Genomic DNA, 144,179 nt, shown 5'->3' with positions numbered 1-144,179 from the left:
TAAGTATTGTCAACACCCTGAATAAAAAAGAAGAGAGAAAGTATTTGATATCTTTATTATTTCTTCTTATATTTTTCCTCTTCTTTGAGTTCCAGCTGAGGTTCAGAGAAGAGAAAATATGTGTGGCTAAGAACGCCCGTTTGTTTCTTTGTCTAAATAAGAAAGTCACACAGGTTCTTTTTCCTGCCAAAGAACGGTCACTTAACCAAGTGAAACTAGATTTAATATTGTTGACACCTAAGATGTTGACTAGTCTTTTGTCTCTGGAACAAATGCACATGTGTGCATGCACTCAGAGAGAGAAATTAATTACATAGCTAGGACATAGTCACATATTTGGTTCCTCATAGTAAGTTAACTTCTATAGCTTCTAGGTACTACAGGTTGAATCTCTATAGTCCAGCACCCTCAGTACCTGACTGATGCCAAACCAGAGAATTTGCCCAACCATGGGAGGTTAATATTGACTAGCTGCATTACCAACACTTTCACTTTTTACTGGTCTCTTAGAAGAGATGGGTAAATTAAAACCAAATAATAGTACAGAACACTGAGAGCCAGGACTGGTAGCTGTGAATCAACTTTTTGGACCACAGGTAACACGGTATCTACAAAGAAGATATGGGGGGACAACTACTACTACCACCCAGGAAAGATGTAAGAAATCTGGTTTTTGGACAAGCTTCTAGTCCCAGACCTTTAGAAGTCCTTTCCTGGCTGGAACTTTGCAACAAACTATAGGTTTAACATCTCTGGTCTGGCACTTTCTGCTTGGGTGACATCCATGCTCCAGCATGACTTTCGTGGTCCAAAAAGGTTGGTCTGTCTGACACAACATAGGCTGATTCCTGCTTTATTTCATTCATTTCATCTATTGTTTAATAAGTACTTCCCATACTGAACACAACATAAGCAATAGTTCTGCTTGACAGTTTATAAGAAGTATGTTATAAGATAGTACTGAAAACAGATCACCCAATGCAGTCTTGAAACAAAATGTTGATTGATAAAGATATCATACCTAGAACTCGATAAACTGAACATAAAGTTTTCTGCAAAATTTTTATGCAATTAAACTGAGTGATATTCATCTGTATTCATGGTCCTTATCATTCAATTGATATGAATTATGTGTAGGACAAGTTTCATTCATCCTAAAGAAATATATCTGAATTTGCTCACCTGGACATCTCAGATTAGCATTGAGCCAATTAATCAAGGAAGACAGAGATGGGTGATTACATGCTTTGCAAATATCAATTGTATATGAATATATGTACAACAAGATCTTATGGTCATGTCTACACTTCACAGAAGATTGACGCTGACACAGTCAATCTTCTGGGGTTTGAATTAGTGGGTCTATTTAGGACCCACTAATTTGAGCAGGGCAGGAACTCCGGTCAGCATCGGTAATCCTGCTCCTCACAAGCAGTAAGAGAAGTTGACAGGATCATTTGCTCCCGCAGCCCAGAACCACAATTTAGGATATATTGAATCTAGCTACATAATTAACGTAGCTGGGGTTGCATATCTTCAGTCAACTTTCCCCTTTAATATAAACGAGGCCTGTGTGACTACCACAGGGGAAGACAATATAAAGTCTGTCCTTCACAGCCATTTAAAGTTGATAGTAGTGGTTTGTAGCTACCTGTCCCCTATAATTACTCATTTAAAGTCTGGCCATGTGTGTCTTCAGAAAATATTGCTTTTGTGGAGATATTCATATACAACAGTATTGAGGTCGTACATAAATACTATAATTTCTGTTACTGTTTATACTATGCTAGCAGGTTAAAGCCTGAGGCTGTGCCCCCTTCCCCTATGCTAGTCACATAGCAAGAGTTCAGAGAGGTGGAGTGACTTCCCCACAGTCCTATAGCAGGACATTAGCAGTCCTGGCAATATAGTCCAGGTCTTGAATCCTACCTAGCTCACTGCCCAATCTACTGGACCACATTTTAAAGTATCTACATAGACCAGAGAGAAAGAAGAAAGGGATATGTGTAATACATCCAAATATTTCATAGACTTGATCATTTCCTACTAGTCCTCCTTACCAATCTGAAACAATGAGAAGTCCCAGTGCTTTATCCAGCAACCCCATCATGCTTATAAAAATTAGTTATTCAATCCAAGCATACCATGTGATTAAGTGACCAGTGATGTATGTAATTGGAATATATCTGAGTGAGCCCTTGGATAAATAGAACAAAACATCTGTTGAATAACTTCAAAGGTAAATGGGGAAAAAAAGAGCAGGCGGTTGTGATCTCTTCAGAGAGGAACAGAAAAACTAAATTTTAATACATATAGCTTCCCCAGCTTTAATTATTAAACTAAGACCAAAGGCTTGGTCAGACATTCTGCCTCTATATTGTTAAAGAGTTGCTGATTTTCTAAACCCTGAGAACTCATTTCATGCATGCCTTCTAGAAGGGTGCTTCTTTTTGGTTTTGACAAAATTTGTCATCATTCCACTCTGACCATCTAATAAGAATGAATTTCAATAGAATTATAAGGTGTGTCCCTATTTTTCTCTCCAGATGGATTTTTGTTCAATAGCCTGATAGCTACATTAGATTCTATTTTCGTGCACATAATTAGATATCCATAAATGTGGAAAGGTTTGGAAAATGTAACATTTTGCCATTGTCATTTATCCTAATTTTACTGGTGGGTTGGGTTTTGGTTTTCTCAATTTTCTCAATTTTACAATTTTTTTTTTATTTTTATCATTTGGATGGATGGAAATTGTCCTTATTGCCCACTGTAAATAGAATGTATTTTAGAATCTTTACTTCTAATGTTTTCTTAATGATGCATTTTGTCCAGTGCTGGTATAATATGAATCTTCCTTTCTTGCTCAGAACTTCCCATCAGAAACACACACAACTCCCATTCAAAGCATATGAAATTCGCACATATAACTGAGGGCAGAATTTGGTCCCATAAGTATTTGAAACTTTCTTCTATTGCCTCTTCAGTCTCTGTGTTGACAGTCTTCTTCATTCTCCTGACATACTTAGCACTCTCAGTTGTAACTTTCACAGAGTAACATTTTCAAGGGTGCTCAAAGGTCAGATATTCAAAGATATTTAGGTCCCAAAAGATGCAGGTGGGGCTTACTGGGATTTTAAAAAGCACCTAACCTTAAGCACCTTCAGGGTGGCTGATAGCATCTGTGGGTCTCCAAGCAAATTGGGGGAGGGCACCAGTTCCGCACCCACAGAAGGGGTGGGGTTTTCATTAGAAAAGGTGGGACCACAGTAGCCAGCCCTCAGCACCTTCCAGACCATGACATTGGGCCCCACCTCTCCAGCCCTCAGAGCCATGTGGAACAGCACTCTAGTGGTGATTTAAAGGGCCCTGGGATCTGGACACTGCCACTGCTGCAGTAGCAACAGCAGCGGTCGGGATCCCTGGGCCCTTTTGTATCACTGGTCCCCAGGACAATTGCCCATTGGTGGGTCTGGGCTCCTTTCTTCCACTGACACCTATCAAAGTTAGGCACCTTACCTGCTTAGTCATTTTTGGAAAAATCCCATAATTTGGCACATATGCCTAAATCCCACTGCCTTTCAATGAGCATTAGGTTTGCAGATGGCAAAGACCCACTTCTAAGAGCATAAACATGGCCATATTAGGTCTGGCAGTGGCCCAGATGCTTCAGAGAGAATGGACAGAACAGGACAATTATCAAGTGATCTGTCTCCTGTCATCCAGTCCCAGCATCTGACAGAAGCTAGGGAAACCCAGGTCATTAACATTTCATCTGAGTTTTCCACCAATTGCAACCTTACATCTCAATCTGATGCAGAAAAGCACTATTGAGTCAATTGTTGTTGTTATTGACTCCATCAAATCTGGTCTTACATGTCAATTTGAGTCACTGCAACAAATTTGTACCCTTTTTGGATTCTTTGGGAGTTCAGAGAACTAAGTGATGAAGTTCTATATTCAGCTGCTGAACAGTTTCAACAAAAGTATAAAAACGAAATTTCAAGAGATATCTTGTTACGAGAACGTCTTCCTGAAATGTATACATTCCACCAACTTTAAATCGGACTGCAAGCAAAAAGAACTGCTTCAAGAAATATTCAATCTCGGCCTGTCATCTGTATTTCCTATAGTCACAATTTCATTATGTGTTTTTGTCAGTCTCCCTTCATAAGTAGCTTCAGGTGAATGCACATTCAACATGTTAAAACAATAAAGAACTATCATCATTCTACAATAGGACAAGAGCATTTGAATGGCCTTGCTATGCTTAACATTAACAGTGATGATGCACATAAATTAGATTTTTCTTCAATTATAAATGAGTTTGCACACAGCAAAGCTAAAAAAGCCTTCCTAAAATGAAGTTTTGCTTGCAGTGGAATCTCACAATTAAAGTTATATTTCTAATATATATGCTATTGGTATAATGACTTAATTGTTAATAAATACATGTCTTAAGTGTTTATTTTCATATATTCTTTTGAGTTTACTATGACCCTGTGGATGAAAAGTTATATACATTGGGGGCCTGGGCTTGGGCCATTCTCTGAGAGGGCCTGCCTACCATTTTGTTGGGATTATGTTTACATTTCTCAACATTGAATCTCATCTGCATTTTCTGTGACATCCCTTAGGATCTGGTTTGGACTTAACTATCTTGAGTAATTATGAATCATCTGGTAACTTTGCCACCTCACTGTTTACCCCTTTTTCCAGTTCATTTATTTCAAAGACCCCTTGGTACCTTAATTATTTTGAGAGTAAGGGCCTAAATCTTTTTTTAAAATGGGGCTTAGACCAAGAAACTGAGAGGGATGGAAGATCATGGGAACAAGGCAGAGAGAGAAGAGGGTAGGAGGGGCAGATGTGGAGAAGAGTTTTTAATTCTTGTAGATCATATTGCTGGATCGAGGCAATGCTGTGGGAGTTGATGTGTGTAACAGGGAAGCAATCACCTCCTGCAAGCATCCCCATCTGGCCAAGTGTGTGTGCCTGCTCTCCCCTAGTCAGCCTTCTTTAGTATCATAGAATCCTATGACTGGAAGAGACCACAGGAGGTCATCGAGTCCAGCCCTCTGCCCAAAGCAGGACCAACCCCAACTAAATCATCCCAGCCAGGGCTTTTTCAAGCCAGGACTTAAAAACTTCTAGGGACAGAGATTTCACCACTTCCCTATGTAACCCAATCCAGTGCTCCACCACGCTCTTAGTGAAATAGTCTTTCCTAATATCCAGCCTAGACCTCCCCCACTGTAACTTGAGTTTCACTATTCAGCTCTCCAATCAAGTCACACCCTGTGTGAATCAAACCCCTACCAGGGAACACCTTTACCAGGGGCCCATCTTGGTGCCTTCTCTATGATCTCTCAGTCTGTTCCCCACTTGGATAGAGAATGGGGCCTCCAGTACTTCCTCTCCTGGGCTGTGTCCAGACTCAGGGGTTTTTTCGAAAAAAGTAGCCTTTTTTCGAAAAAACCTCACCTGCGTCCAGACTCAAGCCGCGTTCTTTCAAAATTAAATCGAAAAAACGCGGCTTTGCTTTCGATGGCGGTAAACCTCATTTCACGAGGAAGAACGCCTTCTTTCGAAAGTTCCTCTTTCGAAAGAAGGCGTTCTTCAATGTAAATAGGGCTTCTTCGAAAGAGAGCATCCAGACTCACTGGATGCTTTCTTTCGAAAAAGCAAGCCGCTTTTTCGAAAGTTCAACGTGCAGTCTAGACGCTCTCTTTCGAAAGAGGCTTGCAGTCTAGACATAGCCCTGGAGACAGTGTCATCACCCTCAACTCAGGGCTCTATCACAGTTCATCATATAGTCTCTCCGTCATCTATAGTCTCTACCAGCACTCCACTTCAGAGTTGTCCATGGTGCTGCCACTCCTGCAGCTAGCCAGCCAGTTAGCCACCCCAGACTTCATTCCTTTAGATGCCATTGTGCAGATGCAGCTTCTTTTGTAGGCCTGGTCCCTGATTGGCTCGTTCCTCTATAGCCACTCTAGCCTCCTTGAAGGACTTCTCTATGGCCCTTCTCTGGGCTCAGAGCCTGATCCACCCCATGACAGGATGAATCTGAGATGAAAATACTGCAGAAGAGTGTGGGAGGCCTGGAGCAAATGACCACTCTTCCCAGAGCAGAAAAAGATGTTTCCTCAAAACTGCAGAATATTCTCCTTATATTCAAAATCCCCTGTTTGGGATTTTTTTGTTTCTGCCATCTGGAGTCTCTGGAATTTAAGCATTGCAATGCAGAGTTCAGCAACATCTAAATATCTTTAAAAATCTGTCCTATTTCTGTAATTATATACTCCAAATTTTCTAACCAATTCTAGTGGCTGTTATATAACTCTCTCATAGAAAACAGTCTGTGCCTACCACAGAGTTCATGTCAAAACAAAGTTCTCGCAAATCTAAGCTTGTTTCTCATTGCAAACAGTAACAGATGTCCTTTATGATCATTATTTGCAGCACATATGAACCATGTTTTGTGAATTTCTAACTCGCAGATGCATTTTTTATGCTTCCGTTTCATTTCAAAATACTTCTATTGGCCAACAACAATAAGAACTGATATTGCAAAACAGATGGGAAGTACTCTGCTAAGCACTGATTCTTAGTCATAGTTCAGAATATTTTCTCTAGTATTCCTTTGAAGTGTATTCATGCAAAACAACAAAACAAACAGCCTTCCCTCATGTTAAAGCATGGTGTTGGCACTCAAAAACTTCTAAGATATCAGAGCTAAAGCTGAAATTCTCTCTAACTTATTCTGCTCTAGCTTGTGGTTAAAGGTATATGACAAAAACTGTGTTCTTTTCTCTAAGAACAAAGGCTCATAGTTAAAATATAGAGATTCCTTTAGGAGGAATTCTGCATGTGTCGGTATATTTGCTTGATATGGAGATGGGGAAGACAACTGTACATATGTGAGAGAGTGTTTTCAAGGGGTTAGGGTGGCAAAAGTGTTTATTCTAAGGAAATTTTGGGAAGTGGCAGAAAAGCAGGAGTGATTTGTAGATAAAGCCTGTTGTTATGATTGTTTATTCTAGTTCCCAAATGCTCTGATGTATCTAGCATCATGTGGTCCCAGTTCACAGTACTAATATGTACTGTAAGAAGTGCCAATTGCTTTCCTGAAATCTTTGCTAATTTAAAATAATACACAAGAAATAGGTGTAGCAACCATTAGGAGGGAAGGAATGACAAGAGTGGTGGTAATGAGACTGTGTGGATGCTTAGGCTTACAGTATACAAACTTCAATGGTACAAGTCAACCATGTGTTTGTTTTAAAATGTGATCAATCCCTACTCATCCTCTAGACAGTCATTCTTTGTATGAGAGAGAATTTGTGTTTGTAAGGGGAAGGCAAGATAGGCTGAAGACTCAAACTCTAGACAACGCAGCAGGAGTGTGTGTCTGGTGACACTCAACATGTTGTACAGTGATACATAAATGCTTGTGTTGGGAGAGGGAGGCAGGAAAGGGAGTGCCAGAGAAGATGGTAGTGGTGAGATGGGGAAAAATGAGAAATTAAAATCTTAAGGGAAGAAAAAAAGAGAAGTGAGTGTAGAAAATGAGGGAGGAGGAGGAAGAGATGGAAAATCAGTTATTATACAATATAAACATAATGAAATTAAGAATACAAGTAGCATCTCCCTGGTCCAGCACCCTCAGGACCTGAGTGGTCCCAAAGCACAGTGTTTCCTGAATGAGGGAAGGTCAAGGCTCCTTGCCTGGCTGTCAACCCTGCTTCCAGGTGCCAGCTCCGGCCACTGGATTCTGACTGCTGCCAGCCACGCTGCCTTTAGCACCCAACCACACCAGCCTCAGCTGGAGGCCTGCCCCTCTGTCTCCAGCCTCGGCCGGAGTTGCGCTCCCAGCTGCACCAGTCCCAACTGGGGCTGCACTCCTGGCTGCTGGCCCCAATGCTGTAATATCTGAGTTCTCAGTAGATTTATTTGTGTGTGGTTAAATACAAAATCTAGTATTTTATGTTTATAATTATAGCTAACTGCTTGTCCGGTGATGGGGGGTTATACTTTAACACTGTACACCACATTTAATTTTTGTTTTTAGTGGTGCCTTGGCTGTCCCATCCTTGTTTATTTTACCTTCATTTCATTTTCTTCCACTTTCATGCCTTTTCACCCCATTTTTGCGTTTCTGCATGTTACTGGGATGTAGTTTCAGTATTCAGTGTGCAGTGAAAGCCCTTTGCTTTGTTCTAGTTTGTGGCACTGCCTTATCGTCCTTATTGTCCCCTGAATACTTGGGATTGTAGTAAATGTGTGAGCTATTTTTTATTTTCTGTGACTTATCCTTTCTCATTTTTGCTTTCCAGTTATTTCTCATGGTAGATCACGCTCTATTACTTCTGTTTGCTGCTGCTATGTGAATGGAAAGCAAAATGGGCTCTATGATCAGATGAATGTAACCTGACCAGAGAACCCTTCCCTTCTCTCTTCATTTGAATTAATGTCACAGAGCTTTATTTTTAAAGACTAAATTCTCACTGTAGAGAAGTACATTTACATCTATCCCTGTTTTTACCTAGGACCCCGTCTTACTTATTATTTTTGGTGTTTGCATTATGAACTCATATTTTAAAGGAGTAATCTCATAGATGGAGCTTGATCCAATGTATGCAAGGACTTGGAAAAATGGGGTTAAGTCTCCGGTTCCCCACAGACATCCTTTGTGAGCCAGGATAAGTGGCTTATTCTTTTTGTGCCTCAGTTCTCCATTTGGAAAGGAAAATAATAGCATTGCTTATGCAAGTGGCATTTGTGTAAGATGTGATGTAAGATTATATCTACTAAAAACTTTTTACCCATATGCTACCTAAGATAGTGTAGTTTGCAAATTGTTTACAAATTATTTATGTTTATAAAGTAAATATTATTCCACCAGAAAAGCTGCATTAATAGATTAAGGTTGTTTGGTTAACTATGAAATGTCAATACATGCGAGGCTTAACAATGCACTTACAATCTTAACTCTGTCACCTTGTGCATATTCATTATGATAAACGTGACAGTTTTAAAATCTGAATGCCTAAAACTTTTGTCTCCTCAATACAATATTCTACATAATTGATTAGTTATGGATTTAGCAACCTACATTTATGCACCAGGGTTCTGAAGATTTTGGCCGTCATCTTTTACTACATGAGCACAATAATATTATATTACAACTCCAAGAATATTATGCAATTTTTATTCTACAATTTTAAACACACAGTCTTTCATGAGTGCATTTTTTAGACACAGAAAAATAACCATTTTTATACAAGATATACAATGAACAAGGCAAGAACACCTGCCTCACTTAATAGTCACCTTTTAGGTCAAACATATTCCCTTTGGATCTTGGTTCCTCATGAACACATGGAGAGAACAACCTGCCTCATTTCCTTCCAAACTTTACTTTAAAGGTGCTATAATTGCTCAACAGTGAGCTGTACATATATGAAGTGTGATGTTCAGTGCTCCAATCTTGGCCAAACCAACCCCAGTTTTCAGTGGCACACTTAGACACTCATCCTTTGTGCAAACTATTTCTCCTGTGAAACTTTGTCTTTAAAGCGCAGTTATTTCAATTGTACAGGCAGTCCCCGGGTTACGTACAAGATAGGGACTGTAGGTTTGTTCTTAAGTTGAATCTGTATGTAAGTCGGAACTGGCGTCCAGATTCTGACCGCCAGTTCTGACTTACATACGGAATCAACTTAAGAACGCCAGGCGTCCCCAAGTCAGCTGCTGCTGAAACTGATCAGCAGCTGATTCCAGGAAGCCCGGGGCAGAGCAACTCTGCCTTGGGCTTCCTGTAGTCAGCGCTGGTCAGTTTCAGCAGAAGCTGACTTGGGGACGTCTGGGGCAGAGCAGCTGGGGTTCTGCTGGGTTGCTCCAGTAGCGCCGCTCCTCGGTGCTACTGGACCAACCCAGCAGCACCCCATCTGCTCTGCCCCAGGCATCCTGATTCAGCCGCTGCTGAAACTGACCAGCAGCGGCTGAATCAGGACCTGGGGCAGAGCAGCTGGGGTGCTGCCGGGTTGGTCCAGTAGTGCCCAGAGCGGCGCTGCAGGACCAATCGGCAGCGCCCCAGCTGCTCTGCCCCAGGGTCCAAAACAAAAGCCTGGTCTGCTGGGGGGGGCACACTAGCTGCGCCTGCGCCCCCCCCCCAGCAGACCAGGGACACGGGGAGCAGAGCCGCAGCGGCAGCGGGGTGCCGCGCCTCTGAGGCTTTGCTCTGGCAAAGTCTCAGAGGCGCGGGACCCCGCCGTGGCTGCTGCTTCAGTCCCGGTGCCTGTGGTCTGCTGGGGATGGTCCCCAGCAGACCACAGGCACCGGGACTGAAGCGGCAGCAGCGGCGGTTCCCCGCGCTTCTGAGGCTTTGCTCTGGCAAAGCCTCAGAAGCGCGGGAACCCGCCCGGTGCCCCTGGTCTGCTGGAGACGGTCTCCAGCAGACCAGGGGCACCGGAGCAGCTTACGAACGGGGCTTTCTCACCCCGGAGCTCGCAGGTAGCAATCCGCTACCTCAACCTCCGGGGCGAGAAAGCCCCGTTCGTAAGTGCGGATCCGACGTAAGTCAGATCCGCGTAAGTCGGGGACTGCCTGTATAGACATTGTTTAAAGCTATAAGACTTTTTATACTGTAAGAAATTATTCCCCTCCTCTCTCCCCCTTTTTTTTACTTAGTGGGGAAACCCTCAACTTTTATTCAAACTTTATTTTAAAAACTCACTATTAAGCACAAACAAATAAATACATACATTTCCTAATAGTACAAGAAATGGTAACGTTTTGAGTGGGTCTTAGACTGGAAATGGCTTGTCAACCTAACTTCCACCAGTATTTGTGTACCAGCTGTATTGCCAGACTTACTCATGGTAAATAATATATTCACTTCAATGGGTATATCTGCACTGTGTCTTCACAAGTTGCCCGTTATTTTGAAATACTTTTCAAAATAACGGGCACACCATTTTGGCATCCTGGGAACCCTTCTTCCATAAGGGTTAAAGGATGTCTTAAAACAGAGTGTAATTTCAAAATTTGGCACTGTGTAGCGCAAATTGCGTATCTTATTTTGAGTTTCGGGTGCTGTGTAGATGCACCCGATAGGATTACTCAAGACTAATATACTCACAGGCATCTACACAGCACCCGAAACTCGAAATAAGATATGCAATTTGCTCTATGCAAATAGCGTATCTTATTTATTTTGAAATCTGGCACTTCTACACAGTGCCAAATTTCAAAATAATCCACCATTTCAAAACATCATTTACCCTAGTAGAATGAGGATTACAGGGATGCCAAAATGGCACGCCTATTATTTCGAAAAATATCTCAAAATAACCGGTGGCTTGTTAAGATGAGAGGTAGCTATTTTGGGATACCTCCAGTATCCTGAAATAGCCGCTCAGTGGTGACGTACCCCAAGTGAGTAAGGATGGCAGCATTCAGCACTTAAGGACTTAAAATCCTTACTCAAAGATGGGAAGGACAAAAACATAAAGAGGGTGTGAGGAGTTGGTGATGGAGAGGACTTGAGTGTGGAAAGAAACAAATTTTGAGATGTCAGGATGCTGGATGTGAGGCATGGATCGAGACTTGCCAGTGAGGTCCAAGTTCAGTCCAGTGGGTCAAAGTCAGAAGCAAAAGTCCATTCTAGTGTCAGGACACAAGGTCAGAGTTGAAATGGATGAGCTACATTGGGTTGGAGGCAAGTAGGTCAGTTGAGTCAAGGGGAGTGGAACAGAGTCAAAGTGAGGTATCAGAAGCATGGAACCAAGTAACAGGAACTGGGACCAGGACTGAGGCTAGTTACGAGGAACAAGGGTGGGACCAGAAGCCAGAAGCACGGCCAGGTATCAGGACCACACAGAAAGATTCATGACAGCAGCAAGCCAGGATCTATCTAGATTCAGCAAAAGCTTCAGGTGCTTTTCCTGGGCATTCAGCTGCATGCCTGGGCTAATCAGGGAAAGCAGTAGGTACTAGCAGACAGGGCCTCGATGGTTGGGACATCCACTGGGGTTGGAGCTGTCCATAAGGCTTTTGGGCTACTGTGCCCCACTTTACCATCAAAGTCAGATGTTGCTGTAGCCACAACATCTGCCCAAAGAGCCAGTAGATGTGGATTCCAGGCTTGTAGATCTTTGCTTGAGGAAAAATTTGAGGAGGAGAGAAAAGCTGCAAGATGTACACAATTGGTGAGAATATTCCTGGCACAGGGCATGCTGTGAAAAATGGGATCTTTTCCTCCCTTCTTTCATTTGGACAAATTCTAATGCTGGATTTACTCCAGCTATTTCTCTCTTAATCTACAGTCCAATGTGACCACAACAGAATGGGCAAGAACATGCTAGGGTCTTTTTGTGCAGATGGCCTGGAAAAATATAATGAGTTGGCAAAGCTCAGTCACAGAAGCAGTGAGAGTTCTTTTAACAAATACATGAATTACAGTCTGAAAGTATTTTGCTACATTTACAAATGGTCTGAATGTGCAGCCATATACTTCTGTCACTTAAAGCACAGAAAGGAACAGTACGCTATTTTAATTAAAGTCTCTTTCCATTTAATTATGTTATGTAATGTAGTCAACTGAGGGAATAAAAAGTTGTACCACATGGCCAGCCCCGGAGGAGATAATCTTCATTGGTCATTTCTGTGGTAAGCATACCTGAAGGAGTAATCTTTGCTCTGTATCTTAAGAATCCAGGCCTATCACTTGTGGATAGAAGACTTTAGAACAGTTACAACAAGATCCTTGAGGAAAGTCAAATACTGAATCCTGACAAACTTTACCCATAACTTTTTGTGATATTTAATGTTAGTGAGTAATGCACCAATAAACCTCAAGAAAAGTTCTGCCCAATAAGAATTCAGTCTAATGTGAAATATACAAATCCATATATATCAAGATATCTGTTTGCAATCAAAATACCTATTGCTCCCCAAATCTGCATATATACAAGGACACCAAATCACTGTACTGGGTTAGCAAAAGTGACAAGGAGTCCTGTGACACCTTATAGACTAACAGAATTATTGGAGCATAAGCTTTCATGGGTAAAGACCCACTTCGTCAGATGCATGTAGTGGAAATTCCAGAGGCAGGTATATATAATATATGTATATCTGCCTCTGGAATTTCCACTACATGCATCTGACGAAGTGGGTCTTTGCCCACGAAAGCTTACTCTCCAATAAATCTGTTAGTCTATAAGGTGCCACAGGACTCCTAGTCACTTTTGCAGATTCAGATTAACATGGCTACCCCTCTGATACTGTACTGGGTTAGTGTCCTGTGACAGCGTGTGCATACCCCACACTGAATCAGGTGGGGAGAGGAAGTCCTGTCCCTTCACCCAGACTGGGCATGCTCCAAATATAGGGGCAACATAAAAGACAGTCGCACAGCTCAGCCTGGTCTGGCCACCAGAGGAGAAAGACCTCCAGCAGGAGCTTCAGAGCTGTAAAAGCCAGAGACTCAGACAGTGAGACCCAGGAGACCGCCACGAGCTACCAGTGCCAGAGGAGTCCCAGAGAGAGGTGGCTGAAGGGGAAATGGAGGATCCAGAGGCCCTCTGGAAGGGGACCTGCATCAGCGCTGGTAGAAAGTGACCCAGGAGGGTGTCAGAGTGGTATCTCAGCGTGTTTCCGTCAGAGTTACCACTGAGCAAGTGGTAGAATGCTCTGCCACTCACAGGAACCTGGGTTGGGACCCAGAGAAGTAGGGTAAGCACAGTTCCCCCTTCCGGTGCTGTCACCCTGATACCTCATTGACTCTAGCCATTAGGCTGTCATGCCCTAACCCAAGGGTTACACCTCATTGACTCTGGCTGTTAGGTCATACTGCACTAACCTAAGGGCTATCCTATTTAACTTTAGCCACTGGGCTGTAGTACCCTAGACTGAGGGTGGGTTTCCATAGACCAAGAAAGATTGTCAACAATTTGGTAGCTGACCAAGCAGCATCCACACCCTAGGTACCCTTCCTTGAAGAGACAGAGTATGACATGTCCCCAGAAACAGACATTTGGAAAGCACTGTTACAGCATCTGGACTAGCCCTAGAAATGGAGCTTCAGCGCATAATGTAGTATGGCCTTCCCTGTCCCTTGTCAAAAAGTCCCCTATTTTTTCAATCCTATTAAACACATCTCTAATGCTAACATTTTTGTTTTGTGTTTTTAAAGTAAAAAAGACAATTGTAATCTTATTTTAGTTTTGATGGGTTTAGCTATGAAACCAATATGTTTCGGCTAAGAAAGCCAGCAGTTGGTGTTTATCTTGCATCACTTATCACAAATGTGATTTGAGAAACAAAGCCATTACCCAGCTGTTCAGTAATTTTTACATTTTACATTTGATGTCTTATTATTTGATCTGTTATATTACAAGCAAGTTATACAGAAAATAAGTCATAACACATGGTTTAAGTTACAATTTTTCACACTTACGCAGTGACCCAGAGATGTACAAAGGCCACACAAGTAATTAATGTCTCTATTGCCCTATGCACATAAAATGTATGCCAGTTTATTCAATTTAAATGATTGGTGCAGAATTAGAAAAGATTAGGTCCCTAGCGTGCATTTGTGAAGAGTTAGAATATCGTTCCATTTATATTATTCAAGATAAAGTCAAATGTGCTCTTGGGTAGAGTAGTGTATACATCATGCAGACCTTGGAACTGTTTTGGAATCAGGGTTGGCAATTCAATAGGAAAAACTTTCAAAGACTTTCTAAAGGTATAGTCACTACTTCTCATTTCCAAGGTTCATCCCCAACAAGTTTGAGTTTTGATAAGAATATTAAAATATAAAGGATGGATGTGGCACGTCAAAACAGTCCCAGGAAGGGAGCTTTTTCTTGCTTTGAAGAACCCAGTCTTTATACAGAGGGACTGCAAAATGCACAACAAAAGCACTTTCTACAAGCCAGTTATAATCAGAGGTACACTCACACAGGGCACCTTCACAGAAGCAGGTCTGTGTATGTGCCTATGAACTTTCCTGTGCTAGAACAGAGCTGTCTGGCTAACAGATGCTTCATAGGGCCAAAGGGGATCCTGCATGCACCGATCAGCCGAGAAGAAAAGAGAAGGGGACATATTGCTCCATTCTGAAGCAGTTGTAAGGAACGCTGTGGCATGCATAGTTCTCAGAGTTCCTAAACAATCATTCTCTTTTCAGCAAGGACATGTCTAGATCGCCTGTGACTTTCGAAAGAAGATATGCAAATTTGATGCAAATTTGCCTATCTTCTTCTGATCCCATTTTCGGAAGTTTTTTCGAAAAAAAAGCAGTTGAGACACGGTTCTTCCAAAAAAATCCCCGTTTTTGAAAGAACCCTTCTTCCTAAAAAAATGAGGTGTACAGGATTCTTTCAGAAAAGGTGTGTTTTTTTTGTTTTTTTGAAAGAACCGCATCTAGACAGCTTTTTTATTTTTTTGAAAAAAAATCCTCTTCCAAAAATGGGATCAGAAGAAAATATGCAAATTCGTGACAAATTTGCAGATTATCTTTCGAAAGCCGCAGACAGTCTAGACGTGTCCCAGGATGCCTTCTGGGCCTTGTGTTTGACCATTGGGGTAAATGTAGACTGCAAGCTTCTTTTGAAAAAAGCTTTTTTGAAAGAGCTCTTTTGAAAAATCTTGTTTTGAAAGAAAGCATCTATATCTCAAAACCACACACACCTTTTTTCTGCATCCACACACACCTTTTTTCAAAAGAGCTCTTTCGAAAAAGTCGTTTTTCCTCGTAATTTGAGGTTTACCAATGTCGAAAAAAACCTGCGTTCTTTCGATTTAATTTCAAAAGAATGTAATTGTAGTGTGGATGTGGGTGAAGTTTTTTTGAAATAACAACGTAGTCTAGACATACCCTAACACTCCACCCCTGCCCACTGCCCTTCGTTGCATGTGTCAGGTCCTGAAACATGTTTGGGCCACAGTTTCTTTCCTCAGCCTGAAACAAGACTACTACAAGGAAAAGTAGATATCCTGGCCCTCAAGAACAGATGTAAAAACAGATGAACACGGGAGAAGCTGTTGAGAAGAACTCAGCAAGGACCAGGAAGTTTATAGATATGGTGGACAGGGCATTAAAACCCTTTTTGATGCAGACTATATTTACATTCTACTGTTACTCCAGAGTGAAGATTGGAACAGATTGGAAGATGACAAAGAGCAATGAAGGTGTGCTCTTGCCATTTACACCTTTTCTGAAACATTTTGTGAAAAGGTCTGAGTTTAGTGGAAGAGATGCTAATGAGGAAAGGGGCAGCAAAGCTTTCAGCAAAGTGCCAAGAAAAGAGGCACTGAGTCCCATTCAAAAAAAAAAAAAAAAAAGATACAGGCACCAATTAGAGCAAAGGTCAATGACAGAGCACCTGTCTGTAGAAATAGAATCTTTTCATGTTTCCATTTAGTCTTTCAAATTCATTCTCAACTCATCCCTTCACTGCTTAAGAAACCTGTTCAGTCTCTTATGATTTTTCTGCTAAGATAACTATAGCCACAGCAAACTAGTTGGGCCAGGCTGGAAGGTTATAACTTATGTATTGTGATACGTTTATATCAGAATTAGGGTCCCATGGTATCTTAATACAGAACAATGAATTAAAGATAACATGCAGGAAATACTTATTTGTAACCAACTTCAAATGTTGATAACTATAAATGTATCTAAGAGTCTGATTTCATTTAAGCAAAATCACTGTCATAGATCAAGTGATTGCAACCAGAGCAAGAAACAAATGAGGCTAACAGTCTCTATGGACAAAAAGGGTCAAAGCATAGATTAGCAGTTTCTACAACCAAGGAAATGTAGAGGTCATTAAATAGGTCAGGGTTCCCTCCCCCTCCACCCCCCCTCCACACACAGTTAAGATGGAACAATTGGTAACTTCTGGTTGGTTGATGCAATGGTGATCCTTTCCCAGGTACTCCTGTCTGGTTCCATGAACGATACTTAGACACTACAGACTTGGTGCTATGGGGTATCTTAGATAGACAGAAGACATTCAAATATTGGAAATACTAGACAGGGTATTTAAAAGCATTTGTAGGGGCTGTATATTAACTCTTTCCTGATTTTTAGTTGTTTTGTGTGGTGAGGGCTACATAAGATCAGGATTCCCAGAAGCCAGCAAGCTGAGTAGTGAACTGCCTAAGCTAGCGAGGAAAAGGGTAGGATTTAGACCTAGAACTCCCATTAATATGGGCTTTAGGTGCCTCATTGATAAGTTGGAGAGAGGCATCTCCCTCCACTTGGGCTTCTCAGCCATAAATGGTCTCCCAGAGTTAGGTGCCTAAGCCGGGTTAGATCTCTTCTCACAATTAATCGATAACAACAACAGAGAAAAAAAATTGTAGCGAATGGACCAGTAGGATGGGGATATCCAGAGTCCAGTCCTGTTCTGCCTTATTCAGAGCAGGGATTTTAATATAAGTCTCCCACATCCCAGTAATTGCCTCAATCACTGGACAAAGTCCCCTGGACTATCCTTCCTGCAGAATCTGATCCTAAAGCTATGCTCTCATTAGTCCGACATAATCAAGCTCCCTTGCAAGTTAGGAGGGAAAATATATAGTGAAGAATCCTGCTTCAAGACAGCTGGAGATTTGTCTTGTGATAAGACTCCAAGCAGCTCATTAGCTATAGTGTGTGTGTGAGGACTTACATAGTTTTGTGCATTTCACCCACAGAAAATTAGACACCTAGCAAGTAGGCAGCAGCTGGGCTTGAAAATGCCACCCGTGACTAACTGACAGAATTAGGCCCCTAAGCAACTTTGTGTATATGACTCTTTCGAGCCCAAGTCTCATTCAGAGGCAATAGAATTTAGAAGCCTACATTTGATTGACTCTAGTGAGGTATTAAGGTTACTAATATTGAAGTTCAAATTTCAGGCACTCATGCCATTCACAAAACCCCTGCTTGGATGCTGCCTAACCCTGTTGTCACCTTTACACTCTTAAAGTCTCCAAAGCTCCTAAATTTTGGTATCTGGACTTGGGCTTAACCACCCAACACCGCCCAGCAACTCACTGCCTGATTCACACCTATGCCCTAGAGGTATTCACGGAGAAAGTGTTTGCCCTATGTAGCCTGCCTTTTTGTGGACAAGCTGGCTGATATGATCAGAGGGCATCAAAAGAGGCTGGAAGGAAGAGGTGATAGCAATGGCTCCCCTGCTTCTAACCTACAGCCCAGTGGCTAAATTATTCACTGCAAACATAGGGGACACCATTTCAACTATCCACTCACCCTGAGGTGGAGCATCCATTTGAACTTGGTATCCCAGGCAGGCCAGTGACTAATTGCTAGACTATGGGGCATTCTGGGGTAGGTTTCTTGATCTCTAACCATTGGGCTGTAGATTCTCCCAACACGTGCTCCCAACACGTGTTCTCCAGAATACCCCGGAAGTTGGGCACTCTTCTAAGAAGTTAAAGACCACAGTTCTAACTCTTGCACCACACCAGAGAGAAAGGAGATAAAAACCATAGTCTCCTACATGCTGGCTGAGTCCTTTAACCACTGAACTAAAAGTTATAAAAGGAGGCACCCTCGCCACCACCTCCTCAGTTTTTCATGAAGAAGGGATGACCTGACTTAGGCGCCTAATCTCCAGAAGATTCACAGCTGTGAACCCCAAGTGACAATAGGGGTTTCCGTCTTACCCCAAAGTTCAGTGTGTAACTCCAATGGTGCAGGAAGTAGGGTATGTGGGAGTACTGCCAGCCCACTCACAGAAGTCCCACTGCTGCCCAGGGTTCCAATTCAGCTGGCTCTCCAGTCAGCTTGTTGACTTTTGTGAATACCTTTCTTAGGCACCTCCATCTCATAATAACATAAGAACGGCCGTACTGGCCAAAGGTCCCAACCTCCATGAATTGATCTCACTTCTCTTTAAACTCTGTTATAGTTCTAGCCTTCATAGCCTCCTGTGGCAAGGAGTTCCACAGGTTGACTAATTGCTTTGTGAAGAAGAACTTTCTGTTATTAGTTTGAAGCCTGCTACCCATTCCTTTCCTTTGGTGTCTCTAGTCCTTCTATTATGGGAACTAATGAAGAACTTTTCTGTATGCACCCTCTCCACCCCACTCATGCTTTTACATACCTCTATCATATCCCCCCTCCATCTCCTCTTTTCTAAGCTGAAAAGTCCTAGTCTCTTTAGCCTCTCTTCGTATGGGACCTGTTCCAAACCCCTAATCATTGTAGTTGCCCTCCCCTCTCCCACCCTCTCTCTTCCCCTCTCCCACCTCCTTTTCCCAGTCTCCCCCAGTTTTGTTCAATAAAGAGAGATTCTATTTTTGAACACAATTGTCCTTTATTTTGTACATCAGGAAGGGGGGGTAGGGAGGGGTAAGTGGAAGGAGGTGAGGGAGGAATGGGGTATGAGTCCCCGATGGGGAGGACTGGGCTGGCTCTGCGGGCTTCTGGGGGTGGAAGCTCTCCTGCAGCCCCCCAATTGCCCCCTCTCCCCAGATACCAGCCTGCGGCAAGTGCAGCCGGTCTGATGGCCGAGTGCTGTGATGTGCCCAGTGAGGGTACTCCGGGCAAACCAAGCCAGGACTGCTTTGCAAGCAGGGCACCCCTGACAACTGTCTGACCGGGGTGGGGGTCGGGTCCCTTTAAGCACAGCCCTCGGCTAGCCTGAGACAGCAGCTCCACGCTCTAAGTCCTCATCTGATGCCCTGCCAGCACTGCTTCCGGCCATCCTTAACCCCGGTTCATGGTCCACTCTGTGTGGACATGCTAGTTCGAATTGGCAAAATGCTAATTCGAACTAGTTTTTTAGTCTGTATGCGTTAGTTCGAATTATCTTAGTTCAAATTAACTAATTCGAACTAAGTTAGTTCGAATTAGCGCTGTAGTGTAGACATACCCTAATAGATTAGTAAGACAGGATTTCCCTTTACAGAAACCATGCTGACTTTTGTCCAACAAATTATGTTTTTCTACATGCTTCACAATTTTATTCTTTACTATTGTTTCGACTAATTTGCCCGGTACTGAAGTTAGACTTACCGGTCTGTAATTGCCAGGATTGCCTCTAGAGCCCTTTTTAAATATTGGTGTCACGTTATCTACCTTCCAGTCATTAGGTACGGAAGCTGATTTAAAGGATAGGTTACAAACCACAGATAATAGCTCAGCAATTTCCCATTTGAGTTCTTTTAGAACCCTTGGATGAATGCCATCCGGTCCTGGAGATTTGTTAACATTAAGTTTTTCTATTTGTTCCAAAACCTCCTCTAATGACACTTCAATCCGGGACAGTTCCTCAGATTCATCTCTCCCAGTATCATACAGAGTGCCTGGGTACCTAAAGAGTTGAGAAATCTGTTAGGTTGCAGAGTGAGGCTTAGTATTGCGGTCTTCAATCCCACCTTATGAATTCCACCCAAAGTACCTACAACCTAGATAGCTAAATACCTTTGAGAATCTGACTCCCATTGTTTTCAGTGAGAATTAGGTGCCTAAATACCTTAGAGGATCTGGGCTTCTATCTCTTCTGAAACTGAGACTTGGGATTGAATCACTTAAATCCTGCAATCCAATTTAAGAAGAACTTAAATACCTTTTAAAATCTGGTCTTTGCTGACACCAAGGCATACTCTACCTGTCTCGGTTTTGTATGGCAGAAATCCTAAAACATCTGTCTAGTCAGAACAACTTCAGGTAGCTTCTGAAATTAAGCTAATTTCTATTATTCCATGATATACTTTGGCTTGTCACTTCCCAACTCTTGCTACATGTTATGAATTGAACATCAATGAAATTAAACATAATAACCTGTTACTCAGCTTAATAGTCTGTATTTGCTATAAATTAAAGAAATCAAGTTTGTACCATTAGATTTTTAAAGTGATCTTACAAACAGAAAAGGAAATATTTCCTTCATTGTTTATTTAGGATTTACCCTTTTATTTCATTTGTCAAGCAGTTATCTGATATCAGTTTAAATTTACTTTTTAATTATATATACAGCTTATTGCATGTTATGCTTCTGACTAGAAATATGCTTCTCATCTGATTTTATGTTATCCAATTGACACAAAGACATTTTTCTTAAATATTGAGCACTCATGTACCTTTTTAATTAAAGCCTAAAACATTTTTAATTAAAACTATAAATCACAGACAGCGGTTACTATCTAAACTGTCTTTTGATCCAAGAATATTTTTCCTTCTGCAGTCAGATTGACCTAAAAGGTAACAAACAGGTGAAAACAACTTTCACACTTTCTTGATATGGTACCAATTATACCGTTATTCCAAATGACAGACTGAGACACATATTTGAAATATTGCTGCTGCAGAACTAATTGGGATCATCACAGACTACCTAGTCCTTTTCTTTGCGCCCTCCCTACACGTGCACTGTTGGCAGCAAATAAGCCAAAGTTGCCTTTATAAATCTTCCAAAATTTTTCCTATTGTACGATAACTAGATTTTGGTTTCTGCTGCAACTTCAATCACTCTCCCCCCCCATTGAAGTTGTGAGTAGTTGGGGACCTCAGTGAATGGGATGGTCCAGATAGTTCTTGGTCCTGCCATGAGTGCAGAGAACTGAACTTGATGACCTCTTGAGATGCCTTCCAGTTCTATGAATTTGTGTTTCCATGAAAATATTTTAGGATCAAATACGTAAAATGCATTGCTGGTTCAAAGAAAATTGTCTTCAAAATTCTCTAAGCTAAAATATCATAAAAATATTTCAAAATAAGTGGATTTTTTCTGCTTTAGAATAAAGCTTCCTTATTCCTTTTTAAATGATACACATCCCAATCACTTTTAAAGTAAGAAGAGACAATGATGACCCAGTAAATTATTCCCTTAGTGGGGTATTAGAGTGCACTTTGCATCTTCATTTTATCTCTGGAATTTGAAAGTGTTTTCTATTTGTAGGAATAAAATAAACATTTTCTAAGTGTTGCAGCTACTAAATTTTCAATTAGATCTTCAAATCCCAGAAGGGAAAGTATTAATGTCCTCATAGTTCTGTAAACATAATATCCTTGCATTTTCATTTTTAGGACAAAATTTTCAAAAATGGGCAGTAAACGAGCAAATATACAATTGTCTCTGTAAAGAATTTATACCAGCCAATTAGGTGTGCAGTTTTGCAGGTCAAATTTTCAAATAGCAGTGTATATGCACATGTGTAGAACTATATGCACAAATAGGTACAAAAATTGCATTTGTCAGTTTTGAATATTATTTTCAAATACAGGCACTCCCCGGGTTACATACAAGATAGGGACTGTAGGTTTGTTCTTAATTTGAATCTGTATGTAAGTCGGAACTGGCATCCAGATTCAGCCGCTGCTGAAACTGACCAGCGGCTGACTACTGGAAGCCCGAGGCAGAGTTGCTCTGCCCCGGGCTTCCTGGAATCAGCCGCTGATCAGTTTCAACAGGCTGAATCTGGACGCCAGTTCTTACATACAGATTCAACTTAAGAACCTCAGGCGTCCCCAAGTCAGCTGCTGCTGAAACTGATCAGTGGCTGATTCCAGGAAGCCCGGGGCAGAGCAACTCTGCCTCGGGTTTCCTGTAGTCAGCACTGGTCAGTTTCAGCAGCGGCTGACTTGGGGACGCCTGGGGCAGAGAAGATGGGGTGCTGCTGGGTTGCTCCAGTAGTGCCGAGGAGCGGCTGGGGTGCTGCCGGGTTGGTCTAGTAGCGCCCAGAGCGGCGCTACGGGACCAACCGGCAGCGCCCCAGCTGCTCTACCTCAGTTGTCCGGAGAAAAGCCTGGGCTTCTGGCGGGGAGGTGCACTAGCTGGGCCCCCCCCTCAGCAGACCAGGGAGACGCACCGCGATCCCGCCGCCCGGGTCCTCTGCGGCTTTGCTCTGCATCTCCCTGGTCTGCTGGTCTCCAGCAGACCAGCAGACCAGGGAGATGGGGAGCAAAGCCATGGAGCACGTGGGCAGCGGGACAGCCGCGGCGCGTCTGGGCTGTGCCGCTGCCCGCGTGCTCCACGGCTTTGCTCAGCATCTCCCTGGAGGACGCAGGCGGCGGGACCGTGGCGCATCTGGGCGTCCTGCCGTTCCCATCCTCCGGGGCGAGAAAAACTCCATTCGTAACTGCGGATCTGACATAAGTCATATCCGTGTAACTCGGGGACTGCCTGTATTGCTTTATGTTGTCTTTAAGCCCTCTGGCCCAAATCTTGAAGTTCTCATTCAGTTTTCACTGAATTCAGGCAGGATTCCTATTAACATTATTAGATATTATTAGGAGTTTTGCTTGAGGAAACTAATCAACAAAGACATGAGAGTTACTTAAGTACACAAGCATTCTCTGGTCACCCACCTTAGAGGTCTAGATTGTGGAGTGTCACAAACCCTACTCAAAAACTTCAGCCCCTCCTTCCACCTTATTTTAGGGTTCATTGTGCCATCTCTCTAGCAGAAACAGATTGCTTCCCCCTCCACCCCAGCCCAACTGCACTGACTGGCACATTGGAAAGGCAAACTTCCCCTCCAGTCCCTGTGCTCAGAAGGAAATGTAGTGGCCCTGCAGAAGCTGCTCTTCCCTTCCTCGATGCCAGAGCCATCCCATCCATAGGATGTCTTGTGGTGGTCTCTCCAGGCCCTGCACTTTGGGAGACCCTATGGCAGCTGCCTCCACCATCCTATGCATGGGATCCAGGGGATTACCTGAGGGTGTAGCACAGGGTGGCAACAGGTGCTCCCCTCTCCCCATACTCACCAGAGTGGTGGAATCCAGAACAGCTCAGCAGAGCGGTGCACTCCACCCTGCACCACAGCCCTCTCCTGGGCTGCTGCACTTATCATCTCCACGGCAGCAGGAAGCAGAGTGCCCCAGTCCCAGGACACTCTGTTTCCTGCTGCTGTGGTGAAGATAAGTGCAGAGGGCTGGAAGAGGGCAGCGGGGCGGAGAGGAGCAGGCTGTCAGGTCACTCTGATTCCTGTCACTGCAATAAGTGCAAGGAAAGGGGGACAACCACTGATGCCAGCTGTGGTAATCCCCTGGCTTACATCATACTGAGGAGGGGGCAAGACAGCGGAGCAGGGACAGAAAGGGGTGCGGTAGCAGTGAGGTAGGGGTGGGACCTGAGGGAAGACATGGAGTGGGGGCAGGGTTGGTGAAGCAGAGGCAGGGTGGGGCCTGCAGTGGGGGTGTTGTCCGAGGCACTGGGGGGGAGGGGTATTACCCCTGGCCCCAGATCCCCTTAAGGATGGCCTTCCTCAATTTATAGACAAGTAACATGGGAAATGCTATTCAGGTATGTAATGGTGCACTATTACAAGGTCACATTATTTAGTCCATCATCAAGAGCAACAGCTACACCTCAATTTCCCTTTCTGGGCCTCTGATGCAATCATATACCTCCCTACTGGGGGTCTGACTTATAAATGTACACATTAGATCCCAGCACTTTCAATGTAAACCCTCTTCCATCAAAACCTTGTGCTCAGGTTTCCATAGCACTCTCACTTAGGGACTTCAGGTAGATTTATTTATGTTCTATCAGAGTTCACATCAGTCCATAGATCCATCATTGGAGAGGTCCCCACAGTTTTGCATTAGGGTTTGTGAGGCAGGAATGTCAGTTCAGATTTGAGTGGAGGGGAGCTTCAATCATGATTCCATTCTAGGGGCTACTGAGACACCTGAAAACTCCTGGGTTTGTTTGTTTCCCAGTAATAACATAGAAGTTTGCAAATACAGAGTTTCCAGATTTTTGCTGAAGCAATAATCCACAGTCTCTTGGGGTACATCTTCACAGCAGGGCAAAACGCGAATTGAGCTACACAACTTCAGCTATATCAATTGCATAGCTTGAGTTGAAATAGCTTAATTTGGCTTTTGGCACTGTCTACACAGCAGGAAGTTGAAGGAAGAGGACAGCACCAAATTACAAAATAAGCTATTTTGAAATTAACTTGAAATAAGCTATGCAATTTCAAATTGCGTAGTTTATTTCGAGCTAAAGGTGCAGTGAGGATACAGTTAAAAACAACCAATGGTTCTGCAGAGTCCCTTGCTCCATTCATCTGAAGAAGTGGGTTGTGCCCACAAAAGCTCATGGTACTATCTACATGTTTGTTAGTCTCAAATCACCTCTGCCTTCCTGTGGGTAGAGAGAACACAAGCTAGCCCAGGAGGAGAGAGGATAGAAGAATGAATTATCTTTTCAAGCAGTTTGGCTAGGAGGAGGAGAGAGAAACAACAGGGTAGCTTTTGCTGACTAGTGAGGATCAAAGAATAAGCCAAGAGAGGCATGCTAGCAGTGTGACTGCTCTTACTGTGTTTTGCATTTGCTGCTGCAGTTCTGTTCTTGCCAATCAGGAGATAGAACCAGTATCTCAGGAGCTCTGATTCCAACTCCAGCCAAGCAGGAGTTTGGACTGAGCCTTGTGTTCTGATTGATAAGCCTGCATTCCTCTCACTCATGTGAAAGGTGGAGGGAGAGGACTACATAAAGCAAGCTACCTGCATTCCTCTTGCTCCTGGCCAATGAGGCAGGAAACAGCTTCTTGCTTTGGTAGGAAACTTAACGGAGACTGTAGCACCCTAGTTGTGAGGAGTTTTTACCCTTTTTCCCCAGACTGTCCATTGACTTCTGAATGGCTTCTAGCCAGAGGCTCACTGAATCTCCTTGCACAATCTTTTGTCAGAAAAGACCTATGAACGCAGCACTTCTTCTCATCTCACAACCAAAACACCTCTCCCTACTATACACAAGAGCTCTCTGAAAGTCAGCATCAAGACTTCCTTCTTTTCCTCTCCCCCCCCCCCCCCCCCTTAGCTTCTTTTTTCTGTAGGCCTTGGTCTCAGCCTGGTCATATGACCCACAGGCTTCCTAGAGATTACAAATTCCACAAAGCCTAACTTTGAAACAATCACGAGCCCATAATTCTGGCCAGACTGGGCCCTAAAAAGGGACTGTGTACCATTAAAAGAATCTTATTCCTTTATGAAGTGGCTCATATTTCAGTACAGAGGCAACTAATAGATTTATTTTCATCTGTGGAATATCCCAAAATCTGACTTTCAGTTTAAACTTTTTCTTTCAATACATCCATAATTTTCTCTTCTCTTGAAATGAAAGTTTATTCTCATTTGCAGGGTGAATTCCATTTCTTGAACATTGACTGAGAATTAAAACAACAGGTTTTGAGTAAGCACTGCACCCCTCCCCTGGAAACTGTGAAAATTCACATAGTCGTAACCAGTGACCAGAGATAAAATACATAGCTTCTTTGAGTGCTAATTTTATCTAATGCTTCCTTTTTTTCCTTATAAGTATCCCAGCTCTGCAAATCTCTTGTTTTTAGTTCTAAAACAAATTAAAAGGATAACTTCAAGAAGATAAACAAAATTTTGTATCACTCTTTCACTAAGGTGATAGTAAATTCAAAGCAGTGCTTACTCAGACCTAACCAGCAACAAAAAAACTACATTTCGATGATGCTGCCATCTTGCTTGGTCTTCCAGTGGTCATGCTGATAAAAACATGGGAGTGTTGGGCATGATGAATTACGATTGTGGTCTTGGTGCATCTTTTCTCTGTGAACTACTTTGCTGCAGGTCACCCCTTTCAAAACCATTGCAACAGGTCTTCATTTTATATGATATTAAGAGTGAGATAGTGTCTCACTGTGATGTCATATGAGAGAAAAAATGTTCAAGAACATGGCACAATGTAGTTTAAAGAGAAAAACAAGGCAAACAGGATTTCACCTTCTGTAGCTAAGGGGCCTTTACCTCTTTCTGAACAAAAGAACCAAGACAACACTTTGTAACTGAGTAAGTTTAGGGAGAGCTGTTTCATCTGAGACCTCAGGGACAAAGAGACAACTGACTTTAATTAAGTTTGCCATGCTTAGCTTGTGAGCTTGCCGAGGAGTGAGAGAGCAAGAGAGTGAGAGAAGGAATAGCTTGTCAGGGACAATTTCCAAGTTTCCATAGCTCTGATGAATGTACTGTACAAAGTTAGTAAATAAAACATTGCATTTCTTCATGTTTAAATGCTGTGGTCCTGACTGTGGCTCTTAATCAACGTTTTCATTGCAGATGAGATGATACAGAGAAGATACTCTGTAATATAAGGTATTAAGGGATTCAGGCTGATTTTAAAATGCACAACATATATTTCCTTCCATATGAAGGCCCAGTCTGTGATAATTTTACACTGAATACTACCTTACATCATAACTATTCACATTTAATTCAACAAGACCTCTTCTGAAGGAAAGGACTAATCAGAGTGAACAAAGGTATCACAATCAGATCTGAAATTAGCATCAACTAGCCCTCTCTCAACCCATAGTTGAAAAGATAGCATTGCTGTGAACACTCATTATCAGCATGCTAACTTTCCCCACTGAGATTGTACCTGTCAGGAAAACGGAAGCACAAAATAGAAAGAAAAGACTTCTTGACCTCTTCCTTTTCCTTTGTGCCCAATGCAAGACTGAGCACAATCTAGCCCAGTGTTTGCATAAATATAGATGGAATAAGAGTTAACTTCCCCTGAGTAGCCTATAATGTGTCTCTGAAAAAGAGAGAGAAATCTAACAGAAGAAGTACAATGTTGACAGAATACTGCTGAGTGTTTATATATTTGTCTCAAGGGAAGCAGACTTCATTCCTATTGATTATTTAGGGCATATCTTCACTGTTAGTTCTAGCTCTTTCCCAGGTATTTGTCCTTAACCTCCATCCCATCCACACCTCTTATATGAGTTCAGTGGTATTTTCAACTAGGTTAGCTGGGACAGCCAGGGGGTGAGGAGAGGCAGGCCCAGCCAAAGGGTTTGCAGAGCCCAAGGCAGAACATTGGGAGCAGGATTTTATCTAACTTCTCTTTAAACTCTGTTATAGTTCTAGCCTTCATATCCTCCTGTGGCAAGGAGTTCCACAGGTTGACTAATTGCTTTGTGAAGAAGAACTTTCTTTTATTAGTTTGAAGCCTGCTACCCATTCATTTCATTTGGTGTCCTCTAGTCCTTCTATTATAGGAACTAATGAAGAACTTTTCTTTATGCACCCACTCCACACCACTCATGATTTTATAGACCTCTATTATATCCCCCCTCAGTCTCCTCTTTTCTAAGCTGAAAAGTCCCAGTCTCTTTAGCCTCTCTTCATATGGGACCTGTTCCAAACCCCTAATCATTTTAGTTGCCCTTTTCTGAACCCTTTCCAAGGCCAAAACATCTCTTTTGAGGTTAGGAGACTACATCTGTACTCAGTACTGAAGATATGGCGTACCATAGTTTTATACTTCCCCTCCTCCTTCTTCCCCTGGCTTCCCCCTTCCAGCTCCCTCCTCCCAGGTTTCCCCCTCCCCTCTCCCACCCTCTCTCTTCCCCTCTCCCACCTCCTTTTCCCAATCTCCCCAAAAGTTACCCCCCCCCCGTTTTGTTAAATAAAGAGAGTTTCTATTTTTGAACACACGTGTCCTTTATTTTTTACATCAGGAAGGGGGGCTAGGGAGGGGTAAGTGGAAGGAGGTGAGGGGGTAATGCGGTACGAGTCCCCAATGGGGAGGACTGGGGTGGCTCTGTGGACTTCTCGGGGTGGAAGCTCTCCTGGATCCTGACAGCCCCCCGATTGACCCCCCCTGAATGGCAGCCTGCGGCAAGTGCAGCCGGGATGATTGCTGAGTGCTGTGATGTGCTGAGTGCTGTGATGTGCTGAGTCAAGACAGGACTGCTTTGCTGTCCCTCATTGAGATAGACAAGCAAGCAGGGAACCCTGAGAACTGTCTGTCCGGGGTGGGGGTCAGGTCCCTTTAAGCACAGCCCTCAGCTAGCCTGAGGCAGCAGCTCCACGCTCTAAGTCCTCATCTGATGCCCTGCTGGCACCTGTTCCAGCCAGCCTTAACTTCTGTTCAGGGTCCACTTATGTGGACATGCTAGTTCGAATTAGCAAAACACTAACTCGAATTAGTTTTTAGGTCTAGATGCACTAATTCGAGTTAGCTTAGTTTGAATTAACTCATTCAAATTAAGTTAGTTGGAATTAGTGCTGTAGTGTAGACATACCCATAGTAACACATGCGGACAAGTGCTGCACCAGTGAGAACACGCTAACTTGTGTATGTCTGCTGTTGAAAGAACAGCATATAAAAGAAGAAAGAAAGACTTTCCCAAATCTCATTATATTTGGAACCTCAGATGGAGAGGTCAACAGAGATAAGCAGATTTTTACCAGCTGAGAATCTGGCCTGTGGTCCTTTGTTTTAGTAGCAGACTCTCATTTCCATTAAGACTCTAATCCTGCAAACACTAATGTACCACATTAAGTTTAGTAGCAGAAGGAGTATTATTGAAGTGAAGCTAAGCATGAACACAGGTGCTTGAAGAATTAGGATATATGTCCCTTTCTGTCCTTTAGTTTGTATAAGTGAGGCTTAAAGTGGGCATATATTACATATATGCATGGCTTTAAATCTGTTTACACTCCCAGGCTATATCTAGACTGCAAGCTTCTTTTGGAAAAAGCTTTCCTGGAAGAGATCTTCTGGAAAAACTTTTTTTGAAAGAGAGAGTCCACACAGCCAAAGTGCATGTGCCATGTGCAAAAAAGCCATGTGCTTTTTCGAAAGATAGCGTCCACATTGATTGTACGCTATCTCGCATTTAAGTGTGATTAGTCTGGATGGAGTGGCCACCTGGGCACCTGTGTTATTTCCTGGAGGCCTCTTCTTCCGAAGGAACTCCCTCTTCTGCACCCACACATGCCTTTTTCTGAAAAAGCTTTTTCAGAAAAAGACTTCTTCCTCATAGAAAGAGGTTTTCCGCTGTCGGAAAAAACCTCTCCATTCTTTCAACTTTATGTTGAAAAGAATGCAATAGCAGCGTAGACCTAAGTATAGGTTTTCCTGGGAAAATGGCCATTTTTCTGAAAAAAAGCTGCAGTGTAGACATACCCCCAAAGTGGTATAAAATCTGACCAATTTGCCATAAAGAAAGCCAGCCGACAGTTGACAGAATGGTGTGAAAAGGGAATTTTATTGGTGGTCCTGATTAAACTGTTTCGGAGATAGTTATGCACTCATGTCATTGTTGCATAACAATGTTCTTGCTCAGGATAATATTATTTCTGCTGCACAAACTGTATGCTGAATGTCATCTTTCTCTCATTTCTTGGATCTTGTTCTGTTTTTCTTCCAGCATATAGCAATGAACCAACATAAAAGATTTATTTATAACATGGTGCATGAGGATTTATATTGTCCTCATCTTTACATCGTATTCATGATGCATTGTGATTGTTATCTTTGTTTTGTTTCCCCCTCAGACAGCATACCCTTAATAAAATAATAAAACAAAATAAAAACAAAACAAGATTAGCTCAATTGTAAAGAAATATGCTTTTATACTAATAGGGATTATTATTTACATTCTCAGGTGGATTATAGAGTTATCATTTAGGCTTTGATTGTTCCATCCTTCCTGGTGCCAAGAAGTACCTTATTATGTAAACAGACCCAATAAAATAATTACAATATTTACTTTTCTGGGTGGCAGAATTGGACCTTTGGTGTTCAATATGGATCTAAGATAGACAAAAAAAAACAGTTTATTGAAGTACAGAGGCAAAATACAATGAACTTATGTAATGAAAATACCTCCCACGGGCTTTTAAAATAGCCTGTTTTTGCTGATCAGGAAGTTCAGAAACTATGCTTCATTTTTAAGACTGTCTCTCACAATGTAAGTATCAATGTTGAATTTTTACAGGTTTGATAACATTGCCTAGAAATATTGAGATAAAATTCCCAGCACATTGCATTACTTAACACAAAAATCCATTGACTTCAGTGGAATTGTTCCATGGTTGAATGTGTTTTGTTATGAAGAATCCACCTTTGTCCTCACATATCTATAAAATGATTTTTTTAACTAATGCCCAGCCCAATTGTTATTTACATAATATGGTGCTTCTTGGCACCGATAAGGATGGCATAATTTTATTTAAACATAAAAGATTTCAAGCTACCAGAGATCAAACCTGCTGTTTCTGTCCCATAGCTTCAGACAAAAGCCTTCTCCCTAGTACTGTTTAAATCAGTCTTTATTAAAGACAAACATACTATCATACAGGCTATGCTCCCAGCTGAAATTCATTCTATTGAGCTTACATTGATTCTCCAGGTACACAATAAGTCAACAACTTTCAGCTTTCAGTAAGTACAAGTCCTTATATCTAATACACTGACAATAGCTACTATGGAACACAGGTTGGTCCATGTGCATATATATTTCAAAAAGTATCCCTCTTTAAATTTTGCACAGCAATACACAAACTAAACACCTTCTTTTGTGGAAGGCTGTACACATGTGGGCTACATCTACACTGGCCCCTTTTCCGGAATGGGCATGTTAATTTCACAAGCCGTAATAGGGAAATCCGCGGGGGATTTAAATATCCCCCGCGGCATTTAAATAAAAATGTCCGCCGCTTTTTTCCGGCTTTTAAAAAAGCCGGAAAAGAGCGTCTACACTGGCCCCAATCCTCCGGAAAAAAAGCCCTTTTCCGGAGGATCTTATTCCTACTTCAAAGATCCTCCAGAAAAGGGCTTTTTTTCCGGAGGATCGGGGCCAGTGTAGACGCTCTTTTCCGGCTTTTTTAAAAAAGCGGCGGACATTTTTATTTAAATGCCGCGGGGGATATTTAAATCCCCCGTGGATTTCCCTATTACGGCTTCTGAAATTAACATGCCCCTTCCGGAAAAGGGGCCAGTGTAGACGTAGCCCACCGTGGTGTACTACATCACAGAAGGGACTCAGACCAAGACATAAATACACAATTTTCTAACTGAGCTGGTCCTGTGGTCCTGACTTTAAGCCCTTTGAAGTCAGTTGGAATCTTTCTAATGATTTTTGTGGGGTTTTTCTTAAGCCCTCTCTGATCGTTCTATGGTTCTGGGGAAGAAATCAGTCCCAGGAAGTGTATTTATCACCGTAGGCTAAAATTGTCCTTTAATTTTTATGAGAACTAGGTTTCATATTTAATTATAGTCACAGCTACAGTACTTTAGTTGTAAGTTTGTTAAAAAAAATCAAAGTGCATCCATTATGAATTAGCCCTGAACAAACCAGCAGACTGCTGAAATCAATACAATGCACCTATTCTTCCTAGCTGATAAATAATGGCACCACTTCAACCTTTGTGAAGAAAAATAAAACCTTTAAAAAGTCTCTGACATAAAGAGATTTGAATACTGTGTTTAATGTGGAATAATAAACCAACTGGAGGCTATTAATACTGTGGGCTCCTTATCAATCTTTATTTTAAAATGAAAAAAAAATGGCTGGCATTCTCTTGAAAAGCGATTTTCAGATGCTTTTAGTGATCTTTAGGTTGTAGCATCTGAAGGGGAAACATGATGAGACTATTTGCTTATATCCTGTTGAAGATTAGGACTGAGGTTTCCTAGTAACAAGCATAATTTTCCATTCTGTTCCATGCATTACTTTCCAAAGCAGTTTGTATCACTACAGGAATGTTAAAAAGGGAGTATTCTCTCATGCATCACTAGGAGACATGTTTGGCCCCAGAAAATGAGAATGAGGCATAGTCATCCATATTACCCTTCAGATACAGCAAGATGATTTTGAAAGAATTAAACCTTATCCCAAAGGGCCAGTGTTACAACAGGGCCAGTCTTAAAAGGATTATGGCCTAGATTCTCAAAGTTATGTAGATGCCTAATTACCATTGAAATCCACATCAGTTAAACATCCAAATACCTTTGAGAACCTTAGCCTAAATAGCATGTCTACATTACCAGAAGGATCAACGCTGCAACAGTCATTCTTCCAGTGTTCATTTATCGGATCTAGCGGGGACATGCTAAATCAACCGTCGAGGGCACCCTGTCAATGCTGGTACTCCTCGCTGTCACGAAGAGTAAGGGAAGTCAATAGGAGTGTTTCTCCTGTTGACCTCCAACAGTGAGAATAGTGCCCTAGTTTGGCTTAAAGTACATCAACTCCTGCTACTTTATTCATGTAGTTGGAATTGTGTACCTTAAAACAGAGTTTCTCAAAGTGGTCCACAAAAGCACTCTGAGAAATCTGCTAACTAGCTGCTCCAGTGTGTTTATTTACTGGCTATGCAGCCAGAACCTTGCATCTCCCCTTGATTGCAAATGGTGAACCGTAGCCAATGGGAGCCATGAGGCTCCATGGAACCAGTAAATAAACGTAATGGAACCAGTAAATAAACGTACTGGAGCAATGTTAGCAATTTTGTCAGAGTGGTTTTGCAGACCACTTTGAGAGACACTGCCTAAATATGACCTTCCCCTACAGTGCAGACCTGCCCTAAATCCCTGTTGAAGTTGTGGAAACACTCCCATTTAATGGAATTTGAATCACACCCTATACCTTATTTTGCAATGAACACCTGTAATGGGTGGGGCAAACATTCTCCCTAATGGTCCATTTCTGTTACTGAAACAGTATTAAAGAAAAAGCAAGTAGCCACTTTCAAAATACTCAGTATTTCATTATGAGTGAAATTGGTCCTGATTTTATGTATGATTACATTCCAAGTTATGCTATGTGGCCTAAAGAAAATGGCAGAATATGGAGAAAAATAGGTCAAAGATAATTTTAGAATATGAATCAGCTGATCAGTGCTTGCCAGTTACTAGTAGTACTCTTGAGCACACAGTCCATTCACTGTTCCTTCTCACAGAACAGGTACTGGTTAACTCAGTGGTCCCCAACCTTTAGAGGCTCCCGGGCGCCCGGGGGTGGGGCCACTCATGCGCCCCGTGCCCGGGGGCAGGGCCGCACGTCCTGGGGCACGCCAGGGATGGGGATGCCCTTGCACCCGGCGCTGGCATGTGCCCCAGGGCTGGGGCCGCCCGAGCGCCGCGCACCAGGCGCCGGTGCATGTTGCGCGCCTGGGGCTGGCGCCTCCAGTGCGCCGCGTGCCGGGGGCGGGGCCAGCCCAGGTTGTCGGCGGGTGCACACAAATGCCCCGGCGGGCACCATGGCGTCCGCGAGCACCATGTTGGGGACCACTGGGTTAACTCTTTGTTTAATTCCTAGTGCTTATATTTTCTAATGCATTCACTGAAGAGTTGGAAGGTAATATTTCTGCCCAAGAAGAACAGGCAAGGAGAATTCAGTTTTAAGGGTATTGGTGAATAATTTGACAGGCAACACTTTTTCAGATAGTTCTACTTCATGAAAAGTACAAAAGTGATTTTAAGAAACAAGATGTGCTCACCACATTCTGGAGTGTAGTAAATAATCCAAGAGTAGTGCAGACTGAATATGAAACAGATATTGATATATTGCCTTTTTTATTTGCTGCACCTGATAGATAAGGTGATAAAATCTTCAATAACTTCAGCCTTTATTTCTTCATGGGCATTATGATAAAATGACAAATATGGCCATTTGGTGTTCAAAGGTATAAACTCCTATTACCATAATTCAGTTTATGGCACTTACCACATGAGGTTAATCTCAGCAAACTATATTTATCATTCTCAGCAAGCAATATCTATTATATTTGCCTTGTATGTTCTGAACACTATATAACAGATTAAACATATAGGAAATGTATTTCTAAAAGAACAGGAAATGCAAGTACTATTTCTGCCATAAGTAAAAGTTTTTAATCTCTGCAGGTTAGCTTGGTATTTAGATACCTAATTCCCATTGAAAACAATGGGTGTTAGTAGGAGCGGCCCTAGACTAGCTGCCAGCAACTGGCACCCTAGGTGCCCCCACCTCCAAACCTCTCGATGATATTGCGCCACCATTTGGTGCCGCATTTAACTCGGCGCCCTAGGTGACCACCTAGTTCACCTACATGGACAGGCTGCCCTGGGTGTTAGGTGCTCAAATACCTTTGAAGATCGCACTGAACGAAATGAAGTTCTCTGTTCACTCCAGCTACTTTGGTATTTTTGACCAAAGGTTTAAATACGGGATGGCAAATTGTTTAAATTGCTTACTACTTTTTAGAAATCTTAACGACAGAAAATAAAGCATGCACAGATGTTTAGCATTGAGTCAAAATGGAAAACAATTCCTGATCACGTCTTCATATAAAATCACATATCAAAGCCTTTTAAAGAAGTATTACATATTTGCTGTGCTGAAACAAGTGCCTTGGTAGTATGCTCAGCTGCCTTCCACAGTTAATCTTGCTTTACCATTTAACTTCAGTTAAATATTTATGCTACTGGAGAAAATGAAATCTGTAAAAGTCGGAGAGAAAAAAAATGACATCTTGGATTTATAGGTTGAACCTCTCCAGTCAGAGGGTACTTCTAGACTACAGGGTTTTGTCGACAGAAGTTTTGTCGACAGATACTGTCGACAAAGCTTCTGTCGACAAAGAGCGTCTACACTACATTCAGTTCTGTCGACAAAGCAAGCTAATTTGTCAACATGGCAGTGTAGACGCAAGGACAGTTTACATGCAATAACGCTTTCTGTTGACAGAACTCTGTTGATAGAAGGTGTTATGCCTCGTGAAATGAGGTGTACCAGTGTCGACAAAACTGCTGAGTTCTGTCGACATTATGTCGACAGAACTCAGCGGTAGTATGGACGCAGGTATAGTTTTGTCAACAAAAATCCACTTTTGTCGACAAAATCCTGTAGTCTAGACACACCCTGACACTCTCTGGTCCAGCAACACCTGTGGTCCAACAAGCATTTAGTTAACTAGATGTCCGCTTATCATGGGTGTGGCCAAATTTCCTATGGCCCATAAAGTTTGTTTACAGCCACCGTCCTGGCTCTCAGTGTTCTCTTGTTATTTAGCTCTGATTTACCCCTCAATGTCTTCTAAGAACCTAGTAAACAGTGGAAGTGTTGGTAATGCTGCGAGACAATATTGACCTCCTGTGGTTTAGCAAATCCTTTGGTTTGGTACTGGTCAGATCCTGGAGGGTACCAGACTAGAGAGGTACAACCTGTGCTTGCTAAGTATTTTGTAATTATTTTATTATTTGTAGTATTTTGGGTTAATCTTGAAATAATATCAATGTCCAGAATCAATGCAGCTGCTGTGTTTTTATTTACTTAGGTGCATGTTATATTCTGTTAAAACACTATGCTCATCACAATAATTAAAGATATAAATATTTTGATGATTCACTAAAACATGGATTTTATTATTGCTTTTCCAATGCCCTGAGCTGCATAAATGAGCTGATGTTCTTCTGCAAGGGCCTCAAAGACTTAGAAGGATAGAAAGCATATTACCTTGAAGACTTTAAAGAATAGAAAAGAATCCAAATGACAATATTTGGATCCAGGTCATGATTCAGATTTTGAGACTCACTACCCTGCAGAGATCTAGAAACTATTCTGATCAGCGATAGATCCAGCAATCTAACCCAATCTAGCAGCCCCATATTGCACATATATTGGTATAATCTATTCAGAAAATTTAAGAGTTTATATGGAAAATGCCTTAAATAGTTTACAAACTCCAGCTCTCTTTAAGGTAATTTAAATCTGCATCCCTGTTCCACTTTATCTTTAAAGTTCAAAGAAAATTGTAGAGTACAACATATATTAGAGCCACTGATAATAGAATCACATACAAGTGCTGAACACTTTCCATTAAAAAAAACAGCTTTCAATTGCTTATAACTTTCCATACTGTATTTGGGGGAGACCCAAAAAATCCATGCCAGCTGTCTACCTCAGGTTAAATAATTTAAAACACAGCAACAACCACCACCAAACCAGTTTTGTTGTTTTCAAGAATATACCTAGCGAAAAATACATGTTGCCTATGTTAAAAAACTCTGGCAATCTTTTCTTTGAAATGTGCTAGCATCTCCAGGCTTTAGAAATAAGTTAGAGGGGTAATTGCCATGACATCTGATTAGAGATTATGACATAATTCCTATGCACAAAGAGGCAAATCAAGGTTGCCCCAGCAACTTTTGTCATTCCCTAACTTTTCAGTACTTGACTTTCCTTCCTGAATAATGTTCTTTTAAAATATTTTTGAGAATGCACTATGCAGAGACAGAGAGGAATTTTTGGTCTTATAGAATCATAGAACACTAGGGCTATGTCTACTCAACAGGATTTTTATGCAAAACCAGCCATTTTTGCGCAAAACCCACGGAGCGGGCCACACCTCACATATGTTTTTGTGCAAGAAAACATACAGTAAAAAGGGCAGAACAGAGAGCTTTTTGTGGTGTAGGTATACCTTTTTCTACGAAGAATAACTCCTTTTTGCACAAGAGTTCCTGTGCAAAAAGATGTGTGTGGATGCTGCATAGGGGTTTCTTGCACAAAAAGAGCCTATCAGAAAAAGCACAGGTGCTCTAATGGCCATTCTGTGACTGACAATCAGAACTTTCTTGTGCAAAAGTGTCCTTGCAGTATGGACACTCTCTTGTGCAAAGCATATCACTTTTGTGATGCGCTTTTGAGGTGTGGACGCACTTTTGCACAAGAAGATTTTGCAGAAGATCTCTTCCGCTAAAAGCTTCTTGCCGCAAAAACACTGCAGCGTAAGAAAGCCAAGAACTGGAAGGGACCTTGAGAGGTCACCAAGTCCAGTCCCCTGCTCTTATGGCAGGACCCAGTATTATCTAGATCATTCCTGGTAGATGTCTATCTAACCTGCTCTTAAATATCTCCAGAAATGAAGATTCTACAACCTCCCAAGGTACTTATTCCAGTGTTTAACCACCTGACAGTTAGGAAGCTTTTCATAATGTCCAACCTAAACCTCCTTGCTGCAGTTTAAACCCATTGCTTCTTGTCCTATCCTCAGAGGCCAAGGAGAACAATTTTTCTCCCTTCTCCTTGTGACTCCCTTTTAGATACCTGAAGATTGCTATCATGTCCCCTCTCAGTCTTTTCCTTTCCAAACTAAACAAGCCCAATTCTTTCAGTCATCCTTCATAGGTCATGTCTCTAGGTCTTTAATCATTCTTGCTGCTCTTCTCTGAACCTCCAATTTCTCCACATCTTTCTTGAAATGTGGTTCCCAGAACTGGACACAATATTCCAATTGAGGCCTAATCAGTGCAGAGTAGAGTGGGAGAATGACTTCTCATATCTTGAAGTTATAATGGAAACAATGTTTTATTTTTTTAAATATTAAGTCAGCCCATCTCTACCACTGATCCGTGAATTGCAACCAGTCTGCAAACCCCTGGCTGCCAAGCCATGCAGTTGCCAGAGCTGGAGCTGACTGTTCATAGCGGCTCTGGGAGCCAAGGCTGGGGTACACCCCAGATCCCTGGGCTGCTGCACTGCAGCTGGCTTCAGCCCCCTGGCAGACTGGCAACATTTTATCTGCATACTCATTATTTGCATAATGAATATACAAATAAAATGTTCACCAAAAATTTGTGAATGGGTTTGCCAGTCCACAGTAAAAAAACGTTGAGAATCACTGTATTAAGTTCTCTGAGCTCTCTGTGAATACTATCAGTCCAATAATACCTCAGAGGTAGATAATGGCAAATTCTATAAAAAAATAAAGAAAATTAAAAGCACCACAGAATCAAGATTGTAACTTTATTGCTATTTAATAAGAGATATTAACATTTCAGTATAAAATATTTTATTAGTTTTGTAAAATATTTCCCATGAATTAAAGAAAAAGGGTCCAATCCTGTAAAACTAGTCGTGTGAGAAGCCTTTGCTTGTGCTGGTAGTCCCTGTTATTTTAATTTGGACTATTCATGTGATAAAGTACTACTCACAAGAGAAGCTTTGCAGCATCCTGCATTATAGCTTGAAATTCTGGGCTATATTTCATATCAGGATTCTGTGGTGAGACCAGACCAAGTTTATTTGACATAGGACCAGAGGTCTGGATGGCATTGGCTTGATCTATGACGTTAAGCACAGCACTCTTCAAGTTATATTTTGCTTGAGTTACTAATGACCCCCACAGCTTTAATTTGGCTATTTCTGGAACTGTTCTCTAATTCTTTGTTTTTTCAAATATTTTCTCGAGAAAGCAGATGGTTTACCTTTTGCCAAAGTCAGTCCTCATCTATAGAGAGACAGCAGTCATAAAATAATAGAGAGAAATCAGCTGCAACATTTATTGAACTTCTAATTGAACCAACTGCTGTATCATGCAAGCAAGGTACTAAAAAACTTCAACAGGCCTTTATTTAAGAAAGGTGAAACCTCTTTACAAAGCTGCTGCTGCACCCCTCTGTAGCTCTCACTCAAGCCTGGCTCATCTCCTCCCCCCTCCTTCCGGTTTCCTGTGCTTCCAGACTCCCAATAGCCAGTGCTCCCGGTTCTAATAATTACAAGCAGCATCTAAAACACCACACCAACTAAAACATAAGCTAAAGAATTCTTGCTGAAATTATCCATATACATGTATATTGATCACTCATAGTGTTGTGTGACCATGGTCATTACATTGGGTACAAACATACCTGTATAAAAGTGGAAAATGTTTACTAAACAGTTTCCAATGTTTTCCAAATCCCAAACGACTGCACCCTTACTATTGGCTTCCTTCAGAAGTTGACACTCAAAATGTAAATAATAATAACCCTTATTACTGCTTCCCCTTAAGACTTTGGGCTTGCAGAGTATGTCATGTAGTAATGATGGCATCCACAAGTGAAATCTTTCCTTGCTCCATTAATGGTTCAACTTGGAATGTTAGATTTTCACAACCTATTACCTGATACCATTTGCAAAATAATAAGACTTACCCTATAAGACATGCACTTCGAGTGTGTGTTATTTATTCGAGTGTTTGTTATTTATTCATGATCTATTAGAGGAATATGGGAAAAATAAGATTGGTGTGTGGATTGCTTCATTACTCCCCAACCTGGAATAATGAAGTCATTCACACAAATCGGTGTCATACCTGTTATTCCCCTCACATTACAGTCCATTTCTCTATAACCACAACAAGAGAAGAGAAAATCCAGTATGATAAATAGCTGCTGTCCCTAATCAAGACCCCACACAGATCTGCCAACTTTGCCAGAAAAACTACTGCACACCCATAATTATCAATGAATTTTGAATGGCTCACTGTCATCCAGTGACACTAGAAGCAGCTTCCATTCCTAGCATAGCAAACCAATATGCAACTTCATAGATTGGTGAGCAGCGTTAATGACCTTTGAAAGTTGGATGGTTAAAATAAGGAAATTATATAGACATTAAGAAGTGAAGTATGCAGTTAGTCAATATTAATCTCAGTCAAGCAATGAAATCAGGGGTTTATAGCTATTGTAATAGACTGTTTCATAAAGAATGAAAGGCTTTTTGGAAATACTGTAATTATAGTTATTTTTCTGATCAGCTAAATTAAATATGGCATTCACTACAGAAGTTGTTGGATAATATTTCTGTTGTGTCATCCTGCTTGTGAAAGGTCAATGTGGTTACCTGCTGCTAGTTTAAGAATAATTCTTTTCAAGTTAAAATCTTTCTGTTCAGCTGATTTCATGCATGAATTAGATATATTAAAATATGTAGTGGAGGCATGTACATTTTATCTGATAATTGATCTCAAAAGCATGTTTTCTTCTTCATTACTGATGTCCTCAGACTCACTCTTTTCCCATTACTGAAAGTGATTCACGTCACTGTAAACATACAAATGGAGCAAGAGGAATAATTTACAGTTTTCTGCCAAATGGTCTATATTTTATATTACAGAATATCTATGTACATTGCTTTATCCATACATAAGTGGACATTAATTAATATTAAATTATATCAGAAGTCCTGGTAAATTTCATTTTCAACTGTACCACATTTAATGTGTGCCATGATGGATGCTACTATAATGACCATCCAAAGAATTAATAATAATTAGAGTTTATTGAAAATTGTTACAGATTTTTTTAGCAACAGATTTTTCAATCCAACACATTTTTGCTTGTATTACATGACAAGATTTTTTCCCTCTAGTGTCCAATGGGATTTCTCAGAAATCCTGGCATCACTTTTGGCCACTTTCCATTTTGTAATTGCTTTGCTTTATTGGAAATTAGATTAATTCATCTTATACTAGTCAGATTTAAAATAGTCTGCTTCCAAAGAAATCCCTGTTGATTTGCATAATCACAGAATTTTGTCCACTAACCAGGTTGAGCTTTCATTATTTTCTGATCTTGGACATTTGGGTTAATGAACTGCTTCCTGATTACCTTAAATTAACATTTTGATTTGTCAATGTAATTTTGAAGATATTGTTTTATGACAGAACCACTTTAGCACCGAGATCAATGTCAGACTGCAGCAACCATGAAAAGAAATAGAAATAAGAATGAAGCACTGAAAATTATATGAATAACGAGACTAGAGTTGGAACTAACAGACTTTGCCACCCTGGGTATGGCTAAACTGCAGGGTTTTTTGAGATACCTCTTGTATCCCGAAAAAACTCCACCACGTCCAGGGAACATGTTTGCTCTTCCACTTTTTTTTGCATTTTGCTTTTTTTTTAATTTGCATTTTGTGTACCCTTTTTCCAACAAAAACTTGTAGAGTAGCTGTACCCTCACTTTGATCTCCCACAAACTTCATATTTCCTGAGCAACAAGCAACAATTTAAAATAATTAAACTTGAATACATTTTCATTACATGTCAAATTGTGGAACCTTTACTCACACTGAGTATTGTCTTACTCCACAGAGGATATGTCTAGACTACATGCCTCTGCCAACAGAGGCATGTAAATTAGACTACCCGACATAGTCAATGAAGTGGGGATTTAAATATCCCCCGCTTCATTAAAATAAAAATGGCTGCTGCACTCTGCCGGCTCTGCTGATCGTCGGCACAGCCTGGCAGTCAAGATACGGATTGGTCAACAGGGAACGCCTTTGTCGACCGCTCCTGTAAACCTCGTTTCACAAGGCATAAGGGAGCGGTCGACAAAGGCGTTCCCTGTCGACCGATCTGCGTCTTGACTGCCGCACTGTGCTGATGATCAGCTGAGTCGGCAAAGTGCAGAGACCATTTTTATTTTAATGAAGCGGGGGATATTTAAATCTCTGCGGAAAGATCAAACTTACAATGGGCATGCCCAAAGGTTTGCAATTTATCATTAGCATAATCGTTCTCATTTCAGGGTTGATTTGAACTCTGTCTTGAACACTAAGTATGTAGTATAACAGACTTCTTATTTTGTTTTCTTTATCTCTCCCAAAGTAGATCACCCTTTGTAGACAGGCCATAATCAGGCAGGACTATTCAAGAGACTAAAACTAATTTTCAAATCTTTTTATAGTACCCTCAGTATTAAGCAAATGTACTGCAGACACTAGACTTAAGTGTCCTGTTTATGATTATTGGAACTATTGATTTGAGTATTCATGTTTGGAAGAACAAGGCCAAAGTTTTCACTATGATTAGCAAGAGATATAAACAATGACAAGTCAGATTTAATCAGTTAGCCACCAGTGCACAGGACCACATCCATACTTTTTGATTATTTTTATGACAAGCTTACTACTAAATACAGTAAATTAAACTGTGCGTACTATTTTTTAAACTGCTACCATATTAAAATGATTAACAAAACCATTCTGATGAGTATCTCATGATTTGGTGTAATAAAGTGAAGGACTGACTGGTAGTAGTTATTCCATGTTTATAAGTATTTGCATTATGATCCGTTAAGAATTCAAGAAAATATAAAAAGGAGAATAGTGAAAGGTTCTTCATCTCTTTCCATTCATTTGCATCAACAAATCTGCATATAAATGGTAAATCAGACCTTAGCATGTGCTTTCTGGGGTGACATTATTAAAGTCTACTTCCTAATGCTGATTGTTGCTGCTGACATCAGTTTGTGATTGCCTTTTACTGAATTAGAGCAAGTAAATGATCTAGAGATACAGCTTCTCTACAATAGTGGGATGCAACTGCATATAAAATGTTTCTCAAATAAAACTGGATTTATCTGAATCTACTTCTGCATCTGTCATTATTGATAAACTCATCAGAAGAATGCAAGGAAAAGAGCAAGTAAGTGAAGGAGTGCTTCCTTATTAGCTGTATTTTTAGAAATGTAATTATTAGAACACCACTCAGTGTCAGTTTGTTTTAGTGGACATGTTTTTGCTTTTTCTTACTCGGTGCAATCTTGACTGATAATAAAAGCATATAAAATTGCCACCATTTCACTGTTGTTTGCACTAATGATAGAGATTAATACCCACAGACAGTTTCTCACTGTCAATGATTAGTTTCAGATGTACTTTAACAACCTAGCATGAAAAAAATCCTTTTGTTCTGCTTGGCTTTGAGCTTATATTTTTATAGACATTTTATACTATTATATATATTTATTACTTGAAATACTTTTTATGTTTTTATTTCACTTTTAAAAAGGCAGTCAACATTTGTCTGTTAATCCACTTTCCCTCCCATAAAGAGCAAAATAAAATAGAGGGCTCTGCATATCTAATATGCAAATACTTTTTTCCTCACTCACAGCAATATGCTTTATTGTCTCATAGTTACAATGAACAGTACTTGAGAAGACAATCCGAACAAAAAGTACAACCTTCACTTTACCAACAGTACGTATTTGGGAAGATGATTGTCAAAAGTACAAAAAGAAGGCATATGCCAAATACTCTTTCACTGGGAGTTGGAAAACTTCATCCTCATTGTGCTTTTGAAAATCTCCCCCAGAAGAGAGAATTTTAGGAGATAATGAGCTTCCTAATTGTTACATTTATGCTTTAATTTTTAAATTTCAGACTTCAAAGTTATGGTTAATACTTTCTTACCTGTTCCTAAATATTTTGGGGACTCTGGTTTCTTAAGCACTGTAGTCATCACTTTTGAAATAATATATACTCAAATGTCATTTAGCTTTGAGACTACCAAAATTAGAAAGAGATTTAAAAAGAATCAGATGGTACTGGGATGTATGAAATCACAACAGCAGCAAGTGTCCTGTGGCTGTGAACAAAAATTATTCCACAAATGAAGAGAAAAGGGAAGTTAATTTATTTTCTCAGTTGGAACTGATTACCCTGAAAGAAAATTAGAATATCATAATCATTAACATAAATGGTGCTTGCATGTAAAATGTATTTGCAAATAGTCTACATTTTCCATTGTACAGATTGTATTCCTTGCATTCATTTAAGGTCCTTTCAAACTTTTGGCAGCTGAATGGTCTATTTAGTCTTGAGATGATTGCTGGTAAATTTTGAAGTTATTTGGTTTTACAACAAATAAATAAATCCAACATTCTGTACAAGTGCACAAAGAACTTTTAAAACATTTCCAGAATAAGATTTGAAAAAGGTGAAATATTCTTAAATCTTCTAAAGTTTGATTTTAGTTTCTGTTTTAAAAGCATATACTTATCTGCTTTCTTGATGCATGAAGGCATCATTCACAAAGCATAACCTGTTGTTAGCAAAATATTAGGATTCCTTGCCACCTGTTTGCATCCACCAGTGCCAAAGAGGAATAAGTACCCAGTTTTGTTTAGTCTCAAAATATTTTAAAATTAAACAAATCTGCCAGCACATAATTATGCTCTGTGGCAGACAATATTGGGGATGTTCTAAAAAGTAGTTGAAATTAATACTTATGCATTGGAGCCCCAAGTGAACAAACCAACGTGATACCTGTCTTCTGATTAATAATTTACACAGGAAACATTTTATCACAACATCAAAATTAAATAATTTGAACAAAGGCAGGGAATTTTCAATGACTGTGGAAATCTACTAAAAATGTCTTTTCATACCTTATTGTTAAAGGTTCAGCTCATAAAATCATTGAATTGGCCTCTTGTTCATAGGGGGGCGGGGAGGGAGGAGAGGATACATTTATCCTTGATTAATAGATTTCCTATTTTTTACCCATATGTTATTGGAGTGTATACATTTTACTAAGTAACATTGAGCAAGATCATCCCATTCCTCAGAAAAACCTAAAGAAGGGGCCAGAAAAAGCAAGAAATCTCTGAGGCTGGTCTTGATATCCTGCAAACAAACTCTTTTAGAAGGGAAGCAGTTTAGGGGTTGGAAGAACAGGGTTACCAGTGCTATTGCAGGTAAAATTCTAACATCTGGATCCATGGTGTCTATGGGGGAGATACTGAGCCCCTGCATTTGTGAAGACAGACGCCATTTATATGGATGGTCCTCTATTCACATGACTTCAGTGGCTCTCACAAGCGTGACTCCACCACAAGCCATGCTTCTACAGGATGGTGTTGGCTTAATAACAGCCACTAACCTGGCATTCCTACAAAATGGGGACAGGAGACTGGATTTGATGATCTTTTGAGGTTCCTTCCAGTTCTAGTATTCTATGAAAATTAATATAATTATACATACTCTTGTCTCCAGCTCCATATGGAAACTGAACAGGTATGTAGGGTATATAGCCCTGGCCATGACCTGCTCTCATCTCCTAAGACCCTGGCCCACTCCCACAAGACTGTATTAACATGGGGAAGGTGAGGAACAGGATAGGGCCATAACTGCTCCAAACTGATGTTTTCAATAGTGGTCTATATTTCTGGTTTTCTCAGTTTTGGCGTATCTACCAATAGATCCCAACAATCTCAATTTTAGAGTTGCACGCTGAGTTCTTATAGCTCCTGCTAAGGCACTTGGATCACAATGCACTTAAAACTGTTGGTCTAAATTACTTTAAGTTATAGATAAATACTTGTTTTAAGAAGCACTGTGCACATTCTTAGGCCTGAAGTTTTAAAACTTCTTTAGAGAAAGATGAATGCCAGACAATATCCCTGGAGAACACATGTTGGTCAGCAGCACAGTCTGACCCTCAACATATAAAATAAATGCCCTATTTTGCAGGGCATTTCCTAGCTAGCATGGAACTTGATGCTACTCTTGGAAGTATAGTAATACATGCTGTGCACCAACCCAAAGCCATTCTGCCATGTGTCAGTTAGCTTGGGGCCATGGGAAACAATCTCCCAAGAGTAAAGTAAAGATGTTTCCTGTGCTCTATTATACATCTTCCAAGATAGAGGCATAGAAATTACATTTCTCTAAAGAAGGGGTTGGCAACTTTGGGCTCTTGACTCATCAGGGTAATCCACTGTTGGGCAGTGAGACAATTTGCTGACATTGATAAATTTACAGGTACGTCCCCCTGCAGCTCCCAGTGGCCACGGTTTGCCGTTCTTAGTGAATGGGAGCTGTGGGAAGATCCATGGGCTAAAGGGACATGCTGACCACCTCTTCTCACAGCTCCCCTTGGTTGGAAACAGTGAACGGCAGCCACTGGGACTTGCAGGGGGCCATGCCTGTGGATGTTCCATATCAGCAAACTTCCATATCCTGCCAGCCAACTATTCTAATGGTCTAAAAGGCAAAGGTTACCAATTCCTGATCTAAGGGATTTCTAAAATTTATAGACTTGATCTTGTCAAACCTCCCCTCCTCCAATTATAGTTGTGTTATTAAATATGTAGATGCTGCAAGTTTAGACACCTTAATGCTAATCAATATCATAGTTGAGAATGATAGTAGTAGCTCAGGCACAAAGGTGGGTGAAGAAAAGAACTCTATTTTGGAGGATTTCAATATTTCAGAATAATATTTTACTAGAGGAAATGGAACAGCCCATCTGTCCCTACCAGCCTGTTTCTCCTTAATTCATTCATTATGATATTGTCTTTAATTACAAGGTCACAAACTTTTTTTCCCACCGGATCCCACCTCATTCAGTGCACAGAATGCATGTCACTCAGTTAAGTGAGCACCTATTTCAATATTATGTTTATCCTTATTGTTTAATATACAGCCCCAGGCTTTACTAAGCAAAGTATCCACCAACTTTGGATACCCCAGTCTGAAATAGCGAGGATCTAAGTTTTTTTGTCTTTTTAATGCACCGTTATAGAGCAGTTCATGTGATCAAAGCACAGCTCCAGTTCACTGCAGATTCAACTGTCACTATTCAACATTTCTGCAAAATCAAATCTCAGAATTTCAAGTCAGGCACCTAAAAATGAGGAATACATAATTAGTGTCACCCTTTATCTCACCTGACCCGGGGGGGGAGGGAGAGGAGGAAGGGAAGAGCTGGACCCAGGACTTGAACCCACCACCCTGTCTTCTCCCTAGGCCATGCCACTGTAAGTGATTTGCATTGCAGCACATAGCACAGGCAGGAATTGAGTTATCCAAGGCAGCATTTAACATGACACCAGCCTTTCCCTTCTTGAATCTCCTCTTTCATTATACATCTTCTAAATTCCAGCAACAGATGAGGCAGGGGTCCTACAAGTAAGCCTCTTTCTCCATGTGACCCTGATTCATCCCCACAAAGCTGTACATTGAACAAAGAAGGGGTTCAGTGGAAAAACTAGTATGTGAACTTGTAATTAAATATTGTATCTGCCCAAGGAGGCTGATTTAAGGTTGTGCAAACAGCCTTAAGTTTGAGAACTTGATTTTTTAGTTTTAATAATGTTGTTTTAATTTAGATCTTGTTTGTGTGTGTCCATCCACTTAATATTACATGTGCTGTGCAAAAATATTTTAATTATCTTTGTTTTATTTTTTTTCAGATGTCGATAAAGAAAGTTAACATATAAAATCAAGACTCCAAACCTGCAAGGACAACCATGTGGGCTGACACCTGATGCTGTAAAGAGCCCTGCTGAGTGAAATGAGGCTCTGTTCAGACACTGGGTCTACCCACAGTTTGTTCTGCAGGAGTGAGGCCCAAATCAATCCACATTATGATTGATTGGAGCAAATTGTACCGTCAGTAAGGCTGGGCAGCTCTGATGATTCAAGTAGGGTTATTGATGTGTCGACAGCAAAATGTGAGCAATGCAGGAAAATGTTACAATGGCAAGCCAAATCTTAAAGTTAACTTTTTTGCCATTTTATAATTCCAAAGGAGATATACAAAAAGAGATTTTTATGCACACTGACCTATATTACCAAGATTTACTTGCAAGTGAAGGTTTTTGACTAAAACTATAAGCCTTTAAAAATAAAATAAGAACTGTGTAACAGCATTGTTGTAGGTGTGTCAATCCCCAGATATCAGAGAATACAGCAGAAGTTGGAGCCTTTCCCACCTTGTCTCTCTAACAGCATTGTTTTTCTGTCTCTAAAACTATCAGGTTAGATAGATTGCATATTCTTAAAGAAATATTTTCAATGGCAAAAATGGGAGTTGGGCGCCTAACTGTCCTACAAAATCTTCAGTTATAGCAGGTGCAGTATATATTGCAATACCCATACTACTGAGGGCACTGAATTCATAGCCTTTACTCTTTTTATTTCTTTAGCTAACTACAGACCAAAATAGCCACATTCATGTAGGTGTATTTATAATCAGACAGTCAATGGCAATTCTGTTCTTGCTTTGTAACCTCATCTTGATGATCTTGGTAAACTTATCTGTAGGTATCAGAGACAGTTCAGTATTCTGATATTATGAATTTGGCACTGTATTGTAAGCACCCTTGGGGACTTTAGAGGTGCCAATATAAATAACCTCATTATGTCAATTTTTGCTCTTGTGAACTTTTTAATAACTACCCTGTTAAAATGTTTTCCTGACATATTAATCTGGATGCATTTAATTCATATCCCAAAAGCAAAGAAAGTTTTGTCTGGAGGTTTGGTCTTTTCAATTTCCTTTGCTGTGTATTACACTGTTCCATGGAACATGGGAAAACTCCCTGTACGATTCTGCAATTAAAAACTAGTAAATGCATTGTTCCAGAGATAATTGAGTCAGAATCTCATTCTTTTCTGGGAGAAGGAGCCATAAACTTCCAGCTGCAAGTGTGATCTTATCTGTCTAAACACAAAGCTTCACCCTTTAAATAATTAATCTCTTCTCTAAGGTAGGTCAAGGTTAGAATTTGGATGCAAAATGCTATACCTACTTAGTTATTCAAACTGTATAAATTGATTTATTTTCTTTTATTGTCAGGGTATTCTGGGCCACTTAAAGTTAAAGCTTTTCCAGTAAACAGACTCCTCATTGCATTGGTACATTGGAAAAATTCAGCGTGTCCAGTTCAATAAGAAATATCATATATGGTTTTCATTAAAACACCAATTTAAGTTGTCCATGTAGACTATTTCATTCTAATTTCTTCCACTAATGTGTTCATCTTACTCATGAGCATGAGACCATCTGCTAATGAAAGGTTCTCTGAAAGCAATTCCCCCTCCACATGACTTCTCTGTTTATATAAAACCAGGACAGAACTGTCAGACCCTATTTATCGTAAAATAATTCATTAATTTTGTATTGAGAATGGATTTTACAAATGGAGATATTTATATGTGGGACAGCTTTAAATGCAAATACAGTTGCATATCTCTCAGTTCCTATGGGAACCAATGATCATCACAAAACTCACCACCTTCCACAGTTTGGGCAAAGTGCACTTCTTCAGTCTAGCAGTGTGTGTGCTAAATTAAAAAAAATACAAACCCTAGCAAATCAGACAGTTCTCTCCATTGGGAGACAGTGAATCACGAATGACAGATGTTAGTCCTGTTTACTGCACGACTGGAATGCACTTAGATATTGTGATAAGAACCTAAATAGAGTAGGTTAGAATATTAGACAGAAAAAATAACCTTTCAAAGGGGCTCCATCAGCTTTGTACAGAATTACTTTTCAAAACTCGATACCAATCAAAATTACTAGACTAGAGAGATTGGTGATTTTTTTTTCATTTTATTTACTTTGTGCACTTGACACTATCCTGAGCTAGATTCTCAGCCATTGTCAATGCTGCCTCACCTTACTGCAACTTACTCCAATGGAGGTCCACTGAATTTGACCAGCTGAAACTATGACACAACTGAGCATAAGAAAACAGTTAAACTGAAACTACATGGACTGATGTGTGGAGAACCTATGTATATCCACTATGACAAGTTGTACAAGAAGTTGTTCATCAATAACAGAAGCAGCAATAACAGAAGGCTAAAAGTGTGTTGGAAGGGTATGCACATACAGAATGGAAAGGAGGAGGAAAGGATGCCCCTGAGCATATTTGACTCGGTTGCTCCTAGCTGCAGCAAACCTTAGAGATACAGCAGGTAAGCTGAATCAAACCCATTAATACAACATATCTAAAGTAATTTAAATATTCACATAAGTGTTTATTATGTGATTAGAAAACTGCTTTTTTAATGTTAATTTTAAATGTTCCAAGTTGACAGTGACTATTTAAGAGAATAGTTGCCCAAGATTAGAAATGACAATATGACTATTTCTCTCTTTTTCACCTGCTGCCACAAGGCAAGCTTTGGGTTATTGTTTTAATTAATATATAAGATGGCTGCTGAGAGCAAGAGTAGTATAGTGGAAAATTGGATAAAAAGGTGGGTTTTTCAGTTCTCTGAATCTGGTGATGTCAAGTGGTCAATTGGATAAAAAGGTGGGTTTTTCGGTTCTCTGAATCTGGTGATGTCAACTGGCAAAGAATTTCATAGCCTTAGTCTAGTTGCTGTGCTCATGATTCTGTCAAGGCTAGTGACTACATTCCAACTGAATGAAATTGACATGGGAGGTCATGCTAAGAGAGGAAGGACAATGGTTTCTTAGGAAGCTAGGATTAATTTCAAAACACACTCTATTTAATGGGGAGCCATAGCAGAACATGTCATCTAATGGTGATGTATTCTTGGCAATCTGTGTTGTGAAGCAGGTAGGATTCTGTGTTCTGAATTAGCACTAGCTAGTTAGTTGTACATGCAGGTCATTTGGGCTTGGATGACATCACAAATCTAACCAGAGTTTGTTGTGTAAAGCCTCTGCCCAATGCAATATCATGTAAATGTAAGTTACACTATAATGTGAATAAATTTAAAGTCAACAAATGGTCTGGTAGCACTTTATAGACTAACTGTAATTTTTGTAACCTTTTGAGCTCTATAATATTCTACTATGTGAGAAAGAGATCAGAAGGATTCTTGTGATTCAGCATGATTGCACTGTTGTTCTTAGAAGTTATTAGAATATAGATTGTGTTGTAAAGAAAATATGAAGAATGATTCTTTGTATTGAAATAGATTAATACCTTTTGTATGGACAATTGTATCTGTTTTCCCATGTGTGAAATGATTGTGTAGTTCCTGGGGGCAGGAAGTGAATGAGTTTGGAATGTGCGTGTTTGGAGAAGAGGCATCAAGGTACCATAAATTGAAGCCCAAAACAAAGCAGATTGTAAAGGGATGCTTCCTTTTAACATTCCAAGGCCATCCATAATGTTCTACATCAAACAAGACAGCCTTGAAATAACACTGGGGAGGAAGCGCCAACATACTGATGTGAGTAGGCAAAGAAGAATGACTTCCAGATAAACAGATGTTAAAATGGTGATTAAGAACTGATGCAGCAAAATGTATAGACTTGAATTGGAGAAAAGTCCTATAAAAGATAGGGCCTCTTGCCGATCGCCGGGTCTTGTCTTGTCAAGATCGGAGCATTGGTCCAGACCCAGAGAAGTCCCCACTCCTCCCCTTTGCATTTAACTCCCCTGGCCAGTGAGTTAATGTGAGCAACAGACTGGTAACTTTAAGCAAAAGCACGAGGGAGTTTGTGTGTGTGTATATATATATATATACATGAGTGGATGGATGGATGGATGTGAATAGGTTCAATCCCTTTCCCTTTTAATTCAACAGAGAAATTTAATAAAAAGTAATATAAGTGTAACCCTGGGTTGGCCTTTAGTGAAAATAAGATAACAGAGCTCTGTGGCCTTTTCTGCTTACATTCCAGCAAATTTGTACAGAAAGGATTGTCCATATAACTTGCTTTTCACATCAGTTCACTAGCAATTGTAGATTTGGTTGGGAAATCCTCTCTTATATCAGTTGAAACTGCTCATAATTCTCTGGATTGAGTAGGTATGATTGCCATCTGCAAGGTATAATTTGCTGCTCAATTACTTTTTTCTCTCTCTGAAGAACAATCTTTTCCAAGTGACTTTCATTTCTAAACTATTCTCCCTTTTTTAGTTGGTTTTAATGTCCTAAAAATCCAAATTATATTTCATACTGAATGCATAGATTTCGAAGAGCATTCATTCACATCATCACTATTGCTAAGGAGAAATAAAATGTCTGTTTTTGAACAACGGCATGTTGGCTGATTTGAAATTAGAATTGGTGTATGAAACTTAAATGCCAATAATGATGATGATGATAATTTCAGCTTACATGGCACTTTCCATCCAAGGATTTCAAAGCATCTTACAAATCTCAGTTACGCCTTACAGCACACTGGATGTGTTTCTGCCTGACTTTGGATGTATGGACCTGTTTTGCCTAGTTTCATATCCATTATTGGTTCAAAATTAGTAACACAGCTCAAGCTGTTTTAAGAGAGGTCTATGGTCAATTTAGAGCTGTAAAGAATCCAGTTCTGGATAGCTGCATAGGCACATCGATTTTACTCCTGGTGAGACAGGAAGAAAGAGAATTCTTCCCTCTACATGACTAGGCAACCCTTCCCCTGGCTATCACCTATGAAGAAACTCCTCCAACTCATCTATATAATAAGGCACCAGTCTCCTCAGAGACCAGCTCCTCTCCATTCACTAGTAGGAGTGAATGTCAACTGTCCTTAACCATCTTCTTGTTTCAGGAAGTGGGGTTGGGCTCACTGCTCATACCCCCAATTCCAGGAAGGATTTCAGGGAGCAGGCAGCCTCCCAGCCTCTATGGTAATACAGGCTGAACCTCTGAAATTTGGCACTCTCTGGTTCAGCAACATATTGAGACCCTGAAGGTTCTTCGCCTTCCTCTGTAGCATGGGGTACAGATCACAGCTGGAGGATTCTCTGCATTTTGGGGTCTTCAAACTATTTGAAGGCTTCAATATCTGAGATATAGGTAAGAGGATTATTCTGGGGGGGGTGAGATTCTGTGGCCTGTACTGTGCAGAGGGTCAGACTAGATGATCATAACGGTCCCTTCTGACCTTAAAGTCTATGAGTCTATGAGTCTATAAATGGGAGTGAAGCCCTGGCTGGCAGCAGTAGGTCTGGTGGCTGGGACACCCTGCTGAGCTAGCATGGTGGGGAGCGCATCCTGGGCTTGTGTGATGGGGAGCCTGTTTCGCGGGGGCATAGCCCCAGATGGGGCCGTAAGCACTTCCCAGTGGCCAGGGTTGGTGCCTTGAAGTGCAGTTGGCAGCCAGGAGGGGAGTCTTGACCTCCCCTGGTCTGGCAAACTCTCTGATTAGGGGCCATTCCCAAGGGTGCTGGACTAGGAAAATCTAACCTGTACAAGGAATGCACATTCAGTCTTGATATCCTTTAAGCCAGTGGTCCCCAATGTGGTGTCTGCGGGTGCCATGGCGCCTGCTGGGGCACTTATGTGCAACCGCCGAGTGCCGGCTCTAGACACCAGCAAACCAAGCACGTGCTTGGGGAGGCACATTGCCAGGGGCAACATTCTGACCGCCCCTGAGAGACACTGGCCAGAGAACACCTAACCCTTACCGCCCAACGTGGGCCTCCACGTGGCCACCCAAGGCAATGGGAGGGGCAGCGGAGCGCGTAATTGGCCAGCATCGAGCCACCCTCGGCAGGCGGGCTACGTGGGGCAAGTTGCGCTCGCAGCCCTGCCGTGACTGGCTGGGGCATCATGACATCATGGTTCCGGGGATGCCTCGCTGCCTTCCCTCGGCACCAGAGAGAAAAGTGCGCCCTCAGGTTAGTGCGAGACGGTGTCTCAGTGGGGCAGCCCCGGCAGGAGCACTGGCCACACGCTGCTCTACTCACCTTCCCGGCGCAGCTGCCATTGCCCAGCACCCAGCAGCAGTGGAGCGGGAAATGTCCGAGGGAGCCTCCCATCCATGAAGCAGACTCCGATGCCCTGGGATAGTTCTCGCTCCTCTGACTGGCACCAGCCAGTGTGGCCCGATGTGTAGGGGGGAGCACCATGGGCTTTGAGAACAGCAGCAGCACCGGAGAACTACAGCCCTGGGGGGTGAGCTACTCTCCCCGGGCTGTGCAGGGAAGGCTGAACAGAGAGATCTGGGGCTGGGCAAGGGGCAGCCCAGGTCACTGCAGCCAGGGACCACGCTGCAAGCCAGGCGCCTTTGGTCATCTCTCCGCCTGCCTTGCGCTTACTAGTGACCCCTCTAGCCAGAGCGGGCACCGTTGGCCAAGGAGTTTTCAGGAGTGTGTGTGAGGGGAGAAGGGAGAGCGCACACTGGCAAATGGGGGGCGACTCTCTCCCCCTTTTCTCTACCTCAGTGCTGGTCATGGAGGGAGGGGAAGAGCTGCATCCTTGGTGGGGCCGGGCAGAAGGAAGGCCCTCCCCGGGCCAGGATGATTCAAGCAGAGGTGCCTAGGCTAGGGGGAGGTGAGAGCTACTTTGCAGCCCCATCTGGTTGGACTGCAACCCCATCTGTGTGTGGACAGGGATGTGTGTGGAGGGGAGACAAGACGTAGGCTGAGTTTGGCAGGAGGGTGTAGTGGGAGTCAAAGAGCTGCAAGGTGAAAGGGGTGCTCTCCTCCTCAGTGCCTGTCCTGCAGCAGCGGGCGAGCACGCAGGGGGATTGTCCTGATACCTGTGTTCTTTACAAGTCTGGTAACATCTATACCAGGTGTGGGGAATCTTTTGAGTCAGGGGCCACTGACCCACAGAAAAATCAATCTGTGAGGGGCCGCACACAAGTGAGAAGCAGAAAAAAAACCCTCATTGTGCCCCACAACTCAGAAGGAAAAAGATACTCCCCACATTCCTCTTGAACACTGTGATGGGCCGGCAGCGGCCCGCACTAGAACGGGGTGGGCAGCGGCCCCGGCCCTGGCAGAGTGCCCGGGTGGGGCTACGTCACCGGCCCACTGTCAGGAAGGCGCACCCGCCAAGCACCACGAGGAACGGAGCCGCGATGATTAGCGCCGGCCGGCGGGCTGGGCTGGACAAGCACACCCCTGGCAGAGGGCACTGAGACGCAACTCCACCCCCTGCATCCCGACATAGGGACGCCAGCACCGCTGGAGGTGGGGACGAGGTGTGACCTCCGGCAGGAGGTTCAAAAGCCGCCCTGAAGCCAGGGCAAGGGGGAGGACGTCAGGGAGGCAATTCCTCCCTCCCTGGTGGAGATGGGAAGACAGGACGCTGGGGGTACGTCTAAACTACATGCCTCCGTTGACGGAGGCATGTAGATTAGCCAGATCGGCAGAGGGAAATGAAGCCGCGATTAAAATAATCGCGGCTTCATTTAAATTTAAATGGCTGCCCCGCTCTGCCGATCAGCTGTTTGTCGGCAGATCGGGGCAGTCTGGACACGACGCGCCGACAAAGAAGCCTTTCTTGATCGGCACAGGTAAACCTGGTTTCATGAGGCATACCTGTGCCGATCAAGAAAGGCTTCTTTGTCGGCGCATCGCGTCCAGACTGCCCCAATCTGCCGACAAACAGCTGATCGGCAGAGCGGGGCAGCCATTTAAATTTAAATGAAGCCACGATTATTTTAATCGCGGCTTCATTTCCCTCTGCCGATCTGGCTAATCTACATGACTCCGTTGACGGAGGCATGTAGTCTAGACACACCCTGGGGGAGCTGTGGAGCAGAATCTTGCATTGCCCCGACGAAGAGGTAAGGATCACCAGCTCGGGCCCGGTAACAGCAGATTCAAGGGCAGCTAGGAAACAGCCCAGGGCAGGATCCTTCTGGCGCCCGTGGGCTGACGCGTTACAGGGTGGAACCCTGTCAGCTGGATAAGGGTCAGCACCCAAATCATTAGGGCCCCGGGCTGGGACTCAGTGGAGAGGGTGGGCCCGGGTTCCCCTAGCCCCTGGATTCCTCTGTGCTGCACCCAACATGAAAGAAAAGGGAGCAAGAGGGAGACGGGAGACACCATGACCCCAAGAACCGTGGGTAAGGACGGAGGCACCCAGGAGGGGAACCGGGAATGCTGGGCTCGCTGGGCCCCAGTTTGCCCCCCCACGGCGGGCGTCAGGAGCTCGCACCCATCAAAATACTGAAACTGTAGGAATCCGACGGCGGGCTCACTGGGCGGTGACCCCGAGGATGGGGGGTTGCGTGCTCGCGCCCAGAACTAGATCCGTCACACACACCAAAACCTGGGGGGGGAGGGAAGCAGCCTAGTAGATTTTGTGCACTCCAGTCCCCAGGGAGGCAGCAGGGGGCCTGGAGCACCAGCACAGGCTCCCCGATACTAAGGAGGGACCCGGAGCCTCAGGGGCTGGATCCAGGCAAGCCGAGGGCTGCATTTGGTCCCTGGGCCTGAGGTTCCCGAATACTAATCTATACTCTAGAGAGACTCCTGGACAGGACAGCTCGCAGTGAAGCAGGGTACAGGCTGGATATCCAGTTCCTGATGAGGGTTTGTAGGATGAGAAGGCAAAGAACATAGGTTCTTTCTGACAGCTCCCTAAAGAGAGAGCCACCAATATCGCCAGATAACTAGACACTTGACAGTACTACATGAAATGTTATAAAATTATTCAAATTAATCCTTAAACTCAGAGGTTGCATATGTCACACAATCCTCACAGGATGCCTAATAACTCCAAACAAGGGGGGTACCTTATGATCAATGGCCAGGGAAAGTATTTGTTACTTGTTTGCTTACCTAGCCAGGGGCTCAGTTCTATACTCTTTTCTTTTCTTTTCTTTTCTTTTCTTTTCTTTTCTTTTCTTTTCTTTTCTTTTCTTTTCTTTTCTTTTCTTTTCTTTTCTTTTCTTTTCTTTTCTTTTCTTGAAACATTGATGAATAAGTGGAACTAGGATAAAGATTTCAGGGAACTTTGGAGTACAAGAATAAGTATCTGAGACACAGCAACAAGGTTAATTGCCGTGAATAGTAACTTATGATTTCCAAATATTTTCCCTGAAGAAAGGAATTTAAGAAAGAAAGAGTAAGAGCGACTTGTGCTTATTATGAATATACATGCCTTACAAGAAGCCTTCACCTTTATTCAGTTACTCTTAATCCCTTTTAAAGTATTTCATTGTGTGGCCTTCCAGTAAATGCTTTCCTGCTTCAAAGGACTCAGTCACAAAATATATCCTTTTAAAAATAATTGTGTACTATTCACTGATGTAGATAATCACACACTGAAAAGTGAAATCACTTCACTTACTGGATTGTTTTTTACTCCATTGCGCATGGACAATGCTTTGTGATTGTAGGCTTCATCAGAAATAGTGAGATGAACAAGGTGCTGTTACTACTTTGTGGAAAAGAACAAGGGAATGTGTTCTTGAAAGAAACACAAATGGACATTTAAATGGATTTAGGGGAAACTATCACTATTAATAAAGGTGAGTGGGTTTCACAGTAGATGGTGTTGCTAAGTGTGGCCAAAGAAAACCCTATCATACTTCTTGTCATGAGAGAAACTTTGAGTTGTGGAAACTAGTGTGAGTATATTGCACCAACAACATAAATGAAGCATGCCAGAAGTAGTGAAGTAATGTAGAACCATGCATCATACTAGATGGAATGAGGTCTATCAAATCTAGGTGCATAGGGGATCACTGGGACAAGTTTTGAGCAGGGATGATACCACAAGAAGAGTATACCCCTTTGCCAATATTTAAATACCACTGGGTTAAATTCTAGCAAGACCTACCTTGAGCTTCACTGGTTTCTGGAAACTTTGAAGAACAAACTTCATGCAGGAGCCAGTATCGAAGAAGAATTCCAGGACATTCAGATTTTCTTTTCAAATATCTGCACTTTTCTCAGGACAAAGGAATCTGTTCAACAAAGAAATTAAAATTCACATACGTTACTTTGTATTGACCCAGCTGTACGCATGTCTACAGTTAAAATGGTCTCTTGTGATGTAGGTGCCTTGTAATGTCAATATAATAACATCAGCTTTTTGAACAGGGTAGAGCCAAGAGCAACATACTGAGGTTGAGGCAGTGCAAACAAACACTGTGGCTATGTCTACATTGTGGTTTTCTTGCGCTAGAACTATTTTGTGCAAGAGTTCTTGCACAAAAGTTCTTGCACAAGAGCGCATCAACACTGCCATGTACTTTTGAGCAAGATATATGCTTTTGTGCAAGAGTGTCCATGGCTGTGTGGACGCTCTCTTGCACAAGAAAGCTCTGATGGACATTTTAGCCATAGGGGTTTATTGCACAAGAAATCCCCGTTGCCCATCCTCACTGCCTTCTTGAGCAAGAGCTCTTGTGCAAGAGGGCTTATTCCTCGGGAGGAGAGGAATAACTCTTGCTCAAGAAGCCCTCTTTCCTGATGCTTTACTGTAAATTTACTTGCACAAGAACACACATGCAGTGTAGATGCTCCACAAGTTTTTGCACAAGAACAGTTGTTCTTGCGCAAAAAGCCTGCAGTATAGACGTAGCCTATATGGCTGAGATCAGCCCAAGCAACTCTCTCGCACAGCGGTTCCCAACCTTTTCTGGATGGGGACCCATTTTGACAAATCAGGAAGACTTGGTGACCCAAGGCAATTCAAAAACAGGGTGAGGAGGGAGGGCAGAGCCACCTGGGGAGACACTTGGTGACCCTTTTGAAAAGTAATGGCAACCCACATTTGGGTCCCAACCCATAGGTTGGGAAACCCTGCCCTAGCTTCACAATTGTGAACTCCACTGCCCAAGAGTCACAAACACCAGAAACTACACTCTACCCCTTTAAAACACAGCATTTTAAATGTTTTTTCCTGATTGCCTATCTAGTAGCTCTACTTTGGTGGGCAACTACCCAATCAACTATCCTAGTACTGCATTCCAGACACCTTTCTGCCTTGAATGGGCAAGATGTGTCAGATCTACCAAGCCTCTGGGAAGAAGAGACTGTACAGCCACAACTAAGAAATAACGATAAAAAGGGTTTAAATAAAGATATGGGATGGCCGAGACACTATCAACCTACCAAACAATGAAGGTGCCAATGGTTCTTTGTCTGTATAGTATCTGGTGTTAGTTTTCTTCCTCTCTAAGGCTATGTCTAGACTGCAGGCTTCTTTCGAAAGATGCTCTTTCGAAAGCATCTTTCGAAAGAGCATCTTTCGAAAGATCGCGTCTAGACTGCACGCGGATCTTTCGAAAGAAAAATCCGCTTTTTCGAAAGAGAGCACCCAGCGAGTCTGGATGCTCTCTTTCGAAGACGGCCTCTTTACATTGAAGAACGCCTTCCTTTGAAAGAGGAACTTTCGAAGGAAGGCATTCTTCCTCGTGAAACGAGGTTTACCGCCATTGAAAGAAAAGCCGCGTTCTTTCGAAATAATTTCGAAAGAACACGGCTTGAGTCTGGATGCAGGGGAAGTTTTTTCGGGAAAAGGCTACTTTTCCCGAAAAAACCCCTGAGTCTGGACACGGCCTAATTGCCTAATAATAGTTCTTATCTGCCTCTTTTGATTATCCAGTCTTTAGGTGCTTATAGACTATTTGTTTTTCCTGTTACATTCCAGTTCCGCTTTCCCCTTGATATTTTTATACCCACTGCCTCTTCTTGTTTCCACTCCCCCTCCCATTTCCTTCTCTTCTTCCCCCCGCCCCCTTCTCCCCTACTTATTTTAGTTCTGGGTATCCAACACTCTAGTCATCTGAAGAAGTGGGCTGTGCCCACAAAAGCTCATGATGCCATCTATATGTTTTGTTAGTCTATAAAGTGCTGCTAGACCATTTGTTGTTTTTTAAGAAAATATGGACATTTATGAGCAGATTGCACAGAGATTGCACAGGCAAAAGTGTATCACAGAGATCAGCAACAGTGTCACACACAAAAATAGGAACTGCACCAGACATACCAAAAAGTCAGGGTAGCCAACAGTCAGTATGCAACTGAGCCACAGACTATCTACTTTTTCAACAAGTTGCATGCCTGGCTTGTTGCAGACCCCAGCAGCATCCACTGTATACTGTGGATATCCCCCAGGGAGCCTGAACAGAGAGAAGGAACAGGATGAAGAGGGGAGTGAGAGAGCCATAGGACAAGGGAGTTCCATTTATATCACCAGAAGGACTGAGATTCTGCTGCAGTCCAGACCGTTCCATCAGACAAGCATAGATAAATACAATCCAAGTAGAGTAACCTCAGGTAAGCATGCACTTTTTTCATTATAATTTGTGATGTAACCATCGCCACATGCCCCAGCCCCAAGTTCGAAAGACATAGGTATTGACTTTTCATTGTTTTACTAGTCATAAGAGAGGCAGAGGTTTAGAGGCAGAAGCACAACCAATAGAAGCAGAGTAGTCATTTACTTTTCAGTCCTGCATGGTTGGGTTGAAAGAACCATGCAGAGCAGATTGTTTATCTGCAGAGGGAGTTCCCTTGCATTCTCCTGGGAGATCTCAAGGAAATGTTCATGGAGGTACTTTTCAGTTCAGGCTCAAAGGCCTGTAGGGATGACTGCTTTATTTCTTCCTCTACCATATGACACTTTTCCATTGCAGTCCAAGCTCATTTTGGCAGGCACCATTGCAGCAATCAGAAAAAAGCAGCATATGGCCTGGGTGAGGGATAGGGTAAGGGGGGAGAAGAGAGCTTCAGAATGCCAGCAGCTTTCCTTTCTATGCCTTTGTTACAGTGACATTCTATGCCTTGGGGGAGCACCTGTAACTCTGACATTCATCTGTATATAATTGTGATGTTGCATTTAAAGCATGCCAGATGAGGTGTCAGGGGAAAGGTTCTAGTCTGCTGACACTGATTTTTGTCTAAAAATGAATATCATTACTGCATATGAAATAATAAGCATTATGTTGTATGTTTTTCAAGTATGCTGTTGGTTTGGGAGGCACCCAGATACCAGTTCTACAGAGATAATGACAAGGGAGGTAACCAATACCCAGGTGGCTGCTGTTGAACAGACATCTCCAGCCATTGTCCAGCAAGGGGACTACAATCCAATGACTTTCCTGTATAAGGTCACATAGAGGGAATTGCTCATTCTCACCTGAGGCTTCAGCAATGCCCACCAGACATTCCTGGACTTATATTCTTCAAGCACGTGGACTAAGAGTATAAAAACCAAACACAACGCCCCATGCTTTGCCTTTCTCTTGCCTCCACCTATGCTGTAAGCTATAAAGACACTCAGAAGACTGAAGGTTCCAACAGAGGAGAGTGGTCCACATTTAAGAGACAAACCTGTATATTAAGGCCTGCAATATCTCAGAGGAGGAAGACGACAACTAGAGAGAACAAGTTTTCCAAGATTCTACAAGCCAATGCTGCAGCTGATTATGAACATAGGCCCTATAAGATGAATATGGTAGACACGCTAGAGGAGAAATCTGACAGAGGAGAAATCTGACAGAAGTAAAGCCCAGAAGTCCAACACAGAGACATACTGCGGCTTCTGAAGCAGCAAACAGAAATGCTTCAGTATTTTATTACGCCTTTGGGTTAACAACATTTTTCACATTTTCAGTTCTTTTTGCAATCGACGGAGAACTCAATTTTTGCTCCTCCCTTGTACCTCCCAAAATTCCACTCTACTGCAGCACTCCACTTTAAGGGACAGCAAGGACAGCCACAAATTCACATACTCTGACTTACATAAGGCAGACAAAAAGTGGCCTGGAATAGACATGAACGCCCCTTTTGTTGTTAAAAGATTGTCTTACTGTGATTCATAAGTTCTATCCAGTTTTATCAAGTTAGTATTTTAATTACATGCCATTATTTTGCACTGCTTTTCTTATGCAATAACACTTTATTTTTTAAGAGAAATGCATCTTTATCTCACAACTAAGCTGTTCAGTGCCTACCACTGCTCAAAGCAGCCACTACTTGAAATTGTTCAGAGCACAAAACTCATAGGTTCAGCACAGTGTAATCATTATGAATGTACAGCAAGCACTGCAGAACTCACAGGTGTATAAAACAAACAGCATTATATAGCTAATCATACACACACCAAGCTCTACACAATACCTGAGGGCCATAAAACTTCAGGACAATGCAGAGCATAGCCCATACACCTCATTGTGATTAAATGTTAAAGAACTCTTTCAAGGTCTCACTTAATCACAAAGCTCCACACTAAATTCTTCTTAATAGCGCTGCACATAGCTGTTCGAAGACAGCAGAAAGCTGTTCCACCTCTACCCCAGGGGCAATTTTCCCTCCTTTGCCTCACAGATATTATGGAAGACACAACAGGAAACTATAATTTTTGGTAACTTTTTCTCATTGAGATTCAACCTTTTGCGTAAACAGTGCCAGCATCCCTTTAATCTAAAAAAAAAAAAAAAAAAAAAAGATACAAGTGTCATATATCTTATCTGACCAGCCCACACTGATATTGGTGAAGTATCCTCCGCGGTTCATCAGTGTTTGCAGAACCAAAGAAAAGTACCTGTTTCTGTTGATGTGCTCTGTGGCAGGTGGGCAAGTTAGTGTTATATGCATTCACTGTGCTTCAGGAACCTCCTTATTATGAATACATGCATTAAGTCCTGCACAGTGCTGAGGGTCATAGTCCTATATAACAGAAGATGATTAAGAGCCTTACACTTTTGTGTAACAATTCCCACTGTGGATTTTCCTACTCCAAAATGAGTGCAATGATTGACAGTAATCCTGCACTTCAAATTTCCACAATGTGAACACACCTCGCTTCTCAGCTGTCAAGTGAAGCTCTCATTCTGGTGCCCTTGCAGTGGAAGACAGGGCAAGACTGGCACACAGAGCCAGGAATATGGCCTGTTGCATTGCAAGTTCTACAGCCAATGCTCATCATCACAAACCTATTACAATGTGACCTTACCCTAAAGTGGTTCTCTGCTATCTGCAGCTGCTCTGGAAACAACAACTTTGAATTGCTTTTCCATTTAACCGGTAACAATGTATCCTGTACAAAATCATCATGTCTCCTATTGCTGTTGGTCTTATTTCTGCTCTGCAAATGCCATGGGATCATTATTTCAGTCTTTGTAATGGTCATGACAGTACTGCAGAGTTGGTAGATAAACACTCACCCAGTTAAGTAAGGACCTCTCTATATTTACCCAGAGATCGATCTTCCGGACTTTGATTTAGTGGGTCCAGTAAATCAGCCACCAATGGCATCCCCATCAAGTCCAGTAATCTACAGGATCACGAGTAATAAGGGAAGTTGACAGTAGAGTTTCTGCCATTGACCTTCTGCAATGGAGATGCCACAGAAATTCAACCTTTGGTACGTTGCCTCCAACTACACTATTCTCTCAGCTGGAGTCTCTCTAAGTGTAAACTCTGGCATAAGATTCAATAACCAGTACATGAACTAATGCAATAATGCAATGTTACTATTTTTAGAAGTACAGCTTCACACCTTTAACACTTTGATTTTCATTCTTTAAACATTCCCATGACATTTTCCCTTGATGTTTTATTTGATTATCTCTCTTCCAGTCTCATTAAATCTGGAACTGTTATAGATTTCTAAATGTTTTTTCAACAAATTGGTTGGGAGTTAATCAATGTATAAAACAGTTGGGAGGCTAAGTAAGAAATTTAGGTTGGAAGGCTTTTACTAATTATGGTTTGAAAGTTGATGCTGCTGCTCCACAATTGCATAGCAACTGAGATTACAGAACAGCAAATTTGTGAGAGATCTAGGTACACATGTAAAGCTCTCTCTGAGCCTTGAGGGAGACAGAGATCATTGCTTGGGTTCTAGTTCCATATATGGCTTTACAATTGCTATAAAGTTTGATACATTCTTTCAATCTGGGAGTAAAAGATAACAGTACAGAAATTAAAATGAAAGTTCTTGAATCTGTGATCTTGCATGGAATACAATGTGAAATATTTGTGTAACGTGACTACTTGTGTGAAGGACATAAAGAGCGCAAACCTCAGTGATGCAAAATTCACCTGGTGACAGACAAAGGTGACTAAGCCACTTTCATACCTTCTTTGGTCCTCACTTTGGTCAGCAACTAAAGTGGCCCCCAGTGTAAACCAGAGCAGCCTGAGGGATGCTTTGACTTGTTCAGGCTATAGTGATCCTCTTATTGGCCTACTGGCTATGGACCTGACTTCCATGCCATGTAAGGGCAATGGAAGTCCTAGTAAAAAAAAACGTGACTTTACTGGCTTTAGTCACTGTATACGGGGGACAGTGATAAAAAGGTTAAGTTTCCTTATCTCATAACTAAGGCCAGTAACAATTGACTCCAACAACCTCCCATTAGATCAGAATCCTCTCTGCCTAAGGAAGTTCAGCAGATAATTGCTATCTTCCAATCAGCGTGGTGCCTCAGAAAGATTCAAAGAAGGAGGTGGGGGAGGGGAAATGTTAGAAAGGAAACATGAGCCAGAATAAAGGGGAGGGTGAAAATCTAATATCTCAGTGGTTGTGTCATTTTGTGTTGGGACATAGAGCTGGAAAATCTTCGCTGAAAACACACCATCAGTGATATTCTTCAAATATGAGTACATTTTGTTTCTGCTTTGCTAAGTAATTTATACCCTCTAAGTGTAATGAAATCTGTTTATGTAAAAGTATCCTCCTGAAGAAGGAGAAATAACATCACCTGATGCCTATCTTACTATTTTGTTTTAAGAAAATCACCAAAGGAAGCAAACAACACTACTTGAGATATATTTGCTTTTTTTAGACTCTTTTAAACAAACCTAACCTCCTGAAATTTCCTAAAGGACACTGATTAGTTTATTTAAATCAAATGACTACACCAGTTGCAAAATCAAGGCAAATTACAGAGTGATATTAAAAAGTTCCAAATCATATTTTAGTACAATTCAAGTGACCAAGGCAGTTAACCGCACCTGTGAACCTGCTATCAGATCTGTCTGAAGTGATTTCTGAAGGGTGGATTCTTCAATCATGGTTTTCAGAATTTCCAAATAATTTTCTGTAAGTGTAAAAAAGGCATAGAGAGCCTCTCAGAGAACAGATAGAGAAGATACCACAATCTTGAAGTACTAGGAGCAAAAGTTTGAGACAATGTGGGAAAACAGTACTATAACTCTTAAAGCTAGCTTGTATAAGGTGAGAGAAAGAAGTATTTGAGAGAGCTAGGAGGATACAATGTATACTGTCATACCTATAGAAAAAAAAGCAGCAAGCTATTTTGTGAAAATATTTCTAAGGATCAAATTCTGCTCTTTCAGGTATGCTAGCGGTAACCCCTCTGAAATGATAGGGTTGCACCAGTTTAACCAAAAGTAAAATGTGGCTCTGCTTGTGTAATTATGGATCAAGTCAAAATTTCAGTCATTGGATTTTAGTGCCTCAGAACATCCCACAAAGTGAGAAGAAATGGAGCACAAGACTGTCAGAATGCAACCCACAGATGGGGAACAAAGAGAGCAGATATCCCAGCACCCAATGATTTAAAAGGGCCCAGGGTTCCAGCAGCAACAGAAGTAGCCAGAGCCCCAAACCATTTATATCACATCCGGAGCCCTTGGAGGTGTGCACCAGGCAGAGCTGAGGGAGGCAACTCAGGTTGGCATCCATGTTTTGTGGTGAAACACAAAGTTGCAAAATCTAAGTTCAGGCCTGTCCAAGACCCCATCTCATTGAATAATGAAAATGTCAAAGCAATCTGCACTTTTTGCTATTGGGATTCTATATTCGCCTGTTCCTTCCACTCTAATATGAAGGTTTTCCACCAAATTGGCATTGTAGCATCTGCTATAGGTCATTTACAAAAACTACGTAATCAATGTCATCTCAGCAAGACAATTGATCTACTCGACATGTATCCTCTTTGCACTGCGGTATGGTTGCAGTATATGGACACTATGCCTCTCAGACTGGGCAAAGATGGAAGTTTTCCACACAAAATGCTAATATTGTATATTGGGAATAAAGTGGAATGACTTCATTTGTAATACATACATTCACTTCATTCTGGTCTACAGACTACTGGGGCCATTGTCCACAGATGGTGGCTCATGCTTTTCAGACAGGTCATGAGGATGGCACAAGAAAGATGCTGGAACAATTTTTATAGAGGGGGTGCTGACAGCCATTGAACCAAACTGTAAATCCTGTATATAGAGGTAATCAATTCAAGCCGAGGCTACCGCAGCACCCCCAGCACTCCTAGTTCTAGCACCTATGACCGGAAGATGTTCTGGCAAGCAGCATTTTAACATCCAGGACAAAATTACATCAGCTAAAAGATGAAGGCAGCCCAGAGATGGTCCCCCAATTACTTGGGGGCATCAAGTCTATTCTGACATTGGACTTTGGCCCATTCCTGTGTGGCTGGAAGGACTTGATGGGCCAAAATAGTGAACAATCTCTATGGTCAACTGTTCAGCTACCCACTGAAGAAGGAATAGTACAAGACCTGTGCATCCAGCTCTATTAATGTCATATAGACCCAAATGCTTAACCCCTTGATTGAAACAAGAGCACAGACTATTTGCTTAAAGGTCCAGCTCCACTGTGGTAAAAGAATAACTAAATAAAATCTATATATACACACACATCTGCTCAAGTTAATTTAGCCAATAATTTTAGGAACCTTATTAGTTCCTAATGTAATTCAGAAGCGGTGATCAAGGAACATGTCTTCATAATTGGCCACGGTAGCCCAGACTCTTTCATATGTTGCCACACCTACTCTTTCAGTAAAGGAAGTTAGTTGTCTCTCTACTTTTCCTTTCATAAATTAAGGCAAGAAGGAGACATTATGATTATGTAGTCTCACCTACTGTGCAACAGAGCACAAAATCTTTCACCCAATTATTTCTGCAACAATGAAGCCCAGCAACTTGTTTTTGTACTAGAATATATTTAAAGATACAATCAATGTTGGGCCAGCACAGCTAATGCCATTAAGAGCTTATGCTGCTCACCCACTACTTCATGGCAGGAACATCATTAACCAAAGTCAGTGCAGACTCCTCTTCTGTTTCCTGTCTAAGTAATATTGCTTCTAGTTTTCAATATTTTAAAGATTTATCCTAGTGCCATAGAATGGAGCCTACTGTGATTTAATAAAAAAAATCAAATGTAGTAACTTTTGTAATATTTACAACTTGAAAAGAAATTCAAAAGTGGTAATAACTTCCAGTAGCAAGGAAAAAAGGCTAGTGCTGGAAGTAATTTAAAATATTTATCTAAGAATATAAGTTGAGTCTCAGTCTGCAGTCAGTACCCAGTGCCTTATACAAATTACTTATTCAGCTTTTGTTTTCTCCCTTCCTTGTCTGAACATTACACTCTAAAAATTGTTTACATATTTCATTTTAGAACATATCCTATAAAAGGCAAATTACACCAACTCTACTTGTGTGTGAAGCATTTCAGCGTATGGCCATTTCTTTCTCTGCAGCAACTCTCTGATAATTTTCTGTGATATGTAGCAACACTTATTTGCGTGGGTGAGGTTTCTTTTCTACAATAAGCTTGTCCCTGAAGTATACTCCTCTTACCACCTTCATAATGATAAGAGGCTGTCATTTCCCCCATGTTTACTCTCTGATTTCTGGAAATCTTCCTGAGGAGTAAAATGATATCTTCACTCCCCAAACTCTATCAGGTACAGGCAACTTACCGCCTTCTTTATAAATATATTATACTGAATAATGAAACATTTCCCAGGAGTTGTAATCAAAACCAGTGATAATATTAATTAGCATTATACAGCCTAATGTAGTAAAATGTCATTGTTTTATACTGTTAGTATGTAGCACAAGTATAAGCCACTTTATAATTTTGCAGAAAATTCTGTAAAATTTCGAAATATATAGTCCTTCAAAAATACACATAAGGCCAAGTTCTGCTCTCGTTCACACTCCATCTCCCTTCTTACGTGGACGCAGAGAATTTCTCTCCCATAATGAGCTGAGGCTTGGTAGCAAAGTATTCTGACAAAGCTCCCCCAGCAGTGATCAATAGAATACGTGCTTTTTTTGATAGGAGTCTTCAGTTTCCAGCACTGTCAATCCTCTGTATTTCACTAGCTCAATATTCACTTCCAGATTAAGAGAGGTATATTCATACATTCATCAGAGAAGCCTCTGGGCAAACTAAGCAAGATATTAGGTGCCAGCCAAGCCGGGGCTTTGAATATATTTCCTCTATCAGAACATCCATCTTAAACTAACTTCTTATTACATCATTATAAGTAGTTCAACATTTTCCAAGGGCACTTTGCCAGTGATTTATGTTTTAGCAAAGCCTTATGCCAAAATGCAGGTAAATGCTTCATGAGGATACACACCAGCCTTGTACTGTATAATGAATCCAAAAGTGTGTAAATCATCAAAAAAGGCTTTCAGTTTGGGACAAAGCACTGTCCAGTTATTTATTTTCATTTATAAAAATATAAAAAGGACCTAAACCAAACCTCAAGGCACCACAATACAAATTCAATCCCCTACCCCCCCCATCCAAAAAAAACCCTCTTAAGACCCCAACAAACTGCAAATACTCACACAGAATTCCTTGTGGCTGTGAGGAACCAGAAGTGCCTGGACAGTGGCAAGTGTCTTAGTGAATATCTCATCTCATAAAAGATATATTGGGGAAAAGGTCCAGAAAAAAAGGCAACAAAAATGATGAGGGTTTGGAACAGGTCCCATATGAAGAGAGATTAAAAAGACTGGGACTTTTCAGCTAAGAAAAGAGGAGACTAAGGGAGGATATGACAGAGGTCTATAAAATCATGACTGGTGTGGAAAAAATGAATAAGGAAAAGTTATTTACTTATTTCCACAATATGAAAACTAGGGGTCACCAAATGAAATGAATAGGCAGCAGGATTAAAAAAAACAAAAGGAAGTATTTCTTCACGTGGTGCACAGTCAGCCCTGGGAACATCCTGCCAGAGGATGTTGAGAAGGCCAGGACTTTAACAGGATTCAAAAAAGAACTAGATAAATTAATGGAGATTATTTCCATCAATACTTATTAGACAGGATGGGTAGGAATGGTATCCATAGCCTCTTTTTGCCAGGGGCTGGAAATGGATGACAGGAGAGGGATTGCTTGATGATTACCTGTTCTGTTCCCTGCCTCTGGGGCATCTGGCATTGGCCACAGTTGGCAGAAAGGATATTGGGCTAGATGTACCTTTGGTCTAACCCAATATGGCCATTCTTATGTTCTTATGGCCGCTAAGTTCTGTGGGTACTGGTTGGTTTCAGGGGGTATCACTGGCAGTCATCAGGATCCTTCAGGGTAGAAGGGAGCTCAGCTCAGAACTGTGCTGCCCTCCCAGACTAGGGAGTGCCCAGCAGTGCAGAGGTGGTCCAGTTCAGGAAGCAGAACAGGGAGCCAACCAGTGCCCTACAGGTCAGAGAGCCAGAGGCCCAAGCAGCTCCCATCAGCTTTTAATTTGCCAGCTCCTGACTGAAAGCAACAGTTTTTATACTGTGGGACACACCTCTCTAGGGGGTTGACCCACAGCAAAAACCTCTGTGCTGAGAGGTTTCTAGAAGGTAGAAATCTGAGGATTTTGAATATCTCTACTCATCTTGGGGGGGAGGGGGGCTCAATTATGCTTGCTCATCCTAGGCGCTCAAACACCTATTTATGATCTGTGCACAAATGAAATGTCTCCATGTTCTCTGCAGTCATTGTCACAATCCAAAAGCAAGTTGCAGTTCTGGTAAACTGGCTTGAAGGGTGTTCTTGAAGGAGAAGGCAGAGGGAGTTCTGAAAAAGAACAGAGTGTTCCAAGCATGTGGCAGCACAATGGATGAGACAGAGTGATTATGTCCCATCTCCAAAATCAAGTGGCGATGTCCTATCATTTTACTTTATAAAAAACTACACCAGTCTAAGAAGTAGAAAATATCTCAAATAGTTCTGCATTAACAGGGAATGGACTAGAAGTCTAACATTTTCCATCTTTAAAGTTCTGAGAGGTGGATGAGAATAATGTCCTAAATTTATTCTCATTCTCAATTTACTTTTCTTCAATACTAGCCCTTCAATATTGCATTCCCGTCAATATTAATAGTAATTACTATTACTATTCCTTCAATATTATTTTATAAACCACAACTGTGACACAAGAGGATGTTTTACTTGGGTTTTAAAAATCTTATTCTAACAATTCCCATGTTCTCCTGAATATTTAGGTCAAGAACAATCATCAGCCAACTCATTTTTCTGCTCAGTAGTTTGTACTATGTGAACTTTTTTTAAGTAGTATCTCCTACAATTGTCTGTCCATAAGGAATCCCATGGTTTACAGAATGGGCTCAGTGGATACAGGTTGCGCCTCCCAAATCCAGGATTCTCTCTTTTAGCAACATCCATGGTCCGGCATGACCACGGGTATTCCTGGATGAGAGAACCCCGAGGCAAGAAGGCAGCTGCTGGGAGCCCCAATGCAGTCCTGCAAGTCTGCAGCAGCCTGGGCGGAGCACGATCGGGGCTGTCTGCCAACCAGCAGTGGGGCCAGAATCCCAGCAGCCCAAGAGGGGAAGCCTGGCTGGGCCTCATCAGTCTAGGAGGCAGCAGGGTTGCAACAGCCCAAGTGGCAGTGGTGGTAGCAGTGGCAGTGTGATTGAAGCTGCCTGCTGCCTGGTAGTGGGGCTGGGACTGTGGCTGCAACAGCCTGGGAGGGGAAGCCAGTGATGGCAGCCTGGCAGAATCAGTGTGGCCAGGGTCACGTACCACCTGGCTGTGGGGTTGGGGCTGCGACAGCCCAATCAGGCAATGTGCCATTTGGCAACGGGGCTGTAGTTGCCTGGCCAGCCAGCAGCAAAACCATGGCTGGCCTGCAGATAGCCCAGCCAGGCTGAAGGAGCCAGCAGCAGGGATGTGCACTGGGCTAAGGGGCTGGTGTCAGGGGACCTTCCATTGTCCAGCAAATTCCCTCATCTGGGGCTAGTTAGATCCCGAAGGTGCCAAACAAGAGAGGTGCAAAGTGCTAAAATATTGGTTTATATTGCTAATCAGATTTTCTATTTCTAGATGGTCTCTCCCTCACATGGGTTGTGTCTACATTGGCAAGATTTTGCGCAAAATCTTGCCGACTGTCTACACTGGCCATGAGTATTTGCACAAGAACACTGATATTCTACTGCATGAAATCAGTGCTTCTTGCGCAAATACTCTGACGCTCCTGCTCGGGGATAAGTCCTCTTGCACAAGTGTTCTTGTGCAAGAGGCCAGTGTAGACAGGTAACATCAATTTCTTGCACAAGAAAGCCCGATGGCTAAAATGGCCATCGGAGCTTTCTTGCGCAAGAGAGCGTCTACCCTGGCACAGATGCTCTTGAGCAAAAGATTTGCTTTTGCGCAAAGGCACATGCCAGTATAGATGCTCTCTTGCGCAAATACTTTTAACGGAAAAACTTTTCCGTTAAAAGTATTTGCACAAAATCATGCCAGTCTAGACACAGCCTTAGTGTTTTTAAACTTCCCTTGTGCCTTTTCCTTCCACTTTAAAGTGTCCTCCCTATTACACCATGCTTGAGAAGATTCAAACCAGTAGTACTACTACATAGGCAGAAGATTGTAGAAAGGCTACATAAAGGACTCTGGACTCCCTGCTTATGGAAGAACTAGGTTCCACAAAGGTCCCATCTGCATGAACATGAGGAGAGATTGTTAGGTGAAGGTGGGCTGAGGGTATGCCCGCAAACCAATGCATGGGGGAAAGGGGAAAGAGACCCATTGCCACTGTGTCCAAACCCACCCTGCAGCAAGGGCCACCAAATGGCCATGCACCATTTACATCACTCCAACATCATTATGGTTATTGATTTCACAATTCAGTTCTGTTCTCACTTCTAGGTTTGTGACCAAAGTTGTTCTTGCTAGGCTACCTCCTCTTTCTGCTGCTCAAAAGCTTCTCACGTACAGTTAATAATGTATCCAAACTCCATACTTTTTTTTTTAACATAAAAAAGAATATTTTCCTTGGCAATGGAATGCCAACATTGATGATTCATTGCACACATCATGTGATACTCCTCAGTCCAAGATGATCCTTTAGACAAATGGTAAGCTGCCCACAGAGGTTTAACAGTTTTAAGATGATGGATGCAGTGAAAAGCAAGCATGATGTTTTATTAAAACCTGTTTAAAAGTTTATGGGCTGGCTTTTCAGTGCTCTTTGTTTTTCCCTCTCTAACTACTTCTCACTACTTATCCTTCATATACTGTCAGTCACTTGCATTACATTTCCAGATAAAAAGGATTTTTTTATAGTTCACCTTATTTGTTGTATCACAAATGTAGCAAAATGCACATGACTTAGTACAGTCACACACGTGAGCAATGGGATCCCGGAGGTGTCTAATTAAGTGGTCATTTCTCAAAAGCTTTGATGGCTTAGGGTATGTCTACACTACCCTCCTATTTCGAAATAGGAGGGTAATGTAGGCATACCGCAATTGCAAATGAAGCCCGAGATTTGAATTTCCCGGGCTTCATTTGCATAAGCGGGGCGCTGCCATTTTTAAATCCCTGCTCGTTCGAACCCCGTGCCGCGCGGCTACACACGGCACGAACTAGGTAGTTCGAACTAGGCTTCCTAGTTCGAACTACCATTACTCCTCATTCCATGAGGGTTCGAACGAGCGGGGATTTAAAAATGGCGGCGCCCCGCTTATGTAAATGAAGCCCGGGAAATTCAAATCCCGGGCTTCATTTGCAATTGCGGTATGCCTACATTACCCCGCTAGTTCGAACTAGTGGGGTAGTGTAGACATACCCTAAATTAGAGAAGCTATTCCTTTCAGCTATTCCTTTCAGACTTTAAAACAAATCCTTATATCATTCCAATAAACATGTCAATATAGATTTATTTTAATATGAATAGACATTTTTCATTGAAGGTTTTAGAATAAAATATATCTAAATAAAAAATCATCTGCATTAGAAGCATACATAACAAACTCCTAGTGCTATATATCAAAGGTGTGCTTCTGTGCCAAGCTTCTTGGAAGTGCAGTGCAGGGATCACAGCCTAGGGAAAGGTTAGGACCCAACTGGCAGTAAGAATTCTTTGAAATCTCTCAACCTTGGGATGATCTGGGGGCTAGAAAGGCTTCACCATCATCTAGCCCAGAGGGCCCATCTAAGCCAGTGGTTTCCAACTGTCAGTCTGCAGACCATGCACCGCTTCTTGCCAGGCCATGGCACACTACCATATGCTACGTCTGGAGCTGGGGCCACATGATGTGCGGCTGTGGTGCTCAGCCAGGGCTAAGTGCTGCGTGTGGAGGGCAGCTGCTGCAGCAGCTGGGGCCAAGCATCACCTGTTCTCTTATTCCCGCTGGCACTGCCAGGTGGTTTCCTCCTTCATGCCCACGGTCTGCCTACCTTATGCAACAGTACTGCCCTGTGCACTGTGGCCATGGCCCCACAGGGCTCAGGGTCCCGCTCGAGGTGCTCCACCTTTCCAAGCTGCAAAGTGGAGCACATCATTGGGCCAGGGCACTGGGAAAGAGCTTCTTCTCCTTGGGTCTGTGCCGGGGCTCATCTGCATCAGCAGGGAGCTTCTTGGGCACCCAGAGCCTCACAGGCCTTTGTTGGATTCCCAGGGAATCTGGGCCTTGCAGAAGTACCGTGGGGGGTGCAGCAGGGATGGGATTTCAGCCCTCCCATCTTGAGTCCCCGCTCCTCAGCAGCCACTACTCCAAAACTGCTCAGTGCTCCGAGAAAAGCTGCTTGTTTGCAGGACAGGCAGCATGAGAAGTGCCTCTCTCCTATCAGGCCCCTTTGCAAGGGCAACCATGACCCCTATAGCTGCAGTGAGCAGTACAGGGGCATGGAAGGCATGGACCCTGGTTAAGGAACCTGCTGAGCTGCTGGCTGGGAGCTACTCAGGTAAGGTTTCTCAGCCAGAGCCTGCCTCTGGCACCCCAGCACCTCCCTCCCCAAATCCTCTGCACCACTTCTGCTCCCTACCCCAAACCTTCTTGTGTGCTTACAGATGCAAAATAACATGCGACCGCTTAAAATTAATTACCACCATGAATATGCAAATATGCAAGTAAATTACCATAATGAATATTCAAATGTTTCTATACCAGTCCACCAACATTTTTTAATAAGTTTGCTGGTCCACAGTATAAAAAAGGTTGGGAACCAACCTCAGTCTCTCACAGTGGGGCATAGCGTGGCTTAAAATGCTGTCATTTCATCCTTAACTTGTCCCAGCAAATTTCCTGCACTAAAGCTAGCATGGGGGTCTTTAAGAAGAAGCTTATGACTATATCTGTATTGCATGCACATCAATCCAATTAAAGGGGATTTATAAAACTCCAGCCCTTTTACATAGCCTTAAAGGGGTCAGAAGGGGATAGAAATCTCACCCAAGTTCTGTAACAGAAGATACATCAAAGCATCAAGTCCAACAAACCACCACCAGGAAACAAATGCTAGCTCTTTTCTAGCTCCCTAAATCCCCATACAAATGATCAATATTAATTTCTTATCCTGTACAAAAATGCACCAAAGCTTCAGAGGGGTAGCCAAGTTAGTCTGTAACAGGAAAAACTTAAAAAACAACAAATAGTCTAGTAGCACTTTAAAGATTACCAAAATATGTAGATTGTATCATGAGCTTTCGTGGGCACAATCCACTTCTTCAGATGACTAGAGTATTAGAAGACAAAAATAATTCAGATATGTATATATTATACCTTCATATACACAAATATATACAAACACACTTTTAGGGGAAAGTCCATGTACAGAATATCATTGATTTTAATAGCAAATGGTCTGTAGCACTTAATAGACTAACCAAATATGTAGATGGTATCATGAGTGCTACCAAACCATTTGTTGTTTTTTTCTGTAAGGGTATGTCTACACTAGGAAGGCTAATGTAGGCATTCAAAACTAGTTCTAACTAGGAAGGCTAATGTAGGCATTCGAAGTTGCAGATCTAGCCTGGGATTTAAATATCTTGTGCTTGATTTGCATCTTCCCGGCTGGTCACCATTTTTGAAATATACAAGTCCGGACTAACTGCCCACGCGGGAGGGACCCAGTATTTCGAATTAAAGCCCTAAATCGAACTACCTGTTAAACCTCCTTGCAGGAGGAATGAGATGTAACAGTTAATTTGAACTAAGGACTTAGTTCGAATTACTGTTTCACTGCCACGTGTAGCCGCTGGCAGTTACTTCGGACTAGTGGAATTTAAAAATGGCAACCAGATGGGAATATGCAAATAAAGCCCGGGATATTTAAATCCCAGGCTTCATTTACAACTTCGAATGCTTACATTAGCCACCCTATTTCAAACTAGGGGGCTAGTGTAGACATACCCTAACAGACTACCTCTGCTATCCCCTGAAGCTCCATTGATTTTAATAGATTTAATAGGGATGTGCCCATGAAAGCTTATGATACTATCTACATGTTATGTTAGTTTTTAAGGTTCTACTAATCTATTTGTTGTTTTTTAAGTTTTTCATTGACTTGAAGGGCCTGTTTCAAATGCCATTAGTTTTAGTGTGTTCTGGATGCATTCCACCCTGGAGTGGCAAACCAGTTCTAATGTTTCACACTAGCAACTTTACCACGCCACTATCTAAGGTAAGGGCAGCTTTTTCTCCTTATAATTCAAGGCATTATATAATTCATACATCCCTCTTTAAAAGTCTCTCTCTGTCATACACACATACATACATAGAAATAATCAATATAGGTTGCCTTCACACAACTAGTTTAATTTTACAGTATATACTGTAAACCCAAACACTTCAAGCAACTTAGAATGAGAAAGAATGTAAAACCTATTTTCTGCTCTGTGTGGTTCAGGCAGTACGCAGTATTTTTAGGCTTCCAGTCAGATACCATGTTATCTCTGAGAGTCCAATAATTCTGTAATCTCAGATTTTCAAAGTTCTTTAACATTTTTTATTTAATCCTCTTAGCTCTGGCTGGAAATGCTTTCTACTTTTGCATTTACTGTACCATTTGGCCCTTTCTGCACCCGTGCTTTTGTAGTGCTGTATGACATTTCCTCAAATCCTCTGGAGAATGTCAACATTTATTTGTGAATCTGATTATTTCATCCTGATGTGCGTACATCTTGCAGCCAGTGCTATTATTCAGCAGAAATGTGGTGGTAAAAAAAGGTATAAACCCATTAAAATGCAATAACCAACTTTCAAGACCCATTTAACTAATTCAAGAACTCTGAGACAGCTACTGTAACAAACTATGGCAATAAATAGTATGAATGCTAAATAGTCTAAAAGACTTGTTTTCCTTTTATAGTTCTCTTTCTTTTTTCTTGTTGTTTTATGTTCTTCCCCCTCCCCTAGTCTCAATATACCTATAGTGCTAGGAGACTAGAAAGATGTATATGAATACTCTTATATATAATGGATTCTGGTGGGGAGAGGAGACAGAATGCAGTATTCCTAACAAACAGCTTTAAAATAATATACTTTGATATGAGTGTGCTATTTCATTTTACTTGTATAGCCACAGGCACTGAAAATAGAGTATTTCTGCATATACTGATGACTAGTTATAGCTGATAGGTGTGGCTAACACACCCACAATATTATTAAGATATTTTTCTGTGTATTTTACTGCTCTTTTGGGGAAAAAACACTATATATCACATTCATTACAAATGCAACTCTAACACGCTTCACTAGTTCCCTGCATATCGTTATACATGTTGACGTGATCACAGTAGAAAGACTAGGGGAATCCCAAGGCAACAATATTCATATTGATCAAACATATTTATTGTGTATCATTTCAGCTGTTGAGCTTTTACATTAAAAAGAAACATCTACTTACTATACAATTGTGTTTTAAATATAATATGTTATGGATGGTACATAGTTCAGAGTAGCTCTGGTAAATTTTTAATTAATCACTATCCTATGATTGCAAATATTAAACTTAACTGAAAGTATTATCATTCCATTTTTCCATTCCTGCTACTTCAGTAAATAAATCTTGTTCTCAGCAAAAATCATAACATGAAAAGAATGTGAATTGGTTTGTTGGGCAGATGCCACCATGTTGTCACCCACAGGAATTGGTTATTTCACTAGACAAATACACAAACCTTAATGAAATGGCAGTTTTGCCTCCAGGGAAAGACTTCTATTCCTGTTTTGAATGATGTGACAAAAAGGTTAAAACTTTAAACCCCGACTCATGACTATGAAAAAGTTCCAGTGGGAAATGTTTTTCTCCCTCTGTAACTGTGATTAGATTAGAAAATGTGCTCAGCTAAAATGATTAATATTTTATTAGTCTCAGAGGAGTAGACGAGTAGCCATGTTAGTCCATAACTTTAAAAACAATTAGTCCTCTCACACCTTAGAGATTAACAAATATATACATATATACACACACATATATATACATACATATACATACACACACACACACACACACACACAGTGTATCATGAGCTTTATACCTGTCAATTGTCATGTCAGTGCTAATGAGGCTGAGTGGAACACTACCAGCCCAATCAATTAGCCTCATTAGCATTTTCTTTTCAATTTCCCTTCTTTTTCTGGTATAGATTCTGAGGTTCCCCCTTGTTTTTCTCCATTCAATCTCATCTGAAGAAGTGGGTTTTGCTCTCGTAATGCTATATATATATATCAGAATTCTGTAGGTGACCTGGATCCTCAGGCCAGGATTGCCCGCCCAGCCAGCCAAACATTTAATTTTAATTTCTATAGTACAAAAACGTGCTTCAAAGGTCTTCCTGTCCTTTTTGTCCACCAATGATGTAATCTTTCTCCTTTTACTCTCCTATTAAAGTGAGTCTTCGTGAAAACATCCCTTTTCTTCCAGATAGCTGGACCAATGAATTTCCCTTTCTTTACTTCTGACTACTCAATGAATTAGAAGATGAAGAGAACCCCCCTCCAAAATCAGTACCTTAGTAACACCTAAAATCTTTGGAAACATATTTTTAACATGCACACATGGTGAAATGTCATAAACGTGTCTTATGTTATGGATCACACAAAATAAATTAGTATTTCCTTTCTCTAAATGCAATGAATTTTGTTATGAACACACTAAACCACTCTGACTGATTAATTTAAAACATTGTCTTCGTGTCAATGTGATAAATATGTATTCATCTGGAATGGAATACTTTATGAAGGCTTAAGAGTACATTTAAAATATAAAAATAAGTTGAGAAATACTGATTAAGAAATATATTAATACAAAATCAGTTTAGAAATACTGATTAAAGCAACTCTTCTCTTTACTGTAAAAAGAGAAGAGATGCATTATATATTCCATTGTATTGAATGTTGTATTCAGCAGGACAGATGACTTAAAATTTTCACAAATAAATCTCTGAGGGTATGTCTACACTACCCCGCTAGTTCGAACTAGCGGGGTAATGTAGGCATACCGCAATTGCAAATGAAGCCCGGGATTTGAATTTCCCGGGCTTCATTTGCATAAGCGGGGCGCCGCCATTTTTAAATCCCCGCTCGTTCGAACCCCGTGCCGCGCGGCTACACGCGGCACGGGGTTCGAACGAGTGGGGATTTAAAAATGGCGGCGCCCGCTTATGCAAATGAAGCCCGGGAAATTCAAATCCCGGGCTTCATTTGCAATTGCGGTATGCCTACATTACCCCGCTAGTTCGAACTAGCGGGGTAGTGTAGACATACCCTGACAAATTTTGGGGTATATCAAAAAATCTGTGACTGACATTTTTTAATTCCCATAATTAGTGCTTTTAATGAGGTGCCTCCTGTATGTCCAGTCTTCACAATCTGGCATGCAGTGGAAAACATGCCCCCATTTTCTTTAGAAAGAAATTGTAGAAAAGAGGGTTGTTGTTTTGTTTTTTAAGTGTCATTTGTGACTCTTGGCTCAGGGATTTGGCTGGAAGGGGATAAGCAGAGAGGGATTAGAACAGGTGATAGTGGTGAGGGGATGGGGCCTGGGCTGACTGGGGATGGGACCTGGTGTGGAGCATAGGCAGGGCCATAGGCTGGGGAGTTTGTAGCAGCTTCGCGGACTGCTCATGCCTAAAATCACATATCTGGGTCTCTCCATAAGCCTGAATATTGAGAGAACAGATGTGCTAACGTTCCAGCTAGCACACCATAGTCCCAACCCAGCAAAGGTCATCAGCACTTGTACAAAGAGTAACAATCTCAGGTGCTTTGTTTGATCCAAGTTTCATATCACCAAGGGAATGGGATCTGGGATTTAATGGCTGTGTTCATTTCCCAGAGACTGCAGAACTGTCTAACTAGTATGCAGCTTTGTGCACTAAGCACCGCAACCTATGGGAGCCTACCACTACTGTTCAGAGATGCAGCAAAGTGCACCAGCATTCAATCCCCTCATCCCTCCCTGATGAATCTTGGCAAGGCAGGCAGGTTTGCTGAAGGAGAAGACTTGCCAAGTATCATCTCTGCTCTCTCTGGAAAAGCAGAATTTGACCCTAACATTTAACAGGTATTTCTCTTTGTGTTGTTCAGGGATCATTTAGTAGGTAGAATGGGATACATTCAGCCTTGATGGCACAGGTAAAATTTAGAAGTTCTATTTGGAGGTCAGAAATACCTTGAATTGAACACCTTGATCTCCAAAGAGTGATTTGTTTGCTTTTGGCATCAAACGCTACTGACTACAGCACCTACGTCTATGATTGCATATATTCTGTGTTTATGGAGGAATTTAAAAAAATCTAATGAATAAAGTCTGGACCTAGTATAAAATGAAAGAAGAAATGGCCATATGCTCCTCTTTCACAGAAAACTGTGCAGATGGAACAGAGATACACAAAAAGATGAATGAAATCTAAATGTTTCGAGACATAGTTCCATATCATGTCTCAGCATGCAGTTATCACTTAACAAAGATACAGGGTAGGGAAAACCCTGATTCATTTTCTGCCTGGCTTCAGATTCTTCTCAAACAGCAGGAACCTATTCTCCAAAGACCCTTGAAGTGGCACTGATCCCATAACTCATGCACTCCCCATCACCTGCTGCTAAGCAATGGTTTCCATCTCTCCAGCAAAGGCAGCAGCTGCAGTTGGATTGGCTATAGCAATTGCGCCAACAAAGCCACCTGCCACAAAACTAGCATCTCTTGCTAGGGAGTTAGCAGCATATGTAATGGCTTCAGCTCAGCGGTTCTTCTGAAGCGTTGGGCTCTCTTCTTTCTTGAGCATTAGCACCTTTTTCTTTGGTTCAACATTTCTCAAAATACATTATTTCCTAAAAATGTAGAATTTACCATAGATTTGAATAGGGCAAGAGTTTGACTGAAGAGCCTGGGGGTATGTCTACATTGCCACTGTCATTGATACAAAACAGTTTCTTGCTATTTCAACCAGAAAGGACATTGTCTCAACGACTTGATTTCCTGCATCCTGCTTAAAAGACCTTTTAAGACCACACTTGAAAGAAAATCCTCTGAACTGTCATTCATGCTTAAATTCGACACTTTACGCCTAAGTTTAAACAAAGACATTAATTATCTTACCCATTACAAAGCTAGCTTCCCCAATTATCACCTCTAAATATCATTAGCTCACAGACATTTACCTCCCCCGCCATCCGCCTTCTGTTCTGAAATTTGATTTGTCCTTTTCATATGTGTTCATTTTTTAAATTGTATCCTTTGGTATATATGGTTGTGACAATTTTCTTCCACTATTTGATCTGAGGAAGTGGGTCTGGCCCACGAAAGCTCATCACCTAATAAATCATCTTGTTAGTCTTTAAAGTGCTACATAGTCCTGTTTACACTAGCCTAACATGGCTACATTTCTATCACTATTCTGCAGGTAGAGCATTCAAATGTAGCCATGCTATAGATTTCACTTTATATTTTCTATACAATATCAAGCACCGCTGTATTTTTGTTTTCCTGATGAACCTCCTAAAATTATAAAGAACTTTTTTTTTTAAAGAGAAAAAACACAAATCCTTCTCCCAACTCAGTTCAAAAGGCGAGAGAGGATGTCAGGGGAACTAAGGATTCAGTATTATCTGAGATGCTGAAGAACTTGCAGGGATTTCGTTTAAGGTTAAACTGTGTTTCAGCAGCTTAGAGCCTGACTCACAGGACTAAATTCTGTAGTGATCTAAATTTTCCGGTCAGTAATGCATTGTATGTACTGCAACCTATGCCAAACTGATATTCAGAAGATATGCAAAACTGATAACTGACATGGGAAAGATAAGGAAAACACACTAATGGGATTGTAAGATAAAGTATCAGTCTACTGAGAAGCTGCTTTTTTCATCTGATTAACTGTATTTCCTGATTTCCATACATTCTGTGTGTGTAAGTTACACTTATTTGTGTATCCATTGCATATAAACTGGTCCAAATTACACTATTTTCCTACTTACAGTGGTTTTCAGATCATCTTCTCCCTTATAACATATATCAGCATTTACTTCACTACAGAATTTGGCCTTTATACTATGTTTCAATTTGTTCCTCAGCGAATCAGTGAAAAAATGGCTTTATCTGGCAATTTTTACTTAAGCAAAATTCCCACTGAAATCATTCAGAGGTTTGCAGGGGTATAATGTCGGAGGGGGAAATAGTATTAATTTCACATTCTGTATTCACAGTATTAAGTTCTTACTAATTATGCCAAAAGGAATCGCCACTTTCAATAGATAAAGCAAACCTTCATAATATGATCAATCTTCTTCTTTTAATAGTTAATGCTGATATTTATATCATTGGTTGGCTTCAGAGTTAATATCACATTGTGCTGAATAGAGATGGTTCGTCTCTCTCAGAGACATTCTTAAGACTTTGCAACATCAGTGCATCCACTTACACTGTGTTCAAATTTTTCATTTCTTTTTTGTAAGAACTATTAGATTTCTGGCAATATTTTCAAAAATGCTGAAATGATTCAGAGGTAGAATTGGGTAGATAACCATAACCACCAGTTTATTAGCTATTCATAGATGGGAGGTGTGTCAGTCTGTTTTGATGAAGCAGTTCTACTTTGTAAAAAATTCTCGAATGGGCATTAGTGGGGGGGGGGTGCAACATGTAGGTTCCAGTCCTTCCTTCAAAGTGGGGTTTTGAACCTTGGTCTTCCACAGACCAGGAGAGTTATAACCACTAGAATATTCGGTAGAAGTAGGGCACCGCTCCCACCACTTTCTCGCCCATTTTCTGACTAGTGCCCAATCCCCTTATGAATTTAGCCTCAAGAATTCAAAATAATTTTGTTCTGATAATGCTAAAATGTTTTTTTGGGCCAATGAAATGTATTGCCAGTGATTTCCCTCCTTTTTAAAAACCTTCAATCCAAACCCTGAAATTGATACAAATTGATGGATAAAATGGTTTTTACCCAGGAAAGCTTATGCTCAAATAATTCTGTTAGTCTTTAAGGTGCCACGGGACTCCTTGTTGTTTTTGCTACTCCTCTGAGACTTGTGAAATGTTTCACTTGACCTAAACATTTCATCCACCTCTCCTTAGGATTTTAAGTCCCAAATGTAGAAGTGAATTATATATATACACAAGTGGGCTTTACAAGGGGTACTTAGATGCCTAATGTGACAATCAAGAGTCTAAGTCCAAAATTTACATCCTCAGAACCTCTGGCTTACTTGTCACCTGACCCTATAGGTACCTACATTTCCTAGGTATCTAAATTTCCACTAGTCAGAGTCGCTAGGTGATTGAACTCCTTCTGGTGAACATGCAAAAAGCTACTTTCATCTTGACTCTGCTGAAAAACTCAGCACCTAACTCACCATAAGCTCCAGAAGAATTCAAACACTAGGCATTCCTCCACCTGTGGGACCCAGTCTTGTAGATTTGCTCAAAGACAGTCTCTGAGCAAGACTACTGGATCATACCTTGCACAAAATAGAGGCATAGGAGCTGGTGAGCTGGTGGTGACCTTACAACCAGTATCTCATGGGTTAGAGCACACATCTAAAATTTAGACACATCTAGGCAATACTCAAACTAATCTCATTCTTTGGCAAAGGCTCCACAGCCATGAAGCCTTTCCACTCCAATTGGCTCCGGTTCGCAGTTTCCAGTCAAAGGGAGCTACAGGACGGCCCTCTCTGCTGTTATACCTTAGATCCTCTATGGTGATATATATTCAATTAATTATTAAATCAGTCTATTCCGGCTTTCAGTTGCAAAATATGTAGAGAAACTGTGAAATATACGAGTGCTCTTTTTAACGTGTCACTAGAATATGAATACATTTTATTGAAAAAGAAAGGTTATATCCTTCATAGTCAAACTTATGAGATTTAAAGTCTGCTGAGTTAAATAACAGCTTTCCCATTTCCATCCATAAAAGGAATAATGAGTTGAATATAGTTTTAAATATGTGAAAGTATAAGATATTGGTCTGACTACACAGCATTCAAGTGAATGGGGTTGTAAGTTAGTCTAGCTATTCCTGAATAAAGACAAAATTTGAACAAAGTGCACGTTCTCAAGATATAAACTAGAGCGATACATGTAACTATTTATCCCACTCTATTCTCATGTAATATGTGCATTTTGTTGCTTGACTTGAAAAATTGTAGTGGATTGTGATACTCACCAGTGAGATGCTAGTGCAATTACATTCTTCAAAGAGGACAAGCTGTCATCATTTACACTGGCTCTTTTTGCTACTGATGTGGTCTCATCAGTTCTTTCAGAAAGTAAGTGTGGCAAAATATAATGCACGTACATAGGAGCTGGAATTAAGTGTCCTGGGGTGCAGCAGTACACCCTGGCTTGAAGTGGTGTCCATACACAGGGTATACAGTTGATACAATGGCTCTCCCCATTGTACAAATTGTTCTAGTTCCCCTATGCATATATGTCTGTTAACTTTTTTTTTTAATACATGTTCATGAACAAAGCCCCTTCCCTTCCCGCTGCCCTGACACAGGTGTTCAGTGGAAGGGTGTCTGCAGAGCATTCCAGTCTTTGGTCCACTCAGCATCCAGAGATCCCCGCATTCCAGTGTGAAGGACTGCCCTTTGAACTTTCCAGCCACCTCCCAGTCTCTTTCCCAACAATAGCAACTACTCCAGACAGTGCTAGGGACTGGATAAAGCTGCCAGGTTAGAAGGGTTTTTCTTATGTTTCTTTTGTGTGCAAGGCAACTTTGTTTCATTTAATGCTCTTGAAGATTTACTTCTACCAAATCTTTTATTTCTACTCCACCAATTTACATGATGCTGTTATTAGACTTTTCATGTGTAATGACAAAAGCCGTTATTTAAAGTAATTAAAGTCTGAAAACAGCACTTTCAAAAGCTGGTTCAATTGCCAGAATCAGAGGGAGCAGGGCAAAGAGAGCACAACCTGATGCAGAATCAGGACTGAACAGGACAACTCAGGGGTATTAGTGGAAATGATTAAGATAGTGTTCCTTAGCTTTTTTTTCTAAGATATCATGAATTTATTTTTCCTTCCTCTGCTGCTTCTAGGATCAGTTAGCGCTTAACTCCTGGCATTCATGACAAAGATTAAAGGCTGACCAACAATGGAAATTTAATCCACAAGTACATGAGATATGAAGTACAGCAATGTAAATATGTAATAATTCACATGAATAGATTCCTGCAGCTAAAGTTTTTGTAAAGTGAATTTGATTATGCTGAATTTAACCATCTGGAAACTTAAATCCTAAAATACAGGGCACAAGATTTGCAAGGGGCTTATAGACCTCTTCAAAAATATACTTCAACTCTGACATGGAGAAGATGCTCTTAAGTGTGAAATGAGTGTTCAGTTTCCAATTAGACAATGACTTCTGCCAACTGCAGTGCTTAGTAACATTAATTTTGGGAGTGGTTCTTGTGATGCAAACACATCACTATTCGAAATTAGACTGATATCACTACATATTTCACACACAAAAAAATCAGCATCAGATAATAATGACACTTGATATATTTAATCAGATGTGCTAAAAAAAGGCCTCCATCAGCCTCCATGCAAATCTCCTAGATAGAGTAGGGGTTTTCTGAATACTGTTTTAAAATAATGTTCAACTCAGTTTACCTTTTTGTACTTTAGAATAGCTGAAAACATTTGCTCCAACAATTTTTAAATGTCATTATTTGAAAATCCTCTCTATAGCTAGAGCCCACTAGTGTAAAAATCTTGAAGGGAAATATAAATAGTCACAATAAAATATGATAAACCTTGAAAAAACAAGAATGTTCCAGCTTAAAAAAAAAAGATGAGGTTTTCATGTGGCAGTCAAACATGAAAGAGTGTATACAATTCACAAACTTGGCACAATACTTTTAATTGACAATGAAAATCCTTGCTACCAGCAAGCAATATATGTTCTGCAGGGTCCCATGTCAGGGACAATGTATGATTCAGATTTTGATTTTCAATCTATAAAAAACAAGAAGAACTGAGAACAAACAGATTTCGTCCATATAGTCACTTGCATTTTAAAATTATGTTATTTGTACTATTGTTTTTACTTGTGCTCATTCTCAAAAAAATGTTCCTTCTCAACAACTTCTCTTTTCTAAACTAAACAAGCTCAATTCTTTCAGTCTTCCCTCGTAGGTCATGTTTTCTAGACCTTTAATCATTCTTGTTGCTCTTCTCTGGACCTTCTCCAATTTCTCCACATCTCTCTTGAAATGTGGTGCCCAGACTGGACCCAACACTTCAGTTGAGGCTTCATCAGTGCAGAGTAGAGTATAAGAATGACTTCTTGTGTCTTGCTCACAACACTCCCGTTAATGCATCAGAGAATCATGTTTGCTTTTTTTGCAACAGTGTTCCACTGTTGACTCGTACTTAGCTTGTGGTGCACTATGATCCCTACATCCTTTTCTGCAGTATTCTTTTGTACACTTTGTATATATTCTGAAACAATAATCAATTTCTCATCCTAATGGAAAACAACTTGCAGACTTTGAACACAGGCTAACTGATTATACATGATAGATACCATTTTTGATGCAGAGAGAGAAAGAGAGAGAATTTATGCCAAATTTACATTAACATGGAAATTATAAGAAGATTATCCATCTTTTAAAAAAAGGAAACAGAAATCACTTATGTGATTTCACATTATAGTAGGGCATATCTATACTATCCCCCTAGTTCCATCTAGGGAGGCTAATGAGGGTGAACAAAATTGCAAATGAAGCATGGGATTTAAATATCCTGTGCTTCATTAGCATGTTCCCGGACGGTCGCCATTTTAGAAATTGACTAGCCCAAAACAACTGCCCGCATCTACACGCAGCAGTGAAACAGGATTCCGAATTAAAGCCCTAAATTGAATTAGCTGGTAAACCTCATTGCAGGAGGAATTCCAGCAAATTCAATTTAAGACTTAAATTCAGTCACGTGTAGAAGCAAGCAGTTATTTCTGGCTAGTCAATTTCTAAAATGGCGACCGGCCGCGAACATGCTAATGAAGCACAGGATATTTAAATCCCGCGCTTCATTTGCAATTTCAGTTGCCCTCATTAGCCTTCCTAGATCGAACTAGGGGGATAGTGTAGACATACCTGTACAGTATAAATGGTTGTTCATTGAAAATATCCTATTGAAATATATCAATGCACAGGTTCCATTTTATAACACAGCCCTAAAGCTTAGAATGTGTTACAAGAAAAGGAAATTCATGCAAAGTTATCTTGCTATTTTTATATCAACAGAAGTTTCTAATGTCAGTTTGATCAAAGACAAGTGAAGTTTGTATGATCATTAATATGGGCTGAATTTTCTGATATCATGAGTATCCACAACTCCAGTTCAACTCACAGGTGCACAGCACCATTTAAAAGCAAGTCCATTTATATATGTAAGTGAAAATACAGAATCAAGTGAAAGTGATTTATTAAAAGACACGAGCATGGGCAAAAATAATACAAATATTGATTTAAAGTAGATTGCTAAAGCTGCTGAGGGAATTTTCTTTATTCTCATTTCTCCTTCTTTTTCCTCCCCCTCCTGTAGTATGTGTTTTATAAACTGAGAGGCAAAAGTGGATGCCTGAGTTCTCCCAGCTTTGGAGCCTCGTAGACCATATGTTGCCTTGATAGGAGAAATGTTTACTTCGTAGTTCTTTTTAGTGTAATTGGCATTTAAAGACACAGACTGGAGGGTAACCTGAAAGGGCAAACTCCAAAAAAAGATCTACAGATTACTGACACGTTATTAGTTATTACTAATCCCCTTTAAATCATTTGCTTATCCACATAAATGAATACATTGTTCCAATACTATATCTTGTGTTTCCTTTCCAAGTGCTTGTACCCCACAGTCCTCCTACACCCAAACTCCTCCCAGAGCTCAACCCCTCACTCCCTTTCTTACCTCAACCCTCTTCCCCAGCCCAGAGCCCATGCACCCCTCACTCAAACTCCTTTCCAGTGCCTGCAGCCCCTCCTCCAGACAAAAGCCCTTACCCAAACTCCTCCAAAAGCCTGCCTGTGCACTCCCTTCTGCACCCAAACTCCATCCCTGAGTCTGCAGCTAACACCCCCTGCCCCAGCCTGGTGAAAGTGAGAGAGAGCCAGCTACAGAGGGAGAGGGGATGGAATGAGTGTGGATGGAGTCTCAGAGAAGGGGCAGGGCATGAATCTTTGGGTTAGCTCAGTTAGACAGTTAGTAGTCCTACCAAGCAGGCATTTGGAAGCCCTGACTGTACCAGAAAAGCATGCTCAGCAGCACAGCCAGCAGCTCACTGGACACTAACCAACAGAGGTACCACACCACCCAAACATTAGTCAGACCAAGTATGCATGGGTGCGACTTGTACATGCATAGGGGCTTACTGATTGTTCTCCACTATGGCCCAGAATTGCTGCTGGTGGGCCTGAGAAGCAAACACTAGTCAGGGAAGTCTGCAAAAACTAGCTGGGAAAAAGGGCAAGCAAGAGCTACCTGTAATTAGGAGACAGGAGGAGGCTTGCTTGCAGCCTTCCCTAGAAAGAGGAGAAATGATCAGCTCCCCAGCTAGCTTTCCAGGATCAGAGCCAGAAAAATGAAAAGGACTGAGGGTTAAGAAGCCAGTGGAGGAGCTAGTCTGCAGCCAGACACAGCCAGAAAAGGAGGCATAGAGCTGAAGAGAGAGAGCAGCGGAGAATGGTGTCTGCTCTCTCCCAGTTTCCGAGAGCACATGCCAGCACTCTAACGGAGAGCTCAGCTATGGTGAGGTATCCTACAGTCATAGGCACCATTTATGGAGGGTTGGGGGCATAATAGACCCTCTCCCCAGTTTTAACCCCATGTACTTCATACTTGAGATCTGCATAAAGCTGTATGTGCTGGCTCCAGAGGCAGCTCTTAACTCCAATAGAGTTTAAGCTGCTTGAAACTTTGCCTTTGGGGCAGGGAGTTTGTTACAAAAAGAGGGAGGTAGGTGATTGAGAACAACAAAAGACTGGGCATTCAAGTAATTAAGGGATCATTAGATCATCCTGAAAATGGGGGGAGAAAGAGCAGCAATGAATGTTGCACTACTGGGCTTTGAATTTGGACCAGTACTGTTAAACATTTAAATGCTCTTGAAAAAGGGGTAAATAGTAAGGTAGCAAAATTTGCCAATACTACAAAATTACTCAAAATAATTACATCCAAAGCTGACTGCAAAGAGTTACAAAGGGATCTCACAAAACTGGGTGATTGGGCAACACAAGGGCAGATAGAATTCAGTGTTGATAAATGCCAAGTAATGCACATGAAAAAAATATAATCCCAACTATACATACAAAAAAGATGGGTTCTAAATTAGATTTTACCACTAAAGAAAGAGATCTTGGAATCATTGCGGCTAGTTCCCTGAAAGCATCTGCTCAATGTGCAGTGGTAGTCGAATATTGGAGAATCATTAGGAAAGGATTAGATAAGACAGAAAATATCAGTGCCTCTATATAAAGTCATGGTATGCCTGCATCTTGAATACTGTATATTCCATAGAGGTTAGGTCCCTAAAAGGCTATTAGCCATGGGGTAAGGAATGGTGCCCCTGGCTTCTGTTTGTCAAAGGCTGGAGAAGGGTGGCAAGAGACAACATTGTCTTCAGTCCACTCCCTCTGGGGCACCTGGCACTGGCCACTGTTGGCAGACAGGATACTGGGCTCCTGGTTCCACGAGGAGTAACGGTAGTTCGAATTAGAAAGCCTAATTCTAACTACCTACTCCGTGCCACGTGTAGCCACGGGCACGGAGTCCGAACTACCTGGGCTTTAAAAATGGCGGCGCCCAGCAAGATGCAAATGAAGCCTGGAATATTTAAATCCCGGGCTTCATTTGCAACTTTGGTTGCCTACATTAACCACCCTAGTTCGAACTAGGGTGGTAGTGTAGACATACCCTTACTTTGGAATAACATTAGTTATTCTGAAATATCACTGGCATTGGCCAATGTTGAAAGACAGGATACTGGGCTAGATGGACCATTGGTCTGACACGATAAGGCCATTCTGATCTTGTAGGGTATATCTGCACAGCAAAGTTATTTCGAAATAACTTTACTAGCATCTACACAGCCAAACTGCTATTTTGAAATTAATTTGAAATAGTGGAGCACTTATTTTGAATTTAATAAACCTCATTCCATGAGGAATAATGCCAAATTCGAAATAGCTATTTCGAAATAAGTACTGTGTAGACATTTATATTGAAATAGGGGGCCTCCAGCCTTCCCAGGGTACCCTGGTAGCCACTCGAGCCTCAACCAAGAACACTCCTCTCCCTCCCCTCTCCCTGGAGCCCTTAAAGGGGTAGACTCTGGCCAAAGTGCCTGTGCCAGCTGCAAGCCTGCCAGCCCAGAACCAGCAGTCACTGCTCCTGACCCAGTGGCCCCAAAACATGAGCCAGAAAGCCACTGGCAGCCAGCCCTCCACCGCTCCCCAGGAGCAGTCTGCCAGCTCCCAGGAGCCTGCCAGGGCCCGGAGAAGGCGGGCCTCTTCCTGGGTCAGGGTGGAGATCATGGACCTTATTCAGGTTTGGGGGGATACCCCCAACCTCCATGATCTCGTCACTAGATGGAGGAAAGTGGCAGTTTATGGCAGGATAGCTGCCAGCCTGGCCACCAAAGGCCACATGTGAATCCAGGAGCAGATTTGCGTGAAAATCAAGTTGGTTCGGTGACACCCCAACCCTGAGCTTCCCCTCCCACTTCTTCCCCTTGCTTCCCCCTTCCACATCCCTCTTCCACATCCCTCCTCCCAGGTTTCCCCTTCCCCTCTTCCACCCTCTCTTTTTCCCTCTCCTGCCTTCTTTCCCCAGTCTCACCAGAGTTTCATTCCCCCCCCCCCGAGTTTTGTTTAATAAAGAGAGTTTGTGTTCATGAAAATACAAGCCACATGTGAACCCAGGAGCAGCTTCGCTTGAAAATTAAGTTGGTCTGGTGAGACCCCCAACCCTGACCCCTGAGCTTCCCCTCCCTCTTATTCCCCTTGCTTCCCCCTTTCAGCTCCCTCCTCCCATGTTTACCCCTCCCCTCTCTCACCCTCTCTCTTCACCTCTCCCCCCTCCTTTCCCCAATCTCACCAGAGTTCCATTTCTCTCCCCCCCCCGAGTTTTGTTAAATAAAGACAGTTTGTGTTCATGAAAATACATGTATTTTATTTGACATCAGGAAGGGGGGTTAAAGAGGGGTAAGTGGAAGGACATGAGGGAGGAATGAGGCACAAGCCACCAGTGGGGCAGACCAGGGAGGCTCTTAGTGCTCCTCAGGGTGGAAGCTCTCCTTCAAAGCCTCCTGGATACTGACAGCCCCCCGATGGGCCTCCTGGATGGCAGGCTGCAGAAGGTGCAGCCAGGCTTGCAGCAACATGTCCATGAGAAGCACCAGAGTGCCCAGGGGCAGCTCTGGCTCCATGTTGCAGAGTGCTGTGGTGTCCCAAATGAGGGCAACCAGAGCATGCAGAGACAAAATGCTTTGCTGTCCCTCAGTGAAGTAGGCAAGAAAGCAGGGAAAGCTGAGAACGGTCTGTCCGGGGTGAGGTGGGGGTCAGGCAGCAGCCACACAAAATAACTCCTGACTTGATGCCCTACTATCAGCCGATGGTCAAGGCAGTGTGTGTGTGTGTGTGTGTGTGTGTGTGTGTGTGTGTGTGTGTGTGTGTGTGTGTGTGTGTGTGTGAGTGTGTGTTATACACCCAAGACTTCAACTGCTGGGACCGGGGTCCCTTCGCAGCGGGCAACCTGGAAAAGGTTGACAGGCGCCCCAAGAAGTTTACAGGGAGAGCTTATTACACCTCAGATTTTGACTGCTAGGATACACGATCCCTTCGCAGCGGGCAGCCTGGGGAGGCTGAGAGATGCCCCCAACGGATCTGTCCCCTGGAAGCGACATGATCCAATGCTCAAGCTTTCCCTATATCTGTCCCTTATGACCGGCTGGAGTTCTTTTTAAAATTGTGCTTGGTTCTGTTACAGCAACTGAAGGAGTCAGGTCACAGCTTAAACAGTTACTATTTTATTGTTACAGGGTAAATTTAGCTGTTAAATGCTACTACTGTGTTACAGATAACACAGCCACTACAAAGGACAGGATAGAAATTACACTAAGAAGTCACTTACAGGTACCATGAAATCCTTTTGGTTCTCTGAGCTCTTATTAAATACATGCAAAATAGACACCTGGCAGGTATATATCCTCACCCCTGCATTCCAGACTTGGCGTGGCCAGCATCTTTCTCTCAATCCCTTGGGAAGAAGTAAGGCGAGGTTGGGAGTCCCACAGACCTCGGGAGACAATCAATATCTGTCAGCAGGTGTAGATGATTGGAGCTCAAATGGGGTGGGCTACTAAACCCCTTTTTATACCCCTTGGGTCACGTAGACTTCTTCCTGGTCTCAAGTGGCCAATTAGGAAAAATGGCTTTGAACACCAAGTTTCCCACAAAGGGTGCAAAGCACAATTCACACCTGGGAAAATGCAGACAATGGGCACCTCTGGTACGTGATGGGCGAAGATTCCTCTCCTGGGACAGTGCAGGCGTGTCAACTACTAGTACTAGCCATCAAGGCGACGGGAGGCCGCGGGTTGACAGCTAGCCCATTTACTGTCAGGTTTCTGTTTATGGTAGAGTCAGGGACAGGCGGCACACCTGCATTCCCAGGGCATCAAAAGCTGACTGCCTTTCTCTTACTCTCTGGGGGGAGGGGAGGACAGGGGAAAAACAAGATGGAGTTCATGTCTGGCTACACCTACCGGACCTGGTTCCAGCCATCCTTAAATGCGATTCATCATCCACTCAGTGTAGACGCGCTATTTCGAAATGCATTTCATGTGTAGACACGTTATTTTGAAATAACTTATTTCGAATTAACTATTTCAAAATAAGATATTTTGAAATAACGCTGTAGTGTAGACATACCCATAAAGAGCCCAGATTTATCTACCACCACTGTAATCCACTAGACCCCACTCCATTTCTCGAGCTGAGATAGTAGAGGCCAGGAGTCCTGACAGTCTCTCTCTTCAGTTAGTAAGAAATTAAGACTGTATATTAAAATTGCAAGGTTAACCAGTGTGCCTTAAGTGACTTGCCAGAAGATGTTATAACATGTTTTTATTAGAGCTGAGTGGGTCCAATATTCATTTAGATTTTTTTTCTTTTATATCGGAATTAGATTCCGGGGTCCTGTCAGCTGATTGCTAAGTTATCCGTCAAAAAAACCCCAAACCTACATTTTTCCAGTGCTTTAGTAGCCTTAGAAAGAGGTGATACATGTGTGTTGGAAGGCAAATGGCATTGGTTCTTCCCTCCTCCCCCTTTCAATTTGCTGCTTGAATTGTACTGAGAACGCTCAGTAATGCTGCTATGCTCATATTCCTCCTCATCGCAGCATGCATGTCACCCCCTCCCCCACAAAATCTGAAGTGGCACCCATGCCTACAGCACTGCTAGAGAGATGGGGTGCAGTGAAGGATGCCAAAGCTGTATCTGGTATTCTCTCTGGACTCTGGTTATAGGATTTGGTTAGGGCTTATGGTCCTTTCTTTTGTAAGCTGTCACTATTTCTGGGGCTCTGAAGGAGGGAAATTGAGGTAGGAATGCATGTCATACTACAGCCTGTTGCAGGAAAGCACTCCAGGTGGGGCTGGGTTTTATGACACTACCTTATTGGTCCTGCCCCAAAATTTGACATCAGTATTAGGGTGTCAGAACATTCTGTTCTGAACTAGCATGGTCTTCAGAATGGAAACTTATCACAATAATATTACTGTTAATAATTGACTTGTTAAATCAGGGGATATGTTCTTTATGGGGGAAAGGCATACTCATATCAGAAAAGATGTGTGATATAGGGCTGTCATGCTTCCATTATATTATGAGTATGAAAACAACCATAATACAAATCATACTAAGATGGCTTTTCTCCTTATTAATGTAGTTTTGTCAACAGTGGTTTTATTGCCTTTATTCTTTTGTTTTTTTTCTTTTAAAGTTTTCCATAGATCTTTTAGGATGACATGTAAACTAAAATTTCTACTGTAAACCTGTACTAATTTCAATGAAGAGGGATACATTTTAAAAATTCAAATACAGAGTACAACAAGAAATGGAGATTTAATTTTAATAGATATTCCCAGGAAAATATTTTGCATGTGGGTGTGATTTATACATGTTAATGTCCTACATTTGTCATTTGTCTTTTCTGCAGACAAATTACATTTGCCTTTTAAGGCACAAACTCAGTCTACTATGGTCTGAGCTGTTACCAGATATATTACAAAGCTTTGCAATGAAGAGCGTAAATTTAAAAAGTCACCTGGTTTAATACACAATTTGCACTCTGCATGTGTGTCACTCTCCTGAAGCATTAGCCACAAAATTCCCACTGTAAATTCTCTTGAGAAATATAACTTTCCAATAAATGTATAAAATCAAGCTGGCCTGTAACTATTCCCATCACTGAGTACTGCCTGTTCTCCATATTTCCAATCTTTCAACTTGCTTCCAAATTATGACACTCATATTTCTGAAGTAGTAATTTCATTTGTACAATATTATCTCACTCTTATGCATCCCAGAATGATAAAATAGTTCAACATATTATCTTGAGGCAATACTGCACATACCCTGTTGGTGTACATTTTATTTATATCCTAACCCTTTTCCTATGAGGAAATAAAATTAAACACACCAGCTATAATGGATGTGGGTTGTTTTCCTTCTTTCAGAAAAAAATCTTTTTTTCTTTTTCTGCAGTAAAGACTGAGTCAGAAATAGGTGGTAGTGCTAGCTGATTATGAATACTTTAATAAGATGGGGAATTAGTTTTAACATCTTTCTATAATTAAAGAGTATTAAACTATCATCCAAAATTTCAGTATGATTTTGCTGCTTGTTTTCATTAATACTTAATGTTAATAGAAACAAACAATCCTAATATCTAATACTGAGGTTACTGATATTATTTAGAATAGATAAAATAATTTCCATTATTTTGAATATACTATCATGTGTTCCTGTGTCCCAATATTATCAACCCAAATTTAGACGTGAGGGTATGGTTAAACCTGCAAGGAGGTTTAACGGGTAGTTCGATTTAGGGCTTTAATTTGAAATACTGGGTGCCTGCCGTGTATAGACGTGGGCAGTTAGTCCAGACTTGTAAATTTCAAAAAATGGCAACCGGCCGGGAAGATGCAAATCAAGCGCGGGATATTTAAATCCCGGGATTGATTTGCAACTTTGAATGCCTACATTAGCCTCCCTATTTCGAAATAGAGGTTACGTCTAGACTGTAAGTCTCTTTTCGAAAAAGAGCATCTAGACTGCAAGCAGTACTTTTGAAAAAGCAAGCCGCTTTTTCAAAAGAGAGCACCCAGGCAGTCTGGATGCTCTCTTTCGGAAAACCCTGTTTGCATTCAAGAACGCCTTTTTTCGAAAGAGCACTTTTGAAAAAAGGCATTCTTCCTCGTGAAATGAGGAGTACCGTCGTCGAAAGAAAAGCCATGCTCTTTCGATTTAATTTCGAAAGAACGCGGCTGTAGTCTAGACGCAGGTGAAGTTTTTTAGAAAAAAGGCTACTTTTTTCGAAAAAACCCTGTAGTCTAGACACAGCCAGAGAGTATGTGTCTTACTCCAAGTGAGTAGTTCTTTCTCTCACTAGTAAACCTATTGATGGCAATATGGTTACTCATGTTAGAAAAAGTATGTAGCAGTGGTGAGCAGCCTGTGGCCCGCAGGCCACATGCAGCCCATTGGTGTTCTGCAAATGGGCCACGCAACCTCCCTCTGCCCCTTCCCTCTGTGCCTGCCATGTGCTGGAGATCCTGCACTTACCTACTCTCCCTCCCAGAATTTCTGGAGTGAATCAGCTGATTTGTGCCCCACCCCCACTCCTCCCTCTCCTACCCAGAGCTTGAATGCCCCTGGCAATAAGAGAAGTGACACACAGTTAAAGCATGGGCACATGTGAGATACCTGTGGATTGCACGCAACATTGTAAAAACTATGTGCTCCCTCTGCTTCTTTGTGTTACTTTTGCTGGCAACTTATTTTGCCCCAATAATGGATCACTGTGTGTGGGAAAGGCATAATAAATGAAGAAAAATCATGTGCACTGTATTTAATCCTATTCATGGAGTCATGGTTGGTGCACATGCCTGATTTCAATCTTATAGCCTTCTGAGATGAAGGAGGGCCCCCTTCTTAGCCTTGGTTGCCCATCACTGGTGTGTAGGAACAGGCTTTTGTATACTATTTGTGCTTGGCCAAAAAAAAAAAAAAAAAAAAAAAAAAAAAAAAAAGACCCAAATCATAAGGACATTATAGACACCAACATAGGACCACCCATCTACACATTCTAAACATTTTGAGAGTATTTCCTTTATACATAAGGCAGGGTTCCCTTGAAGTTGAAGAGTGTGTCTTTTTAAATCTCCCAGGCCGGGGGGAGGTGTGTGGTCTAAATATGTTAAACAGAATTTTGTCAAAGAGATTGGTAAAGCTGAAAGCTGTGCTCATCCACCCTAATATAAACCATCCTTAATAGCCAGAAAGTATAGTAGTATCCCCATTGCTCTGACTGCAGTGAATGTCACAGTTCAGCAGTCTCATTGTCTCCACTACAATGACTATGCAGCAGAAAGATACCCAGCTGATGCTGCTCTTCTGAAATTAGAGCATGAACAGGTTCACAGCACTGGAAAAATGTTTTCTATCTGTAACATTTGGCACAGGATTAGCATGTTGAAAGAACTTTAGAGCACGGTTAAAATAATCTTCACAATACCACTATGAGGGTAGGGAAGGATTATCTAGGGTTGGATTAAGGCACAGGCATATGCCCTGATCCCCAGCTCCTGTTGTGTGATGGTATAAGAGTAGTTCTTGATCCTCACCGTTGCAAAAACAACCCTGAAAACATGTCCCAAGGAGAACTGGTGGAACAACGCCTACCTAAAACAATGGCTGTGAGAGGCATAAATTGACCCTTCTGAAGGGCATCACTCAAAATACCCCTGCAAGGGACCTGCTGTCACCACCTTATCCTGACTGCAGTGTCAGAATATGCCCCTGCGTAGTTTGCTGCTTGGATGAGTGGGAGCTAAACTAGAACAGACTCCATCCTGCCTGAAAACAGTATCCCTGCTAGCTTCTAGTCATTGCTTGTGCAGATGGTCCTGCCACTACTGGACCAGAAAACAGAGGTAGGTTCATAGTGTGAGGGGAAGGGACATGGCATGGGTAGGACCCTACCCAATTCATAGTCCATTTTGTCAATTTCATGATCATAGGTTTTTAAAAACAGTAAATTTCCTAATTTTAGCTATCAAAATCTGAAATGTGATGTTGGTGTAATTGTAGAGGGTTCTGATCCAAAAAGGAGTTGTGTGTGTGTGTGTGGAGGGGGGGGGGGGTTAACCAGGTTATTATAGTCCAGATTCTGGTATTGCTACACTTACTTCTGCACTGCTACAGGCATCAATGCTGCTTCAGGGCTGGGCAGCAGGAAAGTGGTGTCTGCTGGCTGGGAGCCTAGTTCTGAAGGCACAGATGCTACCAGCTGCAGCACAGAAGAAAGGGTGATATTGTAAGGCAGTGCCTTCAGAGTTGGGCACTCAGCCAACCACCACCACTCTGTGGCCACATGGTATTACTATGATCTCCCCCTAAAATAAGGGTACCCCTTGTGACCACCCGGCAAACCCCTTTTGGTTCAAAACTCCCAGTCTGAGAAACTCCGGTGTCCCGTGTGAAATTAGTATAGCATAGGGTGAAAGCACCCAAAAGACCAGATACCACAAGGGGAAACCAGATTTCATGATCCATGACATGTTTTTCACAGCCATGACTTTGATAGGGTCCTCATCATAGAAATATCTAGGGCCCAGAATGCCTTAATCCAGTGCAGAGGGGGACTAAGGGAGGGTGCAATATTGAATTCAAGGGCCGCTAGGAGGAAGGGTTGGCATTTGAGAGGATCTAGAAGGGGGATTATTGATGTGGGGCGGAGGGAGGGGGGAAGAGAGAACGGTTGGGGGACCCACTGTAGGTTGGGATGGCATAAGAAAAGAGAGAAAGGAAGAACCAAAGCACAGGACTTTTTATGGAGTGACATAAGCCTATAGTCTACTGCGAGGCAGTGTTCTTCTGGAACCTGTAAGGTTTTTGGCAGTAGAGATGGTCAGAATATTTTCTATAAAATGGTATTTCATCAAAATATACTATATTGCTGAAGCCAAGACACTTACATAAGTACATAAGAACGGCTGAACTGGGTCAGACCAAAGGTCCATCTAGCCCAGTATCCTGTCTGCCGACAGTGGCCAACACCAGGTGCCCCAGGGAGGGTGGACCAAAGACAGTGATCAAGCGATTTGTCTCCTGCCATCCCTCTCCAGCCTCTGACAAACAGAGGCCAAGGACACCATTTTATCCCCTGGCTAATAGCCTTTTATGGACCTAACCTCCATGAAATTATCTAGCTTCTCTTTAAACTCTGTTATAGTCCTAGCCTTCACAGCCTCCTCGGGCAAGGAGTTCCACAGGTTGACTACATGCTGTGGGAAGAAGAACTTTCTTTTATTAGTTTTAAACCTACTACCCATTAATTTCATTTGGTGTCCTCTAGTTCTTCTATTTAGGGAACTAATAAATAATTTTTCTTTATCTGCCCTCTCCACACCACTCATGATTTTATATACCTCTATCATATCCCCCCCTCAGTCTCCTCTTTTCTAAACTGGAAAGTCCCAGTCGCCTCATATGAGTCATCTCTCCTCATATGAGACCCATTCCAAACCCCTAATCATTTTAGTTGCCCTTTTCTGAACCCTTTCCAAGGCCAAAATATCATTTTGAGGTGAGGAGACCACATCTGTACACAGTATTCAAGATGTGGGCATACCATAGTTTTATACAGGGGCAGTAAGATATTCTGGGTCTTATTTTCTATCCCTTTCTTAATAATTCCTAGCATCCTATTTGCCTTTTTGACCGCCACTGCACACTGTGTGGAAGTTTTCAGAGAACTGTCCACAATAACGCCAAGATCTCTTTCCTGATTTGTCATAGCCAAATTAGCCCCCATCATACTGTACGTATAGTTGGGGTTATTTTTCCCGAGACTTCTCTGAGTCATATGGATTTCAGAGTTTTTGTTGAAAAAGTATTGATGAAAGAGATTCTGTTTCTCACTCAGTAATCTGCCGATTAAGACACTAGTCTGGGACTTGAGAGACACAGGATCAAGTCCCTTCCTGACTCAAAATGATCTGAAATAAAAAATACCTTGGCTTTGAAACAGGCAAAGCAGGGATTAAACCTGGACTTTACTGATCCCAATCCACATGTACCACCTCCCATCTTGAACTGACTCCACTCTGTTGCCATTTGGGCCCTCCAATAGCCTTCTGATTCTGTCCCCACATCCAGTGCTTCCATCTCCCTCCCAGTGTGACTGCTGCTAACTTCACATTCGCCTATTCCCAGCAGTAGCCCAGGGCCAGAAAAGGCAGAGAGGACACTTGGCTGACAGAGAACCCAGCTCACAGCAGTTCTAATGCCCAAAAGAAAAAAAAGTATAAGTGTCTCCCCAGAGTCCAGGCAGGGTCAGAAAATTGTTTCTGGGATGTATGTATGTGATAAGTCTGCCAAATTCACAAATGTCATGTGAGAGACTTGGTAGCTCTGTAGTACTGAGATGCAGGTTACCTCAAAATAAAGATTGTGAGGCCCAGGAAAGTTTTGCTACAGAGAAGGTTTCATTCCTATTTTAGTAAGCCCACAAATTTGTATTGATTTGATTAAAAGTGTTCTTTTAGCTAAGACAGTGCAGTGTGGATGTACTTATCAATTGAAACCTGACTTTTAGTAATGTTAGCATGTACTAATACATTTAACATAGCTAAACCCTTATAATCAGCTGTAAACAAATTTAAGAGCGTACGCTCACAAGAGTTTCAGTGGTTTAACTAAACTGATTTTAAGTTAAATCAAAACAACTTCTGTATGTTTAGAGAAAATCTAAGAATCCCTCCAAGATTGTGAGTTTAGGGGGAGAAGGTGCGAATAACTATAACATTTGGATTCACACCAGCTATCTTCCTTGAAAGGAATACATTCTTTAAAAAACATTGGGACAAATATCTATAAATACATGCCTTGGAGAAACCTATCAAAAATCTGAACAAATTCCTGCTCCCGCCTAAAATTTACATTTTAAATATGGTTCAGTATGGAAATCTATTAATAAATTGAAGTCTCTGCTTTGGGTATACTCAGTTTTCTTTCAAATATATTAATTTTTTTTTCACAAGTGAAAAAGATGTGTCTGCTGGTGCCTCTGACGGAGGTGGGGATTATAAAATGTAACTGAAACTGTCAATCGGTTTTAATAATATATTCTGCTTCATCAGAAAATAAGTTGCTTCCAGAAGCAGTAACGTGTGTTGCCCTTTACTTGTAGCTGACCATATCAAAATGCTTCCAGGGTTGTATGTTATTCCATAGTCTGTATGATCTGAGCTGGTGACTCTGTCGTTTTCCTAAGTGATCAATGGTCACATCACAAAAATCCAATAACACTTGAAACTAATTGCTACCTATGTTGACAGATTCAGCCAAATGGTCAATGATGAAAAATGAGCTTTGACCTCTTCTAGAGGTGATGATCTCAGGTCACACTGAAACACATTGGTATGGCCTCACATAGCTTATTCTTTGCTTTTTCTTCACGTAGGGAAAAAGCAAAACAGATGTAGAGAAAGTAGATTCAATCCCAGAACTAAAAATGATCTGAAATGAAGAACAGATTTCTGGGCAAGTGGCAGTGAGCTTTGGTAGATAAAATCAGGATTGCAACATGTTCTCGGGTGGTTTGATCTCCTTGTACTGTGCATTCCACAACCAACCGGCGATACACTTCAGTTAAAACACCATATCAAGTCAAATGCTTATTTTCAGTTCTAAAGGTGTATACTCTCCATTCCAAATGTGTGTTGTGGAGGGGGGAGGGGGGGAGTAGAGGAGGGATTACTCTGAAGTAGGCACTTCTAAGGATGTCTCTGCATCATGTAAGTTAGGGTGTGTCTAGACTACACCTCTCTGTCAACAGAGAGATGTAGATTAGGCATGTTGAAATTGCTAATGAAGCGGGGATTTAAATATCCCGCACTTCATTAGCATAAACATGGCCACCGCTTTTTTTTTAAAATGGAACTTTTAAAAAAAACCCGGCAGTCTAGATGCGGATCTGTCAAAAAATTAAGCCTTTTTTTGAAAAATCCTGTATACCACATTTTATGAGGGATAAGGGATCTTTTGAAAAAGGCTTTATTTTTCAATAGATCCGCATTTAGATTGTCAGGGTTTTTTTTTCGAAAAAGCTCCATTTCGAAAAAAAGCAGTGGACATGTTTATGCTAATGAAGTGCGGGATATTTAAATCCCCACTTTATTATCAATTTCAACGTGCCTAATCTACATCTCTCTGTCAGAGATGGGTAGTGTAGACACATCCTTAGAGTGTGACATGATAGGTTAGGGGAGATGGAAAAAGAGAATAGCAGAGCAGCCATGTGTTGGAGCCACTGACCCCGGAGTGAGATTTTCATAATCTATCGTAAATAGGACCCTACCAATTTCACAGACATAAAAAATGCATCATAGACCATGAAATAAGCTCTTCCCTGTGAAATCTGATCCCTTGTTCTTAGGAGCATCCCATCAAAGGGGGCTTCCTAGCTCCAACTAGGCAGGGGAAAGACAGCACTTGGTTCCTCCCTTGCAAACTGCTCTGGTACTGGGACGAGGAGACCAGACTAGGCTGACCACCTGAGTGGGTTGCCCTGCTGCAGGATGCTATATGGAACTGGGCAGCAGCCTGAGGCTCCTGAAGCTGGATGAGACTTGTGGAGGTGGATTGTATCTACCCTATGCTGCTGGGAGAGCCCCATCATAGGGCAATGGAGGAACAGGACCTGTCCATCTCCTGCCTAGTTCCTGGAGAAAAGAAGAGACCAGACAGATCCACCTCTGTCCCTGCTGTAGGATGCTGTTTGGGGCTGGACAGCAGCCTGAGGTTCCTGAAGTACTTTCTGCAGCTGTGAAAAGAGAAAGTATTATCCCTTCCAAGCCAGTCAGCAATGGGGAGATCAGACCCACTTCTACTTTTTGGAACTTCCTGCAGCTGCCCAGCCCCAAACAGTCCAGCTCTGAAGGCAGCACAGAAGTGAGAGTGGCACCCCCATGACCTCCCTCCCTCTCCACAACAGGTTTGTGACATCCACTCCACACACACACTCAAGCTCCTTTTGGGTCGGGATGCCACAGTTACAGTAACATGAAATTTAAGGACTATATACCTGAAAATGTGAAAATTACCAATTTTCAAATCCTATGGCCATGAAATGAGCCATAATGCACCGGGAATTTGGTAAGACCCTAATCATAGAAGGTGTTATGGGGCAGTCCATGATAGGAGCTATGGATCCAAACAATTGCTGATCCCAATGGCCTTAATAATTTGTGTAAGCAGTAAGAACTCTCTTTTAGTCCTGTCCAAGGGTATGTCTACACTACCCCCCAGTTCGAACTAGGGGGGTAATGTAGTCATACGGAGTTACAAATGAAGCCCGGGATTTGAATTTCCCGGGCTTCATTTGCATAAAGCCAGCCAGCGCCATTTTTAAATGCCGGCTAGTTCGGACTGCGTGCCGCGCAGCTACACGCGGCATGAACTAGCTAGTTCGGATTAGGAAGCCTAGTCCGAGCTAGCTAGTTCATGCCGCCTGTAGCCGCGCGGCACGCAATCCGAACTAGCCAGCATTTAAAAATGGCGCTGGCTGGCTTTATGCAAATGAAGCCCGGGAAATTCAAATCCCGGGCTTCATTTGCAACTCCGTATGACTACATTACCCCCTAGTTCGAACTAGGGGGGTAGTGTAGACATATCCCAAGGTAGTATGTCTGCACTTCAGCTCTGTGCACTGACCCAAATTGCAGGTAGAGGCATTATTTGGTCTTTATGGTCAATTATTTTTATTCCTGTACACTAAAATTTGATGGTTACTGATTAGTTCACTGTGCACTTTTAGAGGCTACATCTATACTGCTGAGTTTTTGCACAAAAATGGCTGTTTTTGCTCAAAAACTATTGGTGTATCCACACTTCAAGCATGTTTTTGCACAAGAAAATGTACACTGAATTGACAGAACAGAGGGGTTTTTGCAGTGTAGGTATTACTCTTTCTACAAGGAATAATTCCTTTTTGCTCAAGAGTTATTGCGCAAAAAGTTGTGTGTGGATGGGCAGTAGCAGTTTTTTGTGCAACAACAGCCTATCAAAACAAGCACAGCTGCCCTTGTGGCCATTCTGTTAATGGCAATCAGACGTTTCTTGTAAGAGACCGTCCATGCATTCTGGACACTCTCTTGCGCAAAAGCACATTGCTTTTCCGATGCACTTTTGTAGTGTGGACGCACTCTTGCACAAGAAGTTCTCTTCTGCAAAAAAATTCTTGTTCAAGAAGCCTGCAGTGTAGATGTAGCCAGAGTGAATGAACAGTGCTCCTTAGAGAATATACTTAAGTATTTTACTACAAAAATTAAAAATATTATTTGTTTAATTTAGGTAGCTGACAAGCCTTTTATTATGTGTTCTGATGTGAATCACCACAGCAAGGAATCATGAAATGTTGCATGCAAAGTCAAGGAATAAACATGCCTTCTAAAATAAGAAAGACCAGTAAAAAATTAATATGTTCTCCATCTGACAAAATGAAAAAAAGCCACATTTTAGAAACTATTAATGGTTTAATTGACTGAAAAGCAACATGAAATATTTGTAAATAAGTACCTATATTATTATATAATATTAAGTAACTAATTCACAAAGCTTTTAGCCAGAGACTGGAAGTGGGTTACAAGGGATGTTCTGTTCATTTCCTTTAGAGCACCTGGAATTGGCCACTGTCAGAAGACAGGATACGGGAGTATATGGCCCCATAGTCTGACTCAGTATGGCCATTCTTACATTCCCTTTATCTGCAATTTGACAGATTTCTGGTTTGGGCTATTTGAAGCAATATGCTGATGTTTTACTATCGGGCAAGGGCCATGTATTTAGAAGCTTTTATATGTACTGCCTGCTTTAAAAGATCTGGCTGATAGTATGATGGGTATCATCACATTTCAGGAACAGTAATATCTGAATTTGATTTTAAAGAGGAGAATACAATAGCATCAAGAGGCAGACAAACCAGTAAAGAGAAACAAAGTAGTTGCGGGAGAAAGCTTCAACAGATGTAGTGAACAAGTTGCTTTATACAGAAATTTCTCTGTAGTTATGACAATTTAGGTAAGTCTCCAGGGCAGGTGGGACAGGTAACTCCCAGCTTATGTGGATGAACATGCACTGGCTCCACTTGGTCTATTGCCTAAAACTAGCAATGTGCTATGGCAGCAAAGGCTAGCTGTCCAAACACAACCTCAGAATTTGGACAGGGTCTTACCTGAACAGCTAATCCAAACCATTGGATGTGAGGCTATGGCCATGCTGCTATTTTAATTACTAGTTTGATCAAAGCTAGAATTTGTCAAACTGGGAATCACTCCTCCAAGATGCCATGTAGACATACCCTTTGGGATTTCATAGAACAAGGAAGTGCCTTTCCTATATGGGCCTGGTTTTGAGGCTTCCTGTGAAAGGGTATGTCTACACTACCACCCTAGTTCGAACTAGGGTGGTTAATGTAGGCAACCGGAGTTGAAAATGACGCCCGGGATTTGAATTTCCCGGGCTTCATTTGCATATTGCCAGGCGCCGCCATTTTTAAATGTCCACTAGTTCGGACTCCGTGCCCGCGGCTACACGAGGCACGAACTAGGTAGTTTGGATTAGGCTTCCTATTCCGAACTACCGTTACTCCTCGTGGAACAAGGTGTACTGGTAGTTCAGAATAGGAAGCCTAATCCGAACTACCTAGTTCGTGCCGCATGTCGCCGCGGGCACGGAGTCCGAACTAGCGGACATTTAAAAATGGCGGCGCCCGGCAATATGCAAATGAAGCCCGGGAAATTCAAATCCCGGGCGTCATTTGCAACTCCGGTTGCCTACATTAACCACCCTAGTTCGAACTAGGGTGGTAGTGTAGACATACCCAAACAGAAGAACTGAGGAGGTGCCAATCACCTTGTCTACTAACTCCCTGCACAGAGAGACAACAGTTCTGGACATGCTAACTAGTCTATTATTTTCCACTCCTGCGTACTGTGTGCTTTGTAGAACTGAAACCCACTCTCTATGCCAGGGGTGGGGAACCTCAGGGCCAGGGGCCAGGTGCGGCCTCTGGCTTGCCTGGATCAGGCCCCCCAAGGCTCAGGGTCCCCCCTCCAGTGTTGGGAGCCTGCAATGGTGCTCTTGCACCCTGTGGGACTGGAGCATTCAAAATCTACTAGCCTGGGCCCCCAAAGGCTCTGCTGTGAGAGGAGAATGTGAGAAGTGCCTTTCTCCTTCTCAGTCAGGGGCCTCACCAGCGTGGGTTTGTTTGGGGTTTTTTTGCTTCTCATTTGTTTGTGGCACCCAGTTGATTTTTCTGTGGGTCAATGGCCCCAAACCCAAAAAAGGTTCCCCACCCCCGCTCTATGCTACAAAACCGTGAGATAGGAAAGGCACATCAGGTACTTATTCTTGTGCCTTCCAGAAGAAGGAAATGAATTGACTTTGCAGGAGACCAGATTTTCATGAACTATAAAAAACTAATTTCTGTCTCTTTAAGAGCTCATAACTAATTAAGCCGGTACCCAACAAGAGTAAGAATCCAAGAGAGAAGAGACAGGGTATTATATCCCCAGAGATGGGTCTAACTTTCACTGACTACACAGAAAAATCTGATAGCCAATTTTGGCTGAGCAATGTCACTTATGAAATTAAAATTGGGGGAAAAAAAAGAGTTCTTCAAATGTCCTAAAACCCCACAAGTCTGAAAAAATGTTTTTATGAGTATGTTCTTTTAAATTACATTATTTGGGATACAAACAACATTTTATAAGGAATTATTTCTATCAGATAAGAAGGATTTACTTAAAATTGATAATTAGGGGTTTTTAATTTTGGTGTGTCTCAGACTTTGTTTATCATTAATCTCTTTGACACTTGCAAACCAGCAGTAGGATTATTTAAATCTGACTAGAAAAACAAAGATTGAATCCACAGTCTATAAAGCAAATAATGTAACATGCACATGCAGATAGGGGAATTCCTAATGTGAATTTATATTCTCAGAGTAACTAGTGCCAATATTGATTTGCTTTTAAATTGAAACGATTACAATTATATTTGAAATTGTGTATTAACTGCTTATGCCAACTATACACATTGCTTATCAAGGGAAAAGAACTGGTTATCTATGCTGGGAATTACTAAGTTTTGAGGCAGAAAACAGATTTTTATATATATATACACACACACACACACACACACACACACACACACACACACACACACACACACACACACACTTCCTTACCTCAGAATTATTTTAGTATGATTACAGTAGTTTTAGTTCTGCTTTTAGCAGAATTTGACCATAATCAAAAATCTGCAATATTCAGACTGCTATGATTTGATATGGTCACCAAAGATATAATTATAGCTAGTTTTGGTCTCCTCCTGGTTGTCTGAATAAGACAACTCCTAGGACCAAATTCATCCCTGTCATAACTCATTAACTTAGAATATTTGATTGACTGTAAACTATAAACTGAGCCAACCAATTCACTTATATTACATACACCCCTCCCTGAATAGACAACAGCACTCATTTATATTTATTGGCGGACTTATGATCTTATAATTTTGTGTTGAATCATCTATATTGATATTGCATATAAATTTAAACATTTAACTTTGGATAAAAAAAAAAAAAAGAGGACTTTGCGTGGAATCCAGATTTCCTGCCAAAGACTGTTTCAGATTGGTAGCATACAAATTTAATGAGTTCTTTTGTGATAGTTGGAAACTTAAAGCTCTTCGCAAGCTGGATTTTTTTAAGCTATTCAACAGAAGTGCTGTGTGCACATTAACAAAAACAACTATTCCAGACATTTCCTCAGTTATTCAATGAGTTTCAATACAGAACAGAAATACACATTGAACATTGTCTCTTCAGTTTGCATTCTGTAAGATAAGGAAAGTGTTGCACTGCCTGCTATTTTTAGACATAAAAACATGCATTTGAGGTTTCATAATGATTTGATCAGCACAGAGGAGATAGGTAAGTAGATTAGCATCTAAAAATTGAAGTAAATATTTCCCTCCTTTCACTTAGGTCAAGAATATGCTAAACAATGGGTCCCGGTCTACACTAAAAGGGAAAGTTGCCTTAAGATATGCAATTCCAGCTACATTAATTATGTAGCTGGAGTCAAAATACCTTAAATCATGTTTTGGCTCTATCCACACTGCAGGAGGTTAACAGGAGCACATGCTCCCATCGACTTTCCTTACTCCTTGTGAAGAGCAGAACTACTGGTGTCCCTTCAGTTTTAATTAACATGTCTTCACTAGACCCTCTAATTCAAACCCTGAAGGACTGACTGTAGCAGTTTTGACCTTCTCTGTGTTGTAGACAAGCCCTGGAATAGTTACAAATTAGCCGGGTGTTGATTTTATATTGATTTACAAAAAAAACCCACAATTAATCTTTTCATTGGGGTAATTTTGGATACTGAATGAAAGACCAAAGAAAAGTCTGAGCATGTACATCCAAATTCTAACACTTAGCTCAGCCTCAGTTTTACTGCAAGGCCACAGTTACAGGTAGAAAATTGCTGTTCTGACCTAACAGCACCCTATGACTGAGTTCCTTTGGGTCCAATTCTACTTCCTTTGAAATCAATGGCAGCTTTATTTTGATTTTAGTGGAAGCAGAAGCATCCCCTTTAAGAAGTCAGCCCATTCCATGCTTATCCCCTCAAGATTGCAATGTTCTCATGAAGCAACAGTTATGGGACTTTCAAGTTCAGAGCTTAAGATGACAACCCAGACAAGCCCTAAATGCCTTTAGTGGTATCTTCAACAGCTTCTGTATGTGTATATATAATTAAATGACTCTGTGCACTATTCAAAGAAATATTCAAACTAGGTTTATGTGCCCTGCAGTTTTTAAGCTTTGATTTTCAAAATATATTTGGGAAAGCATTTATAATGTACCACAGCTAGTGTAGCGTAATGATGAGCCAATTTATAAACTTGAGTAATCTACAGCAACAATATTATTATAGGAAACATCTGTTTTCATGAGTGTACCTAATTTCCCTATATCCAAATAGTAGGCCCTCCTAAAGTACAATATCTATTTACTTACATCCTTAAAATTATCTGAGAATCTTATTTCCCTGGCTTAGTACACAAAGCAAGTAATTGTTTGCTAAATATATACAAAATAAAATCTACCATATAACATAATATACAAGTATACCTGGCCAGTAGCTTTCAATAAGAGCATTGAAAATACTTTAAATTGCATTTGTCTACATAGGACATCTAGCTGAAATCATTATTGAACAAAAACTTTTGCTGAAGAGGAAACAAAGTTCTTCTATGTCCTGCCAGCAACTTTCAATCTGGAAAATATACAGCAAGCTTACTTATGCATTGTACTGAGAATATGTGAGGACATTTGAAGTACATTCTCTTTAGCAACTCTGCTATTGTTTTCCATTATTCCAGGTTCTACTCAGACTATATTTTCTAGTTATTGATGGAGTTGTGTTTTACATTTTATGATTGGCAAAATGTATATTATTTGGATTTCTGGCTTTTTTTTCTGTGTTATAGCAAGTGACTGTTCCTTTCTAATTCATTATAATATCATTTGTCATCATCATGAATTCATTTTGAATTATTTTCACTCCCTGCTTTTCTATATTTAATTCATTTCCTAAAGGTAATGAATTAATAGGATGCAAAAGTATTCCATGTCCTTCAGAGTAAGGGACTGATCCTGATCTCACTGAAGTTGAAAGCAAAACTTTCTAGTTCCAATTCTCTGTAGCACAGTACTATATCAAGTCATTAAGATCAGGGCAAAGAGAATGTAAAATGCTACCAATTCAGGACAGCAGCATATTTAATCTGCTTTGCTGTCATGCTGCACTGGTGTGATCATGCAAGATGCAATACAACAGAGAATGTTTCTCCACCCCTCTTGAAAACAGCTGTAAACTTCCCTTTCTCCTTCCCTCCTGTGAAAAAATGGTTGGCCCCAGCTTCCTTTTCTACCTCCCATACTGAAATATAGCTATTTGCACCCCTTGGGGAGCTCAGTTCCCTGGGTCTCGGGGCATCTTTCTGTTTCTTTAAAGGAAGGGATGAGGAAAAAAGAACATGGGTGGAAGAGCTGCCCAAAGAATGTTTTAAACCCCAGTGAGACAGCTTTGAAAAGGTATCACCAGCCAGCATTAGTTGCATTCAATGGGGAGGAAAGCCTGCTTTGATCTTGGCAAAGGGCAGCCGGCGTGCAGACAACCTTCAATCCCAGGGTATCCTGCCTCTTCTTTTTTCGCATCTAGCAGAATGTCAAAACTGGTTTATGTGATTCACACAGTGATAAAATATCTCTAAAAGAAGGTTTCATAACAAAGTCACAAGAATCATGGCACAGTGCCCGACAACTCCTCCTTCCCAGTTCTGTCATTTTTCACATATTCCAGTGGCTTGTGTCAGCTTACAAGGAACACTGCTGACCGTGTCTAAGTGCCACCCAGGAAATATTCAGATATCACCCAGCTGATTAACAGAGCAACTACAGCACCCACTGCATGTATTTCTACTGATAGTGCACAGCTGCACATGCATCAGTGCATGTAATTTTTTTCTGAATACGGATGGAAAAAATTAGAGGGAACATTGACTGGCAGGTATGATAATTGAATGGTATGTTCTTCTTTATTTATTTAATAGACTCTACTTCCTTTAACAGTGTCAGTGCTCTTCCCCTAAATTATTGGGTATGACTGATGAAACAACATGCTCCCATATTTTTATGGAAATATGTTTTTGAATATGAATATGCATAACTTGAATATGCTTTATACAAAATGGTGCATGTAACCTATCATTGAAATCTTGTAATCCTCTGAATCTCATTTCAGCAGAGACAAACTCTCTACTCTGAAAAGCTCCAAATGTGGCTGCTCTGTGATATGAGCACACAGAAGAATGGGTGAAAAGTCCAAACTAAGTGTCTATTTGTAACCTGCGTCAGGATATTATTTCAAAGAAAGTTGTACTATTTTTTATCATACAAGATACCAACAAAATCAATAAGGGGGGAATAAAAATTTAGAAAATGGCATGTGTCTGGTATAGACTGATAAAAAAGCTCATATAGAAGGCAAAAATATCTTTTTATAATACCTACAAAAAATTAAAAGTACATTGAAAGAATAGCAGATAGATAATAATGTGTATTCAGGCTATTCCACTAATGTGAAGACTATTAACTCAACAGGGAAGAAGTGGCATATGATTTATTATGGGTTAGGATGTGGGAAGCAAATCTATCACTATGGGACTGGTTATACCATGCCTTTTGTTTATTTCAGTTCAATTGTGTTAAATTTTAATTTTAAAATGTATTCAAAGAAAGAGTAATATCTGGATTCCCCAGTGGAAATTTCATAGTCAAATGCTATTGTAATTCTTGGCACTGATGTTCAATACTATCTTAAATAGATAATAAAAAGATTGCTACTCAGTGTAATTAAATGTAGTTTAAGCATTGACATACAGGATAATACTGCAGATGGATCTAAAGTACAGCTGAATGAACAACATTTTTCCAGTTTTCTCCCACTAATAACAAACTAAAAAACAATAGGTCAAAATATTGTGTTTGCCCAAAAATGTTTTGTTTTGATTATAATAAATTTAATGTTATTTTTAAAGAGGAAATTTGGAAATAAAGTCAGTTCATTCCGAAATTATCGAAATGAAAAGTTCAGATTTTTTTTTCAGAATTTGTTAAAAGTACTTTTTGCTTCATTGAGTTTGTTTCAATCATTTATACAGTATTTCAGGGCCACTGAAACGGCATTGTTTGCTGGAAAAAAGTTTTGGGTAAAAAAAAAAAGTTGCCCAACTCTAATGTACAGTAAATACATTGCTCATGTTTACTGAAAGGATTTTCATTACAACATAGACTGCAACAGTGTCTGTCAGAATGGTTATGAACATTAATAGGAACCAAATGGTAAAATAAAGATGCGTTGTCATTCCATCTCAGTCTGCTGATGCTGCTTCCTGAGGATTATCTTTATGCATTCTGGAAAATCTACCTTACGAGTATTGCCTAATTTCAGAAGTTTAAGATTATTGGATGTTCTGGGCTTTAGGTTTGCTAACTGAACTGATTAGAAGAGAATAATGGTTTTGTCCAAAAATCAGGTTACACAGAATATATGAAGGACCCTAGTGAGTATGACAGGATATTCACACTGAGACAAAATAGTTTAAAACTTTTTTAAATATGTGGAATAGGAATCAAATTGCAATTTGAACAGTAGAGTAGATCAGGGTTACAAATGCAGTATTGTTAGTTTAAAGCATAGGTTCTCAAACTTTTTGACCCGCAGCCCATCTCATTCAATGCAGACCTTTCTGCAGACCACCAGCCAACCACCCAAGATGACAAAATGATTGCAGGAGCAGACTGGAGTTGGGGAAGTCTGGGATGGAGGTACAGGAACAAAGTGTGGGGAGGCTGGGCATGAAGGAGATGGGGCTATGATTCTGGCCAATGGGAGCAGGAAAGAAAGCCTCCAGGAGAGTGGTTACCACTGGTGTTCTCCCAGCCACGGGGAGGACGAGTGGCAGTGCATGGAGCCACTTCCTTGATCCATCTCATAAGGATCCCACCCTCCTCTCCATAGTGGGAAGCCGGCACTAGTGCTCCAACCTCATGGAGGGGGATGTGCAGGGCTGGAGTGCCAGTGTGGGCTCCCCATTGAAGTGGGGGGGGGGGGCCTGAGTCCACAGCCCACCTGCAAGTCAGTTGTGGACCACTATAGGCCAGACACATATGACATGTTTGTTCGTACTGATGACAAGTACATAGCTATTAATTATATTGCTAATTTTCACCTATGTTATTTTTGTTCTTGAGGTGCATTTGTTAAGGGTGAGGGTATTCTTGGGAGCCCGCTGTGGCATTAAAAGTTGCTTTATCTTATCACCATCTATTCAGGTGAAAGGTCCTCAATATATGCAATTTGATTTTGCTATCTAGGTGAAAGTTCCCAGACCCATGTAAGGCATCTGTACTATCTAGGTGAAAAGCTCCAGATGTGGTTGTGCTTTGCCTTAAGATGCAGGATATGGCCTATAGTCTCTTGTGTTACAGCCAAATTACTTTACTATGAACTATAAACCTACTATAATAAAACAAGTAATTAAAAAACATAAATTTATGTGAGAAAATAGATCTCAATGGGCAAGCAAGCAGGTTAGCCTTATAGGTTACCTGAGAAGAGGCTCAAAGAGCTTGGTTTTCTTAGCCTATCCAAAAGAAGGTTGAGGAGAAACATGATTCTTTTCTATAAATATACCAGAGGGAGAAATACCAGGGAAGGAGAGGTATTATTTAAATTTAGCACCAATAAAACTGGCAATCCACAAGCATAGGCTCAAAATTAGACAAAGGCTTCTAACCATCAGAGGAGTGAAATTCTGGAACAACTTTCCAAAGGGAGCACTGGGGGGAAACATACTGATTTCAAGATTGAGCTTGGTAAGTTTACAGAAGGAGTGGTAGGACAGAACTGCATGTAGCCAACCTGTGACTGCTAGCAGCAAATATCTCCAATGACTGGTCATGTGACACTAGATGTGGAGGACTCTGAGGCTACATCTACACTGCAGCCTTTTGTCGGTAGAGAGTATGCTAATGCAGCGCTCATTAGCGTTTGTTGTGCTGTCATTTGCATATTCTCTGCTGCTGCTTTTTGCGCAAGAGATTTTTGCACAAAAACAAGTAGTGTAGATTGGTCTGTTTTGCACAAGAAAAACCTTTTTGCGTAAATTTTTTTTGAGGAATAAGGGTCTTGTGCAAAAGAGGTTTTTGGGGGGGCAAAATGGACCCATCTACACTGCTTGGTCTTGTGCAAAAACCTCTTAAGCAAAAAGCATTGGCAGAGAATATGCAAATGACAGAGCAACAAATACTGATGAGCACTTCATTAGCATACTCTCTGCCAGGAAAAGGCTGCAGTGTAGATGTAGCCTCAGTTACTACAGAGAATTCTTTTCTACATGAGTGGCTGCTGGATCCTACCTGCATGCTTGGGTCTAGCTGCTCCCCATACTTGGAGTCATGAAAGAACTTTCTCCAGGGTCAGAGTGGCATGCTTCTGCTGCAACATAGGGCATGGGTGCCTCACAAATTTAAATCAATGTAAATGGTGTATTCTTTGAAATTAAGTCTTTAAATCATGGGTTCAGGGCTTCAGTAATTCTGCTAGGGTACAACTACACAGCAGGCAGTTATTTCAAAATAATGTTGAAATATTATCAAGCTGGAGGACTTCTTACTCAGACTCCTGTAACCCTCATTGTACAAGGAGTAAGGAAAATCAGAGGAAGAGTGCTCTATTTCAAAATAAGTGCTGTGTAGACACTCTCAATTTTGAAATAAGCTACGCAATTGACGTAGCTCACTTTGCATAGCTTATTTCAATTTAAACTCTGCTTTGTAGACGCACCCTTAGAGATTAGGGATCTATTCACAAGAGTGGGAGGCAATGGGGCCAACAGCCACCCAGGGATTAAGTGGGGGGGGGGGGGCTTGGCTCTGCACCCTCAGAAGATCCAGGGCCTTGGGTGGAAGGAGTGGGACTGAAGGCAATTAGTTTCTGTGGCCTGCAATATGAAGGAGGCCACTTTAAATCAGAGGTGGGAAACTTCAGGCCTATGGGGCCAAGTGTGGCCCCTAGTTTGCCTGGATCTGGCCCCCAAGGCTCAGAGCTCTCTCCCCCCCACTATTGGGGAACCTGTGATGGTGCTCTAGCCCCCCACAGGGCTGGCACACACAAATATCTATTCCCCTGCCCCCCAAGCTCAGGTGTGTGCAAGGAATCTGGAGAGTGTCTTTCTCCTTCTTCGTTGGGAAGCCATGTCAGTGAAAGTTGGTTTTCTTTTTCATTTCTCACTTGTGCACAGCCCCCAACTGATTTTTGTGAGGGTCAGTGGCCCCAAACACAAAAAAGGTCCTTCATTCCATGATTCTGATGGTCACTTCTGACCTTTAAGTCTCTTGAATGTGATTATGCACAGGAGATAAATGTGTGGACTAAGGATTTATACTGAGAGCCATAAATAGTCACTGCACTTAGAGTAGAAACTTATTTATACCTGGGTTTTGTTTCAATAAGCTTTGAAATGACAGAATTCATATATGTTATTCAATGAAGTAGGAATATTCCATTTTAGACAGACCATGCACTCTTTGGATGTCAGCTGTGTGGAAACTGGATCTACTTCACAAGCTACAGCTATGTTATAAAGGCTTATATGAGGCACATCATTAACTAGCAAAGCTATTGTCGAAGGTGTTCACACAGTGACTTCTTGCCTAGTATATTTGTACAGGGTCTGCCATAACTTCACTTTGTAATTTGTTAGATCCTTGAATGGAATGTGCTGTAGAAGTGTAAAGTACAACACTTATAATATAAAGTAATTTAAAATATAGTGGGTATTCTTCCCTCTTCATAATTGCATACATTTAAAATGTCTCTAAAGTTTATTAGAACAATAAAATCAGTGACAAAATCTTTCATCCGCAGTATTTCCAAAGGGTCTAGCATGATATCTTAGCACCAGCCACAATTTAAAGGTTACATTAATCATTACCAATGCGATCTCAACTCTAGAATATACAGAAATAATGCCTGCCTTTTCTTATCAAACCTTTATTATCTTATCAAACCTTTATTATCTTTCTCCTTGCTCTTTCTACTCATTCTTCTCATTGCAGACTAGCCATGGCAAATGATACCATTATGGGGCACAGGCCTTGCCCAAAACAGAAAAATAAAAAAATCCAAGTTTGACTCAAAAATACAAATACATATGGCTACAATTATCTCTGGTACCTCCCACAAATCCACATTATTTCAATGGCAGAACTCTCCTCTCTGCATCAATGTCTCAGACATACTCTTCTGATCAGCTAGATAGTTAGACTATTTTATTCTTTTTTTGTTTGTTTCTAGTTTCTTTCTAAAGTAGCTTCTAGTGTCAATAATTAAAGGGAAAATACAATGTTTCCACTTCAACACTAGTTTGACTTTAAAATAAAAGCAGAGCTGGATTCTACCACCCATTACATGTCAAAAAATCCTATTCATGAACCTTTTAAGGAGAAAAAGAGTAAGATCTGCTTTAGTTGGGTGCCCAGAAAGTTCTGCTGGAAATTTGAACAGTATAGATAATTTTACTAGCTTTGATCCAGATTCTATATTTCAGCTTTTTTTAAAAGCTCAGTCTACAGCTATATTCCAAGAAATTTAACTTCAGTAATTGTATAGACTCTTGGGTTTATGCTGTATACAGGGGTGGGGAACCTTTTTTGGGTCGAGGGCCTCTGACCCACAGAAGAATCAATCAGGAGACATACATAAGTGAGAAGTGGCCTCCAACTGAGGAGGAGAAAGACATTCCCCACTTTCACCTCCCACACCAGAGACTAGGGAGTCCCAGCCTAATAGATTGTGTGCGCGCTAATTCTTCAGTGAGGCGGCATTAGGGTGAAGAGGTAGTACAGGCTCCCCCAAGTGGGGGGTAAACCCTGAGCCTTGGGGGCCAATTCCAGGCAAACCCAAGGATTGCATCCAGCCCCTAGGCCTGGAGTTCCCCACCCTTCCTATACAACTTCACATTACACAAATACTGAAGCAATGGGAATTAATAAGCATGTGATACGTTGAATGACTAGCTAGATAAAAGTTTTTATCTGATCCTCTGTATTACCTCATTTGGGTTTGAAATGAAAAGTCATAGTTATTACAACCATTGAACATTGCCTCTGATTAGCAACAAAAATATATTATCCTAAGATAATTATCTTCTTCATCTGAAACGCATGATGATCACTACCAGTTCTTGTCCATAAAAGAAAATGCACTACATCCTAGCTGTTAATAGTTCTAAAAAAAGAGAGAGAACATATTCAGTCATTAACAAAATGATCTAGTAAGAAGCACATTCTTTGTACTATACCTTTTTACATTTCCACACATCAATCTAATTCAGCCTTAGCTGATCCATAGAAGGAAAAAAAAAAAAGAGTACAAGACAAAATTCTTATCATAAGTATAGCAGTGAAAATTGCCTAAAAACATCATATAACTCCTTAATTCAAGGGATTTACAAATCAATCATGGAATTTTCTTTTGGGCTGAGGGTATGTCTATACTAGCCTCCTAGTTCAAACTAGGGATGCTAATGAGGGTGACTGAAATTGCAAATGAAGCACAGGATTTATATATCCCATGCTTCATTATCATGTTCCCGGGCGGTCGCCATTTTGGAAATTGACTAGCCCGGAATAACTGTCCATGTCTACACGTGGCAGTGAAATGGGAGTTCGAAGTAAAGCCCTTAATTCAGATTAGCTGTTAAACCTCATTCCAGGAGGAATAATAGCTAATTCAAGTTGGGAGTTCGAAGTAAAGCCCTATTTCACTGCCATGTGTAGACGTGGGCAGTTATTCCGGACTAGTCAATTTCCAAAATGGCGACCGCCCGGGAACATGCTAATGAAGCACAGGATATTTAAATCCCGTGCTTCATTTGCAATTTTGGTCATCCTCATTAGCCTCCCTAGTTTGAACTAGGGGGCTAGTGTAGACATACCCTGAGAAATAAAATGTTGGGTTTCAGTACAAGAAACAAAAAGCACACTTTTTTTCCCCACTTCTCCAAAATTGTAACCCATTAATGACAATCAGTTTTGTATGACTGAAAACATTCTCTCTCTCTAAGACAAATACAGAATATTACAGATTAGGATACATCTCAATACATCTCAGAATAAAATCCATGTAGGATTTTAGAATTCTAAGCAGTCTGGGACAGGAACCATCTTTTTCCTCTAGGTTTTCACAGCGCTTAACACAACATGGCTGTGGCATTCTAAATGCTAACTCACTGCAATTAATTTCCTCCTGAACTTCAATGTATCAGTCTGGGTCTGGTGAGTGCTCCAGATGCAATGATGACTAGTCAAGTCAATATATGCAGATTTAATAGGAAACTATCAGAAGAGCTGAAGCGAGAGAGTCCCATGAGGCATCAAATAAATCTCTCTGAGCAGCAGTACAGGTTTTAGTTTGTTTTTAAGAAATTATCTTTCTATTCAACTACATATAAGTCTGAATCATGTCCATAAAGGGACAGAGGAGAACTTCATTGTGGAAAGGAACTCCCCAATGGCATGAAGCTAGCCCAGGCAGTTCCCATACCAGCCAATCCATTTCCCCCAGCACAAGGGACTACCAGAGCATAGAAGGATAGGTCGTGGCTGGGGCATGGCATGGTTTTTGCTGCTGCATTGATCTTCTGCTGGAATAAACTCTCATTAGGTTATTCTAACTGTTGCTGAATATCCTGAGTATGTTTTTTATATATACAAATCATCAAACAAACCAAAAAACCCTCAGCAATTGGTAGCACTTCCTTAACTTTGTTACAGCTGTACTCAGTCTCCTAGTTGTTGGATGTGCCTGGATGCTAGTCTTCTGGGTGCTCAGTTAGCAAGAACAAAGCATTGCAAGCTGTGGCATCTTTACAAAGAGAGCTTTTCTTCAAGCTATTTGTTGGGCCTCTGAATAGATGTTAATAGAAGACACAATCCTCTGCAGCACAGAGTAAATGAACTAGTTAAATTTAGTTTTAGTAGAATGTTGAAAATTTTAGAGTGTTTGGTTATATTTATATTTAATGTGTGTGTGTGTGTGTGTGTGTGTTTGGTGGAGTGGTGCACAGAGCTTACAGTAGTCATGTGTCTCTTCGTTAATGGTGATTGTAAATGTGTCTCCTAAATTACATCATTTTCAATACCTCTGAGCTAGGGAATATAAATAGAAAGATTAGGTAATCCTGATGTTTACATTTACAATAAATATATATCTGATAAACAATTATGTTGAATGTACACAGAAAAGACCAGTCTCAATCAACTTTATCTATTCTCCAACATCTGATATTATTGGCTTACTTTGTCTGCCATGACATGTCTGAATTTTTAATACCCTGTGGCTTAGACATTAAGGCTACATCTACACTGCACAGTTATTTCAGAATAAGCTATTCTAGAATAATTATTCTGAAATAGCTTGTTTTGAAATAGCACATCTACCCTGCAGGGAAGCCTTGAAATTAGTCCAAGGGAGACTTTCCTAATGTAAACATGCGATCTCAATTTAGAGCCCCATGAGGCATAACGTCAATTTCAAAATAGCAATGTGGAGCATTTACACATGCCTGATTTCAAAATAGCTATTTCGGAATAGGCGTTATTCCTCATAGAATGAGGTTTACAGAAGTTGGACTAAGATGTCAGTTATTTAGAAATTATTTTGAAATGACAGAATTGCTGTGTAATTGCTCACAGTTATTTCGGAATAATGTTGTGTAGACACACTCTAATTGAGGGCAATTAAACCAGGCACACCAGCACGAGTGAAGTGTGGGTGCCTGAAGTCACAATAAGTCAGAGTATGTTAGGGGAGAAGGCAGTGGAAGGAATAGTGGCCATGGTCATTGAGTCACAACATGGGATGGAATAGTTGCTGTTCGCAGTGGGGCTGCATTCAGCTTTGTGCGAGGAGTTGTCGGCCATGGTTTTTCAGTATTTTAATGCTTTCATTATACCCTGAATAAGAGCTTAAAGGACAAGTGCACATTTTGCCTTTTACCAAGAAATACAAAAGGGGTGCATGCTTGTGCTGGGTGTATGCTGTACTATTCAGAAGTGTTGGTAAATGGGGGACATACAGGAGTGGGTTTTAAGGTCGAGTGGAGAGAAGTCAACTCATTAAGAAAGATGGTATTTCCAAAGGATCAAGGATTTCTCCATAGTAGGAAGAAGAGTTTACAATAGGTTAAACACCACATTTGAATCGGATTAATGAGACTCAGCTACATTGACATAAGATGCTCAATGGAGCCGACAGGCACCGACAGACTAGAGACAAGGTGTAGGAGGGGCCCTGTCTCCGTGCCCTCAGAAGTGGCAGGGCTGATTGCAAAAGTGGCGGGGCTGAGGACAGTTAGCCCTTAGCGCTGCCCGGAGTGCAGCATTGTCCCCCCCCCCCCCCCCCCCCCGCCCTCCAGCCCACGAAGCTGCGTGGAGCAAAGCTGCATGGAGCTGTGGGGCCCACAGCAATTCAAAGGGCCCCGAGGCTCCAGCCACCGCCGCAGCTGCAGTAGCAACAGCAGCCGCTATCACCAGGAGCTACAGACCCCTTTGAAATACTGGGGCCCAGGGCAATTGCCTTCTTTGCCCCCTCTGCCCCTGTTGGAGGGCCTGCTCTTAACTGAAAGAGAAGGACGGTGAATTCGTTTTTAAACCAACCTTGTTAAATTTGATAAGTCAGGACATAGGCTGTACTTCCATCAAATCAGAAAACTGGGAAGTCATATGTTTAATTTAACTTTAAGGGCCTGATTCTCCACTGCTTTGCATCTTGGGTAGCAATTTAAGACTTTTGCACAGCAAGCACAGATCGGAGGTAAAGGGTTATTAGAATGGTAAGGTTAGGTAAAAGTGATAGCACCAGGTACAAAAGGCACTGGAGAATCATATCCTGAAACTTTTAAGAAATTGCCATCTCCTAGCCTCACCAACAATAGAAAAGTGATTTTTATTGAAGATCGTTTGTTCATTAAAAATCAAAATGTAAAATATATATTAAGGCACCATGCAGTAGGCTTTGATGATTGGATGATAATCATACGTTTATTCCCCCCCTCCCTGCTTAATCACACCTACTTACTCTGAAGTTCATTCAGAATTAACATATACCCTCCAGTAGTGCAAACCTTAGATCATTGTAAGAAGAACTGGTTATCTGGAAGAGACAAACTGTGTTCCCTAAACAATGCATTGCTATGTTCTTTCTATGTACCTGTGATGCAAGAAATGATGCAACAGACTGTTAGAATAACTGGGGTGAGGGGACACGGAGAAAGAGAAATCATTCCTTGAACATATTCAAAATAAATATACAAAAAAGTGTTTAAAAAGTTATGCATTAATTTCTTTCACGTTTTTGAAAGCACAGCTACAAGGAAGGTTTAAAATAGGGATGTAAGTGACTAGTCAACCATCTGATAAGCATGAGCTTGCTACATTTCAAAGGCTGAAGCACTGCAGTGGAACACGGGGCAAGTGGTACTATTTGACTCCCCACTCACCCTGTGCTCCCTGAATGCCCCTCCTCCTTGCTGCCTCTCAGAGGCAACAAGCATGAGGGAAACATGAGCCAGTGCTGTGGAGAGCGGTCTTAAAAGCTGGTTCCTCACAGCACCATCTCTGGTGTGCCATCTGCCCCCCCCTCCCATGTCTGCTTCTGAGGCAGCAGGGGGTGGATAGGGGAGGCTGCTGCGAAGCAGCTGCTGTCTGCAGGGGTCCCAATGGGTTGCTGGTTGATAGATCGAAAGGTTGATAGGTAGAGAGGCATATAATTCAGCCAGCAAAGAGTATCATCCTTTAGAAGACGTTCAAAGAAGTTGTCGTTCAACTGCTAAGCGAATAGCATTTAATGTTCCAACTGCACACAAACCTTAATGTGTAGTTGCACCCTGTGCTTGGGTCCCACAATGCAGTTACGGTGCTACACCTTACTGGATTCTACATCAGGTGATGATGATCTGAGGTGGTTCATCACTAGTGGTGCAAATCCAGGGAGGTGAGTTCATTCCAAATTCATCCATTGTAGGCTGGTAAAAGTCTTACCCGGGAAAGAGGTTACATTGATGTCTATATTGAGACTGGTGATGGAAAGAATACCTTCCATTCAGTGGCTGAAGTGATAATTCAAGAACAATTTGGTGATATTTCTTCTGAGGCTGAGTTATCACTAATGCTGGGAAAGAAAAGTTGTTTATCCTGCTGGGGCAACCAGAGTCTTATGCAGTGTGCAGCATTTGAAAACCTAGCGCATATCCAGAACTGACTCACTAGGAGTTATTTGCAAAAATAACCTACAAAAGAAGCAAAAGCGATGAGGAGTCCTGTGGCACCTTATAGACTAACTGAAGTGTAGGAGCATAAGCTTTCGTGGGCAAAGACCCACTTCGTCAGATGCATGTAGTGGAAATTCCACTACATGCATCTGACGAAGTGGGTCTTTGCCCACGAAAGCTTATGCTCCTACACTTCAGTTAGTCTATAAGGTGCCACAGGACTCCTCGTCGCTTTTGCAGATTCAGACTAACACGGCTACCCCTCTGATACTCTACAAAAGAAGATTATTCCTGAGGATGTTCCTGGTGTCTTAAGACTACTATCTCAGTATGTCCTATAAAAATCAAATGACTCAGATTGTAAGAGAGACAAGGCAAGTGTGGAAACATCTTTTATTGGACCAATTTCAGGTGAGAAACTTACACAGAGTACTTATCCAGATCTGGGGAGACATTCACATGCAAGTGATTCCATTTTAGGCTGGTTACAATCACAAGCTTGCAACTAAGAAGAGCACCTACCCAGCAGGATGCAAAAACCACTAACATGGTCACAGTCTAAACTACCATGCTGAAACATAAGGCAATGTCAGCAGTTTTAGGACAGCAGAAAGCCATTCAGGCTGTGGATCAACCTGTTTGTTGTCTCTCAGCAAGTAAAATGGATTCGCCCAAGTGCAAATGCTATTAACCTGGGTGATTCTCACACCTGATGCACGTACAGGGAAGTTTTGGAAAGACACAGAATTGTTACACCGTCTTTTGATTTTGATGTGTATGTAGTTTGTACTGCAGAACAAATTCTTACTGGTAAGCAATTTACTGAGCTCTGTGTGATTTGATGCTAGCGTTTGAGATCCTGAGTGTTCTGCAATATTATTTATTTGTCAAACAGTGTGAACAGGCAGGAGGTACACATGAAATACCAGCATTTCTCTTGCAAGTGATGGTTGACATTCAAAAGGGGATTATTCTAACATGTTGATAATATCATGGTTTATCTCCCATTTCTATAGTTACAGAGCACTTGACAATGCCACATAATACCTCACCTCAAAGTATTGTAACCAGGATGTTGAAAAGTTAAGAATGCAATAAAACCCAACCTCATTTTCAGACTCCAGTCTCTTGGTCAGTTACAGAAAATGTATTTTGTAGAGGACCACTAGACAACACTTTGAATGATCAAACCAAATTTTATGAAGAAAAAAAATGATTAATTTGGCAAACAGGCATGAAGTTACCATTATACTGAAAGATGAAGTAGTGTAATTAGTCATACAGACTGAACTTCTAATTCAGCACCTGGGGACCTGACTGATGCTGAACCAGAGAATTTGCTGAACCATGGAAGGTCAATATTGTCTAGCAGCATTATTAATACCTCCACCACTTATTGGGCTCTTAGAATACATTGAGGGGTAAATTAGAGCTAAATAGCAGCTAGAACACTCAGAACCAGGACTGGTGGCTGTAAGCAAACTTTATGAAACTGTGGGAAACTTGGACACATCCATGACAAGTGAACAGCCAACTAACTAAAATCATGTCAAACCACAGCTGCTGCCAGACCAGAAAGTGCCAGTCTAGAGTGGTTCAACTTGTAATATTGTAATTCAATGAGTGGTCAACTCACAGAGTGAGATATAAGGTGGCAGGGTCCTAAAGCCTGGGCTGCAGCCTGAGTCAATATCTACACCACAGCTAAACGATCCCTTAGCCCAATCACAAGCCATCTGGAATGGGCCAGCCATGGATATCTAATTGCAGTGTAGACACACTATTGATTTGTTCAGCCTAACCCCTGCTGCTCTGCTGTAATGTAACAGGACATAATTGAAATGAAGGCTGTTTTAGACTTCAGCCAAAATTCCTTCACTATTTTTATTATGGAAAATTTGAAACAGAAGAATTCAGGAGCTTGTCACCTTCTTGGACCCAAGAGTGTACTCAGTTACAACTGGAATTAGTGGGATTTGCACAGATTTAACAGAAGACTTAACTGAGTGTAGCCTGCTGTTTGTAAAATGACATTTTCAGCTCACTCCCAGAAGCTTAATATAACTAGTAGGATTCTAGGGAAACAAACTTCAAATCAGCAAAAACAAAGTGCCGTAATACAGTGACTTTAAAGGTAACATGAAAGTTTTGCCAAGCCATTTGTTGCCATAGAAACAATGAGCAATGCAGCCAACAACAGTGTACGAAACAGAAAGCACATTTTAGCCCAAAGTGGAATTTTAGTAGCTTGAATATATATTACATTGCTTTTAATATATATATTCTCCCTTTGATAGAAGTAGGGTTTGAGAGAGAAAAAACATAAATCTTGATCGGGTTCTGAATAACTCTACGAGAACCATCACCAGCCAACCAGATGAGTCTTTGGTGAATGGTCCTTTCATTTTATTTTTAAAGCTGAGGTTTTTAATAGGAGAATAAGGAAGTTAAGCACCCTCAAGGTATGTCTACACAGCAGTGTTATTAATAACAAAATGTGCATCTACCCAGCAAGCCATTATTTTGAAATAATGTCAAGATGAAGGACTTATTCTGATTCCTGTAATCTTCACCTATGAGGAGTAAGGGAAGTCAAAGAGTGTTTTCCTTCAGCTTTCTGTTGTGTAGACAGTGCCAAAAGCCAAATTAAGCTCTTTCAACTTCAGCTATGCAACTGACTTAGCTGAAGTTGCATATCTTAATTCAATTTTCCCCAATCCTAAATTAAATCAATGGGAGTTGGACAATTTACTAGTTTAGACTTATGAAAATCCTACCCTAAAAAAGGATAAGGAGTACACAGTTTGTAACAAGCTTTTGTTTGAAGATTTCATGTGTCCAATATGTCCGTGCAGCTGTTTTGTTTAAAGTATTACTTCCATAATATTTTTAACAGAATCTGCCATTTTTGCCAGCCTACCCCGCTACAACCTTTATTTTGTATTGTATCTGCTAGACAACCACTTTTTCCTATACATAAAACCCTTCAGAATAGAGCTTAGCCTTTATCTGGGGTTCTTCTCTCCTTCAGCCAACTAAGTGTTTCACAGTCACAAGAGTTTGCTTGAGCAAAGGCTGAGTAATGCCCTTGGAATCTGGCTGAAGGAGAGGATTTACCTGCTTACAGGCTAAGCTCCATTCTAAAGTATCCTCTCTTTTGCTTTTCAAAGTGTTTTTATGGCAGCCTGCCTGCCATTATTGACAATACTTTAAAAGCTGCAGTCTCAGCACAGCATGTTCTTGTATTCCTTTGTATTAGAAGGCACCATAACTTATATCCATTATTGAAGGTGCAAATCTTTTACAGTAGAGTCCTGTGCAAACCATCCACCCACTCCCTGGCATCATAGACATGCAAAGAAACCAGGGGACATGTCAGCATCTTTGTTCAGATTCTCCAGTTCCATAAAATCATTCACAAGCAGTGTAAGTTATAGCAGCCCTTAAACTGTTTTAATGTATACCAGGGCAGGATACAGCACAGCCAGCTGCCTGATGACTCCTACCCCTCATGTCTTAACTGAGCTTTAGGTTACTTTTTTTCATACACATTTACCCATCCTATCTCTCATCCCCTAAGAGCTCATAAAAAAATCACTCCTTGTATTGTTCTGATAATTCCAATACCGGTTCAAAGACACCCCCCACCCTCCAAGCCCTTTTCTTTTACCCATTTGCCCTGCCAGGGACACTAGACTAGGGGGCCACAGACCCTCACACAAACACTTCCTATTGTCCTTAAAGATGAGAGGGAAAAGGGATGAAGAAGAGCAAAGGGGAATGCGGTCTTAGGGGAACAGGCCAGGGTGGTGGCGTCAGGGCTACAGTTCAGATGCCTGTGGGCTCCTGAACACAAATATTTTTATGACTCTTCTGTTGCTTCTGCACACTGCCTCAGCCTCGCCGGGCTCAGGACTGACCAGGTCATTCACATTAAAAAAAAAAAAAAAAAAAAGATTTACTAGCCAGCAAATAACACATAAGCCACACAAACTCTCCCCAATGAGCATTGACCTGGATTTCCCAGCCCAAATGAGTGCACATGATTCAGTCATCTAGAGTCTCCCCCTTGTCACAACACTTCTCCCTTATTACTTCTATGATCCTTTCATTGCATTTCATTTCCTTCCCTAGTATGGCCTCACCTTAATTCTGGCTGATATGGTCCTATTCTTCTGGTCTCCCGCAGTCCCTGCATACTATAGCTAGTCATTATCATTACCTACCGCTTAGTCTGAAAAAGTGGTGACATGCAGTTCTCAAAATCTACCACATGAGGATCTCCCTCCCATTACATTTTCCGTATTATGCCTCTCATCTAGTTGAGGTCTAGCTATGTCATGTGACAGGGTCAGTCTCCCTCCTGAAACACTGACCACTGTTCTGTCCACTGTCCCACACTTTGAGGGCTGCAGCAGGGCCCTCACCTACAGAGTTTTTGTCCCTGGGCCTTCCTGGCCCTTAGCATAAAGGATGTTATATTAGACTGAAGCCCTGGACCGGTCATAGCTGACCAGAAAGCCCTCTTTTTGCCCCGAAGGCTGGGGGGGGGGGAGGTAAGGGAGCCCTCCAACAGCCCCTGCTCAACTCCTCACCTCCCCCTGTAGCCTTTAGCAGGGCTGGTGGTTCCTCCTGCTCCTGGACCTGGACCTGAGTCTCCTTAACACTGGGTTGTTTTCCTCCTCTCCATGCTCCTTCTCTCTCTCCCTTCTCCCTCAGGGAGGGTTTTTAAAGAGGCCCGGGGCAGCCCCAATCAGCTTCACCTGGCCCTTAATTGATTTGCAGCCACCCTCTCAGCTGCCCCTAATTAGCCAGGCTGCTGTTTCCTCTGCTAGAGCAGCCTCTCTCCCCTTCTCCCAAGTCCTTTAACATGCTCTGTCACATATCCCCCTCCCTGCTCAACACTATGGGGTTGGGCTACTTGGGACGGCAGGCAGTGTATCCTTGACAGGCCATCGGCATTGCCATGCTCGATTCCAGCCCTAGGTTTCACTTGAAAGTGGAACAGTTGAAGGGACAGGGGGCATACCCTGGAAGCAAAGTGATGGACGAACCTCCGATAGTACCCCACTAGCCCAAGGAATGCCCAGACCTGATTTTTCTGGACTGGCCAGGGCCAATTCTGTATTGCTGCTATTTTATTTAGCTGGGGCCTCACTACACCCTTTCCTACAATATGCCCCAGATATTTGACTTGCTAGCCCCATCGCTTACTTTGCAGGGTTTGCAGTGAGACCAGCTCTCCTCTGAGTGTCTAATACAGCCTCCACCTTTTCTAGGTGTGTTTCCCAGTCTGGGCTGTGTATGATGACACCATCCAGATATGCCACTGGGTACGTGCAATGTGGTGGTAGTAGCTTATCCATCAGCCTTTGGAATGTTGCAGGGGCCCCATGTAACCCGAAAGGTAGGACACTGTATTGGTAGAGTCCCTCGGGGGTGGCAAAGTCTGTCTTCTCCCTGGCTAAGGGAATCTGCCAGTACCATTTGGTCTGGTCAAGGGTAGACAGAAATTGAGCCTTTCCCAACCTATCAGTCAGTTCATCTATCTAGGGCATGGGGTAGGCATCAAACTTGGATACTTCGTTCAGCTTCCTAAAATAATTAGAAAATCGGAGGCTGCCTCTAGCTTAGGTACCAGAACAATGGGGCTGGACCATTGACTGTGAGATTCTTCTAGGATGCCCAACTCCAGCATCTTCTTTATTTCCTTTTTAATCTCCTCCCGTTTTGCCTCTGGTATCCGGTAGGGCCTCACATTCGCCCATACACCTGGTCTGTAGTGATATGATGTTCCACCTCGGTGGTTTAGCCAAGTTGAGCTGAAAATATATCCGAATGTCAGTCTAGCAGATTTAGAACCTCCCTCTGCTGGTCCAGAGTTAACTCTGGGAAGATCCCCACCTGCTTCTGTGGGGTTGTCTCTGGTGTCATGTTCCCCAAGGTGACCAGTTGTATTTCCCGGTCCTGCCAGGGCTTCAACAGGTTGATGTGATAGATTTGTTCGACTTTCTGGCAGCCAGGTTGGGGTACCTTATAGTTTACTTCTCCTAGGACCTCAATTACTTCATAGGCCACCTGGCAAGGAGCTTGCCACCTGCCACCTGGCAAGGAGCTTGCTCTCTGCTATCGGGACTAGTACCACTACCCGATCTCCCACCTGGAACTTCCAGACCCTCGCCCGGCGGTTATAGTAGCTCTGTTGGGTCTCTTGGGCCTTCTCCAGGTGCTCCCTCACTATAGGGGTAACCCGGGAGATCCTGTCCTTCATTTGGAGGATGTGCTCAATAATGCTGAGCCCCTGGTTTGGCTGTTCCTCCTAAGCCTCTTTGGCAAGGTCGAGGATGCCTCGGGGGTTGCGTCCATACAAATAGTTTAAAGGTAGAAAATCCCGTGGATGCCTGCGGGACCTCATGGATGGCAAACATGAGGTACGGAAGTAGGACATCCCAGTCTTTCCCATCTCGGCTCACCACCTTCCGGATCATGTCCTTGAGGGTACAGTTAAAGCACTCAAGGAAGCCATCCGTCTGCGGGTGGTACACTGACATCCTCAGGGCTTGGATATGGAGTAACGCACACAGGTCCTTCATTAACTTGGAGACAAATGAAGTACCCTGATCTGTTAAGATCTCCTTGGGTATCCCTACTCTCAAAAAGATCTGAACCAACTCCTTTGCTAAGTTCTTAGAACGGGTAATCCGAAGTGGTACTGCCTCTGGGTAACAGGTGGCATAATCTACTACCACTAAGATACTCTGGTGTCCCTGAGCAGATTTCTTTAGTGGGCCAACCAGGTCCATCATGATATGCTCAAAGGGGACCTCGATAATAGGCAGGGGCACCAGAGGTGCTCTCTGGTGTGGCCGGGGTCCATGCAGTTGGCACTCTGGACAGGATGCTCAGTATTTCCTGGCCTCCATGTACACCCCAGGCCAATAGAACCTTCTTAGGATCTGAACCAGAGTTTTATCAACTCCTAGGTATCCAGGTCCAGCACAGCTTTCCGGTGGTTCTGAGGCACCAACAGCTGTTTCACTACTGGTTCCTGGCCTGGAAAAATTCGGTCCTTTTGGAGAATATAATATGGCCCTGGGCCCTTGCTTCTTCCTACTACAGGGATGCCATTTACTTCCACTACTTCTTTGCACACATTCTGGTGCGTGGGATCATTGGCCTGGTCTTGCACAAAATTCACAAGTGAAGCCCCTATCTGCCCAAGCTCTGAAGGGCCCTCAGCCTCTTCCATCCCTGGGGGCCCTGCTGAGCTGGGCCCAGCTTCAGGCTCAGTTGCCTCTTCCCCCCACTAGTTGGCTCTGCCTCCGGTCCAGCTAGAACTGGTCTTAGTTTTGGGGCCAAGATTTGTGTGTCCAGGCTCCTTTCCCGCCTCGTTTTCAGTGGTTTCCCAGGCTCAGAAAACAGGTCCTGTGAAAACTCATGGAAGGCTGGAAGTGGGCTTTCTACTTCTCCCTCTTCCCTAGGGAGTAGATTGCTAAACCCAGGGAAGTCCTGCCCAATCGCGACTGGGTAGGGGAGCTTTGGGACCACCCCAGCTGCGACCCTGGTGCTGTTCCCCTGAATCTCTAACGTCACAGGGGTGACCGGGTAATAGCTAACATCCCCATGAACACAGGATATTCCTGTGTGCTTGGCCCAGCACAATTGGTCCTGTCCTATCAGCTGTCCCAAAACCAAGGTCACGGTGCTCCCTGAGTCCACGAGGGCTGTGGTTTCTATGCCATTCATCTTTACCTGCCGGGTGTACTGATAGGGGGCCATTGCTACCCCTACCAGAGTTATCAAGTTGTAGGGACCCTCCAAATCCCCTAGGTCACACTGCATTGGTTCCTCAATATTTGGGCATTGTGTCGCTATGTGCCCCACCTCCCCACATGCATAGCACCGATATCCTATGAGGGGTATCCCCCTATTCCTGGGGCTACTGGGCCTCATCCCTTGCCCTTTCTTTCCCTGGTCCCAAGTCCTTTCATGGCCTCCTACCGCTCATCTGTCTCTTTCCTCCCAGACCGGGCCCAGTCTGAGGACTCTGGGAAACTGCCTCTCAGGGCAGGGGCAGGGCCAGGCCTCTTACTGTGCCTGACTTCTTTTCCGCGGGGTGGTGAAATACCCTTGGCTGTTTGCTGCCTCTCATCGTAGGAGGAGGGGTCATTCTGGCTGCCCACATCTGCAAGTCAGGTGGTAGCCCCTGTATGTATTGATCCAGAACGATGGCCTCCACGATCTTTCCTGGGATGTGGGTCATGGGCTGCAATCACTTTCGGGCCAGGTGGATGAGGTCAAATAGCTGGGACCTCAGTGCCTTGCCCTCTTGGTATCTCCACTGATGGAACTGCTGGGCTCTGAGGGTGGTCGTTACTCTAGTCCGGGCCAAGATCTCTGCCTTCAGGTGAGGGTATTCAGCCACCATCTCCTCAGGCATAGTAAAGTAAGCTTTTGGAGCCTCCTCGCTCAGGAATGGAGCCAGGATGCTAGCCCACTGGTCTCAGGGCCAGCCTTCTCACAGGACAGTTCTCTCAAAGGCTAAGAGGTATGCCTCCACATCGTCCTCCCTCATCATCTTCTTAAGATAACAGCTGGCATGTAGGGAAGGAGTCCTATCTTTGCCATGCACCTGGATGGTCAAAGCCTTCAGATGCACAATCACCTCCTGCAGGGCAGCTCTATCTGGGGCAGCCTGGTTCTTTAGCAGCTGATTGGTCTCCTGCTGTACCCGAACTGCTTCCCACTGGGCCACTGCCTGTACCCTGGGAGCCTCCAGCTGAGCAACAGTGGCTTGTACAAGTGCCTTCACCATGTCCTCCATATTCTTTATTGGTCAGCCTAGCCTGACCTGAGTGAGTTTGCTGCGGGGTCTCACAGCAGCGAGAACATCCCACTTCTGGCACCACGTATGGCAGCATCAGTCTCCCTCCTGAGACCCTGACCACTGTTCTGTCCACTGTCCCACAATTTGAGGGCTGCAGCAGGGCCCTCATCTGCAGGGTTTTTGTCCCTGGGCCTTCCTGGCTCTTAGCATAAAGGATGTTGTATTGGACTGAAGCCCTCAGCCAGTCACGGCTGACCAGAAAGCCCTCTTCTTACCCCAAAGGCTGGGGGATAAGGGAACCCTCCAACACTCCCTGCTCAACACCTCAACTTCCCCTGTTGCCTTTAGCAAGGCTGGTGGTTCCTCCTGCTCCTCGACCTGAGTCTCCTTAACTGAGATGTTTTCCTCCTCTCCCCGCTATTTCTTTCTCTCTCCCTCAGGGAGGGTTTTTAAAGAGGCCCCGGGGCAGCCCCAATCAGCTTTAACTGGCCCTTAATTGATTTTCAGCCGCCCTTTCTCAGCTGCCCCTAATTAGCCAGGATTGCTGCTGTTTCCTCTGCTAGAGCAGCCTCTCTCCCCTTCCCCCAAGTCCTTTAACCTGCTCTGTCACTGTGGGAAGGTTGTCATAGTCATGGTCACTGACACCTATTTAAAACCTCAGGTTGAAACCCCCAGGTTAGTCTATTTGCATAGAAAAAATAATGCCACTGCTCTCATAAGCACTTGCTGTGTCAGTAATCGAACTCCTGTGTGCACTGAGGAGCAGAATTTGACCTTAAATGTTACTACATCCAGTCTGTTCCTTTTCCTCAAACACCAATAGGACCTGTGCACCTTGCAGTATCATTATGTCAGTAGTGTTCCAGCCTCTGACAAATAGAACTCTCATTGGTAATATATTTTCTGCAGAAACAGTTCTCTCCAAAACCTTTCAGATAATCCATACCTAGTTCTGCTTCAGACACCACCAGCCCATGTATGATAGTAGGAAAATGGATTAGTCAATGCCTTCTCTGAGCCTTCAATATGACTTGTTTGTTTTAGAAACTTGTGTGGATGGTTGAGTCAAAAATATCTCTTTAAATCAATGATATTCAGACCTCAGTGGTTCAGGATCAAAATGGAGCCGTTGGAGTGTGAATTCATGGTTTCATTTAATATATATTTAAATATAATAAGGTTACTATTTAGTTACATTTTTAATCTGACAGCAGAATAACCAAATATTTTATCAACTACAAATGGTTAACAATAAAAGGACTAATAATTTAAAGCACAGTGTTCCCACATGGTACAAAGGGCCACCGGGGACACTTTGAAAAGTCACTTGCAGTTCAGGACCCTCAGTCTGAGCACATGCATTACAAAGCAAGCATTACAATGTATCTATTAAAAAAGTGCAAGTAGTGGTTAATTTACTTGAGCAAGAGTAGCATTTGGATAGAACAGAGGTGAAAACCTGCAACATTGTAAAGCTAGAAAAATATGAATATTATATGCAGTTTACCAGGGGCAAGGTTAATGTAAGACTGTTTGCACATTGAAGAGATGGAGTGATGTTTCTCTTTTGTTACTTTGATTACAAAATCACTTCTCAGAGACCAATAGCAGAAGTTTTATATTCTCTCTAATGTGGATAAAACACTCATGGACAAGAAAAGCCTCTTGGCATTCAGTCTTTTTATTATAAAGCCATTGGTAAAAGTTTGAGATATATTTTCTACAATTGATAAAGAGATCCTTGTGGTTTGCAATATGGGTTCAGAATTGTTTTAAAATGTAGATCTGAACCTCTGGCAAATAGAAAAGGGAAAACAAACTGGTAATAGTTTATGACCAGTGAAGGTCAGTACTACAACTGCAGTCTCGTTCTTGTTTTTATATTCATGAATGTGCTTTTGAGACTTTCAACCTGAGGAAAGCAAATTTCCTGTGAGTTTGAATCGCTCATTTCTACTGATATTGTGGCACACTGCCTTCCCACAGCTCAGCTAAACATGTTACTCTTTTTCCATTGCTAAAGTGTGCAAAGATTTGATTGCTTGAGATTCACTTAACATATGGTTTCTTATAGAAAATGTGATCAAGACCAAATTTAAGTGGGGCAAAGCACAATGATTGAATAAAGCCTCTTCTCCATCCACCCCCACCCCAGCAAAGACTAGCCTCTGGATTGTTTTTAGAACTGAGAAAACCATTCTCCTACTTCATAACTATGTGTAGGATTTTTCCAAAGCCTGAAATCTACCAAAGTTTCCTGTGTATATTCAGTAACATTTTTGTCAGATTAGCAAGATAAACATTGTTAGCCAGTGTTATGATATGTAAAATATGGAACATTCGTAGATCTTGATGGAGATGTTCAGCATGTGTACACATACAACCTCATGTGTACGTGTGTCTGTGTCAATAACAAGTAGTATCTAGATCCTAAGTGGAAACTATCATTCCAACCACCCCGTTTTTCCTACTTCTGGTGAGGAGGAAGATAAAGGGAGCTGAATCTGCACCAGACCTGCAGCCATACCATCTGTCTCCATTAGCCATTCATTGTGAGTAGTCAAAGCCAACATTCCACAAGACCCTCTAAAGGCACTACATGCACTGCAGTCTGCCAGAATTTAACTTGTTAACCTCATCTCGCCCTAAACCTGATGTCTGGAATGCCAGGAGGAAGGTGGGACTGGGGGCACCACACAGATATCAGTCTGTCAGTTTTGTCCTGTGTAGCAAATCCCTCTCAAATTCCAAAACTAGTGGCAGCCCCAAGCAGCACAGGAAACCTAACATACTCCACGTAAGTGTGGGAAAGTGAAGCAAGGAGACATAAGTAGGAAGCTGCCTACACTCCCTTCTGCACAGCCAGTTAGGTGGCTCTAGTCTATAACTGTAGTTGTAGTCTGCTTGCTACCCTCTCCCCTGCAGTCTGCAGAGCTCAAAAGGTGGAAAGATGCATTAGCAGAGGGCAGGAGGAGAGAATGACCATCCAGACATTGGTTAAGGTATACTAAAGTTTGAATCACCTACTTTCCCACATCCTAGGTGCATGCTCTCTGGGGGTAGTCCTTAAGGCATACACAGAATACACTGCTGCATAGGGCATCACTTCGTTTGGGGCACCCTTATTCTCCAATATTAATGCCTTATGCTGCATATGCCTAGTACCAGCTGATGGTAGTACCAGCTCAAGAACCCCCAATCCTCAACCTCTGTTCCACCTCCTAGCCCCAGACACCTAATCCTTCAGCCCTCCAGCCTCTCCTCAGTTTCCCAAACTTAGAGGCTGAATCCTGCCACCCCCCACGCCACCCCACCTCCACTCTGCCTCACAGCCCCAGTGGGTTGAATCCCTCAATGTCTCCCAGGTCCAGTGGCCAAATCCCCCAGCCCTCCACTCCCTGTCTAACTACCCCTCCACATCCAAGGGCTCCAATCCTCTGGCACCCTGCTCCGTCTACCGGCACCTGTAGCCCCAGTGTCCTAGCCCCTGCTCTATCTCCCAGCCCACAGCTTCAGTGGGTTACACTGTTCCCACTTCTGCTGTTTCCCCACCAACCTCTCTACCCTGTTCCTGTCTCCAGATCCCTGAGTACAGCTTCCCCCTGCAGAGTCGCTGCCCCACTCTCTGATGTGGAGATGGAAGGTGCAGGAGGTTGGGTTGCATAGGGCACCAGAAGTCATGAGGATGGCTCTGGTGCTCTAGCCATTAAGCTAAAAGTTATGAAGGGGGACAGTGATGGTACCACCATCACTCGGCTCAGCATACACCTATATCCAACATTGGATAGGTAGTGAAACATAGGTGACTTGTGGTAGCACTCAGGAAGTGCACCACCCCCATATGCCACCTGTGCCATTGCCAAAATTGTAATTGCTCCCATATGCTCCCCCCACCTCTCTTGGTGGGCTTCCCTGCAGCCCTCCCTCCACAGGCACTAGTAGCCCTGCAGTCAAACACCTTGTTTGTGATTCCTTGAGGTTTCATTGTGAGCTAGGTACCAAGATATGGAGTTAGGCAACTGTGCACATGCCCTAACTCCCTAAATTTAGGTGCCTTGGGGACTTGGTACCATGGGAGTTTAGTCACTGTGATGGGGTAGGACACATAGCTGTGGAGCCTCTTGCTGGTTGCTCTGGGGAATTAATTCTTACTTAGCAGGGCATCCTCTTCTGGCGGAGTCTGACCCATCTTCACTCCACACTTTCACTCTGGTCCCACATCACTTCTGGACCCCAGTGTCCTCTTTAGGACACTGCCCTCAGGCAGTGCTCACTACAATACTCTCTCATCCCCTTCTGGGGGTTACAGCAGCAGTCCTTGGTTTCTATACCTCTGTGGCCAGCTGTGCGCTTCAAACCAAGCCCCTCTGCCTCACGGGCTAGCCACAGTCTATATGGGCCATGCCTTGCTGGCAAGATGTGGTGTAGGGGCAGAAGGGGGTGGAGGGATCCAGGCCCACCCACTTCTCTGAGTCCCAACCCAGGGACCATCTGGTGGCAGCCTTATCCTGCCTTCTTCTACTCCCCTTTATTGTTTCTTGCTCCCTGGGCCACTTCCTCTGTGATCCTTGCACCTCCTTTACTCTTGTTGCAAGGCCTGCAGCCTAGCAAAGACAAAGGCTCCAGTTGGATACCTCTCACCCCTTCATCTGCCCATCACTGCTCTATAGTACTTCTCAGCAAAACTGGTGCTGCACCATTCTTGGTCAGGACTCAGCTGTTCACTCTCTGCTGAACAGCACCTTATATACCAAGCTGCCTCAGCAAGCCACCTTCTGGTTGGTTCCTTAAAAAACCCTCTCTGATTGGCCAGGGCTCTTCTCAGGCTCCTTCCAGGCTACTTTAACCCCTTCCAGCCAGCAAGGGCAGTAGCCTCACCACATTTTCCTGCAGAGCTAGGCAGCAGCAGAACGGGACTTCTGTGAATACTAGCAGTGCCTAAATGTTAGCCTTAGGTACCCAGCTGACACTTTAAATGCCTAAGTCCCCCTTGGGAATCTCATCCTTTATGCTTCCTTTCCTGTGTGCAAAACAAAGCTAATAGCACTTTCCTGTCTCACAGAGTTACTGTGATACTAAATACAGGGAAGATTGTGAGGCTGTCAGATACCATGGCAATAGGGCTATGCATGGAATTGATATAGAAAATCAGCAAGAAGTATATTAGATATCTAAGATACAGATTTAAATTGAAGAGTTATTAGTACACAAGAATAAGTGTACACTCGAGCTAGGTTTTCTTTTCAGCTAGAGTAGAAATAGCTGCATGAGCTCTGATCAATGAGTATCCTAAATATAGACATACTAGAGGATTTTTCTGGTGTTGCTTAGGTTCTTAACTGAAATAAGTTTTGTTTTTCTTCATTTCAATTATTGTTCTGGGAAGGAGCTATAGATGAGAGGTTCATTATGCAAACTGACCTGGGAAGAGAGGACAACCCCACCCCTCTCTCACTGCAGCAGCCCAGGGCCAGGTGAGAAGTGCCATTTCATGGCTGCTCCAGCTTCAGTGGGCACAGCCTCCAGTTTTAGTGGGCAAACAATCTCTCTGAAATATATAAAAGATACATGTCCCTTTCTCCACCCCTGTACCCTGCTAGCCCAATGGGGGTTATAGCTGTCCCAGACCCTATCGCTGTCCCCTTGCTGCCCCCTGTGGTCATTCGGCCGTATAACTGTTCCTTCTGCCATACCCCTCCCTTTCCATTGTGAGAAACAATTGAGGCACATCCCATTGTTCTGGCTCAGCCAAACCCTGACCTTGCTTTAAGTTATGTTAAGAGGAAGCTTCAAACCAAAAGTATGGTCCTAGCTCTTACTGTTTAGGAGGAGTTCAACAAATGGATTCACAGGAGGACAGACACACATTTCTAAAATGTATAGTAAGGGAGCGGTGGTGGCATGACCAACAGGGGACCTTACCACCTTGCTATTGTAGCCAGCTGGATACGTGCTTCCCTCCTCCCCCATTGAAGTGGTGGCTGGCTGGACACAAAATGCCCCGTTTTGTTTTTCTAGATCTCTCAGCTAAAACTTGACTTGTGTCAGCAGATACAGTTTTGACAGATTCTGTTAATCAAGTTTCCTGTTGAGGCTAGGTGCTTGTTTTTGAAGGCGTTAAGCTGATGTGGTTTAGATAAGTTATCTAGCTCAGTAAATGTGGTTTAAATAGCTTCCTGTTATGTCAAAAGGTCTCCACAATGTTAAATGTTTTGCAATTGTATTCTTCCTTATGAATATGCATGTAACCTATGGAATGAGCGAGGAAGTCTGAATGAGAAACATCCAGTCACAAGGCAGTCCAGCTGTCTGTGACCTTTTAAGGCAAGGAAGGACTCTGCAGGTATATGCGTCCAGGGCTCTCTCTCTCTCTCTCTCTCTCTCTCTCTCTCTGGACAAAATGTAACATCACAGCAAAAACCTGGGACTGTCCCAGAGAAGGAAGCTCTCCTGCAGATCTGAAGGGATCTCCAAGGATTGCTGTGGCCTCATGGACAATCTCTGGGAAGCTGTTGCCTGGCTAGCTCCAGCTACCTGTGAAATCGAAAGAAATCTACACCACACCTGTAGCCTGCCTCCAGACTGCCAGTATGAGTGTGATGCATGTGAGTCTTAAGAATTTACATCAATAAACAACATTCAGCACTGTTCCAGTTAACCCTTTGTCTGAATTCATTCCCCTACTGGTCCAGGACAGGCCAACAGCTATGATCCCACCTGAAACTGCAAGCATGTATTCAGGCAGCTGCCCACTCCTCTGTTACTTTTGTCACTGACAACTCTTCTTTTTACCATGCTGAGTGGATCACAGGAAGTGCATGTAATCAGGAAGTTATATTTTCCAGCTCTAGCATAGACATACTTGTTCACACTTTGGCTGATTTTCAAACTGACAGTGGCCCTTTAAATAAATTAGAGAATATAAAAATAATTCTTGCATTATGGCTAAAACTTATAAAATAGAATATGATTCCCCACCTCCAATTAAAGATCAAGGCTTTTTACCAAATCATCAGACACAAAACCCCTTCTCAAACAATTTTTCCATCAGTTCCTTATTTGAAGAAGTCCAATTTCTTATTGCCCAAAGCAGACATTTTGGGTTTTTTAAAGTTATCATTTAGTTGTTTTGTAGTTCTCTGCACAGTTGGACACTTGCATCCCCATGCAGTCACAAAATGCAGGGCCCTACACACTTCCATTGATTTTAAAGACCTTGGATTAGCCCTTGTATCTGTCACTTCCTACCGCAGACTGCAATGTTTGGGGAAGCATGGCTAATGGTTTTGCAGAACGGTACATGATTTCTTTCCTCCCACTCCACCCCCACACTCATCAATTACCCACTGAGCCTTTTCAGGTATCTTGTTTCCTTGACATTAAGAGAGACCCCTTTAGGTTATATAGATAGCTAAGAAAAAAAGATTCCAGAAAGACCTATAAGAAAACATAGTCAAGAATCTGAAAACCAATTCTGAAAAGCAATTCATAATTTACTCAGGTTCATCTCTATTCCAAAAAATATTTGAGAATGTGCTTATATCCCTAAAGAGATACTTTCCTGAATTGGGAACTGGAATCTGTTCCAGACTCTAAAGAAGTCAGTGGGAGCTGATTGAGCCCTTTATAAGTAACGGGGTTATTAAACTGAATTGGTTCTCTTATCCTGCACAAGTTTACAGTTAAGCTTGTCCAAAAGTATTATCATTACCCAGTAGATCTATGTGCTATTAAAGGCAGCTTTGACCTTGAGATGCCATTCCATTGTAGGGCTCTCCACAGATGAAGCAATAAAACACACGCAGGATCTGAGCCCTTCAGCAAGGCACCATTCAGAGATACTCAGGGCAAGCCTCAAGAGTGCCTATGAAAATTTTAGTTTGTTTTGCAGACACTCTGTTCCCTTTAAAATGACAGGCATGTATTGTTTTGGCTCAGTTCATGTTTCAGCAAAAGTTTTCAATTTATTTCACAAAAACAACCTAGCCAAATGGGGAACACAGCTACTTAAGCAAGACCTTTTCCTCTCTACCTAGGTTTTTAATCCATTCTTATTGTTATAGTAACCAAGTGCCTGGCCTTTCTGAAATGGCATTACCTGTAACAGAGACTCCAAACAGTCCTTTAATGCTTCTGAGAGAATTTGACTTACTACATTTGTCTGTTGTTATACCAACTTATAGAGACGGTATCCATTCAATCCATGTGTTCTTGTATATATAGGCTGTGTTTATACTGGCGCGATCTTGCACCAGAGCTATGAAAATGAGGCTCAACATGGAATATCGCCGAGCCTCATTTGCATAACTAATGAGCCGCCATTTTCACGGAAGAGGCTCTTGCGCAAGACAGAGCTGTCTACACTGCCCCTTCTTGCGCAAGAAAAACCCTCTTGTGCAAAGCCGTTATGCTGATTATTTTCTGGCATAACGGCTTTGCGCAAGAGGGTTTTTCTTGCGCAAGAAGGAGCAGTGTAGACAGCTCCGTCTTGCGCAAGAGCCTCTTCCGCAAAAATGGCAGCTTATTAGTTATGCAAATGAGGCTCGGCGATATTCCACACTAAGCCTCATTTGCATAGCTCTGGCGTAAGATCGTGCCAGTATAGACACAGCCATAGTGTTTCGGCATCTATATATAACAACATGTTAAATGCAAACATTATAATTTAGTACAAAGTATAGCCAAGATTAACCCCCAAAAAAGAAACGTGACTAACAGAGTTGTCTTCATAACCTATATCATAGTTAGAAACCAGAAGAGGCTTCATGTATCAGTCTCTTTAAAGAATAGGAGTCTGGCGCCTAAACATTTTTCAGACGTCCACTAGGTACCTAAAGATCTCTAAATACTTTTAAAATCTGGCCCTTACTGCCCCCATTTGACTATCAAATAGTCCTGCACTCAATTTCAGAAGGCAAAATACAGCGTTGGTTACTTTTAACCAGAGTTGACAAGATTCAGTCCTACAAATTCCTCATTCCCATTAACATCTCCTTTCGGAGTATTGATAGACCACTCTGATCTCCTTCTCACATTAAAATCTTTTTCTCCCTGACAGTCACAATCCAGGAAAGATAAAACAATCTTGTCTCCTTAGGCAAAGACCAGAAACCTTGTGATATGTGTAATATCTGCATATACTATTCTGGCCATACTTTTCCCCATCTCACTCTACTCCAGAAAACTTCCACTTCTGATACCAAGTCCCTGCCCATCTTTTTCACTGCTTCCATTACATTATCCATACCTCTGCTAGTGATGAAAGGGAAGACTTCATTTAACCACCTGAGCAGACCAATAAATATCTGTGTCTGAAGAATAATCAATTTCTCCTACCTGCTCTGATTTTTCTTTGAAATGGAGCAGATCTTCTCTGGTGAGTCGCTTACTCATCACGCTTTTCCCCTGTAAAGAACCACTTCAAAAGTTTCACAGCATAGCCTGCAGGCTTTTTGTTAGCGTAATATCTAGGTTTTTTTTTTATCTTAAATCACAGTCAAATTACGTATAAAAGAGATGTTCTGCTCAAGACAAGCTCTTATTTAGGCACCCACTTCCCAGCTCTTTGAAATAGAGTTGTATGCTTGGAAGCACCACTTGTTGAGTGTATACCCCTGCGTTCAAGTGCAATCACTCTTCTTTTTAGATGTACAGTTGTTCTGTGTGATGATAGAGTGAATCTGACAATTTAGCAGCAAAAAACAACAACTAAGTACTTGGCCAGCAAACTCCCTTCCACAAGTTTATATTTTATTCTTGGTGAGTGACAGAACATTTTGCAATAGGAAAAGAAATATATTTTATGGTGATATGAAAATAGAAACTCTCCCCAGCTTGTCATAAATCTCAGTCCTGTAGCTATTAGTTGTAGAGCTTCACTTTCTAAAGGTATTAGACCTTTTCTGATTATTAGGAAATTATTCTTATAGGATTTCTTGTATCACCTCTGAAAGCCTGATTGGACCTTTTGTTCCTAGCCCTTCCTTTATAGCCTATGTCTAAGTAAAACTCTCTGCTTGCTTAATCTCCATCCTCATTATACACTTGTTCGGAGTTTAACATTCAAACTGACCATCTTGAAAGTTAAGCTCCTTCCCCTGCTGAAGTGTAACTATAATAGTACTTTTAATATTGTTGTATTTCCTTGTGATACGTTTCTCTTTTGTTCTGTAAAACAAAGGCCTTTTTAAACTGTTCATTATCATTTTTAAACTGTTCACTATCCTTCACCCAGACATTGAAATCTCTTTCTAATCTTGTCTACATAGAAAAGTGATTCTGGATTAACTGAACTATTTTAGTTAAATAAGTGCAATCCCCTTCTGTGGGAACTCTTACTTTGGTTTAAAAGTATTTACTCATGTTCAGGAGGGTTCTATGTGAAGGAAGTTTAACTTAGGAGCAGGGGTGAAAGTAACTTAAATTTCTTACATGTAGGCTGTGTCTAGACTGGCAAGTTTTTCCGCAAAATCATCTGCTTTTGCGGAAAAACTTGCCAGCTGTCTACACTGGCCACTTGAATTTCCAGAAAAGCACTGACGATCTCATGTAAAATCATCGGTGCTTTTCTAGAAATACTATGCTGCTCCCGTTCGGGCAAAAGTCTTTTTCCGAAAGACTTTTGCGCAAAAGGGCCAGTGTAGACAGCACGGTACTGTTCTCCGCAAAAAAAAACCCGATCGCGAAAATGGCGATCGGGGCTTTTTTGTGGAAAACCACGTCTAGATTGGCCACGGACGCTTTTCCGCAAAAAGGGCTTTTGCGGAAAAGCATCCTGCCAATCTAGACGCGCTTTTCCGAAAATGCTTTTAACAGAAAACTTTTCCGTTAAAAGCATTTTCGGAAAATCATGCCAGTGTAGACGTACCCGTACAGTCCTGTTGCAACTTGGGTCCCTGCCAAATAGTTAACTTTATTACAATAGGTATTCTCAATAAAAATCACAGACTTCCCTGACCAGTAAAGTTCACTATGTATATGTTTGTGGAATGGGAACTGAAGGGTATGTCTGTGCTGATATTTTCAGGACACTAGCACAAGCTCTGTAACCCAAGTTTGTCAACCCAAGTTGGCAAGGTTTAAATAGCTCCCTGATGGCTTTTGCTGCAGCTCAACCAATTCTTGCCAGAGCAGTGCACCAGAGTTCACCCCCCTACTTTCACCTTTGCTTAGGAGTGTCTAAAGTATTCACAAATCATCCCTGCGGCATTTCAATTTGTTATTTAAAATTGGTGGGGGGTTTAAGCAATAATTCTCAATGAAGGACATTCAAGAGAAATCCAGGCCAATGTTTTAAAAATTGAATGTCTACAATTAGGATCTTAAATCCATATTTAGGCACCTACCAAGGACTCTATCCTACAAACATACATGTGCTTAACTTTATTACAATAGGTATTTCTAATAACAATCACAGACTTCTCTGAACAGTAAAGTTCATTATGCATGCTTGCAGGATGGGAACTGAAGGGTATGTCTACGCAGTCTTTTTAGAACAGTAGCACAAGCTCTGTACTCCAAGTTTGTCAATCCAAGTTCACACACTTGTTCCAGCTCACTCCAAAATACTCTGTAGATACACTGCTGGTAGCTTGATTTTTAGCAAGGAACTGAGCAGCTCCACGTCACACGACAAGTAGAGATATATAGGTCACCCAACCAGAGAGTTAAGCGGGCATAAAGCTGAAAATCTTTGGGATAGTTTTTGCAGAAGTTTCTAGGAAATCAATGTAATCCATGTTGCTTTTCAATAAGCAGCACAGTGACCTTCATTACTGCTATCTTTTGTGCAACCAAGACATTTTTGTCTGATTGCCCTTGCTGCCTAGCCACTGCTGGAGTAATTTTGGCTTTTAGTTTTGTCTCAATCACTGAAAGGTCAATAAACTTCTCATTTATTGAAAAGGCTAATGGCTTACTAGGCTGGCAGATCTTACCCATCAGTATACTGCAAAATAATAAGTTTCTATATACTTTGACATCACATGTGCTTCACAATGTCAGTTTTTATAAGAGGGACACAAGCTAATACCATGGTTAAGCTTTATTTCTCCGCATTTATTTTCCACATTGGCCAACTACTGGGGACTAAAAATCTGAGGTGAACACAAAAGTTAAAGGAAGGAAGGGAGGAAAAGGTGAGGGGACTTTGAAGATTCTAATAGATGCTCATAGAAGAATAAAACATTTCTTTAGAACCGAATTTATCTGAATAAATTCAATGCATAGCAACATTAATTTAGCTATTGCAAAGAAGAATATTTACGTAAACAGTACACATGGGGAGAAATCAGAAAGCCCAATCCTATAAAAACACCCACATGTAAGCAAAGATTATGTATGGAAAGATTATGTAAGCAAAGATTATGCACCAAACTTACACAGGATTTGCTTTCTAAAGACCTGCCTCTAGACCAGGGTGTGGCGGGCCCCTCCCACCTGAGTCCAGAACACAGTTTAAAGCTGGCCCTTTAAGTCAGAGCCAAGGCCCTCCGGCCTAAGTACATAACCCAGTTTAGGGTTGTAGCAGGGACACACCCCAAGCAGGGGGACCCGGGCCCACACTACTCCACCGGGTCCCGGCCCAGGGCCCTGCGAGCGACCGGGTAGCGGGTCACTCCCTCGGCGGGGCAATCTGGCCGAAACACGCCGAGGTTCTCTGGGCAGGAGAGGAGGCTCCCCCTCCTGCCCTAGGCCACTTCCTACCTGGTTTCCTGGGGTTCCTTCCCCTGTACTCGCCCAGCTAGCTGCAACCTCCGGGCCAGCATCTCCTCAGCAGGCAGTCCCTGGGTCACACCAGCTCGCCTCCGCATCCCCTCTGGCCTCTCCTGGAGTCTCAGGCAACAGCTTTGCGGGAACCCTCTTCACAGGTTCTTCTCCTCCAGACTGAGTCCTTCCCCAGGTTTTTCATAGTGGAGCTACAGCCTGGGCATGCTCGGTAGGGCTACAGGGGAGGGTTCTCTGCAGCCATGTAACCCTGGCTGGGCCCTTCAGGTTCAGTGTGGGGCTGCCTCACCCTGTCACACAGGGCTATTCAACTTTGGAAGCTCCAGGGGCCACAGTAATACTCACAGCACATGCAGAGGGCTGCAACTTAAGTGTGGTTGCATATACATGCAAATATATATGCAAATAGCTTCTTTCACACTGATGGCATAAATACAAAGATTAAGACAAGACTACACAACACACAGGCCCCATTTCAGGCAGTTCTGCTGATATTAATCATATGCAATATTTACCTGTTTTCTACCCATATGACAGCACTTTTAATGAGCAATGACAGTCCCAGAATTTAACTACTAAAATGCATATCAACAGAAGATCATTATATTGACTACTTTTTTGTTTTGGCTCCCATGTGGAGCCCTGTGTAAACCCAAACTGCACTGCAGGTCACAAATAGATGGACTGCAGGCTATGTGTTAAGTAGCCCTGCTCTAGACCATGTTCTTTCAGATCAGAGCTGGTATCTTTTCCTGACTATAAGCGCTGCTAGAAACTGCCTGCAGCAGAGCGGCTGCAAGTCTCAGGGAGGCAGTTCTCCTTCTTGTGGTTTTCCAGTAGCCCACATGAAAGAGGCAAAGTATAATAGTCTTGTAAGCCACAAAGAGTCAGGGTTCATTTCCCATAAAGCAAATGAAGTAATACTCTGAGCAAGGGAAGAGTTTTCTAAGCCCTTGTCTGTCTAAGAGACCCAGCCTGAATATCCTGAGTTCTAAAAGAAAAGAAAAACAAACTGAGGAAGGTTCCCTCTATTTAACCAGAGATTTCAGGTGGCAGAGGATCTTCAGCAGGTTTCCAAGTCAGCAGTTCCCACTCCATGGCTGTGATAAGCTCTGCATCTGTCCGAATACTTTACTTCATTTGGTTCCTCCCTACTAAGGAGCCATCCTCCTTTCCGTGAAATAGGCATCACAAATATACCAGGTCTGAGCCAATTTCACCTTGAGGTGTGAACCCCTGATTGGCTGAGGCGGGAACTTGTCCCACCCCAGGGCTCATTCATGTAAATTGTATGTAGTGTAAATGCTATGTAGTGTAATGCTTACTATGAGTTGTCCTAGTGATAGAGTATATTGAACAGCCATCCAACTCACTGATACAATCTATACTGGCTCCAACAATTAGAAATGAGCCACATCCGGTAAATTAAAGCTGAAATTGCAGGATTGAAATGGTGGTGAAGTTTTAAGGAAAAGAGAACAAAAATGAAAGCAGACATTGACGGAACCTAAAATGAGCTAAATAAAGTTTGCCACATATCAGCAATGAATGGGAAGTTAACAATGGAAAAAATGTTAAATGTTCTCAATATATCTGTAATAGTCATCTCAGAAAAATAAAAAGGTAAATGCATCAGAAACCCATGTGATTATGTAGGAAATTCAAGAGCAGCCTAAAATACCTTAAGGCTACAAACACTTCTACACATGCTTAACTTAAAGCACATTAGTACTCCCACTGGGTTTACAGAGCCTTTATGGCAAACAGATGTTGTTCAAAAATACAAACAGGTAAGTTATTTATATAATCAGAAAACAAGCATAACTCTGAATTAAAAACTAAGAAACCATAAATAAATTACAGAAAATAGTGCCAAAATAGTGTCACTGTCTTTTTCAAATTATAGACACAGTAGATACAGAATAAAAGAAACCATTGGACAAAACTTGAAGTACTAAAAATGACAGCAGAGGAAGCTGAGACACAGGGATAAGGACATAGAGTTAAGTGAATTCAACCTTATAGTGCCTTTGAACTACATCATGATGGAGAACATTCAGTGGATGAAGCATGGTTAGATTTCTAAAAGTATTTGA

General features: G+C 41.9%; 1 long non-coding RNA gene across 1 annotated transcript; it reads right to left on the bottom strand.

The window, feature by feature from the left end:
• Positions 1-46,800: 46,800 nt before the first annotated feature.
• On the bottom strand, positions 46,801-125,228 carry LOC142830506 (uncharacterized). Its single transcript, XR_012905802.1, has 3 exons — positions 125,126-125,228; positions 57,598-57,724; positions 46,801-46,987 (listed from the first exon to the last, which is right to left on the bottom strand). It is a non-coding gene; the product is annotated as an uncharacterized LOC142830506 (long non-coding RNA).
• Positions 125,229-144,179: the final 18,951 nt, after the last annotated feature.

This window comes from Pelodiscus sinensis, chromosome 8 (genome assembly GCF_049634645.1).
Source record: "Pelodiscus sinensis isolate JC-2024 chromosome 8, ASM4963464v1, whole genome shotgun sequence".
NCBI classification, from domain to species: domain Eukaryota; kingdom Metazoa; phylum Chordata; order Testudines; family Trionychidae; genus Pelodiscus; species Pelodiscus sinensis.
This window is presented reverse-complemented; position numbering and strand designations above follow the sequence as displayed.